Consider the following 139,536-nt stretch of genomic DNA (forward strand, 5'->3'; position numbering starts at 1 on the left):
GTGCCAGCCATGCCCAGGCTGGAGGAGGATCCCTGGGCCCAGAGCACTCCAGGACACAGCTCTGCCCTCTCCCCCCGTTGTCCTCTGGGTGGGGCTGGCCAGCAGCCCCTGGACACAGGCAGGCACCACAGTGGGTCGGGGTAGACTGGGCCCAGCTGGCACTCAGGCTCCTTGGCTGCTCGTGTGAGCCAAGTGGGCACTCATAGGCCGTGCCACCTCAGCTCCCAGGGACAGGAGCGTCTCATCCTTGGGCCCCACGAGAGTGGGCTGCTGGGGAGTGGCGGGGCGGGCACCTGTCTGCTCCTCTCTCTCCCTTTCTGTCAAGTGAGGGCCATGGCACCTCATCGTCCACCCCACCTCCCCCAGGGTTCCTGTGAACCACAGGGAGGAAGGTCTGTGAGGCTGGGAGGCGCAGCTGCCGGTGCGGGAACAGGAGTGGGGACTTTGTCCGGGCACAGATGTGAGGCCCTCTACCCGGCCCCGAAGGGTCCTGGGCCGGTTCCTGTGGATGGGCCTGGCCTGACACTCATGAGTGGTGAAGGCAGGGGTGACGTGGCCCAGGGACCTGCGGGGGGGGCGGGGAGGCGCGGCGGGGAGGGGCAGAGGGCCGGGTGCAGGCTCAGTGCACACGTGGACAGAGGCCAGACGTTTCTGAAAGGCTTCGAGGGAACACTGCCGATGCATCTGTGGGTCTGACCTGAGGACTGGGTGGCATTTAAAGTTTTCTCCTCTCCAGCGTGTGCAGACAGCTGGGGCGGGGGGGCGGGGGCAGGGCATGCACCACTTGTGCAGGTTGGGCCCTGGACCAGGGCACTAGGCTCAAGGGTGACAAGGCTCTGAAACCCCGAGAGGTGCCTCTCTCTCATTTGCTCAAAAGGGCCAGTTGGGGGGCAGTGGCCCCGGTCAGTCCTGCAGGTTTAAGTCAAGCTGTTATGTCAGAACTTGCCAAGCCTCTGCCCCTCTCCAGGTTTCTCTCCACGCTCCCCATGCCCCCACCCCCCGCATCTTCCTCCATCTCTCTCTGTTGGTAGCTACGTATGGGTCTGTTTCTTTTCTCTCTTTCTTACTGTATCTCTGGAGGGTTAGAGGTGAGAAAAGCAGCCCCCAGATCCATTCTGAGGGTATGTGGGGGACAGTGGTGGCTGAAAGGAAGGCAGTAGGTGGTGGTGGGGGGAGAGCAGGGTGGGTGGTCCCAGGGAAGTGTGGGCAGGGTCAAAGGCGTGCCTGCCTGCCTGGGGAGACACTGGGGTCTCCCTCCCTGTGGGCTCCTGGGCATAGCCTTTGAGGAAGATGCCACCTCGGGCCCTGTTCAGAGGAACTGGTTGTCAGCCTTGCCTATCCCTGGGGTGAGGGAAGGGCAGAACCACTGTCTTATTTTCCAAGTGGGAAGGGAGCTGGAGCGCAGAGGAGCAGAGGGGAAAGACTCAGCTGGGTGGCAGCCGAGGCTCCAGCTTGACAAGCTCACGTGACTGCTGGCAGGTCCCTGACCTCTCTGAATCCCAGTTTCCACATCCTTGAAATGGGCGAATCACAGGCTTCTCTTGTGGGCTGAATGAAGTGCTGTTTGGCAGGGATCAAATAATTATTAAGCACCTACTACATTCTGTTCTAGACACTGGGGAAATAGAGCAGTGAACAAGACACACAAAACCTTCACTTTTTTGAGCACTTATGATTGCTAGTAGGATATACAGCGAACATATAATGTATCAGGAAGTGACAGGTACTATGAAGAAGCTGGCTAATAGGATACTCTTTCAGAGTGATGGGATGGGAAGGGCCATTCTGAGGAGGTCAAATGGAAGCATGGACCACCAGGAAGTGAGGGCAGGAACCATGGGAATGTCGGGGAAGAATATTAGAGCTAAAGTGCAAATGCCCTGAGGCAGGAGAAGGCCTGGGGTGTTTGAGAAACAGGAAGGAGACCTGTGTAGCTGGAGGATAGAGTGGGAGGAGGAGTAACGGGGTGAGATCAGGAAGGAAGGAGGAGGGACTTGCCTGGTGGCACAGTGGTTAAGAATCTGCCTGCCAATGCAGGGGACATGGGTTTGAGCCCTGGTCGGGGAACATCCCACATGCCACAGAGCAACTAAGCCCATGCGCCACAGCTACTGAGCCTGCGCTCTAGAGCCCACGAACCACAACTACTGAAGCCCGCGCGCCTAGAGCCCATGCTCCGCGAAAAGAGAAGCCACTGCAATGAGAAGCCTGCACACCGCAACGAAGAGTAGGCCCTGCTCTCCGCAATTAGAGAAAGCCCGCAGCAACAAAGACCCAACGCAGCCAAAAATAAATCAATAATAAATAAATTTATAAATAATCCGCCTGCCAGTGCAACACGAGTTCGATCCAAGGTCAGGGAACTAGATCCTGTATGCCACAACGAAGACTCCACGTATCACAACTAAGACCTGGCGCAAAAATAAATTAAAAAAAAAAAAAAGACCTTCTCTCCCTGCCATCCATCCCTCTGTAAACTTGCACTCTAGTGCCTTTGCTGGGACCCCAAATCACAGCCACAGCTTCCCAAGCCTTCAAAGCTGCTGTCCCCCCAGGTCTTCCCTGCTACCCCTGTACCCCTGCCTATCCTATACAGCTCAGCTCTGGCACCTCCTCTTCTCCTGGAGTCCTCACAGCTCCCTGGCTATGGGACTAATGGGATCTATGTGTTTTCCTGCTCTCTAGCCTGGACAGACACATTATGAAGGCAGGCCCTGGGGGGGTTTGTCCCCATGTCTGCAGTGTCCAATGTGCTGGCTAGCACAGAGCAGGCTTAGCACAAGGTGCCAGACTGAACGAGCAAGGGAGGGGGGTGCTCAGGGACAGAGCTGGAGTGGTAGGGGCTAGATTACATAGGGCCATGTCTGGCAACCTCAATGGCTTGGCATCCTCAGGGCAGTGGGAGCCATAGAAGGCTATAGAGCTGGGGGAAGTAGCACGATAAGATGTACAGTGGAGGGGGGAGTGGAGGGAGCAGGGGGCCAATTAGGAGGCTGTCACAATTGTTGTAGTGAGAGAGATAATTGAGCCTGAGCTGGAACAGTGGCAGATGGGGTGAACAGGAGGACACTTGGGCAGTACTTCCCAACCGGGGCAATTATGTCTGCCAGGAGACATTTGGCAATGTCTGGAGACATTTTTGGTTTGTCACAACTTGGGGTGGGGTCCTACTAGCATCTCATGGGTAGAGACCTCCCTATGTTTCCTCATCTTTAGTAAAGGTTATTAGGAGGATTAAATGGGTTAATACATGGCCAGTGTTTAGAAAAGTGACTGATACGTATTAAGCACTAGGTAACATGAGCTACTGTTATTTTAAAACATAAATCCTTAAAAAAAAACCCAGTTTTAAAAAAAACAACTAAACATTTAAAAAATAATAATAATAAAAATAAAACAGGGCTTCCCTGGTGGTGCAGTGGTTGAGAGTCCGCCTGCCGATGCAGGGGACACGGGTTCGTGCCCCGGTCCGGGAAGATCCCACATGCCGTGGAGCGGCTGGGCCCGTGAGCCATGGCCGCTGAGCCTGCGTGTCCGGAGCCCGTGCTCCGCAACAGGAGAGGCCACAACAGTGAGAGGCCCGCGTACCGCAAAAATAAATAAGTAAATAAATAAATAAAACAAAAATCCTCTGTTTAAAGCCCTGCACTGAATCCTCATCGCCCAAGTAAGAGCCAAGTCCTTCCAAAGGCTGACGAGTCCCCTCACCACCCGGTCCTTTTCCGTCTCCCACCCCACCTCCTGCTGCCCTGCTGCTTTCTCTGTGTGCTCTGGCCACGCGGGGCCCTCTGCTGTCCCTTGCACACACTCAGCCTACTCCTGCCTCAGAGCCCTGGCACTTGCTGCTCCCTCTCTGTTGTTTCTCTGCCCCTAGGAATTTACATGACTCCCTTCCTCGCGTCCTCGAGATCTTTCCTTAGCTGTCAGCTGTCACCTTCTCGGGGGATATTTCTTAACCACCCTCTGTAAAAAAAAACAAAAAAATCTATCTCTTCCAACTGGCTCTCTCCCTGTGCCCCTCCCCTGCTTTATTTTTCTTAAGAGCACTTTCAGCATCTAACACATCATGTATTTAGTTTGTTTATGTGCTCATGGTCTCTCAACTGGAGTGTGAGCCTCACGAGGGCAGGCACCGTTGCCTGTTTTGTTTGCTGCTGTGTCCCCAGGGCCTAGGACCTTACTAGTACCTTCCGAATACCCTTAAACATTACTTAAATGAATGAACAGAGTGAATGAAAAGCCCCACCAGGACTCAGAGAGGTAGGAAGGGAATGGAGAGAATGTAGAATTGTGGAGGGGAAGGGAGGGCCCAAGAGGACCTCTGGAAGGGCCAAGGTCTTGCCACAGTCTGGGGCACGGAGCCTTGTTCATCTGTCCTCCCCAGGCCTTCCACCCCCATCTACTCTCTGGGATCGTCCTTCAGGCAGTGCCGGGCTCTACCTGCCATGCCCTGAACACACCACCCCCAGTCCGGGCAGATGACCAGGCCTGAACGAAGTGTCCTTTCCCCTCTGATAAGCTGCCTCCTTCTAGGGGCACTCAGGGCAGGCCATATCCTGCTGCTTAGGAAGTGCCTGAGGGCCTGGGTGGGCCTCTGGAGTGGGCATGGGGCCGCTGCAGCAGCCGCCCTGCCCAGAGGCCCAGCAGAGGAGCAAGGGCAGCGGGCCGGGCAGACCCCTGCCCACCACCAACCCCAAGCTCGCACCCATTCCTCATTCTCATTCATTCAACACATCTCTCTTGCAAGCTTGTTGGGAGCACAGCTGTGAACAAGGGTTCCTGGTGGGGATGGATGAGGAATGGCAGAGACTGGGTGACAGGCTGCCAGACATGGGGCGCTGGCCTGCCTTGGGCACCTTGCCCTGGGGACAGTGGGGACAGGTGGGGTGCTGAAGGGACATTTTACTTCTTGGCTTGGGGAGGAGCTGGAGATGACGGGTTTATCCTACTTCCCTGATCCCCTCAAGTCCCCCTCCCCGCATCTCTGCAGGTGTTTCCATGGTTGATGGTGCCAAAAGGAAGCTGTCAGTGGTTTCTGATGATTGACTATCACCCGCTTCTTGAGAGCCCTGAACCTGAGAACCCAGAACCAGACTCCCAGCCCCTCCCAGGGCCTCCTTCTTGCTCAGCCCCTCCCTCCTGAAGCCCTTTCCTCCCCGTGGTCCTGCCTCAACTTTCCCATCCCTGCACAAACTGGGTCCTGGGGGAGGGGAGTTTGGTGACGGAGCACAGTATCTTCTAGGGGGTAGGGTAACCCTCCCACATCCAGCCGCATGCGTGAGTCCTTGCACACACACGCACACACTCAAATACCCCTCGGGCACATGTACCCCTGACCCCCCCACACCTCTCTAGGTTACTGACTCACCCTGGGCCTCAGGGCCTGAGGGCTCCCTGGCCTTCACTGTCACAGGCGGGCAGGATGGGGCTGAGGCAGGTGTTGAGGGCCAGGCTCTACATTCTTGGGGTCCAAGTCTTCGAATCTATAAGATGGGTGCTGGCTTGAGGTCTCTTGGTGTCCCCCAGGGCCTGTAACCTTTGAGATCCCAGGTAGTACAGGGAGAGAGACCCGTTCTGAGATGTCACCTGTGCTAGTTTTTTTTTTTTCCTTAGCAACCTTTTAAATTAATTAATTAATTAATTTTAATATATTTATTTATTTATCTTTGGCTGCGTTGGGTCTTCATTGCTGCGCACGGGCTTTCTATAGTTGCGGCTCGCGGGGGCCACTCTTCATTGCGTGGGCTTCTCATTGCGGTGGCTTCTCTTGTTGCAGAGCATGGGCTCTAGGGCACGCAGGCTTCAGTAGTTGTGGCACACGAGCTCAGTAGTTTCAGCTCACAGGCTCTAGAGCGCAGGCTCAGTAGTTGTGGCGCACAGGCTTAGTTGCTCCCCGGCATGTGGGATCTTCCTGGACCAGGGCTCGAACCGGTGTCCCCTGCATTGGCAGGAGGATTTTTAACCACTGTGCCACCAGGGAAGTCCACCTGTGCTAGTTTTAAAACATGGGCCCAACATCCTTTGGCTGTCTTCCCAGGGAGAGGGGATCTGTGTCATTCTCCCCTTGGATCTTGGAGGGCTATGATTGCCTCCGTCGTAAAGTACCATGGGAGTGATGCTATATGACTGCAGAGGCTACATTAGAAAAGGCCACGCAGGACACTTGCTCTGGGATAAACCAGCCCCCATGTAAGAAGTCGGAGGCCACATGGAGTCAGTCTCATCCACAGCCCCAGCTGAGCTCCACCCCCACCCCCGCCACGACAGCACCACCTGCCGGCCGCGCAGGGAGCAGCCATCATGCACGTACAGCTCAGTTGCATCTTCAGATGACTCCAGCCCCAGCCAGCGTCTGACCCCCAGCAGCAACCACCTAGCCAGGCCCTTCCGAATTCCTGACCCACGAAACTGTGAGCAAAATGAAATGGCTGTTGTTTCACACGACTAGGTTTTGGAAAATTTGTTAGGTAGCAATAGTGATCAGAACATTGTCCCCAAACCTTTCCCAATTCTTCTCTTAGTTCTCTTCCCACCTTGTCTCTCAGGCTGAACCCCTCCTGGTCTGGACTCAAAGCCCTCAGAGATGGCGGCCTGGGCTCTGAGAATGCAAAGTGGGAGCTGAGGCAGGCTCCCCACCCTCTCCCGAGGAAGCGCTTGACTTACGCTGACAGCAGTGACCAGCCAAGCATTTGACAGATGAGCCTCTGGGCGGCACCTCCACCCTGGTCGGTCCCTCCTGTTTAGCCAGGACCAGGGTGTCCCTGGTGCCTATCTCTGTGCCCATGCTGGCCCTCAACCAGGCTCTGCTCTCAGCCCCTGGAACCCTGTCTCCAAGGCCTGCACTCCAATCTGTTAGCTGAACAAGGCCGGAGCTGGATGAGCACACGACAGCCCGTCACCAGGGCTCAGAGCTGCAGAAAGCTGGAGCCTGGGACATGGGTGGGGTTTGAGGTTGACGGGGTGAGAAGGGTACATCAGAGACGGACCTAGCTCCCCGAGCTCCCCAGAGGGACTGGGCGCCACATTGGGAACTGGTAGACAATACCTCCGTGACTGACATCTGTCCCTTCCCTGCCTCACTTCTCCACTCCTCTAACTGGAGTTCACTTTGGTCACCTCCATTCAGGTACGTGTCCCCGAATCTCAGGGTCTGCATCCTGGGGAACCCAAACCAAGACAGAGGTGTTGAGATGAGTCCTCAGTGAACTTACAATCGGGCCTGAGAGGTGAAATCAACAGAGTTAGGATGGTGAGGTGCCAATAAGAAAGTGTACATAATAAAATTAGCAGTGAAAACCTGCCTCTGTTAAGCGCCCTTCTGTGCCAGGGACTGGTCATAGGGCACAATGCGTGTTATCTCGTTGAATGCTCACCACCATCCTCTGTGGTTGGGGCTTCATTATCCCCATTTGACATATAAGGAAACAGGTTTAGGGAAGTCGTTTGTTCACGGTCAAGAACTAGGAAGTGGCAGGTCGGCCTGGAGAGCCTGGGCTCCGATTAGCCTTGGTTCTTATGCGTGTACAGCTCCGCAGAGGGCAAAGGTCCTTGGCACAAAGGGGGGCATTTAAGCTGAAACTGGAAGGACAAACAGACATTGGGAAGATGGAGAGTCCTGGAAAAGGCCTTGGGCCTCCGTTTCCTTTTCTGTCAAGTGGACATGATGACCATGATGACCGTAGCCCTCTTCGGGCTCTTTGAAGATTACATGAGCTGATAGAGACATAAAGGGACCATCGTAAGTGTTCAGTAAGTGCTAATTCCCACTGCCTCTGAATGCGACAGTGTGCACTGTGGGTGTGGTCCTGGCTGCAGGTCTGAACAGGTTCTGGAGGCAATCTTCCAGCTCCCACTCCCAGCACTTGGGCCTCGAGGGGAGGAAGCTAGAGGAGCCACAGGAAGTTAATTTGTCTGGAACCCCTGCATTTGGATTCTCACTCAGGCAGCCTAGCATATTCCTCTTTCAAAGAACCCCGCCTCCTCTGGCACCCAATCCCTGAGTCTCCCATCCCCAACAACCTGGAGATCCTCCCTGCTGTCGAACCACTTTCCCTCCTGCTGTGCATTTTGTCTGTCGGGACAAAGGGGGAGCTAATGAATCGTGGTAGTTGGCGCTGGAATCTGCTGGAATCGGGGCAGGTGCAGCCTGTGCGTGGACCACAGACTGTGGTGCCCAGAGGCAAGGAGGCCCACCTGGCTCAGGATGGAGGGAGCCGGGCCAGGCCCCACTGGAAGGTGGAGTCAGGAAAGAACTAGGTGGCAGCCAGAGGTGGAGGCCGGAGGCACAGGCCTTGGTGGGGTCCCTGTGCCAGCTGCGAGGGTCCCCCCGGCCACCACCAAGGAGGAATTCGGGGCAGGGTCTGCGAGGGCAAAGGAACAGTCCTCTGCCAGGCATAACTCCTGAGTGAACAAATTCCCCTCCCAGGTTCCCTGTCTGTGACCCTTCTGCAGGGTGAAGATTAAGAAGACACAGGCTCTGGGGTCAGGCAGGCCTGAGTTTGAGTCCCACCTCATGTCACTTATTGGCTGTGTGACATTGTGCAAGTCCCTTCACCCCCCTGAGCTTTCTTTATCTGCAAAATGGAGACCCTTAGTAGCCGTACAACCGTCATCCGACCTGTTAGGTAACAGAATTTCCCTTCCTCATCCATTAGCTGTTTGATTGTCTAGACCCTCAGCTCTGTGAGCCTCTGTTTCCTCCTCAGTAATAAAATGGGGACAGGGCTGAGGGCCGACTAGGTGCACTAATGCAGCCAGAGCGCCACCTAGGGGTGGGAACCAGGTGTCGGCAGTGAGTGGTTGCTACTGTCTCCCTTTGTGGTTCCTGTTCCAGGCGCCTAGCCTTGGGGGGGGTCTTCCTCTCTGCTCCCCCAGCCAACCCTGGGAAAGTACTGAGGGCTGGCTGATGAGCTGGGGGCCACTCTTGGGAGTGGCTACGCTTAGAAAGAGGGCCTAGAACAACATCAGTACCAGCCAGAGGAGGGAGTTGCTGAGGTTGGTTCAGCTGGGTTGGTCAAGGGTCTGCTGGGGCCAGGGGAGCCCTTGGCCTCCTGCCCTGTAGAGAGCCCCGCACACAGCACAGATTCCATCAATGTTTGTCAGGTGGCCGGATGCAGCCCTCCTCACCAGAACGCTGCCCTGAAGATCCGAGGCCGGGTTTGTTCACAGTCAACCAGGAGAGCCCCTTCCAGAGAGAAGCCTGCCCAGCTTCAAGGGCCCAGGCTCAGTGGGTTTCTGCAGCATCCGGGCCTCAGGAAGGCAGTACCTTGCTCAGCACCAGGGCTGCCTTCGGAGGTTCTGTGTCTGGGTGGTAATGGGGGCTGGGCTTCACCAGGTCTCAGTAAGTCTCCTGTCTTCTTGCCCGGCAGGCCAGGGAGCTGGGTGGGGGTGTGGGAGGAAGACGCTGATAGCTGGGCCCTGGAATCCCTCCCCCCACTCCCCCACTGCTCTCCATCTGGCCAGCAGCCTCCCCCACTGCCCCAGGACAAGGGCCCCAGTGTCTGTTCAGCTCCCAGGCAAACAGCAGGCCTTTCTCTCCCTCTCCCCCTAGAGTGGAGTGCCTTGACCATGACCCCTCCCTGCCCCCTCCGAAGGGCACGGCACACCCCTCTCTGCACAAATCTCTTCCTTCTGAAAGATCCAGAAACAAAGGCTGGCAAACCTGGTGTAGGAGCAGGTCCTGTCTGCTGGGTGAAACCTCAGCCATTCCGAGCTGTGGCCGGGCAGCCCAGGCTCGCAGGCCTCAGTCCTGCCAAGGTGGGCGTGGGGCGCAACTGGAGGCCAGGGCCCAGCCCAGGTGGACTTGACATCATCCTGTTCGTCTCCTGCCAGACAAAGGCTGCTCCTGCCTGGCCCTGGCCCCAGGGAGGATTTCGTTCTGGTGCCCTTTCTCAACAGGATCACCACGCTGCTGTTCCCCCTCCTCCAAACCTGCCTCCCTTGTTGGCAGGTGAGGTGTAGAGGCCTGTGCAGCTACCCCTCACGGGGCAGGGTCCCCCTCCTGAGTGTGGAAAGAGAATTGCCAGAGGCCTCCCTCTTCTCCAGGGGTCCTGCCAAGGTCCTGACTCGGGCATCAGGAGTGGGGTAACCTCAGAGGGCGACTGGGAACTGTAATCAGACAGCCTCCACTGGAACCTCCACCACTGTTCAACTCTGACTTAGAACGGGGGTGGGGGTGGGGGTGGGGAAGGCACGTGCAGGCCAGCCCAGCCCCCTGTACTTCCTCCTTCTGGCCAGTGGGTACTCAATAGCTGATTACTCTATTGGGGAGGGGACTCAGAGGTCAGCTTTGTGGAAATCTCGATAAAATCTTCTGTCTCATAAATGTCCCCTCCTTGGTCATCCTATAAAACAAAATTCCATTATTAGATTGTCACTGCTTTAGATCCACAAGCACTTCTCTTTATTGAGAACCCTGAGGACTATGCCAACGAAGACAATTATAGAGAATATTTGCTGCTCGAGCTAAATGTTTTACAAAGTAGTTACTTATGTTAGATATTCTCCATTCACCCCTCTGGATACACTGTCCACTCTTCTGTGCTTGCTCTGTGTCCTGGGAGGCTGACCTCTATGGCCCGAATTACCCAGGCTCCCTTGTCCTCTGAGCCAATGGGAGGCACTGGAAAGAGACTGGAGGGCAGGAGGGGAGAGAGGTTTGGTGTTTGTTCCATTGGCTCCTTTTTGGGACTGGACTGGTAACAGCTCTCTGCAGTTCCTAGCTCCAGGCACTGCATCACCCCTGGCTGGGGCTCTTAGCCCCGCCCACACCTCTGCAATTCCATCCATTCATTAACCTCTCTTTAATCACCCACTGGGAATGTGTTGCCAGTTTCCTGCCAGGATCTCACCAACACAGCTCTCTATTCTTATTTTACACACAAGGACACTGAGGCCCGGGGTGGGGGGGGGCGGGCAGCTTCTCTATAGAGCGGTTGGAGCCTGCACTCCGTGGTCTTGCTCCAGGACTTCTGCTTTTCACTGTTTGTGAAGGTGCCCAGGGCGGGGTCACCTTACCTGCCAGCCGACACCTCTGCGCAGAGGAAGAGGAAAGACCTGGAGTTGGGCCCCTTGAATTCAGGACTCCAGAGCCAGGGGGTTTCCCTCTCAAGAGGCCAAAATTAGCAGTGGGAGGAAATCACTCTTTCTTCTGTGACCAGTGGGAAGGGCAGCAGCAGATTCTTTGATCTCTTTCTTCATCAGGCCGGGACCACGTGTTCAGGTTAGCTGGCTACATTCCTCTGGTTGGTTTCCTCTCCAGGCCCTTGCATGTGGTCAGTGGTCAGCGAATGTCTGAAATAAATAGATATGGCATTGATGACTGGGAGGTGGGGTGGGGGGAAGGCCAACAGAGCAAGTTCTGTCTCCTTTCAGACTCCCTGGGAGGGTGACTGTGTGTGTGTGTGTGTGTGTGTGTGTGTGTGTGTGTGTGTGAGTGGGAGTGCAGGCTGGCAGGGCCGGCAGCCCTGGCTGTGGCTGAGTGCTTGCTGAGGGCTGAGGTGCCCGTCCAGGGCAGCTTATGGCATGGGGAAGGAATTCTCTGGGAACCCCGGCAGCGGGCAGGGTGGCTGCAGCACTGAATCAGCCCTTCTGGCCTGAATCCACCCCTCCCCTCCTGGTCCTGCTGCCACATCAGGAGCAAGGGGCCGAGGAAGCCCTGCAAACTCCCTGTTATCTGCCCGAAACCATGAGACGGCACAGCTAGCATGGGGCTGGCGTTCCTGCCCCTCCCAATCCCAGGCAGGGAAGGCCAGAAAGAGCTCAAAGAAAAGTCAGCGCCAAGGGTGAAATCTGGGAAGGTGATGTGAACTCTGGTTACAAGAAGGAACCGGAGACCCAGAGAGGTCTGTACCCTCTGCAAAGTCACACAGCAGAGCTGGAGAGAAGTCTCCAGAAGGTAGGTGTGGTGGTGGGGAGGCAGGGGAGCATGCTGATGAAAGGGGCCTAGGATTCAGAGCTGGCAGCCCCCCCACACCCTCCAGTTGTCTTATCGCCCCTGCCCCCAACACACACACAAAGTTCCCTTTGATTCCAGGGAAAGGGTCTGAGCACCACCCCCCCTTGACCCCTCAGGTCTGGGTTGGATGGAGAATAGGGGTGGGTTTCCTGTAGGTCTTCCTGCGGACGCTTGGAGCATGGGGAGTGAGACTTTGAACCTCTTTAGTTTTGGTTATAGCTTAAACATCCACATAGTCCAAAATTCAGAAGTTGAAAAAAGAGATACGGTGAAAAGGAATTTTCCCCACGATCCAGCCCCTGCCCCTCAGTTCCCCCTCCTGGGGGCCCCTGCAGTCACTGGCTCCCTGGGAATCCTGAGGTTGGAATTTCTGACCAGAGTGTCCCATCCCATCTGTTTTCCCTCTAGAAGAGGCCCCCCTTGGGAGGGGGTGCTGGGGGTACCCAGTCATGGAGGTTGGGGCCTGAACCAGTTGCCATGAGGATGGTGGTGGCCTCCTTCCTGGGCCTGAACTTGGCCCCAGCTTAAGAGTATCCTACTCAAGCCGCTCAGGAGGGGTGCGGCCCATCGGTTCTCCTTTCCAACTGCTTAGAGCACCCTGGAAGCTCCCACCTCCCACCTGGGGACCCAGGTGTCCGATACCCCAAGCTGGGGCTCCCACAGTCTCCCTTTATCCCCTGGTATAATTTATATACTTTCCCCATCTTCCTGCTCCTTTGACAGTTCAATTACACTCCGATTTAGTGAGCACTTATGATATGTCCGGCCTGGTCTGGAGACACAAAATGAAATGGACACAGCCTCCTCCATCCAGGAATTCATGGTCTAGAGGTGGAGGCCAAAAAGGAGAGAGATCATTACAATTCAAGATGGCTCATGATATGTTCTCTGATGCTGGGGGTACAAAGAAGTTCCAGGCTAAAAAGCCTGACAGTAGCAAGTGTTGGTGAGGGCATGGCTCAGTGGGCATACTTCTAGTGGCCGGTGAGAGGGTGACTTAGAAAGGCCACTTTGGAGCATAATTTGGTGATTCCTAGGAATTTGACCATGCACCTTCCCTGTGACCCAGCAAGTCCACTTTCTAAGTTCTCACTCTGGAGTAGAGTTTTTCAAACTTTTGGACAGGTATCCTCAATAAGCATGAACTGTGATCCAGAACGTGCCACACACACCTTTCACCCTAATGGTGACTTATGTTACTTAATAATAAAATAATGTGATGCACATTATTTTGTAATCAATGTGTTTTTTTTTTTTTTGCACACAGGGAAAAACCACTGGACTGCCAGGGAAGTCCTTCTAATCAATTATGAGTTTTTAAAAATGCTGATCTTGGGGCTTCCCTGGTGGCACAGTGGTTAAGAATCTGCCTGCCAATGCAGGGGACCGGGTTCGGGCCCTGGTCCGGGAAGATCCCACATGCCGCGGAGCAACTAAGCCCGTGCACCACAACTACTGAGCCTGAGCTCTGGAGCCCATGAGCCACAACTACTGAAGCCCACATGCCTAGAGCCCATGCTCTGCAACAAGAGAAGCCACCACAATGAGAAGCTTGTGCACCGAGATGAAGAGTAGCCCCCATTCGCCGCAACTAGAGAAAGCCTGGGCGCAGCAACAAAGACCCAACGCAGCCAAAAAAAAAAAAAAAAGACCCAATGCAGCCAAAACTTAATTAATTAATTAATTTTTAAAAATGCTGATCTTTACCCACTCACTTGATTTCATGACCCACAAATACATCTGAGTCCATAGTTTGAAACACTCTGCCCTAGAGACACTCATGTGTTTGCACAAGGAGACAAGAATGTTCACTACAACATAGTTGTAATAGCCAAAACCTAGATAGGGCTTTCATGGTCACCGACCAAATAGATAAACAAATTGTGATGTGGTCAGGAAGTGGACTGTCACACCTCTGCTCCAAGTACCAAAGGATACACATGGGGTGATACTATTTATATAAAAGGTAAAAAACCTGAAGAGTGATAGGGTACATTGTTTATGGATACATCTGTACCTGGTACAAGCATAAATCAGGACAGTGGTTCTTCCTGGAGGGAAGTGTAGCTGGGAGGCATCCATAAGGAACTTCAACTGAATTTTTTTTCACTTTTTTTTTTTGCGGTACGTGGGCCTCTCACTGTTGTGGTCTCTCCCGTTGCGGAGCACAGGCTCCGGACTCACAGGCTCAGCGGCCATGGTTCACGGGCCTAGCCGCTCCGCGGCATGTGGGATCTTCCCGGACCGGGGCACGAACCCGTGTCCCCTGCATTGGCAGGCGGACTCTCAACCACTGCGCCACCAGGGGAACCCTTTTTTTTTCACTTTTTAACTGAATTTTTAAGGTTTAGTTTAAAAATATATATACTGGAACCACTTTGCCGAATATTAAGATTTGACAAAGTTGGAGGAAAGATACAGGGTGCTCACTATATTTTTGGTATATTATTTTAAATTTAATAGTATTTCTAAAAATATTTCATAATAAGACTTAAAAGATTGCTGCTCCAGGACATCAGGGAAGGAGAATTTATTCTGACCATAGGAATACAAAGAGGGGGGTGGTGGAGGGAACCCCAGGAACCTACAGAAGTGGGACTGGACGTGGTCCTAGGGAAATGAGATTGAACATACTCAGTTCTTCTTAACTGGGGGATGCTGTGATGATGGCTTTATCCCACTTCCCCCACATGTTGGTACAATATTCTCCCCATTTAACAGACAAGCAAACAGAGGCCTTTAACAGATGGAAATGGAGGCTGAGAGAATTGCCTCTGGAAAAATGGCAGAGCTGGGCCTCTAACCCAGGCCTATGAGAGTCAAAGCCTGCACGGTTCACAGCACGGTTCTTGAGGAGTGACCTTTGTGTCTGCCAAGGGTGCCAGAGTGGGGAGGGGCGGGGACAGACAGGGTCTGGTGTGTTGAGCTAAGGCCTGTAGGCTTGATCCTGTGGGTGATGAGAAAATGCAGGAAGGTTTCAAGCAGGGGAGCAGGACAGTGAACTCACTGGAGCTGTATCATCAGTTTCTTAAATTTTATTATTATTTTTTTGACCAACTGAACCTTTCTTTAAACAAACTCTAACTCAGAACCCAGGTACATAAAAGCGCTTACAGTGGAATTGATTTTGCAGAGGCAGGTGACCAGGGGTCTAGAGCCCAGGGGTGGCTCCTCTGGGAACACAGCATGGATGTCGTGGTTCCGAGGAATACACAGAAGCAGTGTGTGCGGTAGGAGGCTGCCAGGGGCATCCCTGCCAGGGTTTCTCAGTTGGATGACAGTTGTGTTCCCCTCCTCTGAGTCCTTCTGGTTGGTGGAGGGACAGAGGCTCAGAGCACTCCCGATCTGGGGGTGGAGGGAGAACCAGCGGCATGTGCTTTTGGCAAGATAGGCCTGACCCCCACTTCCTGGCTGTAAGACCTTGGCTGACTTATGGAACCGTCCATCTGAATCTTTTTTTTTTAATTATTAGTTTTGGCTGCGTTGGGTCTTCATTGCTGCGCCTGGGCTTTCTCTACTTGCGGTGAGCTGGGGCTCCTCTTCGTTGTGGTGCGCAGGCTTCTCATTGCGGTGGCTTCTCTTGTTGCGGAGCACGGACTCTAGGTGCGTGGGCTTCAGTAGTTGTGGCATGGGGGCTCAGTAGTTGTGGCTCACGGGCTCCAGAGCTCAGGCTCAGTAGTTGTGGCAAACGGGCTTGGTTGCTCCGCGGCATGTGGGATCTTCCTGGACCAGGGCTTGAATCCGTGTCCCCTGCATTGGCAGGCGGATACTTAACCACTGCGCCACCAGGGAAGTCCCCATCCGTTTGAATCTTAGGAGAGGAAGGACATGGACCCCTGGATATGGCTGGGGCAAGGAAGGCACGTGTGCAGAGTGAAGCCACTGGAGGAGTGTTTCCAGCACATTTCTCTTCATCATCACTGTCTGGGGAAGGGGAAAGTCAATTGGGCTGAGGCTGGTGGCTTGATCAGAGCCTGGTGCCCAGCAGAAACGGACACATACTAGGCCCTTGATAAGTGCTTATGCAAATTTCCCTTCTGTCCGCAGGAAATGCAGTGGAGGCCTGACTTCTGGGAGCAAGTGAAGCTGTTCCAGTTGCTGGCCCTCCCCAGCTGGGCTCCAGGGATGGACAGCTGAGGCTCCAGTGCAGTGTAAGGCAGTGGAGAGAGTACTGGGCTGAAGTCAGGAGCTGGGGGTCAAGGGCTGGGCTTCTGGCTCCAGTTGCCATGAACTGGCTATATGACCTAGAGGTCTGGTTCATCCTTCTCTGGGCTTTGCTCATCTCTTTTTGGCAGAGTGGCCTGGGTGAGGTTTTTCCAACTGCAATTTGCAACCCATTTGGTACATTTAAAAGAGCAATTTAGTGGTTCACAATCAGTATTAAAAAACAAACCAAAACACAAACAGAACAGAAAATATCAGAGTGCAATCACAGGTCATAAGGGTAAGTATTGTTTTGTGGAAACTATTGTTTCGCTTATATATAGATGAAGGTGCCGACTGGTCTGATGTAAAACTTATTTGCTGCTGTGGATCCTGGTGAAAAGAGTGTAAGACACTGAATTCAGAAATCCCGGAGGTGTCCTCCTCCCCAACATTCTAGGGGTCTTTGTGAAAAAGCCACAGGCCCAGGGGCCCTTCTCTCCCCCCCCTGCATGTCAGCAGCTGTCTCTCTGCTCTTCGCTGCCTCACCCGTCCCCGGGTCTTTCTCCTTCCTGCTTCAGTCCTCAGTCCCCTCCTCCCTTTCTCCCAGGGACAAGCCTCCCCCTTCCCAGGAAGTCAGGGTGGGGTGGGGTGTGGGGTCGGAAGGGAGTAAACGTGATCGAATGGCGGTGGCAGTGAGCACTGTATCCCAGAAGCAAAAATAAAGGACTAGGAAGCAAACACCCAAGCACCCGGGAACAGAACAGAAAGTAGGCGAGCTGGGGACGTGCGTTTGAAGGCAGGACTTCGTGAGCAAGAGCTCAGCGGCGACACCGCAGCGGGTCACTCACAGGGGGCCGGCACTGGCCTTGCGCTTGTTGGCGCTCGGGTGCGCAATTAACTAGCGAAGGTAGTTTTCACTCCTGCCCCCCTCCCCCCGTTAAAAGAAAAGAAAGAAGAAGCCGGGAGTTTTGGAGCCAACTCCTGGAGAGGGAACGGCTGAACTGATTCGGAAGTTGGATCTCTTTGTACACAGGAATGCGGAGAGAAAAAAACAAAACCCACCCCATTGCTTCATTTCCCCCTCCAAGCCCGAGCACTTTCTGTTGTGCAATGAAAAGGCTTTTCACGTTGAGAAAAATGAATCCCGATTTGCGCTGCGAAGGAATGAGCGCGCCTCTCGGCGCGAGACGGCTCTCAGCTGGGCGCGGAGACGGCGCGGTGGCCGCAAGGCGACCGCGGCCTGGGCGCTCGGAGGCACCTCCTCCGCGCGCGACTCAAGGTAGCGCCCGCGGGGTCGTTGGACTCCCCCTTCCGCGGGCTGCTGCACGGCTCTCGGCGACCCGAGGGCCGAGGAGTAGATAGTTCGGGGAACCTCGAGGGCGGAGAGCCCCAACTACGGCTGGGCCTCCTGGGGATGGCGGTTCCGCGAGTCTGGCTGGTGACTCGCCGGAACTGAAAACCTGTCCCGGGAGCCCGCTGGGGCCCCGGGACCCCTCGGAATCGCTGGGGGCAGGAGGCCGGCTCGGCGTCCGGGAGACCGGGCCGGGACGCGCTAGGGGCGCGGGAGGAGGGCCGGCACACGTGGGTGCCGGCGGGCGGGCCGTGGCCGGGTGCGGGGTGGGGGCGGGGTGTGGCTTCTCCGCCTCCCGGGCGAGATTTACATGTGTGTGTGGCGGCCCCAGACTTCCTGCTCTGCTACGCTGCAGGTACGCGCGGGCCGGGCCGGGCGGGCGGCGGGTGAGCCGAGACGCGGGCACCTCCTCACCCGGACGCCACCGCCGGCTCCCGGGCCGCGCCGCGCAGCCTTCCGCCCCGGGGGCTGCTAGCCCGCCCCGGCCGCGCCAAGCGCCAGGCTCCGAGGTGGGGGCGCGCCCCTCTCGGCCTCCCCGGTCATCTCCGCCCTCAGCACCTAGCCTGGCCGCGCGCCCCTGGGCGCCCCCACCGCCCGGGCTCCCCGGAGGGCCGCAGCCATGAGCGAGATGTCCAGCTTCCTCCACATCGGGGACATCGTCTCCCTGTACGCCGAGGGCTCAGTCAATGGCTTCATCAGCACTCTGGGGTGAGTGAGCCGAGTTCGGGGCGGGGGGGCGCGGTGGGCCCTGGTGCTAGTTGCGTGCGTCCTGCTGCCTCCCGCCGACAGAGGACCTGGACGTCCCCAGCTTTAAGGAGAGGGGGAACGGCTCGCCTCCTTCTTTCAGAGAAAGGAAGTGAAATGTTTGCCCAGGTAAAGTCGGGCGCCCAGCCGGAGTTGTCAGGAGGCGCCCCCCTTCGCGAAGCCTCCACCCTGGCGCTCTCGCCCTTCTTCAGAAGGGGTGGGGAGGCCGAGACTTCCTCTGCAGGTGGTCCCTGTAAGGGGGCAGGTGGGTGGCTGGGGCGTTAGTTAGGGAAAGGCATCCGGGCCTGGACGTGACCGGCTCTGGGGTGGGGCGGAGCCGTGGCGGGGTGGGCAGGCTCAGCCCGGAGTCCTCTAGTAACAGACCTGTCGCACCTTTGAAGGGTCGCACCTTTTCCTCCTAGCTCTCTTCTGCCCTGCGCCCCCCCTCCCCCGCCCCCATCACTAGGAGTGTCTTCGCAGCCCTCCCCTTCCAGGCGTCCCAGGTTCCTGCCGGCTGCCCCTTCTCCCCGCCTCTCCCTGTCAATTTCCTGAGTAGCTCATCTGGCGCCTCTGGGTCCCTGGTCCCAGGATCTCTGGAGCACTTTACCAACATTAATTAATTCTGGCTGCCACCCCACAGGGTCTGGATAAGCAAGGAATCAATTCAAGTCCCTGGAGAGAGCCAGGCCTGAAGCTGGCATAGGACAGGGCAAGAATTAGAGCAAATGGGTTTCATCTTCAGAGAGCAGTTGAGTGAGTCGGTGGGGACGTAAGAGTGATTTCTCCACCTCTCCAGCCTCAGGGCAGGGCCTGTTACCTTTGTCACATTTTCAGTCTGGGGACTTGTGTTAAATGGTCTCATCTTCCCCAGCACACCCAGCCGTTTTATTTTAGGGTAAACCCACCCTCTTCTGCCGACCCTACCCTCATCTGGATGCCAACCAGCTGCAAGGTGTCCTCTCCCTGGGGACTTTCGGAGGACAGCCTTGGCACTCTAAACCCAGGGCTGGCTCGCCCTTAGCTGGGGAGGTGGGAGTCACCTGGCTCCCTTGGTGTCTTGTTGGGAGTTTAGCTTTAGTCCTGTGGGAAAGATCGGGAGGGTTGGAGGTCTGGCTTAGCCAACAGGGAATGGATGCTGACTTGGAATTCCAGAATACCTGCGCTCCTTATCTCAGCACCCTCCAGGCCTTCTCATTCCCCTCCCCATTCACATGTGGACTCCCCAGCCCTGCATTCCCTCCCAGCTACATCTCACTCGTCTTGCTCAGTTTACCAGAGGATGGGGTAAGCTGCATTCCTGGCACATAGTAAACACGTCTGATAGCGCTGAGGGAAGGAGCAGAGACTGTGGGGACGTGGGGGATGCAGGGGCAGACGGTGTCCCCCTGCCTGGTGTCTGAACAGTGCTGGGGACTTTTGGGAAATGACCATCTTCTCTGTTGCTCTGAGTGCCAGGCTCAGGGCTGAGCACACTGTGGGGGCTTTTTTTTTTTTTTTTTTTTGCGGTACGCAGGCCTCTCACTGTTGTGGCCTCTCCCGTTGCGGAGCACACGCGCAGGCTTAGCGGCCATGGCTCACGGGGCCCAGCCGCTCCGCGGCATGTGGGATCTTCCTAGACCGGGGCACGAACCCGTTTCCCCTGCATCGGCAGGCGGACTCTCAACCACTGCGCCACCAGGGAAGCCCTGTGGGGGCTTTTTTAGCACCTGTGAGGATCTAACAGAACCAAGGCCGTCCACACAGGCCTCATCCCCTCACTAGGGATTCCCTCTATTGCTTCCTAGCACAGCTCCCTCCCACCCTGGCCCTTCCTGCCCCAGGAAGCTGCTTCCTCCAGTCCAGTTTGATTCTCAGGCAGGGCCTGGTGACCGCCCAGAGCCATTCTACTCCGGGGGCGGGTTCCCAGTGCAAACATCTCCAGGAGCTCCCAACTTCTGCCGATACACGCACGCCCACCCTCCCGGCACTCCCACCCTCCCAGCCTGGCCCTCTAGCACTGGCGTGTGCTGGCCCCAACTTAACTTTCTATTTTTTTTTTTCCACCACCCCCTTCACGACCCTGACACTCCAGGTGCACCACCTGGATTGGGATTCCTGGAACCTTCCCCATGCCTTTGCGGTCTGGTGTGCTCTTGTGGTCTTGTCTCCGTCTCTTTACCTTTGTTCCAGTTGCCCCTGCCCTTCAGCCAGTCTCCACCTGAGTAAATCTGACCCACCCTCTCAGACCTGGTACAAAGCGGCCCTACTTTGTGAGATCCAACCCCCCTCCCCCACCCCGGCAGAATTAACCCCTTTTCCCCCGTGCTTCGCACTGCTTTATACACATTCCTCTCCGGTGTTAACTGTGTTGTTTTACAATTAGTTGAAGGTTTCTCTGTAGAGCCCTCTAACACTGGGCACTTTGCCAGGATTGACTGATTAATCACCCCATTCCTCCACTCAGGCGCTGTGCTGGGCACCTTCTCAGAACTTCACTCAGTGAAGGAATGGTTTCTAAACACCCTAAGGCATCGCTACTCAAAGTGTAGTCCTTGGTCCAGCAGCATCAGCAGCTCTGAGAAGCTTGTTAGAAAATACAGAATCTTACACCCCTGCCCTGTCCTGCTGAATCAGAATCTGCATTTTGAGCCCCAGGGGATTTGGAGCCTTAAAGAGAAGCATTGCTCTATGTGATTCTCTCTCTGCTCCAGCCTCACCGGAATCTTTCTGCCTCCATCCTCAGCTCTGGTCCCCTTTGCCTTCATCCTGGCTCTTGGTGCCCATGTCTGCGAACCCTGGAGGCTGATTTGACTGAGTTCCCAGGCGATTGCAATGCTCGGTGCCCAAGAGGTGCCCAGTAAGGGCTGGAGAAAATGAATTTGATGAGGACAGGGGCAGCCTTGGTGGACAGTGGGACTGGCTTAGCTGGGGGAGTGGAAAGGGGGGGGCATTGTTGGAGGAGGGAGTCTGGGGCAGCTTCAGATTCCAGCCAGGCTCTGCAGAGCCAAGTGGAGGAGGCCAATTAGAGCTGCCTGCGTAATTACAGCTCCCAGTGGAGATTGTACATTAACTCTGGGTTGGGAGGATGGGAGGGGTCTGGGGAGTGGATCCTGGAGCAGGTTGAGACCTCAGCCGGGAAGGAAAAGCAGGCCCACGCCTGTTCTTGGGAGGAGAGCATGGCCGGGGACACTGCCTCATCCCTCACTGCAGGTGGGAGGCAGCAGAGGCCAGGGCTGCCGCGGCGGGTTAGGGCCACTTCAGGTGAAGGATTTACTATGGCTCCCGGCCAGTGACTGTGGGAAACCGGCCCAGTGTGCAGGGTAGGCCCCTCAGGATCTCATGTCCAGTTCCTAGAAGGTCTCTTTTGAATGCCCAGAGGGGTGGCCCCCAGACCACTGGGGTAAGCTGGGGAGTGCAGGTGAACTGGGTCTTGCAGTCGAGCTCCCAAGATTTGTCAGATGGCCTCCGCCTGCACCTGGCTGGGCCTTGGAGCACCATTTGGGGGCTCTCAGGGCCTCTGGACCTGTGTCACCCAGGGCTGGGTGATCTCAGGGAGTAGGGTCAGAAGTGACCTTGGGATTCCGTGTCTACCTTCCAGCCTGATTTGCTTCCCCAGGAGGGTGGTAATTGGAGGTCAGGACCCAGAAAACGTGGAGGTAAATGTGGAGGAAGTCCCAGGTCCCCAGGGTCAGGACCTGCTTTGTCACTAACTGCGTGGGTGATTTTGGCAAGGTCCTCCCTCTCAGAGTCTGTTTCTGTCAGCCTGGTTGTCCTCTAAGGTGCTCTGTTTGCACCCGAGAATCTCCCTGTGGGTCTTTAAAAAAAAATTCCAGCTCCCATGTCCCATGTCAGACCAACTGTAGTAACATTTCTAGGGGTGGGCATCTGAGGTTTGGGTTTTTAAAGCTCCGCAGTGCTTCTAATGTGTACCTGGGGTGGCGGGGGGGTCCCTTCTCAGGGCCCTCTCAGGCTGACAGGCTGTGAGGAAGCCTAGCTATTGGGTCTGCCTGCCCCTTGGTCCAGAGAGCCCATCTCTTAGCCTTCATCAGACTTCATTAAGTCATTCAACAAACATCTAATGAGCACCTACTATGTGCCAGGCACTGTTCTAGTCACTGGGGAATCAGCGGTAACCAAGACAGAGTCCAGCCTGTTCTAGTCTGTACAGCGGAGAGCTGGAAGAGATGGTCTTTAAGGGCCCTTTGTGCCTTAAGTCCCTGAGACTCATGTGATTTCAGGAGGGGGCGCTGCCCCTCCCGTGCAGACGACATTCCACTGGCAGATTTCAGACCTGCCCTTGGCTTTCACTTAATTGTGATTTCACTGGAATGAGATGTTGGACTTAGCCCTGTCCTGTGCCCCAAGGCAGGGTCTCAGCCTCCACTAGGTCAATCCATGCAACTCATGTGTTTTTAGGAAAATGTATATATTTTTCTTTCTTTCTTTTTTAAATGAAAAAATTTTTTTCGCCGCGCCCTGTGGCTTTTGGGATCTTAGTTCCCTGACCAGGGATTGAACCCAGGCCCCGGTATTGAAAGCTCCGAGTCCTAAGCACTGGACCACCAGGAAATTCCAATACATATTTTTTTCCTGATTAAAAAATAATATATGCTCCATGGAGGAAACTTGAAAAACTAAAATAAAAAATGATCTGTAATACCACTGTGATTATATTGACAGCCTCTATATGGGCTTTCTAGCCTTTTATGCACACAAATAAAGATTTACAAAACAGTATCACTTTGCACATCTGGCTTTGTATCCTGTCTTTCTGGGGGGAATACGTTAACCTGTATTTTCCCATGCGTGCCAGCCTACGACTGTTGTGGCCACAGAGCATCCCCTGGTATGATGTACCTTCATTTATTGAAGCAACTCTAGTATTGGGCATTCAGCTGGTCTCTAAATTTTTTGCTGTTCCAAACAATCTGCCCTGAACATCCTAGTCCATACATGCCCGAACACTTGTCCAGTTATCCTCTCAGGATAGATTCCCAGAAGTGGAATTCTGAGATCAAAGGGAAGGCACATCTTTATTTATTTTTTCCTGCCGCGCCGCGTGGCTGCGTGGCTTTTGGGATCGTTCCCTGACCACGGATTGAATCTGGGCCCTCAGCAGTGAGAGCTCAGAGTCCTTACCCCTGGACCACAAGGGAATTCCCAAGGCACATCTTTTACCTTGCTGGCTCTCTCTAACTGCACATTTCTCTGGTGGCGGAGGAGGTGGAAACGGGGACCCTGTGCCCCGGGGGGTCTAGCCCACTTCACACCACGAGTTTGAGAGTGTTGTGCTAGGGGTGTGGGGAGTAATACCAGCCTCTGCCCTCGAGGTTGGGCCAGGTTGGGTGTGGCGGCTGCAGTGGGGAGGGGGTGAAGTAGAGAGAGGGGTGGTGTGTGGGTTGCCTGAGGACAGGATCAGCCCCAAGGTCCCACCGAGGGACTCCAGGGACCCAGGCTGCATGCAGCTCCTGGGCCTTAAAGAATCCTGCCGTAGCCACTTGCTCACACTCTGTCCTGCCCGACGCTCCTGACCCCGTGTCCCGTCCCCTCCCCTTCCTGACTTGGCCCAGTGGGGCTGTGGGGTGGAGGCTTGGGTTGGGGGTGGGGTGCTGTGCTGGATTTTAGGGGGGGGTCACAGGAGCTTTCTGCTGCCAGTTTAGGGGCAGGTGTCTGGGTTTGAGTTACCCCTGAGCACACGTCTCCTGCAGTCAACCCCGAGGCCTGCTCGCCACACTTCACCCCATGTGGAGCTGGGGGGCTCCTGCCTGGAAGTGGGGGCTGTGAGGGAGGTGGGAAGGAGGCCTGGGAGAGGGGGAGGAGAGCAGACCCCAAACCTCCAGTAAGTTCATCACAGGCCTCTAAATGTCAGCTCTGAGCTCCCCCAAGTGCATCACGCGGGTCATGCCCAGTAGTGGCAATGGTTCCCAGCGGTTGTGCCTGTAGCCAGCCTGCTCCAGGGAGGACCCCTGGCTCAGTGGGGCTAAGCGATTTGCTGGGGTGGGGGTGGGGGACGTAAGCCAGCAGGAGCCCTGCGCGCCACGCCACCGGAGAGGAGGCTGCAGCACTCTTCACACCAGGGCAGAGATGAGACTGGGCGCTGACAGCACAGTGCGCCTGGGGTGTGGGCTGGGGGGCGGGGAGGACACACTGCAGAGGGCTTCCCACCTGAGGAGACAGACAGTAGGGACTCCTTGCAGGGGATTGAGTGGGGGAGTAAAATGATCACTGTGGTGTGTAAAGGTACATATTTGTTTCGCTGGCAAGTGGGCAGAGCCAGGAGAGACAGTGAACATAAATCTTAGCCCAGGGGCAGCTGCCGGTGTTTGAGGCAGACACCTGTGCATATCTGGTTCACAGATCCCTCTCCCATCACTCAGCCAGCCAGCCAGCCGTCACCCGCTTCTACCAGCCTGCAGGAGAGCCGGCTCTCCAGGGTCCGAGTCTAGAAATGGGTGATGGGGGTGATAGAGGTCATGCGAGGGAGAATTAAGTCTGTGTCTCAGAGATGCTGCAGCTGATGATAGACGGACTTCACCGAGTGTTTACAGCTCTGGCCTGTGCTGTCCCTTTGACCCCTTACCACCAACCGGAGGCATATATATAATTTATAAAAGTAGAGAGAGGGACTTCCCTGGTGGTCCAGTGGTTAAGACTCCATGTTCCCAATGCAGGGGGCACAGATTTGATCCTTGGTCAGGGAACTAAGATCCCGCGTGCCACGTGGTACGGCCAAAAAAAAAAAAAAAAAATAGAACCATTTAGAACACCCACATATCCACCACCTAGACTTAATCGTTGTTTACATTTTGCCATATTTGCTGTTTCTTCTTTGCTGAAGTATTTTATGGTAGATTACATGCATTGCATTTTTTTCACCTCTACATCCTTCATTTTACAGGAAATAGGCTATGTTCCTGTGTAACCACAGTGCTGTTATCATACCAATTAGTAATTTCCTAATAGCGTCCGATGCTCAATCCATAGTCCAATAATACACTCAATTGTTCTCAGTCTAGCCTTGACCACTGGTTTCTTTAAATTAGGATCTACTCAAGGTCCACGTGTTAATTTGATTCTTATGTCTCTTACGTCGCCTTTAATCTAAAGCAACGCCCGGCCCCCACCTCTTTCTACCTCCCCCGATAAGCGGGAGGCTGTAGACTTGTCTCACTTTCTGGAGTCATCAGGGCTGCTTTGCTGCTCTGTTTCCCAGAGAGCCAAGCAGGGATGTGGAGGAGGGCGGCCTGGGCTTCAGGGCTGCCCTGCTAAGGCTCCTCCAGCCTCAGTTACTATGTCAGGTTTGCGGGGCTGAGAGCCCAATCCCCGCATGGAGAGCAGGAGAGAGGCCTGGGCAGGGCAAGGCCGACCTGTGAGGGAAGGGTGGGCTAGGTGGCCCAGGGTTGCCCCTCTTCTCGGCCTTTTCTCAGTTCTCTCTTGTGTCTCCTGCTCCCCATCCCTCTTCTCCTTGGCCTAACAGAGACCCCAGGACTCGCCAGAGCCCACCCAGTCCTGAGAGCCAGCAACCCAGGCCTGCGGCAGAGGCAGAGCCCTGAAGGCTTGTGCCCCGGCCAGGGGCCCTTATTTCTGTCGGGCCAGGTTTAGTCACTTTTGCTGCCTCTCTTCCTCACTGGAGAGGCTCTTGGGGGTTCCCTGAGTGTGTGGCTTACTGTCCTTCCTAGACTTAAGCTCTCTGAAGGGATGAGCCATGCTTGTTTTAAATTCCATATACTGGTCCCTTCGGTGGCTCAAGGTGGATCCTTGGTAAAGACCTGTAGAGGTCAAGTAAATGGGTGTTTTTGCAGGGATGCAGAAGTGAAGTTCTTTTCTCCGACGGGCCAGTGATCCCAGCCAGTGAACCTGGGCTCCTCTCCCAATATTTCTCCCCACCCCTACCTAGTGGATGTGACTTTGGTTTTTTGGGGAGGGGGAATCCAAGGGCCCCATCCTCCACCAGCCAATCCCAGTGTTCTGACAGTGCCTGCTTTGGGCGTGGCCTTCTGTGGGTCTAGCCTAGATCTGTGGGGTGGTGGCCAGTGCCCTGGGCTGGGAGTCAGGGGATCTGGGGTTTGGAACTGGCTCTTCTTTAATTGTCGTGTGACCTGAGCTCGTCAGTTTCCCCCTCCACCCTCTTTTCCAGGCTAGATCAGGGAGGGGCAGTCTGGGGACCCTTTGGGATTTCCCTAGTCTGGTGTCCTCCTCCCTTAGCTGCTCCTCTGATAGTCACTTGCCCCACTTCTAGCTCCCTTCTTCCTCCTATTTATCTAATCTTTCCGGACAGCACTGACCTGCCCCACTGCCTTTTCCATGGCTCCCACCTGGATCTCAAAGTCCACCCTGGTCAGAATGGGGCCAGCCAGGCCCCTGGATGCATGTACCTTTCCCTCTTCCTTCAGACCAAGGTCTTGGGGTGCAGACCCCGGGGGCATTTCAGGGACAGCGCCCTTCTCCACATCCTTCTAGAGCAGAGATGTCCACCAACTCCTGCTCAGAGGGTCCAGGGCAGGCCTGCCCACAGGCTTCCTGCCCGACCCCCCCCTACACCTACTACCCCCTCCCCTTGCCCACTCTACTGATGCCCTGTTGGGCCCTGCACAGTGCAGGCTCAAACTCATCTTGTGTCACCCAGTGGATAGAAGGCTTACAGCAGACTGTCCTCAGGGCTCCTGAGTGTCCACTGGGCTGGGGGGGTGGGGGGTGGGGGGTGGATTGCACAGGTGAAGGTCGTGGCTCCTGTCCTCACAGCACACAGCATGGTGGACGTGAGCTTCCAGAGGGTGGGGACCACACCCAGCACATAATCCCTTTGCAGTAAGATTTTGTTGAACCGATGGAGACCTAGATTGTACAGGTACCATCAACTGACCAGCTGTGTGGCCCAGTGGCCCCTTTAACTCAGTGAGCGCCACACTGGACTGTGGTAAGAATGGAACGAGGTATCGGGTGTAATTTATAAACTAAAGTGTTCTGCACATCGGAGCGTCGGATTTTCTAAGATGATCTTGGCTGGGGTGCCTTTAGTTAAGGGGCGATGCCTCGTGTGGTGGAAACGGGGCAGGGAGCTCTGCAGGAGCCTAAGCGCGGCCTTGAAGATGGCAGGACTCGGAGGGAGCTTCTGCGTGTGCAGAGGCGTGGAGGGGGGGACAGCGAGATCAGAGGACTGGCGGGGCGCGGGAGTAGGCCCTTCCCTGGATCTTGGGCGGAGGTGGACGCGCTAGGGAGGGGAGGGGGACAGTGAAGCGACGCGGCAACTTCTCCCAGGAGAACCCGGCTCTGATTAGAGCGCCAGGTGCGCATCGGAAGCCGGAAGCCGGACACCAATCCACACAGATACCCCCACCATGAGGGAGAACGGGGGAGCTACGGCCCGGGATATAGGTGCCACCAGGTGGGGAGGGGTCCTTCGGAGCCGCCTTCCGCGGGCTCCCGGGCGCGGGGTGAGGAAAGCGCGGGCGCTGGTGGCTTGTCCCGCGCCCAGCCCCTCGCGCCCGCCTCCCACCGCCCCCGGGCGCTCCTGGCACAGGCCCAGCGTCCTGGCAGCGGCTGGCAGTCGGAGGCAGGCCGGGGCGAGGCCGCGCTCGCATCCCCTCCGCGACGCGGCTGGGGCGACGGCCACACGCTGGGAGGCGAGTTTCGCTTCTTGGCGGGGGCGGGGCTCGGGCGGGCGGACGGAAAGCGCACTGCGGCCTCGGCGCGTCAGCTGGGCGCGTCAGCTGGGTCTCGGCGGGCCGGGGCGGGGTTTCGGAGGGGCGGGGGCGGGGCGCTCGACGACCACCTCGCTGCCTCTCCCTCTACCCAGAGGGACAGAAGTCCCGGCCGCGCCCTCTGAGGCTTCTCCTCCATCAAAACGTACCTGTCTGCAGTCCCAGCCCTTGCAGCCCATCTGATAAGGGCTTTCCTGCTTATCTGTTAATGGCTTCACGGGACACTCCTCCCATCTCCTCCCGCCCAATAGCACCTTCTTGGGATGCCTCAGTCCTAAGGAGTAGGTTCAGAGGAATGGAGGGGAGGCTTGTGAGGGGGCGCTTGGGGACATTTTGGGACTCTCTAAACATCCTGCTGCTGGCTGCCTTCTTTGCCTACGGACTTGGTGGAGGGCTGCCCTCAGCTACAGCTAGGAAATGAAATGATGGGAGGGGCGAGGCGCCATCCCTTAGAGGCTGCAGGGGAGGGGTACAGAACGTTCCCAGGGAAGTCGGTTTTGCTCATCCAGAACCCACACTTGGAGGAGGGAGGGGGTGGAATGTTGGATCCAGGAGGAGGTTCTGAAAGTCCCATCTTCCTGACCTTGTTTTCCCGATACCTTGTGGGAGCCCCCTGCCATTTTTTTTAACCGTCCACGTGGCTTGCTTCTCTGTTCTTAGCATTCCTGACCCCTCTTGGCTGCAGGTCTGGGATGTGTTCCTTCCCAACCTTGCTTGAAATTCTCCTCCTGGAGGCCATGCTCCCCTCCTGACCAGTCCCTCCCCTTTTCTAAGTGGCTTCACCCTGCGCTCCCAAAGTGCCCTGCTTTGTAAACCACTGGGCACTGGGGAGGGGCTGAGCTGGAGACACAGGGTTTCAGAAGCTGTGCCAGAGTGGGCGGGGACAGAAGGACATCCACATAATGACCAGGCAGATTTGTGCCAGGGGGATTAGGAAAAGCACGCCAGGCATCCACTTTTGCATGTCTTTTTCCTGCACTTGTGACCCAGGGGAGGGATGGAGGGGGTCTGGGGTGAGGATGGGTTTTCCTCAGACAGGGAGTCTCTGGGGAGGTGGCCTACACAGGGCCTTGTGCACTGGTCAAGATGGCGGCTGTGGGGACTACGCCAGCCTCTCCTCAGTTGCACCAACTTCCATGATGCCCTATGGCTGTCCAGCACCCCCAGCAGTGCCAGGTGCCAGGCCCTGGCCGAGGCTTCATCCCCTTCCCTACCGAAACTTACCATCCTGTGTCTCCTCCCCTCAGGGCTTTGCCAAGAGACAACTAGCTAATCTGATTCACTAATCTCTTACAGGAAATTCTATGAATTATTCGAGGCTTTGCACAGCTTCTGCCTCTTCTTTCACACCTTGTCTGATTGGCCAAGCTCTGACCTCACCCTTCCCTGGACGAAATCCACAGATTGGCACCAATGCATATTCCTTATATCATGAACTCTTCTGAGTATGTGACTTGTCTTCCTGATGAGATTTTAAACTCTCTTAGGGACCTTATCTTTTGCTTCTTGTGGACTTCCCACAGCAGCTAGTAAAATGATTAATTCACGCAATATGTATGTCGTGTGTGCCCGCTCTGCGCCAGGCAGGTGGTCCAGATGCTGAGGATACAGGAGGAAGCAGAACAGACACATCCCTGTCCTCATGAATCTTCCATCTCAGGTTGGGGAGGATAGGAACCAAAATAAATAAAATATATAGCAGGCTGGGTGGTGATACGGAGAACAGGGAGGAAGATGAGAAGTGTGGGAGAGAACAGTTTACAGTTTTTAAAAGGATAGGGAGGGAGAGTGTCCATGGGAATGGGTCATTTGAGGCGAGATCTGAAGGAGGTGAGAGAGGGAGTCAGGAGGGTGTCTGGGGCAGAGAGTTCCAGGCAGAGGGAGAAGCCAGGGTCAAATCTCCTGGAATGTTTGAGGAGCCTGGAGGAGGACTGTGGGCTGGAGCAGAGTGGGCCAGGGGCTTGGGGAGGAGATGAGGTCTGAGAGGTAAGGTGGTAGGTCATGTGGGGTCTTTCAGGCCATAGTGAGTTCTTGGGTGGGTGGTTCTCTGAGATGGGTGGTTCTGGAGGGTTCTGAGCAAAGAACTACCCTGATTTAACTGACCTTTTAAAGGGATCCCTTTGCTGCTAAGTGGGGAACAGGCTGTAGGGAGATGAGAGGGGGGGCCAGGAGACTAATGGGGAGGCAGTTACATCTAGGTGAGAGCTGGTGGGGACTTAGGGTGGTGGTGGCGGCACGATGAAAAGAGGTCAGATTCCATACGTATATATATTTTTTAATTTTTTAACTTACTTAATTAAATTAATTGATTAATTAATTTTTTATTTTTGGCTGCCTCAGGTCCTAGCTGCGGCACGTGGGCTCCTCGTTGTGGCGTGTGGGCTCCTATCTAGTTGTGGCACGCAGGCTCCAGGGCTCGTGGGCTCTGTAGTTTGTCGCACACAGGCTCTCTAGTTGAGGCGCGTGAGCTCAGTAGTTGCGGTGTGCAGGCTTAGTTGCCCCGCGGCATGTGGGATCTCAGTTCCCTGACCAGGGATCGAGTCCGCGTCCCCTGCATTGTAAGGTGGACTCTTTACCACTGGACCACCAGGAAAGTCCCATCATATGTATATATTTTTAAAAATTTGATTGAAGTATAGTTGATTTACAATGTTGTGTTAATTTCTGCTGTACAATAAAGTGACTCAGTTATCTATGTATATTCTTTTTCCTATTTTTTCCATTATGGTTTATTACAGGATATTGAATATAGTTCCCTGTGCTATACAGTAGGACCTTGTTGTTTATCCATCCTATATATACTAGTTTGCATCTGCAAATCCCAAACTCCCAGTCCATCCCTCCTCCATCCCCTCCACCGGCAACCATGTCTGTTATCTATATCTGTGAGTCTGTTTTTGTTTCGTAGATAGGTTCATTTGTGCCATATTTTAAAGTCAGATTCCATACATATTTTGAAGATAAAGCCCACAGGGTTTCCTCACAGATTAGGTTTGAAGGACGAGTGGAAGAGAGGACCAAGGATTGACCCAAGATTTTGGGCCCAAGCAATTGGGAGGATGGATCAGCTGAGATGGGGAGGACTTCAAGGAGAGCAGGAGCTCAGCTTGTAACGTGCTGAGTTTTCGATGCCTGCGGACATCCAAGTGGAGACGTGGAGTGGGCAGTTAGATCTACGAATCTGGAGTTGGGGGAAGAGGGATGGCAGAGGTGGAGGTGGGAGTCATCAGTGAATGTATAAGTGGTGCTTTGAACCCATGCTTGTGGCCGAGATGACCAAGGGTCAGTGCTGATGGAGAAGGGGAGACGGCTAAGGACTGAGCTAGAGGCTGGGGATGGGGAAGGGGACCAAGTGAGTCCTTGCAGCAAGCTGTCCTCTCCCCTCCCCTCCCTGTCACGGAGAGGTCCCCCACAGCAACCCCTGCACCCCCATGCTTCTGGGACCACCTCTGTAGAGACGAGAGCTCCAGGGACCTTGAGATCAACCGGAGGTTTAGCACAGCTGGGGCAAGGAGGTTGTGAGGCTAGCTAGGGAGTGGGTGGAGGTCAGATCACAAAAGGCCTTGTTGGCCAATCCAAGGAGGGGAGGCGCAGAAGGAGGCTTTGGAATTAGCTCTGTGGCTTCAGACAAATTATTTAATGTTCAAACCCAGTTTCCTCCTCTGTAAAATGGTGCTCATGACTAGCCCCTTGGGGGAAGTTGGTGAGAATTCAGAGGAAGTGGTTGTGAAGTGCTGAGATAGAGTTGGCCTCTGAAATGGTAGGTCATCATCATCACTTTGTCCTGGAGGCTGGGGTGGCACTGAAGAATGTTAAATGCAGGAATGGGGGGATGGATGGATGAGTGGGTGTCCTCCAGAGACTCAAGATTAACCTCAGCCATGGCTGGAAGGGAGGAATTTCAAGCCCAAGGGTGACCAAAGCAGAGAGTATGAAATGGGCCTGACTGAGGTCGGGAAGGTGCAAGGTTCACTGTCCTGTCTTTGAGACCCGGAGGCCTGTCCCCGTAGTTCGGTGTCTCATAAGCTTCTCTCATCTGTTCATCTGTCTCTAGGCTCTCTCTGTTTCTGTTTCTTATCCTGTTTATCTTTCTGACTCTGTCTTTTCTGTCTCTCTCTTCCTCTCTGTCTCTCCGTCCCCTTCTCTCTTCCTCCATCACCTGCTGCCTTTTCAGGTCTGGGCAGGGTCTCAGGGCTATGACAGGAGTTATATCCGCAGTGTGTGACAGCCCAGACTGGCAGCAGGTCCCCATGGGACAGCTCCAGCTGGGGGGTCGGGGGTGGTCTGGGTGTGTCTCTGAGCTTTTTGTGGGGTCTCCCCTATCTCCACCCAGGACACCTCGCATTTTAACAGTGGTGCCAGGAAAGGGGATGACCTGATGGCAGGGGGTTGTCAGTGATGGAGAAGTTTCTTTGTTTTTTTTTTTAATTGAAGTATAAAGTATACTTTATACTTCAATTAAAAAGTATAAATTGAAGTATAGTTGATTTACAATTTTATGTTAATTTGTGCTGTACAGCAGAATGATTCAGTTATACATATATATACATTCTTTTTTCATATTCTTTTCCATTATGGTTTATCACAGGATACTGAATATAGTTCTCTGTGCTCTACAGTACGACCTTGTTGTTTATCCATTCTACATATAAAAGCTTATATCTTCGAATCCCAACCTCCCACTCCATCCCTTGAGAGGTTTCTTTGGGGGCCTCCCTGGTGCCCTGGAAACCCCTGCCCTGAGGGAGGGACACCTGGGGAGGTGGGTGTCTTCTTTCTGCTGACCCAGCTGCCTTGTCGCCCAGGTTGGTGGATGACCGCTGTGTCGTGGAGCCCGCGGCTGGGGACCTGGACAACCCTCCTAAGAAGTTCCGAGGTGAGACCTCTGCTCCCCCCACTAACTCCCCTCCCCCTCCTGGCTGCTGAGTCATGGACCTCGGACAGAACCCATTCAACCCAGGGGCCCAGTGGGCGGGTTAGGCAAGGTGCCGCCCACAGCCCCCTCACACTGCTGCCTGTGGAACCCCCATCGGCTTGAACGATGCCATCTCGGCAGGATGGCCTCTGCCTTCATTTTCCGGGGGCCACACCCCACTTCTCAGGGGCACACCCACTTCTGGCTGGGGGCCCGTTCTCCCCTGACCGCCCCACCACCCACAAGGCTTTCTTTGTCTGTGTGACTGGGCGTTTTCTGAGGGAACAGGGGAAGAAAACAGAGTCTCCTCAGGTGTTAGGAGGCCCAGGGTGAGAGCCCTTCTCTGTGCTGCATGGTGAGGGGGTTGGACCCCATGGTCCCCGGGCAAGTGCCTTCCCTCTCTGTGTCCTCCGAGGTCAGTGGGCGCCTCAGCCCCGCCCCACAGGCCCGGGGGCCCTCGTGAGGATGAAGTGATATCCTGCTGTCGCTGCGCCCTGCAGGAGAAGGTGTCATTGTGGTGCTTACTTGTGAGGCTGAGACAGACGGGCAGACGGAGCCTGGGCGTGGTGGGCAGGTTGGGAGCAGGCAGGAACACGCCAGGCCGTGCCACCTTGGCTGCCCACGTGGCTGCCCCTCTGGGGAGAGATCAGCTGGGATTGTCCTCGAGAGGGATGCGGTTGAGGGAGGGGAGTGGGATTTACCACAGTCCTGTGGCATCCTCGGCGCTCTCTGTCTGCTGGGGGCCTTGCCTATCTGTCGGAGTGTGGAGGAGATAGGAGGTTCCTCCCAGGCTGCAGGGGGGCCCCACATCTACTGTTCTGCTTCCATCGTGTGCCTCTGAGTGGGGTCTTAGGTCAGGACGTGCCTGGCTCTGTGGGGCCCGCCTCTGGCACTGGACCTTCCTCACCACCGCACACCCCTCTGTCCTGCCCCATCTGGCCGCACTGCCTCTCACCTCATCCCCTACCCCTGGCCCTCCCTCGTTCCCTCTCGCCACACCAGGCCCGCTGCTTTTCCTCACATTTATTAGCCGTGCTCTGGGTAGAGATGGGGGTTTCGGGGGGTCGTGTGGGCTGCCCGCTTGGAGGTACAGCCCCAGCACTTTCCCGGAGCCAGGAATAGGAGAGCTTTGATTTCTGCTCTAGCTGAGGGTTTTGGGTGAATTCTTGGGAAGAACATAGAACGGAAGAGAGTGGTTGAGGTCCCGAGGCTGGGCTGTGCCAGGGCAGGGAGGGGACCGGGGCTGAAAGGAGGTGGGTGGTGTGTCTCGGTGTGTGCAGTCAGCTGTGTGGCGTGATTGGCGGTGACAGGGAGGTGGGTGTGGCAGAGGAATATTTGCCCTCGAGTTCCGGTAGACAGAGTTTGGGGCCAATTTTTGACAATAAAACAGCTACTTAGCAGAACAAGTGCTCCTTTGACTTCTTGTCTGCCTCCCACTCCCTCCTTTTTCTTCCTCTTTATTTTCCCAAAGCCCGTGAGCAGGGCCCACCCCAGCGTCGGGGGCTGCTCCGTGGTCCCCGAGGCTGTGCTGGGCCCCCCCAGCTCCGGGAGATGCCAGAGGGGCTCAGCCCCCAGCCTCCTCCCCACCCACCCTGCTCCTGGCCTGGCCTGGGTGTCTTGCTGAGGCGGGCAGAGGCCCTTCTGGACCCCCTGTGGCCCAGCGTGGACCTGAGAAGAGCCCACCTTCTGGGACAGAACCAGGTCTCTGTGCAGCCCCTTGGCTGGCGAGTAAGTTGGAGCGTGAGAACCTGGGACAAGAGACACAGACTCCAACCTCTTCAGCTTTGAGGTTGAAGCCCAGAGAAGAAAGGTTGAGCTTGGCCTCCAACCCTGGAGTCCCGGTTCTCATTGTTCCATGTTTCTCCTGCAAACAGCCCCTCCCTGGAGGGAGGTCCCAGCAAGGGCATGGGGACCATGGCAGGCATTTTAGAACTTGGTCGGAGCTCATCAGAGATGGCCAAGGTGTTCTGAGGCCACCCTGGGGTGGACCCGGCCTTGGCTGGGAACTGTGGTGTCTCCCTCTCTCCCTGCACGGCTCGCGCCTCCTTCACCTGCTGACCCCGGAGGCCCCCAGGTTGGGTCGGCCAAGCCCGTGAAGCCCCCGCCCTACCTCCATCAGCCTCTGGTTAGCTCCCTGTTTGTGGTTTCAGCTCCTGCACCTTTCAAGGCCATCCCAAGCCCCAACATGTTCAGCGAATTTTTTCCAGAGTTTGCAGGGCCCTGGGAGACCCAGGCTGCCAGTGCCCCAATGTGTAGGGCACCCCACGCCAGCCCAGCCTCCCCGACCTCCGATTTGTTGTAGGGGTCTTGGGTTATGGCTGCTCAGAATCCTGCTCTCCTGGCCAGGCCAGGTCTGGGCAGGTCCCCTCCCACAGCATGGGCGTGGGAGACCCATTGCAGAAGGACGCACCTCCCCATCCACCTGGGAAGCTCAGTGCTCACACCCCCGGCTAAGGCGACCCCACGAAATGTGTAGCAGTCACTTACCCACATAGTGGGCGGCAGGTGCCGGGGAGGGGGCTGATGAGGGGACCTCCCTGTGCTTGCACCCTGGGTGCCCTCCGCCCCCAGCCTCATGCCTCTGCTCTACCTGCCCATCTTCCAAGTCTGGTTTATTGTTACTTTTATTAAGATCCGCTTCAACTACTAAAACGAAAAAGTAAAGAGAAAGATAACACACACCAATGCACCCACTACTGAGCTCTCTCAAATCCTTTTTCCTGTGTTTATTTCAGGTCTTTTTCATTTTTAAAGAGATAGCATCTTATGCATGTAGCCAAAGCCCCCTGTGCCTTCCCCTGACCTCTTTCTCTTCCCCCTCCCCAGAGGCAGACACTCTCAGAAATTGGTATGCCTCATTCAGGGGCCTGTTTTTATGCTTTTTCTTTAATACGTAGAGATATTTCTATGATGAATTATATAGGGTATTCTTTTCCATTTTTCCAACCCTGTATGTTGAAGGTAGCCTTCTGTACAAATCTTTCTGCACTTTTTTCATCGGTGGCTTCTCTTGTTGCGGAGCACAAGCTCTGGGCGCGTGGGCTTCCGCAGTTGTGGCACATGGTCTCAGCATTTTGTGGCTCACAGGCTCTAGAGCATAGGCTCAGTAGTTGTGGCGCGTGGGCTTAGTTTCTCCGCATGTGGGATCTTCCCAGACCAGGGCTCGAACCCGTGTCCCCTGCACTGGCAGGCAGATTCTTAACCACTGCGCCACCAGGGAAGTCCTCTGCACTGTCTCTGAGACTCATCTGTATTGACCCGCATGGCTCTAGTTCATCTGTTTAATTGCTATGTAATATTCCACTGAGTGAGTAAACTGCAGTCCTTTTATTGGTTCCCCCATTGATGGACGTTTATCTCATTTGCAGCTTTTGGTAATTGCCAACAATGCTGCAGTGAGCCCCCTGTACACGTATGTCTCCCTGGGCTCGCGGGCAAGAGTTTCTTGGGTGTGTTCCAAGGGAGGGTGACCTGGGTGAGAGGCATCTCTCCTGTCTTGCTAGGAACGGCCCTGCCGCCTTCCATGGGGGCTGTGAGTGTTTACCCCCACCCCTTGCCCCCGTTCACCCCTGCCAGACTGTGGGTGCATGGGGTGGGGGTGCCCTTGCTGCACCCCTATCCTGGCTACACTTGGTTTTGTCCCACTTAATTGTCTTCCAGCCTGCTGGGTGTGAAATGCCATCTCACTGTGGTTTTAATTTGCATTCCTCTGACTACTTGTGAGACATCTTTTCATATGTTTATGAGCCGCTTAAAATCTTGTTCTTCATCTTTTCTTTTTCCTCTTTATAAAAGTAATACAGGGCTTCCCTGGTGGCGCAGTGGTTGGGAGTCCGCCTGCCAATGCAGGGGACACGGGTTCGTACCCCGGTCCGGGAAGATCCCACATGCTGCGGAGCGGCTGGGCCCGTGAGCCATGGCCGCTGAGCCTGCGCGTCCGGAGCCTGTGCTCTGCAACGGGAGAGGCCACAACAGTGAGAGGCCCGCATACCGAGAAAAAAAAAAAAAAGTAATACAAATACAGGCTCTAGGATCCAGGAGATGGGAGCATCCCATCCCACCCTCACTCACCTCCTGTTCCCATCTCCAGGGACAACCCTACTAGAGAATCCGACTAGGTAGTTTATTCATCCGGTTACACCTCAAAACGTTGTGCAAACATCCATCGAGAATCTGCTCCCACGGCCCTCTCCCATCTCTACTGTTGTCCCTCCAGGTAACCACTTTCTCTAGTTTCTTACGCATCCTCCCGTGGTCCTTAATGCAACTGCAAACATATGTTCAGACTTCCCCGATTTTCTTACCCTGGGGTAGCATTCTATATGCACTGTTCTATTCTCTGCTGTTTTTACTTTATGAGTCTTACTGTGGATAGATCCTACTGGAGATCTTTCTATATTAGTATATAGAGGTCTTGAGCTCTCTTTCTCTCTCTTTTTTTCACTTAAAAACTCATATTTGTCCATATCCTGGACAACTGTGAAAACAGTGTTCCTATGGTTTACATAGTTTTAAGCATTTCAAAAATATTTTTTTTCAACTGTGGTGAATAGCCACGTGAAGTTTACCATCTTAACCACTTTTAAGTGTACAGGTCGGTGACATTAAGCACAGTCTCATCAGCCATCACCACCGTCCATCCACAGAACTGCTTTTCCTCTTGTAAAATTGAAGCTCTATATCCATTAAATAATAACTCCCCATTCCCAACCCATCCCTCACCCAACCACCGTCCGACTTTCCATCTGTATGAATCCGACTAGTCTTAAGTACGTCACATGAGCAGAATCGTACCTTATTTGTCGTTTTGTGGCTTATGTCACTTAGCATAACGGCTTCAAGGTTTACCCGGATTGCAGCCTGTGTCAGGGTTTCTGACCACCCCGCCCTCTCACAGCTCCATAGCTGTCCTTCATATGGCTCCATCGTAATTTATTTAACCAGTCCCCTCTGATGGGCACGTGGGCTGTTTCTAATCTTTATCATTCCCGACAGTGCAGTGAAGACCCTTGTCCCTTGTCATTTTGTACAAATGCAGCTGTGCTCTTGGAATGAAGGACCCGTGGGGAGATTGCTGTGTCCAAGGGAGGGGGCGTCCGTGGCTCTGATCTTTTGTCTTGCGCCTTGTCCAACAGTGTAATAAGAGAAAGCAAACCCATTCACCCTTCTCATCGTTTCTTCTGCTTGCTACCCCAGGTTTTGCTTATTCCGGGAGAGTTTCTCTCTCGGCCCATCCCTCCACTTTCTCCCCTCCCCCTGCCCCCAGCAGCATGCTGTCGCTGTTGTAGATTCTCCACGGTCACCTTTATTAACCCAAGTATCATAGTCACACCTGAATTTCTCATCCTGTCAAGTCCTGCAGTGCTCTGCCTCACGTCTGCCTTCCACCAACCACGCGCCCTTTTAGTTTTACATCAAGACCGAATAAGCTTTGCATTCTCTTCTGTAACCGCAATGGGGTCTTCAGTGTTCTGTAAGTTGAGTCTAAATGTTAAAGATTAGAAACAGATGTTTACATGATTTATACAGGGTTTATGTGTAATTGTGGCTGGATAACTTTATTGCCTGTGATCTGTTCTTGTCTCGAATCCCCTGCTAGTGCTTTGCAGCCTTGGTTGGGCAGCAGAACCATTTGGGATCGGGGGTGGGGGTGGGGTGTGCCTTTCACGATGCATATCTGCAGGCCTTGACCCCTACCAAGATCTATGGGGGAGCTGAGAGTTTGTATTTTTTAAATCTTCCCCCGCCCCAGATGATTCTGTGCAGTGGTAGTGAGTTTTTGGAGTATTGCATACCTTAGTTTCAGGGAATGTCAGCTGACTTTGCTAAAGGAATATCCTCTTGTCTGCAGCCTCACCAGCCCTGTGCCCCCGCACCCACAGGTGCATTCCCCCCAGCACACACAGTCCTTATGGTAGGACACCCCCCTGGACCCAGACTTTTCTCTTGGCCTTTGCTGCTGCTGGTCCTGCGTGGGCCCGGTCTCCTGGCTACCCTTTCACCCTCTGTCCTCTCTGCCCTTCTGCCCCACAGTTTGGTGAGAAGGAAGGTTCTGGCCCCCCTTGGGTTTTGGACAGGGCCGCCTTTGGGCAAAGAGCACAGCAGAATAAAAGCATGGAGATGTGCATTGCTCATAGGGGTGGGCCACAAACATTTTAGAGGGCTCAGATCATTTATTCATTCAACAAGCTTTTTTTTTTTCGACTTGTGTTTCTTTTCTTTTTTTTAAACCATTTTTAAAAATTGAAGTATAGTTAATTTACAATGTTGTGTTAGTTCCAGGTATACAGCACAATGATTCATTCAGTTATACATAATGTGTGTGCGTGCCTGCGTGTGTGTGTATATATATTCTTTTTCAGATTCTCTTACATTATAGGTTATTACAAGATATTGAATATAGTTCCCTGTGCTATACAGTAGGTCCTTGTTATTTATCTATTTTATTTTTTATTTTTTTCTCAGGAAAGAAGTTTTATTTCCAAACCCCTAGGAAGGCATTACACATAATGGAGATAGAAACCCAAATTAAACCCTGAAACAAACAGATGGCTGGATACGGGTGGGCCTGCAGGAGCAGAAAGTAGGGGAGATGTGTTCTAGACGGGGACCTCACCCTGCAGCCTGAGTCTGTATATTAATGTGACTATTCTGGGGAAGGGGAGTTGGGAATCAGAAATCCTCACCCCACCAACCCCAGTGTTGCCCGGGATGGTTGGGAGGAAGAGGAGGCAGCACGTTGGGGCAAAGACGTCACCCAGTCTGACCTTGGCATTTACTGCCTGCTCTGATCCCCAACATTCCATAAATAAGTTACCCTGCATATCTCAAGTTGAGCTGGGGAGCAAGCAGAATAGCCCCAACCTCTGAAAGCGGAGGCAGGGCAGCCTGGGACTGAGCGGGGCTCCAGGAGGACACAGTCGCACTCTTGCTTCGGCCGTTGCCGACACGTTGCCGACACTCGGCAGCTGGGCGTCCATATGCGGCTCCTCTCCCCTGCGGTGACAGGGCCCGTGCTGACGCGGGCTGGGCTGCTTGGCGCTGTTGGTACGCCTCTTGCTGAGGTTGCTGGGCCAGCTCCAGGTCGCTAAGACCCAATGTGCCTCGCGACGGCTGCTGCTGCCGCAGGGACAAGGCGATCAGGTAGTCCTGGTCCACCTGCTGCTGCTTTTCTGGGGAGCCACTCCCACCTTCTGCTCCAGGTCCCTTGCCCAGGGAGTGACTTAGGTGAAAGTCAGAGTCACAGAAACAGCTGTCTCCGTCCACGTTGCGCAGGCTCTCCCACACCACTTGCTCCTCCTGTAGAAAGCCCTGGTCGGTGACCAGTAGGTACAAGTGCCCCTTGTGCTTAGTCATAGTGCTAAAGTGGTCGTTCCGGACAAAGATGCTAAGTTCGCCCTCCTTGGCAGTGTTGTTAGCTCACACAGACCATGGTGGGTCCGCTGCGCGGCGGTGGTCTCCAGGAACTGCTCTGTAGTCAGGCCTTCTGTCCCGAGGTTGGTGTCACCGGGGTGCTTGCAGGTGATGATTGGTTGTAACTCAGTTTCCCACCTGCACTCACAGCCTCAGGACTCTGTGGATCAACAAGCCAGCCGTGGTACAGAGGTACGCCTAGTAGGTCAAAGGCACTGCACTCGGGTGTATACTCAAAATCAGAGACACCTGTGAATAGCTCATTGCCATCCAGACCTGTGGCCAGTTTAGGCAGCACTGTCATTGCATCGTCCACATTCTGCTGAAAATTAAGCTGAAGTCCTTCTGACTTCTCCTGGGGCTTGATGGACAGAAGGCAGTCTCCAAGGTGGGCCATGACCTCATCTGGTGCGATCACTTCCTTCTATTTAGCTATTTTATATATAGTAGTGTGTATCTGTTAATCCCAAACTCCTGATTTATCTCTCCCCCCAACACCCCCCATCCCCTTTGGTAACCATAAGTTTGTTTTCTGTGTCTGTGAGTCTCTTTCTGTTTTTTTTTTTTTTTTATTTCTGTTTTGTAAATAAGTTCATTTATCTCATTTTTTTAGATTCCATATGTAAGTGATATCATACGGTATTTGTCTTTCTCTCTCTGGCTTACTTCACTTAATATGATCATCTCTAGGTCCATCGATGTTGCTTCAAACAGCATTATTTCATTCTTTTTTATGGCTGAGTAGTATTCCATTGTGTATATATACCACATCTTCTTATCCATTCATCTGTCCATGGACATTTAAGTTGCTTCCATGTACTGGCTATTGTAAATAGTGCTGCTGTGAACACTGGGGTGCATGGATCTTTTCAAATTAGAGTTTTCTCCTGATATAAGCCCAGGAGTGGGATCAACAAGCATTATGTGACATATATATAAAGGAGGCATGAGGCAGGGCCCCGTCTCTGTGATCTGCTCCCCCAGGGACCCTTGTCCAGGTTCCCAGCACAACCGTCTTCCTGTGTTTCTGCTGCGGGAGCACTGCTGATTGTGGAGGCACTGCGGCCTGGGAGGGGTCTTAGAGGCTGTGAGCCCAGCCCTGTGCCCTCCTGGGATTCCCTCCTGTGACGGGGAGCTCACTGCCTCCCAGCACGGCTCATGCTATCGTCAGGCCCAGTCCCCGTGCCAGCGTTTCACAGGGATCCAGAATCCTCTATCTCTTCACATCACACTTTAGAATAGGATTTTCCAACTCATGCCTCCTTTCCAGAAGTAGAAAAATCTGACATCCTTTCTGGAGTTTGAGCTTGTGAAAATCATTGATGCTTTATCTGTGTCCAGAATAAAAATCAGGTAATAAAGAACCTGTTTCTGGAATTCTGATTGGCACTCTCTTAGGTTGAGTTCCCTAGAAGCAGAGTCTACAGCGGGAGAATTATCGAGGAGGGGTCCCAGGAGGAGTGTGAGGGCGCCGAGCAGGGAGGTGGTTTCGGGGGAAGAGAGACCTTAGGAGGCTTATCCCACAGGGACCACTGCAGGCGGTCACCTCCTGCTGCCAGTGGATGGAGGACACCCCTTGGGGGCTGGGGGGAATGTAACTTCCCAGGCATCTGTGGGCAAGATGGGGGTGGGCCAGAGAAAGGATGCTGATGTGAATGGTCAGCTGCCAATGTCCACAAAACCTGGACACAGACAGGGCATGGGGTGGTGGCCCAAGGGCCTCTGATAAATCTCCCGTGGGGAAGAGGGCACGCGTCCGCCTCCCAGGGGGGTCCCACTCTCAGACCTGCTTCTGGGCCCCTCCATTCTACTCAGCACAATCCAGGATGCTCCCAGTTCCACGGGGGTCTTCTGACCACTGCCTCTCTACCCAAGAAGGGCGGCGGGGTGGAGAGGGGTGGGGAGAGCAGAGGTGGGCTTTGGGGGCAGGGCTGCAGGCCAGGGTTTTCCCCTGAGCCCCGCATGAACCGAGCTCCCTCCTTTTGCCCTCCCTCCTCAGACTGCCTCTTCAAGGTGTGTCCCATGAACCGCTACTCGGCCCAGAAGCAGTACTGGAAGGCCAAGCAGACCAAGCAGGACAAGGAGAAGATTGCCGACGTGGTGCTGCTGCAGAAGTTACAGGTGTGTGTGCACAGGTGTGTGCACGCGCAGGTGTGTGTGCCCTGTCCCAGGCCACATGCCTCAGTGAACTGTGGACTGCACTTCAGCTGCCAGCCAGGCCTTCAGCTGGACACCACCGTGCAGTGAACGACCTGTGCAGCTGTACATGGAGTTACCAGGGGCTCCTAGAGACGGTGGCTCCAGCGAACCTGATTTAAGAACTAGTCTTAACCTCACCCCTCATTTTATAGAGTTGGAGCCTGGGGCCCTTCAAGGGGACCGGGCCATTGTGCTCATCCTATGAGTTGGCAGTGGGGCTTAGACGGCCCCTGGGTCTCTGGCCGACCTTGCTGTGTGGTGTGAGGGCCTGGTGGTTGCTCTCAGGCCTCTCAGTTTACATCCTGGGCGGTTCTCTCTGGACAGAGCTCAGGGCGTCCAGCCCAATCCCCATGGAAAAGAGAGTGGGAGGATTGGCTGTGGTCAGCAACGTTGCAGCCCGCTTCTGAGACCCTCCCCCGGACCTGGGGCCCCGCCCCCCATCAGGCAGACCTTGCTTCCCGGTATCCCCTTCTCTGAGGAGGTGGTGTGAAATGGGGAAAGGGTGGGCCCGGGTGGGCCCCACCCACAGCTGTGAACTGGGCTGGAAAGAGGGGGCTGGGTGTGGGCTGCTGAGCTCTGTTATAAATAAGGCCGTCCCTCATCCTGGGCTGGGGGGCCGTCGCAGCTTCTTCCTGCTGCCGCCACAGGCCCAGGCTGAGCTGTGGATCTGACTGGGCGTAGGGCATTCACGCGTGCGCAGACACTCAGAACCACACGTGGTCACACAGCCGTACACTGTAGGTTTGGGGAGAGTCACGTGGTACCTGGCGTGGCTCCCCAGCAGCCCTCCTCCCACCAGCCTCCGGCATGAGGCCCGGATAATGGGACTGAGGAGATGAAAGGGGCAGAGGGGCCACTGCCCTCAGAGAGAGCCGGTCTGACGGAGGAGACAGAGCCCCACCTCCAGGACCCCCCGTCTGATGGAGGAGGCACAGTGTATCCTCGGGCAGCTTCCAGTCTAATGGGACAGAAGAACCTAAAATGGTGTCCCCAGTGGGATGCAAACCAAATCCTGGCGGCATCAGGGTTGGATCTGTCAGAGTTGGATGTGGCTCGTCAGGGAAGGCTCCCTGGAGGCGGTGGGCTAGGAGCACACACAGTTTGGGGAGGGAGGGTCACAGAGGAGTGAGGGTGGAGGGGAGGAGGAAATGCTGCCAAGCACACCTGTCGGTGTCTGGGCTGGGCCAGGGGTCCCCTGTTGGGGCACCAGGGGTCTGGTGAGGCAGGGGAGTGAGGCACAACTGTAGGTTATCTGCTGGGGGTGTTGGGGCGTAGGGGGCTCACAGGCCTGCTGGCTGCCCCCTCCAGAGGGAGGCGGCGAGGAGGGACCTGAGGGGAGGAATCTGGTGCCGCTGGCTGTGTGCTGTACACACTCTGAGCCTCGTTCTCTCGTCGGTAGTGGGAGGAACAGGCCAGGTGGCCTCAGGAGGGTCACTCTGGGTGCAGTGCCAGGACCTGCATTGTGTGGGGGGTGGGAAGATGTGTCCCTTCAGTAGCAGGCTTCTGGGCCCGCCCTCCACCTCTGTGCATGTCTGTGCAGCATGCGGCCCAGATGGAGCAGAAGCAGAATGACACAGAGAACAAGAAGGTGCATGGGGACGTCGTGAAGTACGGCAGTGTGATCCAGGTGTGACGCCGGGGCAGGTGTGGGGGTGAGGGGTGCCAGTGCCATGGCACCAGCCAACCTGGGACTGTCTCTGTGACTGCGTGTCTGCCTCTACGTGTGCCCGTTGCCGTGTGGCCTGAATGGCTGTGTGCACGGGTGTGTGTTCAGCACTGTGGCCACCAGCACAGATCTGGAGCCCCGAGGTCCAGGTTCACATCTTGGCTCTGTGACCTGGGCCAGCTACTTCACTTCCCTGGGCCTCTGTTTCCCCAACTGGACAATCAGGCCAGTGACAGTACTTCTCTCTGGTTGCTGTAAGGTTCCTCGAGCTACTACTCTTAGGGTGTTTAGAACAGCGCTAGCTCTTTGTGTGATCACCCGGGTGCTGGACTGGGTGTGTGATTGTGCGTGTGGCCATGTTTGTCTTGGTCTGTTTGTCCAAGGGTCCAGTGTGCCCCCCAGCCCCCCGCTTTCTGATGGGCTGGCCTCCTGGGGTGACCTCACTCCCCCCCCCACTGCTTGGCCCCCCGCCGCCTCTCAGCTCCTGCACATGAAAAGTAACAAGTACCTGACCGTGAACAAGCGGCTGCCGGCCCTGCTGGAGAAGAACGCCATGCGGGTGACGCTGGATGCCACGGGCAACGAGGGCTCCTGGCTCTTTATCCAGCCCTTCTGGAAGCTGCGGAGCAACGGGGACAATGTGAGGACAGGGCTGGGGGGAGGGGCCTGCTGGAAGGCGCAGGCCACAGCACCAGGGGGGCTTCTCCAGGGTCTTTGGTGTGGGGGCTGCATGAGCTCATGCCTGTTTCTTAGGGGGCAGACTGGCCAGAGGGAAGCCTGGGGGCCCGGCCGTCCCCACCCTCACTCTGCTGCATTCTGTCCCCATAGGTGGTTGTCGGGGACAAGGTGATCCTGAACCCTGTCAACGCTGGGCAGCCTCTGCATGCCAGCAACTATGAGCTCAGCGACAATGCTGGCTGCAAGGAGGTGAGCGGGGCGCTGGGCTGAGATAGGCTGGGGTCAGGGGCCCCTCACGGGAGTGCTTGCACCTGGACAAGTGTCTCCCGAGCAACAAAATACAAAGAAACTGTAAGGGACTAAACCTACCCGCACCCATGCACAGTCAGGGCAACGATGAACAATAAGATACAAAAACGCCAAAAACCAGCTGCCACTTCTGAGGTCCCAGGAGCAAAAGCCAGGCACTGCACATGATGCCCGCACCACTGTGGGGGCGGGCAGATCGCCTAAGCCACGCCTCCGACCTAACCCATGGATCCGCCCCTGACCTCAGCCCATTTAAGGGACCAGCTTCCCCGGCCTCAGGGAGCAAGTAAGGGCATCTGTTCCTTGTTTTCACTCCCTCGTGCTGTAGCCTTGCCTGAATTTCTCATCTGGTCTCTTACCTATTTCTCCTGATTAAAGAGGCCAAGAACCTGGGGTGGTAACAGGGTGGTGGGCTGATATAGGCTGGGACCTAGGACCCTTTATGGGAGTGCTTGCCCTTGCACCTGGACAAACATCTCCTCAGGCAACAAAATACCAAGAAACTCTAAGAGACTAAAAGGAACTGCACGCGTGTGCACGCGTGCACAGTTGGGGCAAGTTGTGAACAGTAAGGTACAAAAAGGCGGAAAAAACCAACTGCCATTTCTGAGGTGCTGGGAGCAAAAGCAGGGTACTGTGCCGGGCACCACCAAGGGGGCGGGCAGGCCACCTAAATCGCCCCTCCGGCCCCATCCATGAACCCGTCCCCCGCCCCCCACCCCGCCATATGAGAAGAGTGAGCAGGGCCACCTGTGTCTTATTTTCCCTCCCTAGTGCTGAAGTAGGAGTCCTGCTAAAGCCTTGGCTGAAATTTTCATCTGGACTCTTACTCATTTCTGTTGATTAGAGTCCAAGGACACTGGTTGATAACAGGGCCAGCCCGGCAGCGGATGGGTGTCCATGTAGCCACCCCCCCCACCGGGTTGCTTCCTCCAGTCCTGTCTACAGCTGGAGGGGCTGGGTGGGCCTCCCTGCTCCCTGCTCCCTGCCTGTCTCCCAGTGTCTGCCTACATTCTCCACCCCACTGGGTGGCGGCCCCAGGGCAGCTGGGCTGGGGTCTGGGGGCCCTGGTTGGGAGAAGACACCCCCCTGTGCTCTAATGGGGGCTGAGCTGGCCTCCCCTCACCCGCTTCGGGTCTTAGGCACAGGCCCACTCCCCAGCGGCTGGGGGCCTGCCCGGCCTCACGGGTCTCTGTGCGCTTCCGCAGGTCAACTCTGTGAACTGCAACACCAGCTGGAAGATCAACCTGTTTATGCAGTTCCGAGACCACCTGGAGGAGGTGTTAAAAGGGGTAAGGACTGGGAACTCCCCGGAAACAGCCCCGCCCTACCCCCACAGGTCCCCCTGCCTGCCTGCCCCCACCTTCCAAGCACCCAGCTCTGCTCCCTGTCTGGCCCTCCCCTCCATGCTGCCCCTTCTCTGCCTCTGCACCCCCATCCGGCCTCCCTCCACTCCCACAGGGCCCTACCCAGCGGCCCCAGCTGGTCCTCCGCTTCTCTTGTCTCTGGCCTCACAACCCCCCTGTCCATCCTTTCCCAGTCCTGGCTGCTCTCACTTTGCTGTCTTGCTAAGGGGGTGGCAGTGGAGTGGGGGTCCCCATCCCCCCACCGTGGGGTGGGCCCAGATTCTTTGAGCACCCTGTGCCCTCGACACCTCTCCACGGTTCTAGGCCAGGCCCCCTGCCCTTTGTGCCCTCTCGGACAAGGATGCGAGGCTGTCGGGTCGGGGCCTGTAGGACATAAGGGGTTGGCAGGAGGGGCCGCCCTCTCGGAGGGCTAGGTGTGCACCCCACCCTTGGCTTGCTGGCTCAAGAAGGAGCTGCGCCAGTATCTGAGACAGGTGGGCTCCTCCCCCGGGAGGGTCCTTGTCTGCCCCGAGCCCACGCCCTGCCGCCTGCAGGGAGACGTGGTGCGGCTGTTCCATGCGGAGCAGGAGAAGTTCCTGACGTGCGATGAGTACAAGGGCAAGCTGCAGGTGTTCCTGCGCACCACGCTGCGCCAGTCCGCCACCTCGGCCACCAGCTCCAATGCCCTCTGGGAGGTGGAGGTCAGATCCCTGCTTCCGGCGCCTGGGCCCCAGCCCTCCTCTGCAGCCCTGGGCTTCCCCCGCTCCTCCTCCCCCTCTAGGGTGGGAGGTCCACCCCCATCCGTCTCTCGTCTGAGCCCCTCTGCAGCCAAGGGGCCAGAGAGGGTCCCAGAGCCATCCACCCAGAGCTCTCCAGGCCTGCGGTGCCCCTCCCCGCCATGCCTCCCCTTCCCCAGCCAGCCCCTCCTTCCAGCCTGACACCCCTGCACCCGCCAGGTGGTCCACCATGACCCCTGCCGTGGAGGAGCTGGCCACTGGAACGGCCTGTACCGCTTCAAGCACCTGGCCACGGGCAACTACCTGGCTGCTGAGGTGAGTGGGGAGGCAGAGGGCATCCTGGGAGCTCAGGCCGTGCGTGCACGAGCATGTGTGCCTGGCACACGTCTGCACAGAGATACATGTGTCTGTGGACCCTGGCTTCTCTGCACTCATGCATCTACTTAACAAATATTGTCAAAGACGTGCATGACTATGAATAAGTCTCACAAATATGACTGTGTCTCCTACTATGTGCCAGGAGCTATTCTAGGCACTGAGGATACAGCAGTGAGCATGACGCCCAGCCCTTGTGGAACTTACATTCCACGTCCTTGTCTGTCCGTAACGCACAGGCTTGTGTATATTGGGGCATTCATGTGTGTATGTCCGTGTCCATCTGTGGGTCTTTGGAGAGGGGCCGTGAGGGCAGGGCCTGGGGCTCTAGTTGGTGCCTCCTCCATGTCAACAAGGAGTGGCATGAGTTTGGGGGCTGGGATGGGCACCCTTGGGAGGTTGGGGGGGTTCCTGACTGCCCCAACCCAGGGCCACATGTAGACTGTATTTTGGAGTGGGGGTCATGTGGATAGCCCCCCTATCTTGTACCTCTGAGCAGGAGAACCCCAGCTACAAGGGTGATGCCTCTGATCCCAAGGCAGCGGGAACGGTGAGGACCAGAGAAGGGTTCCAGGGCCGGGAAGAGTGACTGTGCACAGCTCTGGGGTGGGCGGGGGTGGGGCCGGGGAGGCTGCGAAACCCTGGGAGGTGGGCTGGAGGGAGACGGCCTCTCAGGTGGGATCCTGGGTGGTTTCAGGGGGCCTGAGAGGAGGAAGGGGCTCCTGCCTGAGTTGAGGTCCTCACCACAGGGTGCCCAGGGCCGCGCAGGTCGCCGGAACGCTGGGGAGAAGATCAAATACCGCCTGGTTGCTGTGCCCCACGGCAACGACATTGCTTCTCTGTTCGAGCTGGATCCCACCACGCTGCAGAAAACCGACTCCTTCGTGCCCCGGTAGGTAGGTGCTGTGTGCCTGGGCGCCGGCGGGGGTGCCCAGGCTGGCACCTGGACTCCCTGCACCCCCCACTCCTCTGTCCTTCTGAGGTCCTTAGGCCTCAGGACCTGCCATGAGTTGCCCCTCTGGGGATGCAGCTCTGAGGCCTGTAGGCAGCTCACCACCACTGAATGCTTGCCATGTGCCCGGCCCTGGGCCCTGCACCCTGGGTGCCGCCTTGTGCTAGTTCTTCATCAAAATGCCTTTGCTCCAGGGCTTCCCTGGTGGCGCAGTGGTTGAGAGTCCGCCTGCCGATGCAGGGGACGCGGGTTCGTGCCCCAGTCCGGGAAGATCCCACATGCCGCGGAGTGGCTGGGCCCGTGAGCCATGGTTGCTGAGCCTGTGCGTCTGGAGCCTGTGCTCCGCAACGGGAGAGGCCACAACAGTGAGAGGCCCACATACCGAAAAAAAAAAAAAAGCCTTTGCTCCAGTGTTCTTTAAAGCCACTCAGCCTGGGGCTCAGGCACGGGCGGCATGACAGCTTGTCCAGGGTGCATTGGATGTGACGGCTGGACCTCCTGACATTTAAGGCCCCCCCAACCCTGAGATTCTAAAATGTAACATCAAGAAACTTCCTGGGTGTCAAGCAGGCTTTAGCATTGACTGGCTGGCTGATCTCAGGCAGCTGACTCTGTCACTTTGCCCCAACTTCCTCACCTGTGAAGTGAGACTATCAAGTTGCCCGTCAGCAGGGCTGATGGGAGAATTCATTGAATCACTGTAGGCCCGCGATCCCTTATCGGAAACTTGGGGCCAGGTGTACTTGGAGATTCAGGTTATTTTTCATTTCTGAATGTTAATTGTATTTCATAATCAAAGACAGGAGTATTTCCGCCGTGAAAATACTACATGCGTAGTTGACACTAGGTGGGATAGTTTAAATAGCCTCATTTGTCCCAATAAATTTGGGTCCTGAGCTTGTAATTAAGCCTGGGCTTTCAGAGCTTCGTTCTGGGGAGACTGGGCAAGGCATGTGGGCCTGGCAAAGCGCAGCAGTTAGTACAGGGCCTGGGGGCCGTGTTGCTGGTCTCTCTTCTCTGGCTCAGGCTCCTCACCTGGAGGGGACCTGTGCCTCTGTCCCACGGCTGCTGGGTGTGGAGGCAGGTGGAAGATGGGAAGCCCCAGGGGTTAGAGTGGGCAGACTGCGGGGTTACGCTCCGTGGCGCACTCCCCCTGCTCTGTCCGCCCCCCTGCCCGCAGGAACTCGTATGTCCGGCTGCGGCACCTCTGCACCAACACGTGGATCCAGAGCACCAACGTGCCCATTGATGTCGAGGAGGAGCGACCCATCCGGCTCATGGTGTGGGGCCCATCGGGGCTAGGGGGCTGGGCTGGGGGCTGGGCTGGGGCCCAGGCTGGTCCCTGAGTGCCCTGCTGACCTCTGTCCCTGCAGCTGGGCACGTGCCCCACCAAGGAGGACAAGGAAGCCTTCGCCATTGTGTCGGTTCCTGTGTCCGAGATCCGAGACCTGGACTTTGCCAATGACGCCAGCTCCATGCTGGCCAGCTCCGTGGAGAAACTCAACGAGGGCTTCATCAGCCAGAATGACCGCAGGTGGGCCTCAGGGGCAGGGTTGCCGAGGTTTCCTGAGAGCCCTTGTCCTCCTGGGGCCTGTGTTTCACAGAGGAGTCACAAAGCAGAATCTGGATAGGCTGGGTGGGGGCAGGGTGACAGAGGTGGGGACTGGTCCCTGTGGGCCCCTGGCTGACCTTGGACCCCAGCCTCACTGCTCACATACTCCAAGAACTAGCCTTGTGATGGAGCCATCATTACCCCTGTTTTACTGATGGTGGGATTGAAGCTCAGAGAGGTTAAGAGACTTGCCCAAGGTCACACAGCTAGGAAGTGGTGGATGGAAATGCAGAGCCCTTCACATCAAACACCCTGCCTGTGCCCTATTGGTTCTTTCCAGATCGGAGTATCCTGAGATTCTTTGTCTAGAGGGCACTTTGGATCCAGGATGGGTGGGGTGAGGGGTGTGTTTGGATAGCAGTTCGGGGTGAAGCTGGGAGAGAAATGGAAGGCAGATGATGGGCTCTGTGCTGTGACAGCAGGGCTGGCACGTGCGGAAGGGCTGGTTGCCCCAGGGGGCATGTGACGGGGGTCCTGGGGGTTGCCCAGGGTCGGCACCTCACACTCGTCACCCCTGGTGTCCCTTTGTGAAGATTTGTTATCCAGCTGCTGGAGGACCTGGTGTTCTTCGTCAGCGACGTCCCCAACAACGGGCAGAACGTGCTGGACATCATGGTTACCAAGCCCAACCGGGAGCGGCAGAAGCTGATGAGAGAGCAGAACATCCTCAAACAGGTGGCCATGCACATGCATGGGGGTGGGCGGCCTCGGGGAAAGGGCAGTGACCAGGGAACAGGACACCTTTTTTTTTTTTTTTTGGCCGCACGGCATGTGGGATCTTAGTTCCCTGACCAGGGATTGAACCTATTCCCCCAGCATTGGAAGCACGGAGTCCCAACCGCTGGACCGCCAGGGAAGTTCACTCCTGCTTTTTTTTTTTAAATTTTGGGAACAGGACGTTTTGTGAACGTGAGCTTGCCTTTTCCCATCTCCAGCTGAGCTGCAGTCTCCCTGATGTTTCTCATCAATTCCTTTTAAAAATTAAAAAAAATATTATTATTATTTAAAAAAAATGGAGGTATGGTTGATCTTATCATCTCTTAAAAAAAAAAACAACACCCGCAATATTTATTGCGCTCTTACCATGTACCAGGCACCCTAAGTGCCCTACATGAATCGACTCATTTGATCCTCCCAACCTGGGGAGAGCTTATTTATTAATCATTATCCCCATTTTACCCATGAGGAAACGGAGGCACGCAGAAGTTGGAGTAACTTGACCGAGAATCCACAGCTAGGAAATAGCAGGGCCAGGATTTGCACTCAGATATCAGGCTGAGAACTTGAGCTTTTTCTTTTTTTAATAAATTTATTTATTTTATTTATTTATCTTTGGCTGTGTTGGGTCTTTGTTGTTGCGCATGGGCTTTGTCTAGTTGCGGCGAGCGGGGGTTACTCTTCGCTGCGGTGAGCGTGCTTCTCGTTGCAGTGGCTTCCCTTGCTGCAGAGCATGGACTCTAGGCACGTGGGCTTCAGTAGTTGTGGTACGCAGGCTCAGTAGTTGTGGCACACGGGCTCAGTAGTTGTGGCTCTAGAACGCGGGCTCTAGAACGCGGGCTTGGCGTTCGTGGTGCATGGGCTTAGCTGCTCTGCGGCACGTGGGCTCTTTCCAGACCAGGGCTTGAACCCATGTCCCCTGTATTGGCAGGCGGATTCTTAAACAGTGCGCCACCAGGGAAGCCAAAACTTGTGCTTTTTTAAAAAAAATTTTTTCTAAATTTTTATTATGAAAATTTTCAAATGTTGGGAAAGTATTGAAAGAATAGTACAACAAACACTGCCTGAATTCACTTGTTACCACTTTGCCAGCCTGGCTTTATATAATCCTACATCCCCACATCCATCCTTTTGGACAAGGCAGGCCTGTGTCTGGTCTCTTAAGCTCTGGCCACACGGGCCTGGCCTGCCTTTTCTCTTAGCCTCAGACCCCTGAGCTGCAGTGAGCCGCAGCTCTTCCCCCAGAGGCTGAGCCAGGCCCAAGATCTGAGTTGGGATTAGAATTCACGTTGGGGAGGGACAGGCTGAGGCCAGCGTTGGGATTCCAGCCAGGAGAGGGGAGTGAGTAAGGGGTGGGCGGGGGTCATAGTCTAGCTTAGAATCAGCTCAGGGTTAATGTCAGGGTGGCTTCCAGGCAGGGTCAGTTTTGGGCTTAGGATTCTTGGGACAATTAGGGGTGCAGGCAGATGTAGGGATCCCTCCTGACTCTCCCTGCTTCCCTAGATCTTTGGCATTCTGAAGACCCCGTTCCGTGACAAGGGGGGTGAGGGCCCCCTGGTGCGGCTGGAGGAGCTTTCGGACCAGAAGAACGCCCCCTACCAGCACATGTTTCGCCTGTGCTACCGCGTGCTGCGCCACTCCCAGGAGGACTACCGCAAGAACCAGGTGGGCTGCCCGCCGCCTGGACTGCTGCCCCTTCACCTGCTGGCCGGCTCGCTCCCTCCCTCACTCCTGCTCTCATTCACTCAGCACGTGTTCACCAAGGCGCACCCGCGGTGTGCCAAGCGCCGTCTCAGGCCCCAAGGATGAGGATGCTGCAGGGAACCAAACCAGATAGTGGGGCTGTCCTCACAGCGCACAACCTGGCTCCATCCTTAGAGGGGCCTCATGCTGGGTTTAACTCTCCACTGTGGCTGTCTTGAAATTCTTAATTTTTGAACAAGAGTCCTGCTTTTTCTTTTTTTTTTTTTTAATATTACCTCTGGTTTATTTATTTTTGAAATATAGTTGATTTACAATGTTGTATGAATTTCTACCATACAGCAAAGTGATTCAGTTATACATACATATACATTCTTTCTTTAATAGTCTTTTCCATTATGGTTTATCATAGAATATTTTTTAAAAATTAATTAATTTATTTATTTTTGGCTGCATTAGGTCTTTGTTGCTGCGTGCAGGCTTTCTCTAGTTGCGGCAAGCGGGGGCTACTCTTTGTTGCAGTGTGCAGGCTTCTCATCGAGGTGGCTTCTCTTGTTGCAGAGTATGGGCTCTAGGCGCGTGGGCTTCAGTAGTTGTGGCATGCGGGCTTAGTTGCTCCACGGCATGTGAGATCTTCCCGGACCAGGGCTCAAACCTGTGTCCCCTGCATTGGCAGGCGGGTTCTTAACCACTGTTCCACCAGGGCAGTCCTATCATAGGATATTGAATATAGTTCTCTGTGCTCTACAGTGGGACCTTGTTCATGCATTCTATATATAAAAGCTTACATCTGCTAACCCCAACCTCCCACTCTGTCCCTCCCCGAACCCCCTCCCCCTTGGCAACCACCAGTTTGTTCTCTATGTCCGTGAGTCTGTGTCTGTTTCATGGATAAGTTCATTTGTGTCATATTTTAGATTCCACATATAACTGATATCATATGGTATTTGTCTTTCTCTTTCTGACTTACTTAGTATGATAATCTCTAGTTGCACCCATGTTGCTGCAAGTGGCATTATTTCGTTCTTTTTTTATGGCTACGTAGTGTTCCATTGCATATATATACCACATCTTCTTTATCTACTTATCTGTTGATGGACATTTAGGTTGTTTCCATGTCTTGGCTATTGTAAATAGTGCTGCTGTGAACATAGGGGTGAACATATCTTTTTGAATTATAGTTTTGTCTGGATATGTGCCTAGGAGTGGGATTGCTGGATCATATGGTAATTCCATTTTTAGTTTTCCGAGGAACCTCCATACTGTTCTCCATAGTGGCTGCACCAACTTACATTCCCACCAAGAGTGTAGGAGGGTTCCCTTTTCTCCACACCCTCTCCAGCATTTGTTATTTTTAGACTTTTTAATGATGGCCATTCTGAGTGGTGTGAGGTGATACCTCATTGTAGTTTTGATTTGCATTTCTCTAATAATTAGTGATGTTGAGCATCTTTTCATGTGCCTATTGGCCATCTGTATTTCTTCTTTAGAGAAATGTCTATTTAGTTGTTCTGCCTATGTTTTGATTGGGTTGTTGTTTTTTTTTGTTGTTGGGTTGTATGAGCTGTTCGTATAGTTTGGAAATTAAGCCCTTGTCGGTCGCATCATTTGCAAATATTTTCTCCCATTCTGTAGGTTGTCTTTTCGTTTTGTTTATGGTTTCCTTTGCTGTGCAAAAGCTTTAAATTTGATTAGGTCCCATTTGTTTATTTATTTTTTTATTTCTTTTGCCTTGGGAGACTGACCTAAGAAAACATTGGTACGATTTATGTCAGAGAATGTTTTGCCTATGATCTCTTCCAGGAGTTTTATGGTGTCATGTCTTATATTTAAGTCTTTAAACCATTTTGAGTTTATTTTTGTGTATGGTGAGAGGGTGTGTTCTAACTTCATTGGTTTACACGCACTGTCCAACTTTCCCAACGCCACTTGCTGAAGAGACTTCTTTTTCCCATTGTACATTCTTGCCTCCTTTGTCAAAGAGTAATTGACTGTAGGTGTGTGGGCTTATTTCTGGGAAGAGTCGTGCTATTTCATTTTTACCGGCCCCCACCAATCATGTAGCTGGCCCTGCCAAACAGACAGGGTCCCTCCCTCATGGGGGTTTCACTCTGGTAGGGAGATGGATGGTGAGCTGAATAACTATATTACATAAAACTGCCCTCTGCCCGGAGCTGGCATCCTCTCCTGGACCCCTTAGCTTCCTAGGGTTGGGGTCCCCTGCCGGTGTCGGGTCCTTGTCTGGGGCCCTGGAAGCGGTGTTCTGGAGCAGAGCTGGGCTCCCTGTGACCCCCAGCCCGGCCACCCCCCAGGAGCACATCGCCAAGCAGTTCGGGATGATGCAGTCCCAGATTGGCTATGACATCCTGGCCGAAGACACCATCACGGCCCTGCTGCACAACAACCGCAAGCTCCTGGAGAAGCACATCACCAAGACGGAGGTGGAGACCTTCGTCAGCCTGGTGCGGAAGAACCGGGAGCCCAGGTGGGCCCCCCTCCCCCGCCATACCACCCCCCTCCCCCCTCCCACTGCTGCCCAGGGGAGAAAGCTGCTGGTGCTGGCTGTTAAATATTGAAATCCTTCTGCACTTGTTGATAAACTGCCACCTCTCTGAGGCCCTGGCCCCCCAGCCCCTCCCTATGTCCCCTCCCATATTTGGCCCAACCTAGCAACAAGGGGGTTGACTCCGGGTAGAGCAGGAGGCCCCCAGACCCTTCTCCAGCGGCCAAGCCAGTGCCTGCATTGGATCAGTTAAATATTTTGAATATCACTCCTTCCTTGTGTCTCCTTTCCTCTGACCCTCTGGACTCCCATCGAGCCCCAGGGTGATGACTGTGGGTCATCCCTCCCCAGGGAGCCGGGAGTCCACATCCCTGTCTACAAGCTTTGAGAAGGTTGCAGGAGCAGCAAACTCCAAGTGCCAGGGAGCTGGTGCTGCCAGCTGGGGAAGGAGCAGGGTGGGCTTTGTCCCCACTGGGGGGCCACCTCTGAGTCCCTCACCCCACCCCTGCTGTCACCACTCCAGGTTCCTGGACTACCTCTCTGACCTGTGTGTGTCCAACCACATCGCCATCCCCGTCACCCAGGAGCTCATCTGCAAGTGTGTGCTGGACCCCAAGAACAGTGACATTCTCATCCAGACCGAGTGAGCCGGCTGTGCTGTCTCCTACCTGCAGCTCACATCCCCCCCGCCAGGCCTCCACCCTGCCCGGACCCCCCGCTGCCTTAGAGCTGGGGCCCTGTCTGGGTTCACGCTAGAACCTGCAGGCTCTCTGCAGATACCCAGTACCTGCTGTGTGGCCAGCTCGGAGCTCGGCACTGTGTGGGGGAGGGGATGGGGGCACAGAGGAGAATGAGCCCAGGCCCCTGCCTTCCAGAAGCTCATGGTCTGTCTGGGGTCGCAAGCTGGAGGTGGGTCCCACAGGGGAGGCAGCCTGACTGGCCCTCAGCCCAGCTCTGGGAGGGGAGGTCTGTGTGGCCGGGGGTGCTCGGGGAGGGCTCTGGGCCCCGCTCCCTGTGATGGGTTCCGTCGGTCTGCAGGCTTCGGCCCGTGAAGGAGATGGCGCAGTCCCTTGAGTACCTGAGCATCGAGTACTCAGAGGAGGAAGTGTGGCTCATGTGGACCGACAAGAACAACGAGCACCATGAGAAGAGCATCAGGCAGCTGGCCCAGGAGGCGCGGGCCGGCAACGCCCACGATGAGAACGTGCTCAGCTACTACAGGTGCCTCATGCTCCTCCCAGGGGGCCTCGCCAGGCCCTGCCCCGGGACGAGCCCCAGCAGCTTCGCGGGGGCTCCTGCCTCTGCCTTCACCAGGGAGGCTAAGTGATGGGTGACTGGGCGGCCCGAGGAGCACTGGGTGGCCTGAGGCCGGGCTCAGCACAGTGGTGAGGCCTGAAACAAACCCACACCTGTCCCCATACATTCGTATTTAAAAAATAAGAATACTAGATAACACTCATCAAGGGCTCACTGTCTCCTGGGCACTGGTCAAAACACTCACCCAATCACTCATTTCAGCCTCACGACAACCCTGTGAAGTAGAGACTATCATTACTCGCATTATAAAGTTGAGGAGACAGGCACAGAGAGGTAAAGGAACTTGCCCAAGGTGACACAGCTGTAAGCAGGGAGCCACGATCCAAACCCAGGCTGCCTGGCCATGGAGCCTGGGGTAGGTAATGCAGGCCTCCGAGGAGGAGGCAGAGGGCATGACTTGGTGCAGAACAAAGCTTCCTACAGCCTTCATTTCTATAGCTCTTCCACCCTGGTCTTGCACCCTCCCCTCCTCTGTCTCCCAGTCTTGCCCTCAACCCCCTGCCCGAGCAGGGTTCCTCTTACCGAGCTCTCCTCCCTTCCCCCTCCCAGCCTTTCTCTGTGCCATCCCTCTTCCCATGAAGACCTGTCCTGGCTGAGCCAGAAGCACCTTCCTCCTTAGCAAAGAGGGGAGATTTGCTATTACTCAATCCCAGACTGTGTTTCTGTCCACTTGGCTTGCTCAGAATTGGGTTCTGTTACGGTGGCTGGTGCGTGGTTTAACCTAAGTCCCTTTGCCACTTTCTCAAGTCCTCAGCAGGCCCAGGCCTGTGCCAGCAGCCCTTGCGAGCCCACCTGCCACGTCCTCACCGTCCTCCCTGTCCCGCAGGTACCAGCTGAAGCTCTTTGCCCGCATGTGCCTGGACCGGCAGTACCTGGCCATCGATGAGATCTCTCAGCAGCTGGGCGTTGACCTCATCTTCCTGTGCATGGCGGACGAGATGCTGCCCTTTGACCTGCGTGCCTCCTTCTGCCACCTGATGCTGCATGTGCACGTGGACCGTGACCCCCAGGAACTGGTCACGCCCGTCAAGTTCGCCCGCCTCTGGACTGAGATCCCCACGGCTATCACCATCAAGGAGTGAGCTGGGTGGAGGCGGGTGGGCAGGGTTCGGCGGGAGGGGGAGGATCTCAGGGGACCCTCATGCCTCGCTGCCTCCACCCCCAGCTATGATTCCAACCTCAACGCCTCCCGAGATGACAAGAAGAACAAGTTTGCTAGCACCATGGAGTTCGTGGAGGACTACCTCAACAACGTGGTCAGCGAGGCCGTGCCCTTTGCCAATGAGGAGAAGAACAAGCTCACCTTTGAGGTGGGCTGGGGTCAGCAGCACGCTGGCTTGCCCCCTCCTGGGTCTTGGTCACTCCCCAGGGTAGGGTGTGGGATATACGACCTCACTTCCCTCAGTGCCCCCGCCACTGCAGGGAGACCTCATAGATCGCTGGGAGGGAGGCTTCTCTCCTGACGCCCCGGAGAGGGCTGCCTCCCGGTCGTCCACTCACCACATCAGCCCAGGGCTGGGTCACGGGCCCCTGGCAGGAGCCACCCGCCACTTCTTGCATTTCTGCCCTGTCCTCCCCACAGTGGCCTCCTCTGCAGGCCTCTCTTCCTCGGTAACCCTCTGGGGTCAGGCTGCCCTTGTCTGGGACTCTTTGGTTCCGCGTCCATGCAGCCTTGACATCCTAGAGCCTTTCCCGAGGAATCTGTCCCTCATTATACTCCCTGGGCTGGCCTCACCCACAAGACCACGCCTTTCATGAGGCCCCACCCACCACACTTTGGCCCCACCCACACTCACCTCGGCCCCACCCCTCTCCGCAGGTGGTCAGCCTGGCGCACAACCTCATCTACTTCGGCTTCTACAGCTTCAGCGAGCTGCTGCGGCTCACACGCACTCTGCTGGGCATCATCGACTGCGTGCAGGGCCCCCCAGCCATGCTGCAAGTCTATGAGGACCCAGGCGGTGAGGCTTTGCTCCGCCGGGCCATCCGCTACCCACCCTAGTGTTTCTCAGTCTCCTTTTACCTTTCCCATCGACCCTCCTGTGCCTCCTGCCTCCTGGCTCTTCTGCCAGTGAGTGTCTTAAGCCCCAGTCTCCTCCAGCCTTGGCTGGACCAGAGAGGCTGTGGAGACCCTGGGGTCTGGGCGAGTTGCCTTCCTACATAGCCTGGTCTTGAGGGAGATAATGACACCCTGCAGGGGAGCTCCCAGTCAGATGCGGGGACACACCCTGCTATCAAGAGGAAACAGCCCAGCCGTCAGGGACACCCACTGGTGGCAAAAAATCATTCAAACAAAAAGTGCACGGAGGCTGACCCCTGGCCTTTAGTGCTCTCCACACAGTGTCCCCTGAGTCCCCCGTGCTCTGTAACAGCTCTCGTGATTTCCCACATGAGAATTCTCACTGATCTCCCCACACAGTTCACCTTTGCCCTGGCCCTCCCTTCTTTTCCCAGCTTTGGCTGAAAGCTCACCTCCCCCAGGAAGTCTTCCTGGGGTGGAGGAAGCCCTGCCCCTTCCTTAGGGTGGCTTTGCCCTGCAGCTGAGAGAGACAGAGTCAGACCAGGTGCTCCTGCCGTGTGTCCTCTGTGACCCCCTCCTGCTCGCCGCTCTGCAGGCAAGAACGTGCGGCGGTCCATCCAGGGAGTGGGGCACATGATGTCCACCATGGTGCTGAACCGCAAGCAGTCTGTCTTTGGCGCCCCCAGCCTGCCTGCCGGCGCCGGTGCCCCTGAGCCGCTGGACAGAAGCAAGTTTGAGGAGAATGAGAACATTGTGGTGATGGAGACCAAACTGAAGATTCTGGAAATCTTGCAGGTGGCTGGGCCAGGAGCGTGGCGGGAGGTGTTAGGAACAGGGCAGGAGAACGGGGGGCAGGTATGAGGAGGTTGGTGAGGTGAACCCCCCTCAGATCATAGTATCTAGTGCTGGGAGGCTCCACGATGAGCCGTCTAGCCCAGTGGGTAGCCCAGTGGGTCTCAAAGTGTGGTCCTCCGACCAGGAGCATCAGCCTCACCTGGGAACTTAGAAATGCAGGTTCTTGGGCCCCACCTGGGACTTACGGATCAGAGACACTGGAGGTGGGGCCTGTTGTCTGTGCGGTAACAAGCCCTGCTAGTGGTTCTGGTGCGCGCTGTCCCCTCATTGTCCAGATGAGGGAAGGGAAAGCGGGGAGGGGACTCTTCTGCAGTCACACAGGTTTTGAAGCAGAGCTAGAGATTTGAGAGCTTGTTTACTGGTGGGGTGGACACCGTCATCCTTCTTCTGGGTGTCTTCTGGGTCTGAGACTCCTCAGCAGCACTTGGGGAAGGGGCTTTATAGGGTCCTGAGAAGGGATAAGGACCCTTTGCTTTTGCTGTGCTTCCACCAGAGGATGGGAAGGGTAATGCAGTGATGTCCCTGGGGACCCAGTCTGGGCAGGGTCTGTTTAGGGGAGTCAGAAGAGGGGACTTCTAACTCATTCTGGGGGCTGGGGGCTTCCAGATCTGAGTCCTGGGTGTGGCCAGAGGCTCTGTGCCCCATGATGACAGAGGATAGAGGTCAGTCAGGGGTGTCTGCAAACCCTGTGTCCTCACCCCCCACCCCGCCTCTCCTGCTCCCCCATAGTCCTTGGTTCCCTCCTACTCCCAGGAACCCCAGGGTCTGTTTGGCAGAGACGGATAGGAGGACAAGAGTCGGCCTTTGGACCTGGGGAGCTGCCTTCCCATCCCTGTTAGCGTCCAGCCTGGGAAAGAGGGACTGAGTGGGCTGTGACGGTGGGGGGGGGGGTCTCTTCCTCATTCTGAGAGGAGGTACCATTCACCATCACTGAGGCAGGAGCTGGGGAGAGGGCGCCCTGGACCTCCCTGGGAAGAGGAGTCTTTATTTATTTATTTATTTTTATTGAAGTATAGTTGATTTACAACATTGTGTTAGATTTCTGCTGTATAGCAAGTGATTCAGTTATACATATATCCACATGCTTTTTAAATATTCTTTTCTATTATGGTTTTTCACAGGGTACTGAATATAGTTCCCCGTGCTAAACAGTAGGACCTTGTTGTTTATCCATCCTGTATATAATAGTTTATGTCTGCTCATCCCAAACTCCCAATCCTTCCCTCCCGCACACCCCCGTTTCCCTTGGCAACCACAAGTCTGTTCTCTGTGTCTGTGAGTGTGCTTCTGTTTCGTAGGTAGGTTCATTTGTGTTGTACATTAGATTCCACATATAAGTAATATTGTATGGTATTTGTCTTTCTCTGTTTGACTTACTTCACTTAGTATGATAATCTCCAGGTCCATCCATGTTGCTGCAAATGACATTATTTCGTTCTTTTTAATGGCTGACTTACATTCCATCGTGTATATGTACCCCATCTTCATTATCCATTCCTCTGTCAATGGCCATTTAGGTTGTTTCCATGTCTTGGCTGTTGTGAATAGTACTGCTATGAACATAGGGGTACAGGTATCTTTTTGAATTATATTTTTGTCCAGATAATATGCCAGGAGTGGGATTGCTGGGTCATACGGCAGCTCCATTTTTAGTTTTTTGAGGAACCTCCATACTGTTTTCCACGGTGGCTGCACCAGCATGCCTTCCCTGGGTAGGGGAGTCTTGATGTTGTTGGTTGTGTTGTCCCATAGGGTCCTGAACATCAATGCTGAGCCTCCGGAGTGCTGGAACTTGTTCGGGGTGGCCCCTCACTCTTCCTAGAGCGAGATTGGCCTCCTGACCTCAGACCGGTCCTCACCCCATCCTCTCCTCCTTCTCCAGTTCATCCTCAATGTCCGCCTGGATTACCGCATCTCATACCTGCTGTCTGTCTTCAAGAAGGAGTTTGTGGAGGTGTTTCCCATGCAGGACAACGGGGCTGATGGCACAGCCCCGGCCTTCGACTCCGCCAGTGAGCCCCCACCCTTCCCTTCACCCTGACTTCATGCCGAGGCTGTGTGACTCGCCCAGGGGTACACAGCCGTGGGCTGCGGCCTGGGGTCACTTCAGGCCAGCTCCCCAGCCTTGCCCCCATTTCCCAGTCTGCAAGGGCCTTTCCTCTCCATTGTCTCATTTAATTGCCCCAATGAGGGCACGGGGCAGGGGTCATCCCCTCCATTTCCTAAATGGGGAAACTGAGGCCCACAGCGGGGCAGGGACTTGCCCAAGGCCACAGTTGGTCACAGGCTGAGCCGGACCAGCACCCCCAGCCCAGAGCTCTGCTCGCCCCGGCAGGGCAGGGTGGCTGATCTGGTCCCTGCCATGGTTGGTTCCACCTCTGCCGCCAGAAGAGTCAGGCAGAGGGGCTGCCAACCAGCCAGTGTGGGGAAGGGGGTGGTTTGGGCGTCTCCCTGCCCCCTCTCCCCAGTGCTCCCCATCTTTCCTGGACATGGACCAGCCACTTGCCTTCATCTGCGCCCTCTTGCTCCCCACAGCCGCCAACATGAACCTGGACCGCATCGGGGAGCAGGCGGAGGCCATGTTTGGAGTGGGGTGAGGCCAGGGTTGAGGCTGGGGGTTGTGGATGGGGTTGGGTGGGTGATGCGGACACAGGCTTGAGACCCCTCCCCCCTCGGTTAATCCTCCTGCAGACCCTTACCAGGCTCTGGGGTGGGGGTGCCCCGGCTTTGCACTCTGACCCTCCCTTGCCTGCCCAGGCCCAGTGATATCGGGACCACTTGGGCCCCACTGTCATCCTGGTCATCCCCCTGCCTCCCCTCAGGGCAGTTGTGCCTTTGTGTGTCAGGACTTGGGCCAGGTGGCTGGAGGGATGTCCCTGTGTCCCACAGCAGGGAGGGCAGCCTGCTCTTCAGAGGGCTGGAGCAGGGTGGGGAGGGTCACCCCAGGAGCTGGGGGCTCTTAACTATTTCTGTGCCATGCCTTTGGCGTCTGGTGAAGGCTTTGGCTCCCTTCTCAGAATGGCGTTTTAATTTTTTATTTATTTATTTATTTTTGCCATATGCGGGCTTCTCACTGTTGTGGCCTCTCCCGTTGCGGAGCACAGGCTCCGGACGCGCAGGCTCAGCGGCCATGGCTCATGGGCCCAGCCGCTCCGTGGCATGTGGAATCTTTCCGGACCGGGGCACGAACCTGTGTCCCCTGCATCGGCAGGCAGACTCTCAACCACTGCGCCACGAGGGAAGCCCTTTTTAAAATTTTTTTTTTATTTTTGACTGTGCCGTGCGGGATCCTAATTTTCCGACCAGGGATTGAATCCGGGCCCACGGCAGTGAAAGCGCTGAGTCCTAACCACTGGACTACCAGGGAATTCCCAGAATGGCGTTTTTAAATTCATAAAATAGTGCACACAAAATTACAAAGGAAACCAATGGCATTGAGATGCAGTTATCAAAATACTGGAGAAAACAAATTTGAAGTGACAGTTATATATGTGTGCCTCTCTATTAGCACATTAAATAACAATCCGTGCCTGGGGTGTAATTAGTACCATTACTTTGAAGTCTTGATGACTGTAAATGATATTTTGCAAATTTCTATAGCAACTCTTAGGTGATGGGAAAACATCTGTGATTTTTTTATTGGTGACAAAGTCACAGGTACCGCTAATTTTTTCTCACTGAAGGAAATGCTACGTTTTGGTGAAAGGTTGGTGAAAAGAAAGATGGATGTTTCCCCCCACCTCTGTTCACAGCCCCAGCCTCTAGCCATGAATCCCTTGGGGGTGTCTGTGGGTCCCCTGTGAAGAGTCCCTGCCTCAGCTGTTGTGTGGGACCTCAGGGGACACAGGGATCCCTGGGGTGCTCAGGGTGACAGCTGTTTGCAAAGTGAGGAGGAAACATCAATATTTTTAGCCAGCGTGACATGGGGCACCACGGCTACCTAATGGGTGGCAGGGAGCCTGCTTGTCCCCTGGGCCCCAGGAAGGCGCCGGCCGTGCCCCCCATCACCCTCCTCCCCCCCCTCCCCCCCGGAGGACGAGCAGCATGCTGGAGGTGGACGACGAGGGTGGCCGCATGTTCCTGCGTGTGCTCATCCACCTCACCATGCACGACTACGCGCCCCTGGTCTCGGGGGCCCTGCAGCTGCTCTTCAAGCACTTCAGCCAGCGCCAGGAGGCCATGCACACCTTCGAGCAGGTGCTGGCTCCCCTGCCAGAGCGCCCGGCCCTTGGGGAGCGGGAGGAAGGCCCGAGGGGGCTTCTCGGGAGCCAGCAGGGACCGAGCAGGTGGGCTGCAGACTGGACGCTAGGTGGGGATGCCAGGACGGAGCAGCTCACAGCCCCGGGGCAGCTCGAGATGCCTCCCTGGGGTGTTTGGCCTTGCCGAGCCCCTTAAAGGGGGAGCTGCGTCTTGGCCACCTCAGCCTCCTCTTAGCCTGGCTCCAGGCCTGTCATGTCTTATGAGGTGGACAGCACTTTACAGATGGCACACTCTATCACGTGCACCTTTGCTAGTAAGTGCTTTGAATCATGCCTAGTGTGCACTCAGCCTTCACCAAGGGGACTGGCTTTGTCACTGTGATGTCGTGTGGTCTCGACCGCTCCCTGTGAGAGGGGAGTGGTATTTAATGAGCGAGCGCCGTGTACCAGGCACTGAGCCCTGGGCTTACATTCATGTAATTCTCCAAGCAGCCCGACAGCGTGGTTTCTACTCTCATTCCTGTTTTACAGGTGGGAGAAATTGAGGCCCAGGGGGCTTTAGCTTTCTTCCCTTACCCACTGACCCAGAGCGGATAAGGCGGGATAGGAGTCAGGGTTCAGTTCCCAGCATTCAGTGATGTCAGTATGCCTTACCCGGCCCTGTTCAGGTTTTGCGTGAACAACTGACAGGCCACAGCAGCACGTGACACGAGTCAGTGAATAACTGAAGCCAGCTGATGACGCAGCTCATGACCGGGGGTGCAGGGAAGCCTGTGGCCATCAGGGAAGGCTTCCTGGAAGCAGTGGACTTAGAACAGAGTCATAAATTCCGAGTAGGATCTGGCTCGGTGGAGAGGAGCAGTTGTAGAGTGGAGATGCCAGGAGCAGAGAGGCCGGGATAGTGCAGCGCTGGGAGTCTCTATGAGGCAGTGGACCTGGGGGTGCTCTCTCACCAGGCACGCCTGTCCTTGACCTTCAGGTGCAGCTGCTGATCTCAGCCCAGGACGTGGAGAACTATAAGGTGATCAAGTCGGAGCTGGACCGGCTGCGGACCATGGTGGAGAAGTCGGAGCTGTGGGTGGACAAGAAGGGCAGCGGCAAGGGCGAGGAGGTGGAGGCAGGCGCCGCCAAAGACAAGAAGGAGGTGTGCGGGGTGCGGGAGTGGGGGCAGGGCCCCCGCGAGGGCTGGGCCTGGCTGACCCCGCTCCCTGTGCCCCCAGCGGCCCGCGGACGAGGAGGGCTTTCTGCACCCGCCTGGGGAGAAGAGCAGCGAGAACTACCAGATCGTCAAAGGCGTGAGTGGCCGGGTCCTTGGGCGTGGGTCTGCGGGCCGGCCTCTTCCGCCTCCGCTCCCCGCCGCCTTGGAAGATATCCTCCAGCTTTCCTTGAGTGTTGAAAACAACTCTGCCAAGGTCCAGATGGAATTATTTTAAAGCCGAAGGAACTTAATGAAATTCCATCTTACAGTCATGTTGTTGTGTTAGCTTTGATGGGTGGAATTGGGCTTTTAGTTCTTTCCTGCCGTGCTGCAGGGATCTGATTCAGCGGCCGTGGCCTCCTTCCCTCTTCCTGTCCCCGGTGTGAGCTGGGGCTTGGCTGTGGTCGGCTGAGGGGTGGGTCGGGCAGAGGGGAAGCTTGAGGAAGTGGGAAGGGGCCCTGGGCTCACCCTCCCCTCCCCCAGATCCTGGAGCGGCTGAACAAGATGTGCGGTGTCGGGGAGCAGATGAGGAAGAAACAGCAGCGGCTGCTCAAGAACATGGATGCCCACAAGGTCATGCTGGACCTGCTGCAGATCCCCTATGACAAGGTGACACCCGACTTCTGACCTCTGACTCCCCGGGGCAGCTTCACCCTGAACCCTGACCCAACCCAAACCACACACTAACCCCTGATGCTGACCTAACCCGGCCTCACCCTGACCTTTTACCTTGGCCTGCCCCACATACCTTGACCCCTGAATCCAGTCTTAGTGTCATCTTGACCTTTGACCTTCCACCCCTCATCCTGATCCACTTTGACCTTGAATTGACTCCAGTCTCACCCTGATTCTTGACTCTGACCCCAGCTTCTGTTTCCCTCTCTGGTCTAATCCTCATACTCTCAGCATCATTTTAACCTTTGACCCTCAACTTCCTTACCCTGACCTATGTTAACCCTAATCTGACTCCAGTCTCTCCTTGGCCCATGACTTGGATTCTGTACCCCAGCCTCACCCTGACCTCTTACCCTGACTGTCCCCAAGCCCACCCTGGCCCGTAACTGCAGACATGGCCTCATCTCCACCACGGACCCCTCCCCTTGACTGATCTTGATCTTGATATTTCTCCAGCTTCACCCCACTCTTGACCCTGACACCCCCTCAGTGTTCACCTGATCCCGACCCATTAGCCTTGCTCCCCGACTCCAGCCTCATCTCAGCCTCTGACCCTCAGTCCCTCACACGTTTCCATATCCTGACCCACCTTGAACCTGGCCACCTTGGGGTCCCAATCCTGAGCCCTGACCCACCCCCACACCCGTCTGCGCTCTGGCCCCAGACCCGGCCCGGCCTTCACCCTGTGGTGGTCCCAGCACCCTCTCCCCTCCTGTCTGCGTCCAGGGCGATGCCAAGATGATGGAGATCCTGCGCTACACACACCAGTTCCTGCAGAAGTTCTGCGCTGGGAACACCGGCAACCAGGCCCTGCTGCACAAGCACCTGCACCTCTTCCTCACGCCAGGGGTGAGGGCGTGGGGCCCGGGGCTCCGGGGCAGGGCTGGGCTGCGGGATCCCCCTCTCTGACGGACGTCCTGCCCCCCTGCAGCTGCTGGAGGCGGAGACCATGCAGCACATCTTCCTGAACAACTATCAGCTGTGCTCTGAGATCGGCGAGCCCGTGTTGCAGCACTTCGTGCACCTGCTGGCCACCCACGGGCGCCACGTGCAGTACCTGGACTTCCTGCACACCGTCATCAAGGCCGAGGGCAAGTACGTCAAGAAGTGCCAGGACATGATCATGACCGAGGTGAGGGCGGCCAAGGGGTGCTCGGGGAACTCGGGCAGCGGGCAGGCAGGACCCAGACTTGGAGGAGTCAGACAGTGGGTCATAGAGAGGCCTTGGGGTGCTGGGCTGTGGAGGGGACTTGGGGGAGAACTGAGGACACAGAGGCTGGTCTAGCAGAACTTGGGCTGCAGCCTAACAGGACTCAAGCAAGGCCCAGGAGAAATTAGGCGCCTTGTAGAACTCAGATAACGGGCCTGAGAGAACTCATTCCTTCATTTATCATTTATTGTCGTTTATCATTTATTGTCCTTTATTTACAAATCATGAGGCACCTGCTATGTACCAAGGACCCTGTATCCTTGGGGAAAATCAGTCAAATGAAAGCCCCGAGGGCAGTGTGCCGGGGGGACAGGGATCACAGCTTCTGTGCTCATTGCTAGGGCCCCAGGGTCTGGCACATAGTAGGTACTCAGTAAACAAGGGGTGAAGGGCTGAATCTAAATCTGGAACAGACATGCTCTCTGCTCTGGAGCACCTCAGAGTGGGGAGGAGCAGGGAGAGAAAGGAGCAAACACTCAAGTGAGATGAGGGACTTATCAACGAGACGTCGTGTCTGGAAGTGCTGTGCAGTGTCAATAATTAATTGCTATTATTATATTACCGTGACTAACCTAATCGCCGACACCAGAGGGGTGCAGTGTATGCTCCTCGAGGGTTTAAATTACAGCTATGGGAGCACAGGGGAGAGAGAGGGTGAGCCGGGAGAGGGTGGGATTACAAAGGACTTCCTGGAGGAGGCGCCTCTGAGACAAGCCCAAGTGGGATTTCTTTCCTTAGAGGAGGGGGGACTTCCTGAGTCTGGGGTTCGGTGTCCTAGCTAACAGCAGAGGGCCTGAGACATCGGGCAGCGGGCAGGGATGTCCCAAGGGTCAGGGAACCCCAGAAACTCAAGCACGGGAGGGTTTTCCTAAGTGTCGGGTGAGGGCTGGAATCAGAGTCCCAGAGTCCCAGTCTCTCCCTGGGAAGCACAGGAGAGGGCTGGGGCCCCGAGCCTGCTGGACTGAGGGGGTCTGATGTGCCCCCTTCCCACCCACAGCTGACCAACGCAGGTGACGACGTGGTCGTGTTCTACAACGACAAGGCCTCGCTGGCCCACCTGCTAGACATGATGAAGACTGCCCGGGACGGCGTGGAGGACCACAGCCCCCTCATGTACCACATTTCCCTGGTGGACCTGCTGGCCGCCTGCGCCGAGGGCAAGAACGTCTACACCGAGATCAAGTGCACATCCCTGCTGCCCCTGGAGGATGTAGTGTCTGTGGTGACACACGAGGACTGCATCACCGAGGTGGGGCCTGTGTGCACATGGGGATCCCGGGGGGCTGGGGGAGGGTGCGGGGGTGGGGAGCCAGCCCCTCAGCCCTGCTGGGTGGGGCAGGGGGAGGGAGGGAGGGAAAGTGGGGGAAGTAGACAGGGCTTGGGAGGTGGGGAGGTGGTGGGGACTCGGGCAGAGGAGCAAGGGGAGGGTCGGGAGGAATCAGGGAAGCGCAGAGAGGAAGACCCGGCTCGTGCCCTGACCTCCCGGCCCCGCCTGCCCAGGTGAAAATGGCCTACGTGAACTTTGTGAACCACTGCTACGTGGACACGGAGGTGGAGATGAAGGAGATCTATACCAGCAACCACATCTGGACACTCTTTGAGAACTTCACCCTGGACATGGCTCGGGTCCGTGCCTGTCGGGGTGTGGGCTGGCAGACAGACCATGGTGGGGGGCCAGCGGTCTTCCAGGGGGTGGGAGTGGAGGGGCCCCCAGGCATCAGTCTCTCCTACCCCAGGTCTGCAGTAAGCGTGAGAAGCGTCTGTCTGACCCCACCCTGGAGAAGTATGTGCTGACCGTCGTGCTGGACACCATCAACGCCTTCTTCAGCTCCCCGTTCTCTGAGAACAGCACCTCCCTGCAGGTGAGCTCCAGCTGCTGGTGGCTTCTGTGTGGGCGGGGGGGGGGGGGCGGGAGTCAGAATATATATATTCATATTTGCTTGTAGCTTATAAAGATACAGCAGAAGAATATAAACGTGTATTAGTTATCAATGCTGTGTAGCAAATTATCCCCAAATATAGCAGTTTAAAACCACAAACGTTTATTCTCTCACAGTTTCCGTGGGTTGGGAATTACAGGGGAAATTACCATAGAACAGGAATTCCTAAATTCACTTGGTACGATGGGTCCCAGGGTAGCCGGGGACACCTGGCAGCCCTTATGCACTGAAGACAACGTGTGACGATTACTGCAGTGGATGGCAGAGCCGAAGCAGGAGAATCTGACGCACAGAATCATCAGTGTTGGCTAGCTGGTCGTGGTGTCCCTAGAACTGAAAGAGGTAGACAGTCTTCTTAAAGCCTTTCTTATCCATAGAGGCAGAAGAGCTCTAGGCTGTGAACGGGTGTTGGACTTGAATCCCTGAGAGTCACAGCCCCTCAATCCCCAAATTCCCAGACTTGAGCCAGGTCACAGCCCAGAGCCCCTTGAAAGGAAGAGACCCAGGTTCCCTTGAGGAAGGACCCTGCTACACCACCTAATTCATAAAGAAACACTGGAAGGACACACAAGAAACCAATCAAAGGGCTGCCTATAGGTAGAGGGACTGAGGGTGGAGCGGGGATAGTGCTTCTGAGCGAAAAAAACACTGGGTCCCGCCCTCCCAGCCAGGATGGGCTTGTTTTGACACATATGTGTTTGGGCCCTGGGACCCCTTTGGGACTCTGGTGATGTGTATCAGCTTTCCCCACCTCTCATTAGCCACAGGGTAGAGCATGGGAGAATGGGGGTGACGGGGTCAAGACTTCTTTTTTTTTTTTAAGATTTTATTATTTATTTATTTATTTATTGGCTGTGCTGGGTCTTAGTTGCGGCCCTTGGGATCTTCTTTGAGGCGTGTAGGATTTTTCGTGGTGGCGCGCAGCCTTCTCTCTAGTTGTGGCGCGCAGGTTCCAGAGCACGTGGGCCCTGTAGTTTGTGGCACGCAGTCTCTCTAGTTGAGGCACATGAGCTCAGTAGTTGTGGCGCGCGGGCTTAGTTGCCCTGAAGCACATGGGATCTTAGTTCCCTGACCAGGGCTCGAACCTCCGTCCCCTGCCTTGTAAGGCAGATTCTTTACCACTGGACCACCAGGGAAGTCCCAAGACTTCTTTATTATTAATTATTTTTTTTGCGGTACGCGGGCCTCTCACTGTTGTGGCCTCTCCCGTTGCGGAGCACAGGCTCCGGACGGCATGTGGGATCTTCCCGGACCGGGGCACGAACCCGTGTCCCCTGCATCGGCAGGCGGACTCTCAACCACTGCGCCACCAGGGAAGCCCCCAAGACTTCTTGAAGTATTCTTTCTTATAACCTTTTGGTGTTTGAACCATGTAAATATATCCCCTTTCCACAATATTAATTTATCTGAAATTTTTTTAAAGGAAGAAAAGGTCAGCAATAGGGTTATAAGCCCCAGGCCTGGACCTTGGGGAGTTCTCACAGGGCTGCCATGTATAGTTGCGCAGGTTGTGCACTGCTGAGAGGAAAGGAGGTGCCTTTTTCCAACTGGCACAAAAACCCATGGTAGCTATTGGAGGCCTTATCCCTCCGCCCACGCCCAGACTCAGTAGGTTCTGGTCACCAGCCTGGGGCCGCCCAGGGTGGAGTGTGGGCCGGGCTGCGGCAGCAGGCACGTTGCCTCTTGCAGACACACCAGACGATCGTGGTGCAGCTGCTGCAGTCCACCACACGGCTGCTTGAGTGTCCGTGGCTGCAGCAGCAGCACAAGGGTTCCGTGGAGGCCTGCATCCGGACCCTCGCCATGGTGGGTGAGTGTGCTGGGGCACTGGCCAGCCCCTCCCCTCCACTTCTCTCTCCTCCCTTCCCCTTCTCTCTCCTCCCTCGGGATGCCCGCCCTCAAAGTAAACACCTTATCCCGAAGCTCGCCCATCAGCTGCTCCTAGGTGGTGCTCAGTAAGTCCTTCTTGGTGTCTAACTGGCGTCTTGGCAATTGAGAAAGGCTGTTTTCTCCTCTGAGGCAGTTCCCTGGAGGAGAGTGCTGGGTGACATCCCCCGAGCAGAGTTTCTTGGGCTTACAGATGGTCTCAGGCAGGAGGGAGAGTTAGGGAAGGGGAGGGGGGAGGCGGGAGAGTGGAGGGGTGAGGGGTCAGAGTGGAGCCAGGCTGGAAACGAAGAGGCAAAAATTCCCTCTTTTTACCCTAAAAAGGGAAGAGGGCACCTCAGTTCAAGTGGGGGCCAGGGTGGGGGCCCCTGCTCCCCAGGCCCCGTCCCCCAGTGCAACAGACCCTGAGCCTGGCCCCTCTGGCTGAGCCCTCACCCCCCACCAGCGCCCCGTCCCCTCTCCCCTCAGCAAAGGGCCGGGCTATCTCGCTGCCCATGGACCTGGATGCCCACATCAGCTCGCTGCTCAGCAGTGGCGCCAGCTGTGCAGTTGCCGCCCAGCGGAACGTCTCCAACTACAAGACGGCCCCGCGGGCCTTCCCCCGTGTCACACCCACCCCCAACCAGTGGGACTACAAGAACATCATCGAGAAGCTGCAGGTGGGCGTGGGGCTGGGGAGTGTCCCTCCCTGTGCTGCCCACGCTCCCTGGGAAGGGGCTGGTCAGCTCATCCACTCCTGGGGGCTGCTAGGGGCAGGGGACTGAGGGGCACCATTCCAGGGCTGGTGCTCGTGAAGGGGGCCGGTACACCCTTCGCTCCCAACAGCACCTTTGTGTTTAGAGAACACACTCTGTCCACTGTCTCACTGGCCTCTAGAGGGGGTGTGGTGAGTTACTATCCCCATGTGGCAGAAAATCGAGGCCCAGAGTGGGCAAAGGGTTTGCCCAAGGTCACACAGAGCTAGAGAAGGGGATGGGAGGAAAGCCAGGATATGCCCAGGGGCTCTGAGCAGACAGACATCATGCTCTGTCCTGGGTGGCTCCGTGGGCCCAGGGCCCCTCAGACAGGCACAGGCCAGTCCGTGGGGCGCTTTGGCGTTGGGGGAACGGCAGTCACGCCCTGGTCATCCCTTGGGCCTGGGTGGCCTGCATCTCGCCCAGCGGTGACCCTGCCCTCCCCACGCCACCCACCCCAGGACATCATCACGGCCTTGGAGGAGCGGCTGAAGCCCCTAGTGCAGGCCGAGCTGTCCGTGCTGGTGGACGTCCTGCACTGGCCCGAGTTGCTCTTCCTGGAGGGCAGTGAGGCCCACCAGCGCTGTGAGAGTGGAGGCTTCCTGTCCAAGTGAGTGGGATGCGGGGCCGGGGCATGGGGGTGGCAGGGGCACAGCGGCCCAGGACGGGGAAAGCCCATGGGATAAGAGGGCCGTGGTCAGGAACAGCAGCTGGAGGGGGGATGGGTCCGCCCCAAGTGTGCCCTCCTTCCCTGCCGGCCAGGCTGATCCAGCACACCAAGGACCTCATGGAGTCGGAGGAGAAGCTGTGTGTCAAGGTGCTGAGGACGCTGCAGCAAATGCTGCTTAAGAAGACCAAGTATGGGGACCGGGTGAGTGCCCAGGTCGGCTGGATGCCGGGCGGGCTTGGCCACGAGGTCCAGGGCCTCAGGACCAGGGCCGCTGGGCTGGGGGGTAGAGGGTGAAATGGGCCACCGTAGGCCTTGCTCCCTTCCCTGCAGGGCAACCAGCTGCGCAAAATGCTGCTGCAAAACTACCTCCAGAACCGGAAGTCCAGCTCGCGGGGGGACCTTCCAGACCCCATGGGCACCGGTCAGTCCCGCCTCTCCCCTGCTATGCCTCCGGGAGGCCCATTCGCTCTGGGCCCTTCCTTCCCTTCCCTCCACCTGCTCCCCCCTTAAGCGAGTTTGCCCATTCCAGGCCTGGACCAAGACTGGTCAGCGATCGCAGCCACCCAGTGCCGGCTGGACAAGGAGGGGGCCACCAAGCTGGTGTGTGACCTCATCACCAGCACCAAGAACGAGAAGATCTTCCAGGAGAGCATTGGCCTGGCCATCCGCCTGCTGGACGGTGGCAACACCGAGATCCAGGTGTGGAGGGGGGCCGGGCTGCGGGGGGCTCACCTCCTTGGGTGATGCCCTCTGCTCAGGAGGGGGACAGTGTGCCAGTCCCCAGGCCATGGGGGTGGGGCTGCAGGGCTGGGTGCTGGCGTCCAGTGCGAGTCCGGCTACGCATGGGAGGCTCTGCCTCCCATATCTGCCCCCGTGTCACGTGGCCCTTTTCTATCCCACACCCCCGCCCTGCTCCAGCCGGGCCTGGACCTGTCGCCCACCATCCCGCCCCCTATTAGTCCACCATTCTTGCCTCTCAGCCTCTGCTCAGGTCTCCTTCCCTCCTCTTCCACATCCTCAGCCTTTGGTGTCCAAGTAAAGGCCGACTATCTCCAAAAGCCCTCTCTGATTATTTTATCTCCCTTCATTTATTTACTCACTCATTCATCCTTCCCATAAGTCTGCATTTAGTAAGTGCCTTCTGTGTGTCTGGCAGTGTTCTAGGCGCTAAGGATTCAGCAGTGAAGGAAAGAGACAAAACCCATGTTCTCTTGGTACTCGTATCCTAGTGGGGACAGCAGTCCCTAACTGCAATCCCTGCGTAATACGGAGAGCATGCTGGATGGTGATAATTCAGGCAGGGGGTATCTCAGAAAGAGTGATGGGGAAGACCCCTGAGAGGGGACCGTTTGAATGAGGACCCGGAAGTGAGCACGTGAAGTGGGGCAGGGCGCACGGGGCAGAGCCGGCAGCAGAAGGCCATGAAGGGGAAGTGGCTGATGTGGCTGGAGGGGGTGGAGGAGGGATGAATGGGAGGAGCTGGGGTCAGGGAGGTGGCAGGCCATCACGTGGCCTCGTGGGCACTGTGGGCCCAGGCCTGCCCCTGGGGAAGATCCAGGGTTTTGAGCAGAGGAGGGACGTGACTTAGACTTCAGAGAGACCCCTCTAGCTGCTGTGTGGGGAACTGACGGAAGGTCAAGGGCAGATGCATGTGGGTAGGAAGCTAGTGCAGGCCTCTAGCATCACTGGCCCTTCCTCCTCCACCTCTGCTGGTCCTGACTGCCCCCCACCCCAGCCTTAGGTGCAGGGCACAGGGGCGTCTCTGTCTCCGCCACCTTGTCCCTGCAGCACAGGACTGAGCCCCCCGGGTCTCGCCGAGGGCTGCTTAGAGCCAGGCCTGGTGCTGAGGCTGCCCCCCGTCTCACTGTCCACCCGCAGAAATCCTTCTACAACCTGATGACGAGCGACAAGAAGTCAGAGCGCTTCTTCAAGGTGCTGCACGACCGCATGAAGCGGGCCCAGCAGGAGACCAAGTCCACGGTGGCTGTCAACATGAGCGACCTGGGCAGCCAGCCGCGCGAGGACCGGGAGCCAGCAGACCCCACCGCCAAAGGTCAGGCTCAGAGGGTGCAGGGTGAGTGGAGTCACGGGCCCCAGGGATGAGGACGTGGGCACAAGGCTGGGGACTGAGGGTGGGAACAGAGGGTGAGGGTGAGGGTCTGGCGGCTCCCCGCAGCCCCAGCCTAACCAGGCCTCACCCTGCAGGCCGCGTGGCCTCCTTCTGGATGCCCAGCTCCTCATCCCGCTATTCGCTGGGCCCCAGCCTGCGCCAGGGGCATGAGGTGGGCGAGCGCGTGCAGAGCAACGAGATGGGCACGTCCGTGCTCATCATGCAGCCCATCCTGCGCTTTCTGCAGCTGCTGTGTGAGAACCACAACCGAGACCTGCAGGTGAGGCCCTGCCCCATCTGACCCCGCCTCCCTGTTCCCGGCCCTGCCTCCCGACACCTGCCCCGCCTCCCCGGGCCTGCCCCACCTCCCGACCCCGCCCATACTCTGTGCCCCGCATCCGGCCTGGACACCACTGCTCTGAGGCTGGCAAGGCCCCCACCCCTGCAGCCTGCAGCACCACGGTCCCCAGGCGGGCCCCCCCCCCCCTGCTGCAGGGGTGCCCCCCCCCCCCCCCCCCCCCTCCTGTGCTCTTCAGAACTTCCTGCGCTGCCAGAACAACAAGACCAACTACAACCTGGTGTGCGAGACTCTGCAGTTCTTGGACATCATGTGCGGCAGCACCACGGGCGGTCTGGGGCTGCTGGGGCTCTACATCAACGAGGACAACGTGGGCCTCGTCATCCAGACCCTGGAGACCCTCACCGAGTATTGCCAGGGCCCCTGCCATGAGAACCAGGTGAGCCGTCGGAGTGGCGCCTGGCAGCGTGGACATGGGGGAGGATGGAGCAGGCCGGGCAGGGGACAGACCGAGGCCCCTGGAGCTGCCACGATTCTGAGGGTGCCCAGGCCCCGTGTCACCCGCCACCCCTGCCTCCCGCCAGACCTGCATCGTGACGCACGAGTCCAATGGCATAGACATCATCACTGCGCTGATTCTCAATGACATCAGTCCCCTGTGCAAGTACCGTATGGACCTGGTGCTGCAACTCAAGGTGGGGCCCTTGGCAGCCCACGTGAGCATGCGTGGGTGTGCATGTGATGCGCGTGTTGAGTGTACATGCTGGTGTGTGTGATGTTAGCATTGTGTGTGTGTGTGTGTGTGTGTGTGTGTGTGTGTGTGTGCGCGCGCGCGCGCAGTTTGGGCATCACGTGTGCAAGCATGGGTGACGTGCAGTTGTGTGATGTGTGCATGTTTGTACACACAAGTGTATGTGTGAGCAAACGTGTTGGATGTACACTTGCTCTAGAAGCAGACATGTTCTGGGTTTATCCGAGGGCCTCCTGTGTCCGTGTCTGCTGTCTGGGGGGTGCACAGGGTGGGGGAAGGTGGCCTGTGGGTGGACTAGATACGCAGCATCCTTCTCACAGCAAGCCCTGGGGGTAAGTGGGGAACAAGAAGGCCATGGGACTTACGGGCCAAGAGAGGCTGTTACGGAGTAGTCAGTGGAGGGGGTGGCAGGGGCCCTCAGACTGTGGCCTGTCCCTCCCTCCTCTCCCCCAGGACAACGCCTCCAAGCTGCTCCTGGCTCTGATGGAAAGCCGGCACGACAGTGAAAACGCCGAGCGCATCCTCATCAGCCTGCGGCCCCAGGAGCTGGTGAGGCTGGGCTGGCGGTCAGGTGGGGAGGCGGACCAGGTGGGGTGTGCGGGGCTGGGGATCAGAGCCCAGCCCGCCCTACGCCCCAGGAAGAGGGCATTCAGCAGCCCCTGCCCCGGCAGGTGGACGTCATCAAGAAGGCCTACCTGCAGGAGGAGGAGCGTGAGAACTCGGACGTGAGCCCTCGTGAAGTGGGCCACAACATCTACATCCTGGCGCTGCAGGTACCGGCCCCACCCCACGGCCCCGCCCTAGCGGCCACGCTCCCACCGACAACCACGACCCAGTGACTCTGCGCTGCCATCTCACTCAGCTCTCCAGGCACAACAAGCAGCTGCAGCACCTGCTGAAGCCCGTGAAGCGCATCCAAGAGGAGGAGGCCGAGAGCATCTCTTCCATGGTGGGGGCCCAGAGGATAGGGCTGGGTGTGGGGCGGGGCTTAGATCTAGGGGCGGGGCTGGGTGGGAGATTGGATGGGATAGTACTGGGGGTGCGGCTAGGAGTTGGAGGGCGTGGCTATGACTCGGGGGCGGGGCTGAGGGCAGAGCTGAGACCTCAGATCCTGGCTGGAGTCTGGGATGAGGCTGGGGGCAGGGCCAGGAACTTAGGGCAGACCTGTGGCCCAAGGCCTTGGCTTGAACCTGAGTAAAGAGCCAGCTCAGAATTGGGGGGCGGGGCTGAGGACCGGTGGGAGCTGGCCTGGTGGCCAGGGATGTCACTGGGACAGAGGAGTGGGAGCAAGGCTGGGGTGTGGGTCTGGGGCATCTGGCAGCCTGGAGCAGGACCTAGCGGTGCACCTGGGCAGGACTGTGGAGGGTGCTGACTGTCCTATAGGATTGTCTCCCACTTTGGGGCTGGGTCTGGTCTAGCTGGGGGTCACTCAGTGGGGTGTAGTTCAGAGCTGGGCCCCGGCATGGAGGTGGGGGTGGGCCTGACCTCGGCATCCCCTCCCCCCCGCCCCCAGCTCAGCCTCAACAACAAGCAGCTGTCACAGATGCTCAAGTCCTCAGCACCGGCACAGGAGGAAGAGGAGGACCCCCTGGCCTACTATGAGAACCACACGTCTCAGATAGAGGTGGGACCTGAGAACAGCTGGGGGCCGTGAGTGAGGGCTGGGCCCTTGGGGGCCACAGGTCAGATGTGACCAGGTGCCCGTGTGCGTCCAGATCGTGCGGCAGGACCGCAGCATGGAGCAGATCGTGTTCCCGGTGCCTGGCATCTGCCAGTTCCTGACGGAGGAGACCAAGCACCGGCTCTTCACCACCACCGAGCAGGATGAGCAGGGTAGCAAAGTGAGCGACTTCTTCGACCAGTCCTCCTTCCTGCACAACGAGATGGAGTGGCAGCGCAAGCTCCGCAGTGAGGACCCTGCGGGCCGGCAGGAGGGCGGGGGTGGGGCGCTGGAGCCGCTCACTGATGCCCCTGTTGCCTCCCTCGCCTACTGGCGGGGGTCCCACCCCTGCCCCAAGGAGGGCTCCGATCACGTTTTCCTCCTGAAGTGGGGCCTGGAGCTTGTGCAGGCTCTGCGGCCTGGTATGGGGTGGGCAGATGGTGTTAATCAGGTGCCCCCTTACCCTGGCCCCGCCACCTCCTCCCCCAGGCATGCCACTCATCTACTGGTTCTCCCGCCGCATGACCCTGTGGGGCAGCATCTCCTTCAACCTGGCGGTTTTTATCAACATCATCATCGCCTTCTTCTACCCCTACGTGGAGGGTGCATCCACAGGTGAGGACACAGGGCTGGCAGGTGGCGGCCCTGAGCCTTCCATGCTCCCTCCTCTGATGTGAGCTGGCCAGGCTCTGAGGGGACTGGATGCAGAGTGGGGAGAAGCAGCCCCTTCACCGGCCTCTGGGTTCTGCACCTCATCGCGGGGATGGATAGGGTCCTTGACCTCTGGAGACAGCACACACACATACAAGGCAGAGACCAGTTACGGTAGCAGCAGATGGAGAGGGCCTCCTACCTTATGCCTCCAGATGCAGGTGTGATGGGCGGGGCCCTACAGCCGGGTGAGCAGGAACTTACAGGGAAGGCTCCCAGAAAGGGGTGGCTTCTTGGGGTCTGCTGGGTGGGTGGGCTTGAGCAAGCCGCCCTGTCCCTGCTCCCTGCCCCCAGGTGTGCTGGGCTCCCCCCTCATCTCGCTGCTGTTCTGGATCCTCATCTGCTTCTCCATCGCGGCCCTGTTCACCAAGCGCTATAGCATCCGCCCCCTCATCGTGGCGCTCATTCTGCGCTCCATCTACTACCTGGGCATTGGGCCCACGCTCAACATCCTGGGTGCCCTCAACGTGAGTGCCAGAGGGCCCCCACCGCCCACCCCCAACCCCTCCTGGGCTTGTCACGCAGCTGGACCCGAAGCTGGCCTGCTGCTCTGCCCCTTCCCCCTGGTCCCTGTGTTGGGATCCCAAGCTCATTATAGACCCGAGGCTGGGACCACTCTGTCTCCTCTTTCCCCTGGACAACTCGGGGCAGCAGGCACTCAGAGCCAGCCAGCCAGGAGCCGCTTTGGAGCACCAGCTTCAGGGCTGCTGGGTTCCCAGTGTTAGTTGTGCACTGCCTGAAGGCATATTGAGGACATCAAAGATTTATGTGTTATGACAGTTTCCTGACAGGTAGAAATAAAGTGTCTCGAGCATGTGGGGGGTGCCTTTTCCTAACTTGCCTAGTAAAGGCTAAGGATGGTCTTCTCTGACCCATTCTCGTTTATCTGCATCTCACTTTCTTCCTGGAGCTGGGGACCCAAGGGGCTTCTCCTCTATTCTAGTCCCAGAAGCCCAGATGCATTTCAGGAAGCATTTTCATTAAGGCTGTGTTTGCCAGGCTGAGCAGGATCAGCTCAGATCCACTCCCCTGAAGACCCAGCCTTCACCTCTGCTCTAGGCACCGGCTGGGCCTGGCAACAGGGGTAGAGATTCAGGGTGGGTGGTAGGGCACTGACCCCCATGCCCTGCACTTGCCCACAGCTGACCAACAAGATCGTGTTCGTGGTGAGCTTCGTGGGCAACCGTGGCACCTTCATCCGGGGCTATAAGGCCATGGTCATGGACATGGAGTTCCTGTACCACGTGGGCTACATCCTGACGAGTGTCCTGGGCCTCTTTGCCCATGAGCTCTTCTACAGCATCCTGGTGAGGCGTGGGTGGGGCTGGGCAGGGGCAGGGGCAGGCAGTTGGGGCTTCCTGCCAGTTGCTAACAGTTCCCCATCCCCAGGCCTCTTGCTGCTGGGCTGGGAGGAGTGGATTTCTAGTGTCCTCTGCTAGACCCCAGCCTGGCCTTCAAGGCCCTGATATCTACTCATGGCCCCATCTCCCCTGTACAGTGGGGGTCCAAGCCTGGACTCTTGAGCCAGACCATCTGGGTTTACATCCCAGTGTGGCCCCTCCTAGCTGTGTAACTTTGGGCAGGTTTCTTAACTGCCCGTGCCTCAGTTTCCTCATCTGTAAAATGGGGATAATTAATGGCACCTGCCCTTTAGAATAATTGTGAGGATGAAGTGAGCTAACACACAACAGTTGTGTAGAGTGTGTCCTGGCACATAGCAAGCACACCGTAAGTGTTGGCCATCCTTCTCCTGCTGCATGTGGTGTGCACTGGCCATTCCACCCTCTAGCCTTCTCCTGGACCTCTCCGTTTCCTGGGCCTTGGAACTCCAGGTTCCTCAGAGACGACGGCCCCAACAGGCCCGCCAGCCTGGTTCCGCCTTCCCAAGAGCAGACGCCGCTGGGGGAGGCGGGGGGAACCACTGGTAGGCAGGCAGCCCGTGGGTCCAGTGGCGGCCCCATCTCTGCCCTGCAGCTCTTTGACCTCATCTACCGCGAAGAGACGCTGTTCAATGTCATCAAGAGTGTGACCCGCAACGGCCGCTCCATCCTGCTGACCGCCCTGCTGGCCCTCATCCTGGTCTACCTCTTCTCCATTGTTGGCTTCCTCTTCCTCAAGGATGACTTCATTCTCGAGGTCGACCGGCTGCCCAGCAACCACTCCAGAGGTCTGGGGGCGCCTCTCCTGGGCGGGCGTGTGGGGATGAGGGGCCTGCACAAGTGGCTGGAGTTGGGACCAGGGCCTGGAAGCGCTTATCCCACCAGGCCCCCTGCCTCAGTTTCTCCTCTTGGGTTCTGGGTGGGGGTCTAGCTCACTGCCTCCCTTTTCCCTGGACAGACTGAGGGAGTGGGAGCGCCTTGGGTTGCTCTTGTTTGAAGATCCTGTGGTTCATGTTAAACTCGGTACTTGTGGGAGCTGCCGGTGCGCCAGGGCTAGGGGTGCAGACCCCCCTCCTGGCCCTTGGAGCACAGCCCGGCGGGGGCAGGTACATGGAGACCGTTCACTGTAGCCAGGCAGTGGGGAACTGGTAGGATCAGGGCAGGCTTCCTGGAGGATGTGATGTTGGGCCCAGAACTGGGGAGATGATGAGGACAGTCCTTGCACCTCCTTGATCCTGTCCCCTCCAGCCAGCCCCCTGGGGATGCCACATGGAGCTGCCACATTTGTGGACACTTGCAGTGGGGACAACATGGACTGTGTCTCAGGGGTCGTGGTGCCCGAGGTCCTGGCAGGTGAGGGCAGTGCGTCCTGGGAGTCAGGTGCGGTGGGGGCAGAGGCAGGTGGCCTAGCCCGGGGCTGAGCACACGCCCTGCTTGCAGAGGATGAGGAGCTGGACAGCACGGAGCGGGCCTGTGACACCCTGCTCATGTGCATCGTCACCGTCATGAACCACGGGCTGCGCAATGGTGGCGGTGTGGGCGACATTCTCCGCAAGCCCTCCAAAGACGTGAGCACCCCCTGCCCCCTCCCCAGTCCACGGGGGCCTGGCCCCGCCCTCAGGTCATGGCCAGCAGAGCAGCTTGGCCTCCCTGCATCTTCAGGGTTGCGAGTCCCTGCACCTTTGCGTCCCCTTCTCCCCGCTGTCCCGCCCAGTCCCGTGCGGTTACGGTGTAGCTGAGCTATCCAGGCCCCTGTCTACCCAGGCATCCCCACCAGCTCACTGTAGACGCTCTGAGGAAAGACCTTGGCACCCGGCTTTCCCCGGCTAGGGAAGCCGTGAGTCAGGCAGCGGGCGGGTCCCCAGCCACAGCGGCTTCATCTGAGAGGCAGCCCTGGCCCGCAGCCAGGGTAGGCAGGGTGGGGAAGCCGGGCTGGCTCCATAAGGAGGCCTCAGGGTTTGGCTCGGGCAGCCCCACGTTCTCAGAATGTCAGTCTGTCCCTAGTGGCACAAGGGTGAGAAGCTTCTCCTTGGCCAGAGGGTTTCTAGAACAAGTGAGACCAGGTGTCCTGAGGGCAGGCAGAGGAGTTCAGAGCTGCTCTTCCCCTAACCAGCAGTCAGGGGCGGGCCATGCCCGCAGGCCTGGCTCCCCACGCCAGACTCCTCGAGGGCCTCATCCCGGCCGCTGAGTCCTCATCCACACTCAGGGCCTCTGATTGTGATTCTCATTCTGTGTGGTGAGGCTGGGTCCTCTCTGCCGTCTTCAGGGCCCTGGGAGCCAGATGCCCTTATTCCCTTCCGATGGGGGCTGCTGACCCCAGCCTCCCTGCCTTCCCCCATAGGAGTCTCTCTTCCCGGCCCGCGTGGTCTATGACCTTCTGTTCTTCTTCATTGTCATCATCATCGTGCTGAACCTCATCTTTGGGGTGATCATCGACACCTTTGCCGACTTGCGCAGTGAGAAGCAGAAGAAGGAAGAAATTCTCAAGACCACGTGCTTCATCTGTGGTGAGGCTGGGCTCTTGCCTGAGGAGGCCGTGGCCGTCGTTGTCGGCCTCAGTCTGGCCCTTCCCAGATTCCTGTGGCCGCCGGGGAGCCCTGCCCTGGGGCCAACGGCTTGGTGGCTGTTCGCTCATCCCAGAACTGGGGAGAACAGGACCCTACCCGAACTTGGAGTCATAGAAGGGAGTGGGAAAGGGCCTCAGAAATCCTCCCTTTAAACTCTCTGGGTCTCAGATGAGGAAACGAGCCTGGTCAGTGGCCTCAAACCTCTGGTCTCAGTCCAGGGCCTTTCTCCCCACCCCCTAGGTATGAAGTGCAGGTCCCCTCACAGCCACCACAGGCAAAGAAGCAGGTGGGCCCCTGTAGGACAGGACCCTCATCCAAGCTCTTCCGGCTCCCCGGCCCCCGGGATCCTGGCGTCTGCTCCCATGGTCCCCTCTGTGCTGCGGCAGGGCGGGGGCTCCATGGCTGTGTGGCTGCTGCTCTAAATAGAAGTGACCTAAAGAGCCCAGAGTGGGCTGTCGCCTGCATTCATCAGAACTTTCAGCCCAAGAACAATGTCCCCACTGCATCGGGAGGCCGTGCCTGCCCACTGGGTCTCTTGGAGGCGGGGGAGGGGGTGTACCCTCACCCCCACCTCCTGCCTCCGCAGGTCTGGAGAGGGACAAGTTTGACAACAAGACGGTGTCATTTGAGGAGCACATCAAGTTCGAGCACAACATGTGGAACTACCTGTACTTCATTGTGCTGGTCCGTGTGAAGAATAAGACGGACTACACAGGGCCCGAGAGCTACGTGGCCCAGATGATCAAGGTGTGGGCCCGGGGAGGGGGGTGGTCAGGACAGCTGTGGACACTTGTTAACAGGCAGCAGGGGACAAGGAACAGCTGGAGCCGACCTCGGCTACTCAGGAGCCCCGCCAGCTGCTGTGCTGCAGGGGTGCCTCCGGAAAAAAGCCCCCAGAGGACGCGCATGGTGTCCGGGGCCCGTGGGTGCCTGAGGCGAGGCGGCCCTGCTTGTGGCGGCTGCTCGGTGGCCCTTTCTGAGGGGCCTTTTCTAGCTGGGCGAGAGGGAGGGCAGCTTTGTGAAGCCTGGGTGGTCGCAGGCCAAGAGGGCGTCTGGATGAACTATCAACTGTCAAACTTAGGAGAAATCAACCGTCACTCCAATGCAGGAGCGAAGGGAGTGAAGGCAGTGAGTAATAAAGGTCTGGGCGCATTTAGGGTAAAGGATGCCATCAGTCCCATCAGATGTAGTGCATCTTAACATTATTGCACATTAGAGAAAATGCAGCCTAAAAGGAAAGAAAGGTGTGGGGGGAGGTTCTATGCATCTTTTGAGTCTGTATTTGGATTGGTCTTTGAGCGCAGGTGTTATCTGTTGATCTGAGAACTCAGAGCTTGCCACAAGGAACTAGAAAGCTGCTCGGTGTCCCCTCCCGCTCTGCCTCTGTCCCGGGAAACGTGGCTTTGCCTCACGTGTCAGATGCCAGCCACCCTCAGCAGAGCTCTGCTCCCTCAACGCACCATCTGTCTGACTGGCATCTTCCTGGGGTGTGGGGTGTGCTGTCAGGGCGGGAGGAAGGAAGGAAGGAAGGGAGGGAGGAGAGGCAGGGTCTGGGTGCAGAGGCCTGCCTTCCACCGCTCGCAGGGTGTTAGGAGAGTAAACAGGTGGTGTTGGTACCAGGGGGAGACTCGGGCTGTCTAACGGAGGTTGGCCTGTCTCTGCTGTGGCCTCCCCGCCCCCTCAGGGTCACTGCCAGCTCACTCTGGCCCCGGGGAGGACACAGGTCAATTCAGATTTTCCCGTGACACATCCCTGGGGAGTAATTTGGCCAAGGGTGTGGTAGCAGGCTCCCCCCACACAACTGCTTTTCTAAACAAGGCCTTCCTAGGCTGGACCCAAGCTCGCTCACCCCACTGGTGATGTTTTTCAGAACAAGAACCTGGACTGGTTCCCCCGGATGCGGGCCATGTCACTGGTGAGCAACGAGGGGGAGGGGGAGCAGAACGAGATCCGGATTCTTCAGGACAAGCTCAACTCCACCATGAAGCTGGTGTCCCACCTCACTGCCCAGCTCAACGAGCTCAAGGAGCAGGTGTGCCCCTAGCCCTGTCCTGGCAGCACACCGGCAGCCTCAGGGCCTGCCTCGTGGCGTGGGGGAGGGTGTTGGGGCCTTCACGCTCCCCCTGCCCCCTTTCCTGCTGGCTCCTGTTCTTGGGTCTGGGGTGGAAAACAGGTTCCAAACACACTTCTCCCCTCTGTGGAAAGCTAGACGGGGTCGTGGCCCCTATCCTTGCGCCCCAGAAAGACAGGGCTGAGTGGAACCTCGTGCCAGTGCTGGGGCCTCCCTTGCTTTAGCGAGTCCCCCTCAGGCGTTGACTGGTGATGGCAGGGTAAGGCCTCTTTCCGCTTCTCAAGAAAGAGCCCCTCTTGCCCAGAGCATCCTCCGCTCCATCTGGCTGTGACTAAATGAAATCGGCAGCCCCTCTTTTAGGTGGGGTGCTTTCCCAGCTGCACCAAATCAGTGGTTTGTGACGTGCTGAGGACAAGGGTTTGGGGCTGACATCCCTGCTACACCCTGGGGGCGCCTCAGCCTGCCGCCAGGGCTGAACCGCAGCTGGGAGGGAGGGTGGGTTCTGGGCAGCCTGATCCAACCTGACGGCATCTGTTTAAATCTAGATGACGGAGCAGCGGAAACGCAGGCAACGCCTGGGCTTCGTGGATGTCCAGAACTGCATGAGCCGCTGAGTGGAGCCACGGAAGGCCCGTCAGGCCACATGCGACACTGGAGAGCTGAGAGTGGGAACACCGTCCCTCAAGGCCAGGTCCCCACCCAACCCCCAGCTCCACCTCTGCCAGACCCCACCCTGGGCCAACATAGACTCTGAACAGCTTAGAGGGGAAACTAGAGCTGACAGTGCTGCCCAGACCAAGCTCTTAAAAAAAAAAACTCAGAAACTCAGTGGGACTGGCTTACTTAATGCCTAAGTCCTCTCAAAGGACTATTGCTTTGTCCCTTATGACTGACGTGCCTTTGTATTCCTCCTGGTGGGTGATTAGGAGTGGCGTCTCCATTCTATTCCAAGCACTACATTTTGGTTACTGCCGCCTCTGGAGGGGTGCGGTGATGCTGTCGCTAGTGATTTTAGGGCTTTGTTATTTAACTTATTCACGGTGCCAGGCTCAGCCCTGGCCAGGGCCGTGCAGCCCCCCTGTGCCTCAGAACTGCCGTATACAGTGCGTAGACCTCAGTGTCCAAGTCCACGCCACCCCCTCCGCACAGCCCTGGCTGGACTGGTGACCACAGGCTTGGTCCTAAGACCTGCCTCCTCCTGCGCCTCCTGGGCAAGAGTCGCAAGCCCAGGTGACAGGGCTGGGGCATGTTAACAGGGGCTGGTTTTGACTGCTTGTGTTTTCTCCTTTTGGTGTAATGTTTTACAAATCCTTTGGCCCGAGAACTAATACGTTAATTACCTTAAATAAATTAATAAATCTAGTCCGTTAGAAAGGGAGGCTGGCTCCCGTGCTCCTCAGGGGCTGGGGTGGGTGGTAACGTGGCGCTGGCGGAGGACAGAATACGAGCCCTGCCTGCTGGCCTAACCTTGGGCTCTTGGGAGATGCTGAATGCCATCCTGTCTTGCAGCGATTCCGGGACAGAACTGTACTACGGGATAACTGGTTTCTATCATAATCCTATGAATTTTATTTTATGCATTTCAAAACACAGTGAGGAGTCCAGGTAAAATGAGGTTAAGAACCCACTTCCACTTCTTCCCAACAAGGGGTGCTGTCGGCCCTGCCCTACCCCTTCTCTCAGCTCTGTTCTTGACAAGAAACCTGAAGTAGGGAATGTAAACATCTACTGGTAAGAGCTAAGGTCCCGTGGAGTAATAAGGTGACCCTGTGCGTGTCCCCGGCCAGGGGAGGGGGCCTGCCATGTGGCCTCCCACAGAACCCGCCCCGAGTGCTGAAGCCCACTGAAGCCGGGGCCCTGCCTGGCCTGTTGGTAGCTCTACTCTGCCCCTTAAGCCAACTTGGAACATGGCTTTTCTGCAAGGTCAGGGGCAGAGGACTGAGCTCTGGCCTTCTGAGTCAGTGGGGAGGAGGGCCAAGCAGGCTTTTCTCATCCCTCTGTCATACACCTCCTGCTGCTTTCTGTTTGCAACAGGACGCCTTCTTCAGTACTGAATGCTATTTTTGGCTCTCTCCCAGGAGCTCCTAAAACAAAAGGGAGCCTGTGAATCTTGCCAGGAGCCAGCCAGACCTCTGTTGGCAGGTGGGGCTCCTGTGGCCGTGCAGGAAGCACCTTGCCCACAGGGCCCGTCACCATCCCTTCTCAGGCCCAGACGGAGACCCGCACTTCCTCTCCTGGAGGACATCCTAGCCTGACTGGTGGGCGGGCGGATGCTCAACTGGCGTCCCTCCTCAGGCCAGAGCTTTCTTTACAGCAACAAGGGCTTCCTTTCTTGTGAAGGCCAGATGAGATTCCCGAACTACAAGGAAAGGGAAATCAGGGCATTTTATTGATAATGGCAACGTCCACGACTTTACGCTTAGGTATGTGGGCGTGTTAAGGCCCGAGCCCAGGCCTTATGCTGCTCCTCGGGATCCCTGGGGGCAAACTTCTCCTGCAGTTTCTTCCACATGCCTTTATTCATCTCCTTAAACTCTTCCAAGGTATCTGCAAAAGGAGAAGACAAAGAAAAAAGGCTGAAGTCTAAAATGATTACACAGGTTGGCCCCACAGGGCTTTCGCCACACAGGCATGTCTCGCTTTTCACAGTATGTTCCTAAGAAAGGGAAGTGTAGCCCCAACTTCTGATCAGCAAATCAGGCAGGGTAACAGACAAATAAATGCAAGTGTGGATGAGCACTTGTGTACCAGAGACCGTCCTTACAGTGGCCTCTGTTCACATCCAATTATCATTCACCATCTAAGCAGGGCCCTCTCCGCTCCGCTCCACGTGAGCAAAGGCGCTGTAGCATCAGCTACACAACGCACAGGCCCAGAGGCTTATCTCAAAACTTGGCCTGAGCCACACAGACCTTACTGTCCATTTTACAGATGTGGAAACTTGAGGCAGAGTGAGGTTAAGGAACTTGAGCAGGCTACACGGCTAGGAAGTGGTGGAGCTGGGATTTGACCCCAGACACTTGGGTCCACCCCACGCTGTGGAGTTGAGCAGGCACCCGGGAGGGAGCTGGACCTGGGCCCCCATCCCTGCCCACCATTTCCACACTGGGTCCCCTCAAGCAATCAGTTAACTCTCTGAGCCTCGGGTTCCTCATCTGCAAAGTGGAGATCAAAACACCTGCCTCAAAAGTTGTGAGTCTTAAAGTAAATAACGGAGGTGACGTACCTGGCACCTGGCCCACACTCAAGAAAATGTAGCCATCTTCACAGGCGTGAAGGCAGCGGGAGCTGGTGGGAGCCAGTGGGGCCTCTGTTTAAAAACATACATCCACCCCTCCCCCCTCCCCCCTAAAGGCAGGGTTTCTCAGTGACATTTGGGGCCAGATAATTCTTTGTTGTGGGGCTGACCTGGCACTGCAGGAGCATCTTGGCCTCTACCCACTAGATGTCAGTAGCAAACTGCCCTTTCCCCCCGCAAGCTGTGACAACTAAAATGGTCTCCAGACATTGCCACAGGTCCCTGGGGGACAAAATCGCTCCCGGGTTGAGAACCACTGGTCTAAAGTCTGTCCAGGGCTAAAGTTCTATGATACCTAATTTTACTTGTATTTTAAGTTTAGATTTTCACATTATTTAAATTTCATAGCCTGGATTTTCATCTCTTAATAAAACTTCTGGAGAAAAAGAATAGCTTTTCTGAACAAAAAGGTAACTTACATCATCTATTAACATTTATTGTCAGTGGGCTCTTGACTAAATTAGGACACGCACTGTACCCCGGCCAGCATTCCACCCTGGGACTTTTCCAGAAGTCCAGCTTCCTTTGTGGGGCACAAAACAGATGCCGAGGCCTCCTTCAGAGTCTCCTGGGACCCCAAGCCAGGATGGACACACTCGGGACCTAGACTGCGGCCACATTTCAGACTTGCCAGGCCCTCAAATCCTCATGACAAACACTGCAAGGTGTCCTGCCCTGTCAGAGGAAACACTCAGTAAGCTTATTCCACAGAGTCACAACAAAAATAAGAGGCTTGCTGTGAAAGCAAATTATCAGCTAATTTCCTAAGGCTGAACTCCCAGCCAGGACAAGCTGCAGCACAGGCCAGCGGTGGGGAGTCGTACATCTCCCCCTCCTTGGCTATGGCCCGTTGTCTCCGAACTCAGACGTCCCGAAGTTAACCAAGAGGCAGAGGCTGAGCCTCTGGAACTTCTTTCCATTCTAATTTCAAGTTCAAACTTTGCTCAAACTCTTCGGGGTCCTCACAATGACACTGTGCATCGATGCTGGTAATTACATGAGCCCAGGGACATGGGGGTACCATTTGTTTATATATATGTGTATGTGGGTGTGTATATACACACACACACACACACACACACACACACTTTAAAAAAAACTGCCAATAAAGTGATTCTGCCTGGCCAAAATATCTCTACCCCAGTTTTCCAGAGAGTAAATATAAAAATAGTATCAGTCAACATACAATAGCAGATGACACCACCAGGTTTTAATCTGTTCAGAAGGTTAAGAGTTTTCTGGAAGCCTAAATTCTCAAACCTTAGTTGCTGAAGGCTGCCAGAGGAATAGGAAAGAGAAATTTCTAGAGTACCAGGAGGCAATGTTTCAGGGCCGTGCCCTCCCAGAAAAGGTTAGCCTATTTTTATATGTGGTATCCTTGGCAATAAAAATAGTTAATTTTCCAGAACCTGCCTGTTTCAACCCAGGCTTCCCCTGCCACCACCCGCCACGTCCCCCTTCAGTGACAATGGAGATGGGGAAGTAAGGAGGGGCCGGGCTAGACAGGGTTTTTCCTTTCTTGTTAATCGGTCTATCAAGGACTCCAAAACATACCTAGTTAAACCCATATCTAACCCACAGACCACGTCCCCTGGGTCAGATAACTCTTAGGCGGATATCCCCATACACGTCTATTGAATGGCTTTTTGTTTTAATTAAAACCCTCATGTTTATAAAGCCCCCTTAGGACCATAAAGATAAAATTATTTTCCTTCCATCCTGATTTCAACTACTTCCATTTGGCAAATACATATTCCCCTGTTCCCTGCTGCCCAGCCTTGAATTTAAAAGCTCTAAAGATGGATTTGCTTTTTTTAAATAATGCCTTTGACCTTCTCCATGTTCTGTGGCCAAAAAAGCATGAGCCCCGTAGCTTCAGAATTTCCTGTGGGCTATTCCACAAGACTTTCCATCAGGCAAAACTGTCTTATTAGACAATTCCCCTTGGCCGCTCAAACACAAAGACTCATTTGCAAACCAACCAGAAAGGGCAGCAGCTGTGCTTTCCATACCTGTGGACAGGATCAGTTTGTATTCTTCCAGGGACAGACCACTGAAGCTTGTGTCTCTGGGGCGAGGGTACTGGTCACACGGGGCAGAGGGGAAGAGAGAGGGAGGGGAGAGAAGATTAGTTCTGCAGCACAACCCGGGACTGGATGATCCTGGACAGAAGCCACGCTCTAACTGCAGTTCACAGGCCATGGGTGTCTGGAGGCCAGAAGGAGAAGCGCAACGCCACCTGGAGGCCAAACCAGTCCGGTCTGGAGAGGCGGCTCTGACGTGAACACGCACCTGAACCCTCTGGAAAATGCAGGCTGGGCCTCGGGAGCCTGGGTGGGGCCTATGATTCTGCATTTCTAACCAGCCCCCGGGTGGTGCCCATGCTGCTGCTCACAGACCACACTTTGAGCAGTGAGGATTTAGAAGAAATCCCCTCTTCATACAGACTAGGCATTTGGCCGTGTAAATCTGTGGTTACTGAGCACATTTCTCAAGCCTGGGGAAAAAACACACTAAACGGAATTTGACAGCAATCATGTCAGGGCCGAGCAGAGGTCCAGCTTTGTCTGACAGGACTTTCCCAGTCACCCCATCTTTATCACCGGAGCGTGGGGAAGACCAGTTCCGTCAGAGGGGGTGGGAAAATATGTGTGAGATCCAAGAGTTGTCAGACACACCCGGAAGCATCCACTGGCATATAAAACACATGGCTTTTCTTCAAAATTAAAAATGGCTTTCATTTAGGCGACCTAAAAGCCTCTACCAGGTGCCTTAGTCGGCTTGGTTGAAATTACTGGTTACATTTGAAAGTAGCAAAACCACAGTTCTTTACAGAACATCGTATAATCAGATTTCACTCACTCTTATTGGTCATCTCCAGTCGGAGGGCTGGGGACAACACAAAAGACTGCGGCCCACTCACCTTGTGTTTGTAGTAGTTTGCATGGAGCCGTGCTAAGCTCTCGTACATCTGATCACAGGCCTCAGGCTCTGAAACCTGAAAAACAAAACCTCCAAGAAAGTGAGCAAATGAGCCCTGCCCCCACACGGGTCTGTACCGTATGCCTCCAGGAAGGACAGGAAGCAGGCCTGCAGCTCAGAGCTGGCTTCTCTGACCACAGGTCCCACGGTCAGAAATCACCTTTTTGGAATAATGGCTCCACCTCAGCAGCTCCCCAACCTGCAGGAAAACTCAACTGGCAAACAAACATTTGCCAAACACCTGTGGCTTGTGAACCAGCAAGCCACCGCGGTGGGAGGCACTGCGGTAAAAACACAACACTCCAGGAGTGCTAGGGGCAATGTGGGCCACAAGAAGTCAGAGGAGGTCAGCGGATCATGGACGTGAGACTAAGCTGGTTTCTGAAGGATGCACAGGAGCTGGGGAGAGTGGAGGGGGCCTTCCTGGTGGGGGCGGTTGCATGAGCAGGGCAGAGGAAGCAGGGATGCTACCTATACCTATGCCTCACACCAGACCATCTGGCTGAGGGCCTGAACATGCAGGTAAAAGAGCCTGGGTGGGAGAAAAAGAAAGAGCTTTTTGAATTAAACCTTCAATATGAAATGTATTAAAGATTCTTTTATGAAAGGAAAAAAAAATCATCTGAGCTTTCATCTGTGGTAAGTGGGGAGCTGTTGAATTTTACAAGGAAAGAAACATGAAGAAAGTAGTATTTTAGGATGAAACAGGTGAACTGAGGAGAACCAAGAGGGAGAATCCAGTTAGGTCCTGTTAGGAAGCCTTGCAAATAGAAAGGGGAAAAGAAAGCAATACTCCGGATGGCCCTGCTGGAAGTTCCAGGGAACGCGGGCAACATGCAGATGAGAGGTGGGTTTTTCCCTCTCATACCTCTTAGAAAGTTTTCCCTTCCTTCTGCCTTTGCCACTATTTAGCTACAGTTCCTTATATTATTCTGCCAAGAATTCTGAAAGGTCCCCAGGATGAAACCTTCTCTTCAATGTTTTTTCCCAGAATTCAAATGATGGATTTTTCCAACTTAAATCCTTTCTCGAAGAAGGCAGAGCATAAATAAATCAGTAGTTAAGCATTTTAATAGGCAGCTCCACTTCTGCCTCCGTGTGCATGTCAAATAAGGTCCCCACTTTACAGCAAACAAAAAAGACAATCCTGTCATTGAGTTCCACTCAATCCATCCCCAGGTTCAGGCCACCCATCATGAGAACGCCCAGGTAGCCACATCAGAAGAGAAAGGGTGATGGGCTGAGGAGGCAGCCAGTGTTTGTTGACTAATGATCAAAGGCATTATTTGAGTGCACTGGGGCTAAAGGCTGAAAAAGAAGAACAGATATTAACACATGAGTCTGACTCCCTATCGGGCGGCGCTTCCAAGGAAAGTCCAGCTGGAACAGAATTCTGCAGCATACACTTTGGGGGAAAGCGTTTTGAATGTTCTGTCTTCAGCAGGGCATGCAAAACTAAGAGCTAACCAGACGATAGACGAACAGAAGGCACAAGATGCAAAAGGAAAAAGAGGGTAACACCAGCCAAACTTTTAAAGAATATTATGTAGATTATCAAAAGATAATTGTGCATTTCATCATTTGCTTGCCCTCTTCATACCTGTACAGATGTGTCTGCTTATAAATTTAAGAGAACCTACAGTGTGCCCAGCCCATGTAAGAGCAGGTGTGCATAGCTGTGGGGAGCTGTGGAGTCCAACTGCCTGCATTTGGATCTCATCCCTTACCAGCTAAGGGGTACTGGGCAAATCACTCCATCTCCCAATGCCCCCAACACTTAAAAAAAAATTTCCCACTTTTCCTTTATCCTTCTCTATATCTATATATACATAATATTTCAGTATGTTTCCTAAGAACGACATTCTCTCACATAACCACAGTTCCATGACCAAATTCAGGACATTTAACATTGATACAACAGTTCTATCTGTTCCATTGTCCATATTCCAACTCTGTCAATTGTCTCAGTAAAACTCTTTATAGCAAAAAACAGTCCTTTAGGCCCAGGATCGCCTCCTGCACTACCTGTCACGTTTCTTTCTCCTTGCAGCCAGGACACCTCCTCGGCCTTTGTCTTCCCAGCATTGACATTTTTGAAACATACTGCCCAACTTAACTTTTCTTTTAAAAGAAAAGATAATAATTGTCCCTATTTCTGAGGGCGATGTGAGGATAAGGTAATGCCTGGACTGCTCTGAATTCAGGGCCAGGAACACTGATGAATGTGAGGGATTAGTCTTGGTTACTATTAGTAGTAAACAGTTATAGTAAACACAGGCCTTTACTGCACTAACTACAAGGCGAAAGAAGACTTCAGGACGATCCCGGTGACAGCGGAATGAGGGGTGCGTGGAGGGCCCCTGACACCATCAGCGGAGCCAAGGAAGCCCTGCCAAGGGTCACGGCGAGGGTGGGCGGAAGTTACCAGTAGGACGTGGGGCTCTCCAGGCACAGGACCAGCTCATGCACACGCCCAGGGGACAGCAATTAGGACACATCAGCGGATCAGTGCTGCTGGTGTGACTGCCGGGTATGGCTGGAGGTGAAGTGATGAAGGGATGGAAAATCACCGAAGCTTCACTCTGTCCCTGACTGGACCTCCGGCCCTGAGCTTGATGGCTCTCAGTGGTCCCCAAGTGTTTCATGATCAGCTTGGTGGGGATCACGCACTGACCCTTGGTCTCTGCTGAGCGAGTGGCTGTCTGCAGCACCTGTCCTCCACCTGATGGCCGTGCAACCCGACCTTCCCCTCCCACCACCACCGACCACCCTCCCAACCCAGCTCTTAATTAAGAAAGGCATTCACAGCACTGCCTCTGCCCAGCGCCTCTCTCCCGGGCTCCCTCACTGCCGGCAGACCACCAACACATCGCGTCCTCACCAGACCCGTGCTCCCACCAGATCCTCACCTTCAGAGATGCTGCCAAAAGGAGTCCCCTCCTGCCTTTCCTTCAAATCTAACAGTGAGAGCTGGCCGGAGGGCTGCTCAGCCACCTCCGTCTGTACCCTTGGTGGGGCGAGCAGGGTGTCTCCTTCCTGCTCAGCTTTTCCCACCTCCGACAGAGAAGTAGGGCAGAGGGGAGGGACACAGAGAGAGAGGATGGGGTCACCGTACAGAGCACTGCTCAAAAACCAAAGTGACCCTCTGTGTTCCCTGAACCTCTCAAAAGTCCTTCAGTATTAAAGAGACAGTCTCCCAGATACTTTCCATAAAGCCTGGAGCCTCAAAGAATAATCTGAGAAGCACCTATAAATGACAAATCACCAAAAAAGGACCTTGTCACCCAATTTCTCATCTGAGGTCAGAAGGTGTCTGTACGAGGCTGTAAAAGTAGCTCAGTGGAGGTGATGAGAGTTTGAGGTACGGCAACTTCAAGCCAAGTTATTACTGCCTAAGCAGAGATGGAGCCAAGGCCAGTTCTGGGTTCCTAGTCACACCCAATCCAAGCTCAGCAATTACAAAATTGTCTTATTTACTACTTAAAAGTACATCAATAGAAATACTTGTCTAATTCCGGAAGCCTCACCACATACCTACATCCTACACTCTATTCACAGACTCCAGCGCAAACATCGCTGAATTTTGAAATACACAGTTTTCCCGATGAAGTGTACTGTGCACTTTTAGAAATATTCTTATATACAAGCTTTAAACTACCTGATTTTGCATTCACACCTAATGAGATTATGGACATTTTAGGACTAATAGCAAAGCTGGGTTTAAAAAAGGCAGCAGTGGGATATTATGAAAAATTCAGCTCTGCTCCCTAAATTTGAATAAAATAGATGTTCAAGTGACAAAGTGTCCTTTTCGGCTCTCTTTTGGCTCCTTTTGCATTTCCCCCGCTCAGTCGTCAGTAAATTTCTCTTTACCATATTAAACTTTTATACATACAAATCTACATCACTGCCGCAGGCACTGATTTTGATTTTCAAAATTGAATTTTGGGTGGTACAGTGGGCCCTATTCCAGTCACACAAAGGGATGCATAAGCACTTTTGGGAACGTGTTGCAAATTGCTTTGCTAATTAAGGTAGAGCTGGATTCAGTCCAGAAGGATCTATGAGGAAAGGTTTTCATGACTTGGTAATGAACTTCTGAAATGAGTTCATTCCATTATGGGAGTCTATTCCCTTGAATTCAACTGAAAATCTATTTCTTGAGCATCTACTATGTAGAGAGCTCTGCTAGGTGGCTGTGAGGGGACATAAAGACCCAGCCTCGGCTCCAGAGAAGTTGGCAATCAAGCTGAGACAAGAAGATACACACACATTGAAAATAAAAAATGACCAGGACAGAGTGTAACTGAGTGCCAAGAGTTACAGGAGATCAGAGGCAGGAGCTAGTTACCAGGCCTGGCTCACATGGCAGGTGTGGTTCCCTTACAGGGCAGGTTTGCGTTTCACTGCAGTGACAGGTCACAGAGTGATGGGGAGTCAGAGTCCCTCACTTTGAGGAGTGTAGACTTCAGAGCTGGGCAGAATGGGGATCAGAGGAGGGACTGGGAGGAAGAGGCATGAAAAGGCAGGGGGACAAGGACGGTCCAGGCAGGCAGGGTCTTAAGCTGCGCCAAGGAGTGCTTCAAGGCCTGGGAAGCCACCAGATTCTTGACAAGCTCTGTGTCTGGGCTTTGGTCCACAGTGCACTAGGTTCTCAAAGGTTAAGAACCTGGGAGCAGAGATCAAGATGGCAGAATAGAAGGACGTGGAGCTCACGTCCTCCCACAAATACATGAAAGACACATCTACATGTTGAAAAATTCTCACAGAATACCCACTGAACACTGGCAGAAGATCTCATACAACCAAAGCTGCAAGAAAGATCACCACATAACCAGATAGGATGAAAGAAAAAAAAAAAAAGCAGGAATCAGGACAGGACCTGTGCCCCGGGAGGGAGCTTTCAAAGGGGAAAGGTTCCTTTACCCTGGGAACCCCCTTCACTGACTGGGAGGTCCACTGGACAGATAGGGAGCCTCAGAGGAGAGCACAGCAGCCGGCCTGTGGCAGGCAGGACAGAGGGAGACCAGCACAGACAGTCCACGCTACCTTGCTGCACTTCCCAGCCCAAGACACATGCCTGCTGGTGTGCGGAGCGGCTGGGGGCTGGAACTCGGGCTTCAGAGGACTCACTCTGGCTGCGCAGAGACAGCCTGAAGGGCTTGGAGTGTGGTCCGGGGCGAGGCTGGGAGTGCTGTGTGCAGGATGGAGCCCAGGTCTACTGTCAACGTGCGTGTGAAGCGGGGCGGGGCGTAACCCCACCACAGCGGCCTCATTCTCTGGGTGCTCACGGCAGGCACGGCTCCGCCATTATGAGCTCTGGGAGCACACAAGCGCCAGTGGGTTGCCAACACGCAGAGGTAGGGCTGAAATCTGAACCGATTCCTGGCGGGTGTGTGACTTCAGCAAATTCACGCCAGCGGCAGCGTCTACAGGACATCTGAGCTGATTACTGGCACTCCCCCAGCTGAGGCAGGTCTAGGGCCAGCAAAAACAAACTTTGTGGGCACGCACACGCAGAAGCACGGCTGATATCTGAGCTGATTACTGGTATTCCCACAGCAGAGGTGGGGCCGAAGGCAGTGTCAACAACAGTGTACTTTTTGAGCACGCACACCAGGTGACAGGAGATGTTACAGAGTGCATGTCCGGGCAGACAACGCCTGGGGAGGAATACACAGCAGCTCCTTTCCCAGTGGGAGCGCTCCTGTCCCACCTACCTCACACCACAGTTTAGGACCGGATCTGGGGGCTTCTACTTCAACAACTGGGGAGCAGACCCTGCCCCTGGTAGGGCTGTGACAACCACAGAGCAAAGAGGAGGCCCTGTCCAACATCCAGTGCAGGCTCTGGTCCCCACAACAATCACACCCCCTATCAAGGGGAGAAGGGCCAGCACACCCTGAGGAAAGACATGGCAGGCATCCACACCAAAAACAGCCTTTGCACCAAAAATATTAGACTCACACAGGCTACACAGGGGTGTTTCCACGTAAAAACAGCCCTCCATGACCACAGTAGATAATGTTTCCCCTAAATTCATAGAGTCAGAGTAATATAAGTAAAATGAAAAAGCAGAGGAACCACTCCCAATTATAAGAACAAGAGAAATCCCCTAAAAAAACAAACAATGAAACAGACCTCTCCAGTCTACCAGACCCTGAGTTCAAAAAGAAGGTAACAAAAATGCTGAAGGAGCTAAGAACAGCCATCGACAGCAATGCAGATCACTGCAACTAAGAACTATAAAGAGGAGGCAATCAAAATCAGACAGCTTAACTGCCGAGATGAAAACTGAGCTAAAGGCAATATATAGAAAACGAAATAATGCAAAATGAATTAGTGATTTGGAAGACAAAATAATGGAAATCACCCAATCAGAACGGCAGACAAAAAAACAAATGAAAAAAAAAATGAAAGCAAGATAAAAGACCTATGGGACACAAAGCGTGCCAATCTAGGCATAATAGGGATCCCAGAAGAAGAAAGAGAAAAGCGAATCGAAAATGTATTTAAAGAAATTATGGCTGAAAATTTCCCAAACCTAAAGAAGGAAACAAATATTGAGGTACAGGAAGCACAGAGGGTCCCAAACAAGATGAACCCAAGCAGACCTACACCAAGACATATCATAATTAAAATGGCAAAAGTTAAAAAGAGAGGATTTTAAAGGCAGCAAGAGAAAAACAAAGAGTAAGTTACAAGGGAACCCCCATAAGGCTATCAGCTGATTTCTCTATAGAAACTTTGCAGGCCAGAAGGGAGTAGCAAGATATATTCAAAGTCCTGAAAGGGAGAAACCTGCAACCTATGATACTCTACCCAGCAAGATTATCATTTATAATAGAAGGAGAGATAATGAATTTCTCACACAAGCAAAAACTAAAAGAATACAGCAATACTAGACCTAACCTAAAAAGAATACTGAAAGGTCTTCTCTAAATAGAAAAGAAGAAAGAATCTATAGGAAAGGGAAAATCACAATAGGAAAAGCAAATATATGAAAGGATTGTAGATCACTTAAATAAACCAGAACATACATTAAAAAAAAAAAATCAAAAAAAATTTGTGGAAGCAATTATAACTACAATGAATGGCAAAAGGATAAACATGAAAATGTAAAATAGGACATCAGAATCAAATTGTTCTTACTTGGGAGAGGGGAGTAAGAAAATGTAGATTTTTTGGAATGTATTTAAGCTTATAAGACTACCAGTCTAAAGCAGCAGATACAGTAATGGGTTAACATACTTGAAAACCAGGGTAACCACAAATCAAAAACATACAACAGATTCACAAAAAACAAAAAGAAGAGAACTCAAGTGTAATACAAATGAAAACCATCAAACCACAAAAGGAAAAACAAAAAGAAAGGAACAAAGAAGAAATACAAAATCAACTGGAAAACCAGATTTAAAATGGCAATAAATACATACCTGTCAATAATTACCTTAAATGTCAATGGACTAAATGCTCTGACCAAAAGACACAGAATGGCAGATTAGATAAAACAAGAGCCTACAACACGCTGCCTACAAAAGACCCACTTTTGGGCGAAGGACACCCACAGACTGAAAATGAGGGGATGGAAAAAGATATTTCACGCAAACACAAATCACAAGAAGTGGGGGGTCACAATATCATATCAGACAAAATAGACTTTAAAACAAAGGCCATAGGGACTTCCCCGGTGGCACAGTGGCTAAGAATCCACCTGCCAATGCGGAGGACACGGGTTTGAACTCTGGTCTGGGAAGATCTCACATGCCGTGGATCAACTAAGCCCATGAGCCGCAACTACTGAGCCTGCACTCTAGAGCTCGAAAGCCACAACTACTGAGCCTGTGTGCCACAACTACTGAAACCAGCATGCCCAGAGCCATGCTACGCAACAAGAGAATCCACCGCAATGAGAAGCCTGCACACCACAATGAACAGTAGTTCCTGCTTGCTGCAACTAGAGAAAGCCCGCGTGCAGCAACGAAGACCCAAGGCAGCCAAAAATAAATAAATAAATAAATTTATTTAAAAGAAAAACAAAACCCAAAACAAAGGCCATAAATAAAGAGGGATGCTATATAATGACAAAACAATTGATGCAAGAAGAGGATATTACACTCATTAACATATATGAACCCAATATATGCTTTAGGAGCCCCTAAATACCTAAAACAAATACTAACAGACATAAAGGGAGAAACTGATGGGAATAAAATAAAAGTAGGAGATTTTAACACCCCACTGACATCAATAGACAGATCTTCCAAACAGAAAATCAATAAGGCAACAGAGATCCTAAATGACACAAGAGAACAGTTAGACTTAATTTGGTATTTTCAGGACACTACATCCAAAAAAACCAGAATACACATTCTTTTCAAGTGCACATAGCACATTTTCTAGGGTAGACGACATATTAGGACACAAAACAAGCCTTGATAAATTTAAGAGGATAGAAATTATTTCAAGCATCTTTTCTGACCATAATGGCATGAAACTAGAAGTCAACCACAGAAAGAGAAATGAGAAAAAAACCCGATTACACAGAGACTAAACAAGTTATTAAAAAACCAATTGGTCAATGACGAATTCAAAGAGGAAATTAAAAAATACCTTGAGACAAATGACAATGAAAATACAACCATATAAAATCTATGGGATGCAGCAAAAAGCATTTCTTAGAGGGAAGTTCATAGCAATACAGACCTTCCTCAAAAAAACAAGAAAAATCTCAAATAAACAACCCAACCTACCACTTAAAAGAATTAGAAAAAGAAGAACAAACAAAACCTAAAGTCAGCAGAAGGAAGGAAATAATAAAGATTAGAGAGGAAATAAATAAGATAGAGATTTAAAAAAAAAAGAAAAAAATCAATAAAACCAAGAGTTGGTTCTTTGAAAGAAAAAAATCAACAAACCTCTGGCTAGGCTCACCAAGAAGAAAAAAGAGGGGACCCAAATAAACTAAGTAAGAAATGAAAGAGGAGAAATAACAACTGATACCACAGAAATACAAGAAGCCATAAGAGAATACTATGAACAATTATATGCCAACAAACTGGACAACCCAGAAGAAATGGACAAGTTCCTAGAAACATACATCCCACCAAAATTGAATCAAGAAGAAATAGATAATTTGGGGGTTTTCTGGCCACGCTGCATGGCTCACGGGATCTTAGATCCCTGACCAGGGATTGAACCCAGGCCATGGCAGTGAAAGTGCCAAGTCCTAACCACTGGACCGCCAGGGAATTGCCAAGAAGAAATAGATAATTTGAACAGACTGATCACTAGAAGTGAAACAGAATCTGTAATAAAAAAAAAAACTCCCTGCAAACAAAAGTCCAGGACCAGATGGCTTCACTAGGGAATTCTACCAAACATACAAAGAACTTAAACTGATCCTTCTCAAACTCTTCTTCAAAAGACTGAAGAGGAGGGAACACTCCTAAAGTCATGCTATGAAGCCACCATCACCCTGATACCAAAACCAGACAAAGACACCACCAAAAAAGAAAATCACAGGCCAATATCTTTGATTGATATAGATGTAAAAATTCTCAATAAAATACTAGCAAACCAAATCCAACAACATATAAAAAGGATCATACACCATAATCAGGTTAGATTCATCCCAAGTTAACAAGGATGGCTCAACATATGCAAATCAATCAGTATGACACACCACATAAACAAAGGAAAAGACAAAAACCACATGATCGTCTCAACAGATGCAGAAAAAGCATTTGATAAAATTCAACATCCATTCATGATTAAAAACTCTCACCAAAGTGGGTACAGAGGAAACATATCTCAACATAATCAATGCTCTTTTTGACAAAACCACAGCCAACGTAATACTCAACAGTGAAAAGCTGAAAGCCTTCCCACTAAAATCTGGCATGAAACAAGGATGCCTACTCTTACCACTTCTATTCAGCATAATACTGGAAGTCCTAGTCACAGCAATCAGACAAGAAAAAGAAATAAAAGGTATCCAAATTAGAAGGGAAGAGGTAAAAATTGTCATTATATGCAGATGACATGATACTCTATACAGAAAACCCTAAACACTCATCACAAAAACTTTTAGAGCAGATAAATGAATTCAGCAAGGTAGCAGGATACAATATTAACATAAAGAAATCAGTTGCATTTCTCTATATCAGAAAGAGAAAGTTAAAAAAATCCCTATTAAAATCACATCAAAATATATATATATAAAGTAAAACCACCCAGGAATAAACCTGACCAAGGAGGTAAAAGACTTATATGCTGAGAACTATAAAACACTGATATAGGAAACTGAAGATGATTCAAAGAAATGGAAAGATATCCCATGCTCTTGCATTGGAAGAATTAAAATTGTTAAATTGGCCACATTATCCAAAGCAATCTACAGATTTAATGTGATCCCTATCAAATTACATGACATTTTTCACAGAACTAGAATAAATAATCCTAAAATTTATATGGAACCACAAAAGACCCAGAATTCCAAAGCAATGCTGGGGAAAAGGAACAAAGCTGGAGGCATAACCCTCCCTGACTTCAGACAATACTACAAAGCTACAGTAAACAAATAGCATGGTACTGGCACAAAAACAGACATACAGATCAATGAAACAGAATAGAGAGCCCAGAAATAAGTCCACACACCTACAGTCAATTACTCTTCGACAAAGGTGGAAGAATATACAATGGAGAAAAGACATTCTCTTCAGCAAGTGGTGTTGGGAAAGCTGGAGAGCCTCATGTAAATCAATGAAGTTAGAACACTCCCCACAACATACACAAAAATAAACTCAAAATGGCTTAAAGACTTAAATATAAGACATGACACTATAAACTCCTAGAAGAGAGAACACAGGCAAAACATTCTGACATAAATCATACAAATGTTTTCTTAGGTCAGTCTCCCAAGGCAAAAGAAATGAAAGAAAAAATAAACAAATGGGACCTAATCAAACTTAAAAGCTTTTGCACAGCAAAGGAAACCATAAACAAAACAAAAAGACAACCTATGGACTGGGAGAAAATATTTGCAAACACTGCAACTGACAAGGGCTTAATTTCCAAAATATACAAACAGCTCATACACCTCAACAACAAAACCAACAACCCAATCGAAAAATGGGCAGAAGACCTAAATAGACATTTCTCCAAAGAAGAAATACAGATGGCCAATAGGCACATGAAAAGATGCTCAACATCACTAATTATTAGAGAAATGCAAATCGAAACTACAACGAGGTGTCACCTCACACCAGTCAGAATGGCCATCATCAAAAAGTCTACAAATAGGGCTTCCCTGGTGGCGCAGTGGTTGAGAGTCCGCCTGCCGATGCAGGGGACACGGATTCGTGCCCCGGTCCAGGAAGATCCCACATGCCACGGAGGGGCTGGGCCCGTGAGCCATGGCCACTGAGCCAGTGTGTCCGGAGCCTGTGCTCCGCAACGGGAGAGGCCACAGCAGTGAGAGGCCCGCGTACCGCAAAAAAAAAAAAGAAAAAAAAAAAAAAGTCTACAAATAACAAATGCTGGAGAGTGTGTGGATAAAAGGGAACCTTCCTACTCTGCTGGTGGGAATGTAAATTGGTACAGCCACTATGGAGAACAGTAGGAAGGTTCCTTAAAATACTAAAAATAGAATTGCCGTATGATCAAGCAATCCCACTCCGGGGCATATATCTGGAAAAGACTAGAACTCTAATTAGAAAAGATACATGCACCCCAATGTTCATAGCAGCACTATTTACAATAGCCAAGACATGGAAGCAACCTAAATGCCTGTCGACAGATGAATGGATAAAGAAGATGTGGTACATAGATACAATGGAATGTTACTCAGCCATAAAAAAAGAATGAAGTAATGCCATTTGCAGCAACATGGATAGACTTGGAGATTATCATACTAAGTGAAATAAGTCTGAGAAAGACAAATATCATATAACTTATTTGTGGAATCTAAAAAATGATACAAATGAACTTATTTACAAAACAGAAACAGACTCACCTACATAGGAAACAATCTTATGGTTACCAAAGGGGAGGCAGGGGAGGGATAAATCAGGAATTTGGGATTAACAGATACACACTAATATATATAAAATAGATAAACAACAAGGACCTACTGTATAGCACAGGGAACTATATTCATTATTTTATAATAACTTATAATGGAAAAGAATCTGAAAAAGAACATATATATAGTATATACATATATAGTTTATATATAGTATAAAGGGGGTAACAGGTAACATCTTACAGAAAAATCTGAATGAACTTTTTGGCCAACCCAATATAACTGAATCGCTTTGTTGTACACCTGAAACTAACACAACACTATAAATCAAATATACTTAAAAAAAAAAAAAAGAACCATTTACATTATGACCAATTTGGGAGGCAATGAGAAGAAGCCCTCATTGGGGCCGGGGCACACGCTGGAGTGTGGTGAGGCGGCGGGACACAGGCTGGATTAGACAACAGTGAAGGCCTCACAAAGCTGCATTACTCCAGAAGGCAACAGGCAGACCCAAAGATCTCTAAGTGGTAACCCACTGGAAGTGGTGGATAATCTAGCCCTCCAGGAGGAGCACCTACATCTCTAAACATGCCTAGAAAACTGCCATGCCTTGGTCTAAACACTACCTTAACTCCCTCCAGCTCCATCCGGAACTGGGGGAGAAAAAGAGATGGAGATGCCTGCATTCCCTCTCTGACATGATTCTCCTCACAATGGCTGTTTTGCAGTGGGCTCAATATTACAACTAAAGATCACATAATCTGGGCTTCCCTGGTGGCGCAGTGGTTAAGAGTCCGCCTGCAAACGCAGGGGACACGGGTTCGTGCCCCGGTCCAGGAAGATCCGACATGCTGTAGTGTGCCTGGGTCCGTGAGCCATGGCCGCTGGGCCTGCGTGTCCGGAGCCTGTGCTCCACAACAGGAGAGGCCACAACAGTGAGAGGACCACTTACCGAAAAAAAAAATCACATAATCTGTTCTCAGGCCCTTCCTCAATAACTGGACTTCAGAGGACCCACACACGGGGGTGGGTAACGCTGGATGGCATCACCCCTGCCAACACACACAGGTCTACAACCCGCCACACTGAGCCACAGACCAGGCCCCGACTGGATGACTGAGAAAACAGAAAACCTTTGAATTCCCCTCTGAGGAGTTGGACGTATCACGTACATTACTGCCAATCCAAGACAAAGTTCAACTCCTTTCAAACGGGGCCGATATTATTTCAACCTGGGTATTTAATACAAGAACTCCCTGGTGGGCGAGCCCCTTCCTGGGTGGCTCCTCAGAGCTGTGCCCTGTGCTGGATAAGTGGGTGCTGCCACGGACTTTTTAGGAAGCTGCCTGTGCATCTAATGAACTCATTAGAAGAGTTTGCACCTTCCCCTGTACTTAAGTCAACAATTACTGTTGTTTTGCCACCTTCCCCCGTGTTGTGATTCTTTTATTAAGCTCTTGGGGCTGCAGGGAACGTGCGTTCTCTTAGGGAAACTGAACTGAAAGGGGGCAAAATCCATAAACATTAGCTTTAAAAAACTGCACAATAGGATAGAGGGTGTAAGAGGTGTTTAGTGTGTTTCTGCTTCCCACCTCCTTCTTGGTGAGTTTAGGTGGACTGTGAGACTCCCCAAAGGGCAATCTGTGGTGGAATAAATGGAGGCAGTTATTTTTGTACCCTGGTTTCAAGTCTGAATGATTAATTTGCTTTCTAGTGGTTCTGGCTTTTCTGTGCTGGTGTCCCACCTGAGGACCATCTTTCTCCCCATCCACACTGGGTAGGTAGGGGCTGGGCCAAAGAAAAGCAGGTGGGTAAACAGAAGGATGTTTAATTCTTTGCCAAAACTGTCCGTGGTCCAAAGAGGTCTTGAGCAGGAAGTGAGGGGAAGGGAGGGCTTGAAGTTCACGGAACAAGAGGCCTTTCTAACAAGAAGAAATAACTTGGGAGGAATGGGAGCTGAGGATAGTTCAGGCACAAAGAAGACAACGCTCACTTGTCTTGCCATTTAACTCCTGGGGAACCCCGAATAAGTTGTTTTTCTTTTCAGATTTTGTTTCTTCACCTGTAAAATGGGAACAGCGATGGTGACCTCAACTCAGCTGCACTAAGGAAGAGACTAAATGAGACCATGCATGCAGTGTGTCATGCATGCGTTCAGCGTTATTGTTCAGATGCAGGAAGCCACAAGGCTGAGAGCAGGACTGCCTGCTCCTCTCCTCTACAGGAACAAACACGCAGCGGAGGAGAGCTGCCTCCCCCTCTAGTCCTGTCTTTCTGGCACATGGCATAACCGAGGGGGAGCTCCGCATCGATCAGTTGACTGGGTCGAGTGCCTGCCCCTGGCTGCCAGCTTTCTCAAGTTCTTTATAAATGATCCGGGGGTGTCAGTGGGAGTGACTCACAGCACTGTTCTCAATTCCAGCAAGGGACTGCTCCTTCTAAAAATTACCACCAAGATTTACTAAGCCCAGGTGCATTCTTGGATGACATCAGGATGAGGTACCACAACAGTGGTCCTGAGTCATGTGCCTGCTGCCATCATGATGCACTGGTTCACTCTACCAGGGATGCACTCATGAGCTGCTCTGGAACCATCAACCGAGCCATGACTTGCATCTGCAGCCATGACTCAAATTCGTGTGGGCCTTCTACTCATCAGAACTAGCTGCCTAGGTGACGACAAAAGATGACAACTGCAAAAGAGAAAGCTCTGCCCTCCTTTTCTGGCTCCTCTTACACTAACAGTCAAGCAGGTGAATGTCATACTCTCACCTCCCCAGGGATCTAGCCTCTGTCAGCTTCTCTGCTGGCTGGTTTCACCATTCAAATTTCATTAAAGCAAGTCACGTGTCTGTCCAACTATAGGGTCCTTGGTGATAAGGACCCGGTTATGTCCCTCTTCTGTAGTTCCTGCAGTTCCCCACACAGAGTAAGCTCACAAATTAATTCTCCCCACTCAGGGCACAGACATATTCCCTTCTCACTCTTCACTACTTCTCTCCATCTAGTTCTGCTACATCTGCAACTATATTCAAATGATTTTTGTCTCATAAGCCATAACCAATCATTTATTTACCCATTCATTCAGACATTTACCGAGTGTCTTTTATGTGCCAGGAACTATGCTAGACACTGTGGGGAGAAAGATAAAAATAGCACCGTCTCTATTCTCAGGAAGCTCACACTGAAAATGTGAAGGGAGCATAGCCCTAGAAAGTCTATGGGCTATGGGATTTGCAGAGTTGGGACTATGACTCTTGCCTTCAAGATCTTTATACTACGGGCCAGTGAAGACCACTGTAAGAAGTGTGAAGGCCCTCAGTGTTGTGTGGCACCCCAAACCCCCCCAACAAAGCCCTGAGCCAGACACTCCGTCCATGCCCACCACCCAGTCAGCACTTGGTTTCGATGATGCCACTGGGCATGTTGTCCTTGCTCCATTAGGTGGGCTGCTTTGGGTCTGGGTTGGGCTAAGTTGACAAAAAGCCATGTTCCTGCTTTGACAGGTTGTGGCCAAATTTCGCAAAAGTCATTTCTTCAGGCTGTGTGTGTACGTGTCACATCTCTCGTGTCTGACCTCTTGCCTGAGCCCCAGGCTCAAATATCCCACTGTCTACTTTGACATTTCCACTTGGAAGTAAATCCACTTTGCATCTCAAGTTTAACATGTCTTAACACCAAACTAAAGCTGTTCTTCCCACACCCCACCTGTTCCTCATCTCGTCTTCCCCATCTCAGTAAACTGCACCACCTTGCACCAAGTTGCTCCGGCCAAAACAATCTAGGTGTTATCCTTGGTTCCTCTTTCCCTTTATCCTATATCCAATACGTCAGCAAGTCCTGTTGATGCAACCTTCACATTGCAACCCCAAAGTGGCCACTTCCATCTCCTGCGCTGCCATCTTCATCCAAGCCACCACCATTTCCTGCCTGGGCTACCAGAGTGACTGTTTCTATTCTTGCCTCCCTATAATCCATTCACTGGTACAGCCAGAGTGATCTTTAAAAAAAACAGTAAACTAGGTCACATCAGCCCCCTGACTAAACCTCCCCAGAGGCTTCTCACTGGTCTTATGATAAAATCCAACCCTTAACCAGAGCCTGCCTATAAAACCCTACCGTGCCTGACTCCTGTCCTCCTCTGACTCAACTCTTAGAAAACGGCATTTCACTCACTACCCTTCAGCCACTTGGGCTTTCTTTCTGCTTCCTGCCTCAGGACCATTGCACTGCCTGAAAGAACACCAAGTGTTCATTGTTGGCTCGTCGTCTTCCCTTAGGTCTCATCTGTGTGTCACCTCCTCAGTAAGCCTTTATCTATCATAACTAATATTACCCTTTTACCATGCTACTCTATTTCGTAACCATCATAGTACTTCTCTGCACTGACCTATGTGTGTCTACTTGCTTATTGTGTCCTGAACTAGGACGTAAACTTAAATTTCATGTGGGCAGGACCTCATCTAATTAACTACTGTCTCCCCAGCAACTGGAACAGTTCCTGGCACATGGTGGGTGTTCCATAAGTTTGTGCTGTACGAATGAACAAATCCCAGAAGTGCAGCACCAACCTGGAGGACAGCAAGAACATAGGTCTACTACTCACACACATGGGCACGCGGTGAGGACTCAAACCTGCCGCACGAAGCCCAGGAAGCACACCAAGGCTTAGCGGGGACCCTGCATAGGTCCTTGGGCATCAGCTCAATCACTGCACAACACTTCGACGTAATGGCATCGTGTCAGGGGAGCAATAAGCCTATGACTGTCACCACCTAGGACTGGTGTTGTGGGACTCAACCCTGGCTGCACCCTGAATCATCGAGAGCTTTTAAAAACACTGAGGGCAAGGCCTCACCCCCAGAGTTTCTGATTCAATAAGGTCGTATGGTCCCAGGTATCTAGAGTTTTAAAAAGCTCCTCAGGAACCTCCAACGTGCAGCCAGGTGAAAGTACTGAGTAGAGGATAGGATCACCGCTCTCCGCAGTTTCCCCGGGCGTTAAGAGGGTCCCCGGGTACGCGCGGCCAGGGAGGAAAGGCGCGCGCAAGCGCGGGGCCCCGCCGCCAGCCCGCTCGTGGGCCCCGCCCTGCCTCCTCCTTTCCTCCCCTCGCCCCAACCGCCTCCCCGCCGCAGGCCGACCCCACAGTCTGGTCACCTGGGTGTTCTCTCCCTCCCGAAAGGCCTGCGCTACCCGCTGCCGCAGATAAGCGCCCAAGTCCCGGCCTCTTTTGGTCTCGTCCACTGGCCATTCCTCACAGAGTCTAAGAAAACGCCTGTAGCGGCTAGCCGCCATTTTGGGCCCTGCTTGTCTCCACCCCTGAGGGAGGAGTCGGCGGGGACAGGTGGAGCTTGCGCACTAAGCATCGCCGGCTTCCCGAAGAGGTGGGGTGGGAGGGAGGAGTGAGCATGCGCCACTTGGCCGCCGCCCTGCCGCTTTCCGGGTGGGGCCGCTGCTCTCCTGTCTCTGCAGGGCCGGCTGATTCAGTCTTCGTCCTCCTGGAACCAGCCCGGTTCCCAGGGGCAAGTCAGTCGTGGAGTACACCGGGGATAGCTTGCTTCTCTTTTTCAGTGACTGCACAAGCTCCAGACTAAAAAACCCTCCTCTGAGACCTCTGCTAATTGCATAAGCGACTACATTTGCATGTAAATACAAGTGGTTATTCGATGAAGATGTGTTTGAACTTAATCACGTAGCATGCACACGTGGTTCGCAGCCCCCCTCCCCTTTCTCACAGTCCCTGTACCTGTCGCTACCATTTGGTGATCTGCCACAATTCCTTCTTTAGTGCTACTCAGCTCTGTCCCTCTTTCCCCAGCTTCTATCAGTATCCTTTTGAGCGCCCCCTCCCCAAGCCAGCTACTTTTCCCTGCTTGAGCAACGTCATCTGGGTTGATTCAGCCTGGAAAAACTTGTCTTACCAAGCCTTCTCTTCTACATCTCCAGCTGCATATCATGTGGGATGCTCTGATTTTTCTTTTCAAAAGATACCCCCACCTTCCAGATTTTCCTTAAGAAAGTCTCAGCCCCCTTTTGCATCTTTACTGCCTGAATTTAGCCAGGACCATCCTGTGCACACACTTGGCTTCCCGCAAACCTCTTCCTTCTCACCTTGCCTAATTCATAAGTCCAGGAGACTCCTGCCCTGAGTCAGGAAGTGAATACATAACCAAAACACAAAGTTAAAAGTGACAAGGGCTTTCATTGAAGTGTTAGGGAATACTAGGAGTTTGGAGAAAGAACTAGTACTTCTAGATGTTCAGGAGATAAGGAGATGGAAGATCAGGGATTGCTTCTGAAGGAGATAGCATTTGGGCTGGGCCTTGAGGATGGTTAGAATTTGGATAAGTGGGAATGGAGGGACGTTCCTTCCATAGCAAGAACCAGGCCTGGGGCAGAATGGGAGAGTGGAAGAGGGAGGAGGAAAAATCAGTGGGTGGTTTTAACAGAGAACAGCTCTGAACTGTCTGAAGTCCTTAAGGGTAAAGACCTATGAATGAGAACCTTTGGGGACCCAGGGTGTGTGATGCCCACTTGAGGTGAGTTCAGGGGGAGTGGAAAACAAGGCGCTCAAGGGCACCCCCAACGCATTCCCAGCCCAACAGTACCTACCTAATTCACTCTCACCACAGCTGTATTTGTAATGGGGAAGAACAAATCTGAGTCCATGATGGATCTATTTCTTTTACTTTAACCTTTGTATCTATTGCTTTTGCTACAAGAGTGTTGCCTATAGCCTGAGATATGCAGGCTAGCCCATTCTCAAGGCTCTGACCTTTAAAGGTATAACACTTTCCATTCATACAGAGATAAAAAGTTGCAGAACAGAGAATACCATTTGTCTTGTTGGAGGTTTACAGGAGCATTACTACTGGACCGATGTGGACTGCTGCAAGAACAAAGGATTCCGGCACCAAGAAGTTTGCAGCAACTGACCACACCCATTTTAGTATAAAAGAAGCCTGAATTCTAACTCTGGGAAGGTGGTTCTTTGGGACACTACTTCATGATCTTCTCAGTCTGCGGGCTTTCTGCATAAAGTCACTGTTCCATGCCCCAACAACTCGTCTCTCCATTTATTGGCCTGTCGTGCAGTGAGCTTGGACTGGGTAACATATTTATAACCACATAGTTTTGATGGCTGTCCCGAGGCCCAAAGAGGAGGGTTATATCTATTTACTATCAGTATCAAGCTCCAGGCACCTAGGGCTGTGCTGGGTGCCCCAAGGCCTTGTCAGTCTGCCTGAGGCCCCATCACAGCTGTGGCTTTGAAGAGCACCTGGCTGGCCAACAGGTGTCTTGGGAGGCAGGGACAGAGGTCCCTCTGTCTTCAGCAAGAGAAAGAGTAACATGGCTTTCACCTAACTTGAGGCATAAGCGGAAGCACAAGGAGAGGTTGAGAAGAACAAGTGGAGCAGGGGAAACCCGAACCAGTGCCTCTGTCTAAGGCTCTCCTTTCCCCAGCACAGCATCTTCCGGATCAGCCTGTGGTCGCCCTGGTTCAGTGCCCACCTCTCTTCTCCCCACTGCAGGCTTGTCTGACTTGATGGTTCAGTAGTGAGCCTGTGGAGGCTGATAGACATGGGTTGGAATGTGGACTCGCTCATTCATTCATTCATCCAGAACTATCTATACAATTTGTGGGGGCCCAATGAAAAATGAAAATGTGAAGCTCCTTATTAAAAGATTATGAAAAAGTTCAAGACAGTAACAGCAGAGCATTAACCCGGGGGCGAGGGGCGGGGGGTTGCCTTCAGATCACACACGCACGAAGCCAGCCCTGAGCTCCTTCCATGTGGTGGACAAAACAGGTGAGGGCCCTGATCCCACGGGTTTTACATTTGAGTGGGAGGAAACAGACGACAACCAAGCAAACATTCCATAACAATAACAATAAGCATCATAATGCTTTATAAGTATTCAGTCCTTCAGTAAATGAACAAGATAATTTCATATGTGATAAGTGCCAGGGAGGGGTCAAGTCAGGGTGCTACATCCACAGTGATGGGGGTGGGGGTGGGGTCTGGGTGGCCTGGAGGCGCTTGTGTTTGAGAGAGACCTGAGTCACACGAGGGGCAAAAGCGACTTCCAGGTAGAGGGGCAGCAAAGGCAAAGGCGTTTGGAGCAGCCAAACTTGGGTGGGCTATTTAATCACTCTGAGCCTCAGCTCGTCATCTTAAAATGGGAATTATAATGATAAATTGACACGTACTGAGTGTTTGCTGTGTGCCTGGCACTGTTCTAAAGGCCTTCCTATTGACTCATTTGGTCCTCACAATGGATCTCAGAGAAAAGTACCACTTTTATCCCCATTTTACAGAGTTGGAAACTGAGGCATAGAAAGGACAAGGACTTGCCGAGGTCACCGGGTGGGTAAGTGGCAGAGCCTGGACCTGGACCCCAGCTGACTGACTCCAGAGCCCGTGCACTTACCCCTCCATCAGATGCCTCTTCAGGCCTCCGTGCAGCATTATCGTTGTGAACTGCATGCATGGTGTGTTTCTGTATTTTCCCAGGGGGCACTGGGGGCATCTCTGGCCTTGTTTTACCTTGTCACCCCCGCCCCCCCATGCCTGTGGGTGATTGGAGCCTGAGTCTGGGCTCACTGGCTTGTCAGTCACCGGGTGCCATTCTGGGCACATTAATAGGCGTCGCCTGGAATGTGGCTTGGCAGTGCCAGCCCCTTTGGAAGTCGATGACCATGTTAACACCCACCTGCTGACTGTCGCTCGTTCCACACTGAATGCAGCCTCCCCTGGCTCCTTGAAAAACTCCAGCGGGGCTGTACCTCCCGATCCATTTAGGATGGGTATCTGGGCTTTATGGAGCCCTACTAGCTCTTTATAGAAACCAGGCACCATCGGGGGAGGAGAGTGGAGGGAGGGAGCGCTGCTTCAGTTTTTCAAATTATAATGATCCCAGTCATTGAAACACCGAATCGCACATTTAAATCGCTTGAAAGTAAAAATATCATTCTGTAATGCTGCTGTTAATAATGTAAACATTAAAACCGAATTAAATATTTAGCTGTATTGTGGGGCACGATTGCCTGATTTTTCTTCTTTCAGCTTCTTCAACTGGAGGAAATGATTGGCTGCAGTACCCAGATATGTTACCATTAAAAGTGGGTCCGGACTTGCACTGGAGGACCTAGTAATTTAATGCCCCTGGAAGGGTCATGCTGGCAGCAGACTGCTGCCTTTTTCTGGAGGTGAGCTTTTTTTCAAGATACGTATGTGTTGGAGGTGTGCTGGGAGACGCTGGGGTCTTAAATTTCAGCCTAATACATCCAGACCCCTCAGCTCTGTTGAGATATCTTGTCATCTGCCCCAGGGACCTGCCTCCCCACCTTCACTCTGCTCTCTACTCAATGCCACTTCAGAGAGGCTTTCCCTGGTCCCCATTCAAAGTAGCAGCCCTCTCAGTTTTGGTCCCCTTTTCCCTCCAAGCACTAGTCACTATCTGACAACAGGCCCTGGCAACCAGTCATCTCTCACCAAAGGAATCTGAAGAGAAAGGACGTTAGAATAAACCGAGGTCTCCCAGCCTACTTGTGCCCACCCTCTCTCATTTTTTTTTTTTTCACATCTTTATTGGAGTATAATTGCTTTACAATGGTGTGTTAGTTTCTGCTTTATAACAAAGTGAATCAGTTATACATATACATATATCCCCCCATCTCCTCCCTCTTGTGTCTCCCTCCCACCCTCCCTATCCCACCCCTCTAGGTGGTCACAAAGCACTGAGCTGATCTCCCTGTGCTATGCAGCTGCTTCCCACTAGCTATCTATTTTACGTTTGGTAGTGTATATATGTCCATGCCATTCTCTCACTTTGTCACAGCTTACCCTTCCCCCTCCCCATATCCTCAAGTCCATTCTCTAGTAGGTCTGTGTCTTTATTCCCATCTTACCCCTAGGTTCTTCATGACCTTTTTTTTCCTTAGATTCCATATATGTAAGGCCAGAAACTATCAAACTCTTAGAGGAAAACATAGGCAGAACACTCTATGACATAAATCACAGCAAGATCCTTTTTGACCCACCTCCTAGAGAAATGGAAATAAAAACAAAAATAAACAAATTGGACCTAATGAAACTTCAAAGCTTTTGCACAGCAAAGGAAACCATAAACAAGACCAAAAGACAACCCTCAGAATGGGAGAAAATATTTGCAAATGAAGCAACTGACAAAGGATTAATCTCCAAAATTTACAAGCAGCTCATGCAGCTCAATATCAAAAAAACAAACAACCCAATACAAAAATGGGCAGAAGACCTAAACAGACATTTCTCCAAAGAAGATATACAGACTGCCAGCAAACACATGAAAGAATGCTCAACATCATTGATCATTAGAGAAATGCAAATCAAAACTACAATGAGATATCATGTCACACTGGTCAGAATGGCCATCATCAAAAAATCTAGAAACAATAAATGCTGGAGAGGGTGTGGAGAAAAGGGAACACTCTTGCACTGCTGGTGGGAATGTGAATTGATACAGCCACTATGGAGGACAGTATGGAGGTTCCTTAAAAAACTACAAATAGAACTACCATACGACCCAGCAATCCCACTACTGGGCATATACCCTGAGAAAACCATAATTCAAAAAGAGTCATGTAGGGCTTCCCTGGTGGTGCAGTGGTTGAGAGTCCGCCTGCCGATGCAGGGGACACGAGTTCGTGCCCCGGTCCGGGAAGATCCCACATGCCGTGCAGCAGCTGGGCCCGTGAGCCATGGCCGCTGAGCCTGCGCGTCCCGAGCCTGTGCTCCGCAACGGGAGAGGCCACAGCAGTGAGAGGCTCGCGTACCGCAAAAAAAAAAAAAAAAAGAGTCATGTACCAAAATGTTCATTGCAGCTCTATTTACAATAGCTAGGAGATGGAAGCAACCTAAGTATCCATCATCGGATGAATGGATAAAGAAGATGTGGCACATATATACAATGGAATATTACTCAGCCATAAAAAGAAACGAAATTGAGCTACTTGTAATGAGGTGGATGGACCTAGAGTCTGTCATACAGAGTGAAGTAAGTCAGAAAGAGAAAAACAAATACCGTATGCTAACACATATATATATGGAATCTAGCTATCTATTTTACATTTGGTAGTATATATAAGTCTATGCCACTCTTTCACTTCGTCCCAGCTTACCCTTCCCCCTCCCCGTGTCCTCAAGTCCATTCTCTACGTCTGCATCTTTTTTTAAAAAATTAATTAATTAATTAATTAAATTATGGCTGTGTTGGTTCTTCGTTGCTGCTCACAGGCTTTCTCTAGTTGCAGTGAGCGGGGGCTACTCTTCGTTGTGGTGCAAGGGCTTCTCATTGCAGTGGCTTCTCTTGTTGCGGAGCACCAGCTCTAGGCACGCAGGCTTCAGTAGTTGTGGCTCATGGGCTTCAGTAGTTGTGGCTCACGGGCTCTAGAGCACAGGCTCAGTAGTTGTAGCACACGGGCTTAGTTGCTCTGCGGCATGTGGGATCTTCCTGGACCAGGGCTCGAACCTGTGTCCCCCGCATTGGCAGGCGGATTCTTAACCACTGTGCCACTAGGGAAGTCCCTATGTCTGCATCTTTATTCCTGTCCCGCCACTAGGTTCTTCAGAACCACTTTTTTTTTTTTAGATTCCATATATATGTGTTAGCATACGGTATTTGTTTTTCTCTTTCTGACTTACTTCACTCTGTATGACAGACTCTAGGTCCATCCACCTCATTACAAGTAGCTCAATTTCGTTTCTTTTTATGGCTGAGTAATATTCCACTGTATATATGTGCCACATCCTCTTTATCCATTCGTCTGTCGATGGACACTTAGGTTGCTTCCATGTCCTGGCTATTGTAAACAGAGCTGCAATGAACATTCCCACCCCCTCCTTAGAGGTCTGAGGGAGAAAGGTGAAGGGCAAATCGGGGGTGGGTAGATTTCTGGAGTTTGTTCTAGGATGAGCTCTCAAACTTCCTGTCCCATCTCAGGGCAGCTTAGTGACAGAAGGGAGGGGTTCTGAGCAATGCCTAATGGAAAGGAGCCAACCTGGGTGCAAGTCAGCCTGTCTGTCCGGCGCCTGACTTGGTGTCATCCCAGAGCTGCTTTCCTCCCTCGCTCCCTCCCCTCTGATTCTTGGCACCCACACTTTCACTTTTGTTCTTTCCCTCATCTTCTGTTTTATGTTTTGGCCACAGAGGATGTAGATTTAAATCAAAAGTCCGAAGTTTAGATCATTCTGAAGAGATGCTGAGAGTGGTCTTGCCTTGCCATGTGTTTTATTAGACTGCTTCCTGCCCTTTCCAGCATGGTCTAAAAGGCTCTGTGCAGCTGGGAAGAGTGATGGGGCTGCCAGGGTGCTGCCCAGAGGCCCAGGCCTTCCTGATGACATTGCATTATGGAAAAGCTGTAATAACACTCTGCTTTTGAGCTTCCTCTTCAATCACACAGGGGACTCCAGAGGGACAGAGGTGGGGCTGGCTGACTGTCTCCCAGGCTGCCCCTGTCCCTGCACCCCAGCTGGTGTGTGTGTGGGGGTCAGGAGCAGCTGCTTCTCCCCATCACTTGTCTTGAGGACCGAGTCAGAGGTCCCGTGGGACAGATGAGTAAATTGAGGTTGGGGAGAGGCTAAGCCAATCTGCCAGCACTCTGGGCACACTCTTTGTGTGAGGACACAGCCTGGGGGAGGATCTGGGTCAGAACCCCCAGTTCTGGCGCTAACAGTCCCCTGCTAACCCCACACGCCCCCCACTTGCTCTTTATGTCTCTGTTTCTCCCCCCATAAGTCAGGTATCAATTTGACGTGAGGTTTATGGAGAAAGGTTACAGTAGAGACACACTAGGTTCTCATCAAACCCAATTCCTCATCCTGTGCACACAATTAAAGTAATCTCAGCCCCCCGACTCCATCTGGGTAGGGCCACAGGATGGGATGTGAGGTCTGCCTTCTCCATGCTGTCTAAATATCAGGACTGTGGTTGAAGATGGTGGTGTCACAGGATGGAAGGATCCTGGATCTCTGGATGGCTGTGTGGAGCAGAGACTCTCTGCCAACCCAAGTGGATCGAAATGTGAAGCCACTGATATTTGGAGATTGTCTGCAAATAGTTATCCTCCTCTGACTACTACCTGTGTGTTTCTCAGTTCAAAAAAGAAGAGAGCTCCCCAGTCTGGGGAAGAAAGGCTCTTGCAGTGTTCCAGGTGAGAGCTAGCAGTAGAGGTGGAAGGTTCAGAGGCCTTTCTTTTTTTTTTTTTTTTTTTTTTGCGGTACCCGGGCCTCTCACCAGCCATGGCTCATGGGCCCAGCCGCTCCACGGCATGTGGGATCCTCCCGGACGGGGGCACTAACCCATGTCCCCTGCATCGGCAGGCAGACTCCCAACCACTGCGCCACCAGGGAAGCCCCCAGAGGCCCTTTCTAACTCTCACATTCTGGGGTTTCTCCATTTCCATCTTAATCTCCCTCGGTGCCCCGTACATCATCCTTCTGTGGTCAACACAGGCCACTCGCTGTGCCCTGAGCAGAATGCTTGATTCCCCGTTCCTGTAGTTGTTGATCCTTTTCCTGGAACACCCGCCCTTCTTGATCACCTTTCAGACCTGCCTCCCTTTCAAGGCTCAGCTTCACCTCTGTGATCACCCCATGTGGCAGGGAGTCCTCACTGCCTCTGCTCTCCTGTGTAGCACTCTGCACTGCTAAGCAAACGGCCCCCATCCCCTGTTGAAGCACCCGTGATATTTTCACATGAGGGTCTTTACTCTCTTGTTAAGTCATAAGGTTCTTAAGGATGACATCACAATCCTCACACTTCCTGGTTTCCTATAAGGCCCTGCGTCAGGCACCAGGCACTCGGAAAATATCTGTTGGGTGGATGAATGGAAGGAAGGAAGGACGGATGAATGAAATCGCGAACAAATGAATGAGATACTTGGCCAGATTTCCAAGGGTCTCCACCATCTGGGCTCACTCCATCTTTTTGCTCACTTCTACTCCCAGCCACAAAACCCCCACCCTGACTGGGCTGGTCTGTCGCCAGACTCACGAGCCTGCTGGATTTTTCCCTCCTTCCACTCCCCACCCCTCACCAACGCCCCAGCCCCTTCCCACGCCTGTCACCTTTCATGGCCCAGATGAAGTCTCACCTCCTCCAAGTTTCCGTGATGACTCAGCTCTCCGCAAACCTGTTCAACTTTATTACAGGATTGATCATCTGTACCATGCGGATTAATCCGCTGTATCCTTGGGTATGTACTGTGTGGTTTGTGGTCAGTTCATTTGTGTTTTTCTTGCCTCCTCAACTAGAATCTGAGCTCCCAAGAGCTGGGTCATCCATAGCGCTTAGCAAAGAGATCAGCAGGGAACAGCTGAGCAGGACAGGGCTGTGCTCACCGATTGCTGGATACCTGGGGCTCCCTCACCCTTTGGCCATTTTTCAGTAAACTCAGACTGGGAAGCAAACACATACACACCCATCACTTTCTCTTCTCTCTGAATCTTTCTGTTCTTCTCCCTCTACACAGATTTGCAATACTTGGGTGGACTCATTCAGCCAAGTTGCTGAATCTGCAAAGCCTCACACAAGCTTCCAGACCACAGTTGCCCCTGAGTCCAGGAGTCCAGGAAGAACAGTCTAAAACGGTAGCCAACTTTGTCCCTTGCAGCAAACTGCACTATTGTTGGTGATATCTTCAGGAGGAGGAGAGAATCATTTAGGCTGAACCTCAGAAGATTTGCAGAGGAGGAAAAAGGCTGCCCATGAAGGGCACCGTGGGGTAAAGGGGTAGCGGGTCATCACATGGGCAGGAAGATGGAGCCAGCCACGGAGAGCAGTTGCCGCATGGCTAGCCCCATGGGTGGCCGGTCCGAAAAGACTTAGATTCCAGCTGACATTCCCCTCAGCCTCAGGCAGCTCCCACAGCACATAAGGCAGAGAATGGGGACAGAAATCAGAAGCTCAGCCAGGGAGCTTTGGACTTGGCTGATGTGGTACCAGGTTCTCAAGTGAGGAAGTGACCCAGAAAAAGCAGTATGTCGGGCTCCCTTTCATCATGAGCAAATCTTTTGTTTTCGGCTGACTTCCTTTTGCCACTCAGCGCGCTTTGACTCAATTCTCCACCGTGGACGCAGGGCATGCAAATCACTCACATCTTTACCTCGGCCAAACATGAGTAGGCAAGTTACCTTGCTTGGAAATCCATATAATGTAAACTAAAATTAAACAAAAGTTTTTATTGTGCAGGCACTCTTTCCTTCTATTGGTGTGGTTTTTTTGTTTTTTTTTTTTTTCTGGTGCGGATTTTTGAAAGTTGATGATAATTAGCTATGAGAATACAAAAATGGTTTCATTTTGCACTGTATAAGGTTCATGTGAAAGGACCACTTATTTCTCAGGTATGGTGCCTGCCTTGTGATACACGCAGATATTTTATTAGCCACCATTTCTCACCCAGGTTCCCTGAAGGATTACAAGGAAATCGGTGAAGTGTTCTTGCTGTGTATACTTTAATCACCCATAAATTGGAATTACCATACAGTATGATGATCAGAATCAACAAACAGAAAGGGTAATAATGCACACCAAATAATCACTGGTGACCTCAGCAATTTTATTAACACATTTATTTCCCTAATTGGGTAATGTATCTCAGGCTTGACTCGAGGGCATTATAATAGGTTTCCACGCTGCAGAAGAAGGAATTAATTAGAACAAGTATTTACACTTGTCTACCCGTCTCATAAACATTACCTGATTTCTTGGGTCCTCCAGGCTCCTCTCTTCTGACTCCCCCACCCCACCCCCTAAATAAATAAATAGAACTGGAGAGTAGAAGTTCACATCTTCCTTATGTGTTCACCCCCACCGGAAGCTGCATTTCATGGTCAGAATCTGACAAAATCATCACTTCCCATAGGACCCGCCTCTCCACGGGCCAAAATGGGGAAGCTGGGGTCTTGGTTTGCCAGCACTGTGTCTGGGATTGTCCTTGTCCATTCAGAACCTGGGGACAAAGCTGGTGAGATGGGCAGATCTGTCCCAGTTCACCCTGCCCCACCAACAGTGCCTCTGAGGAAGGTAAGAGACATTCGTTAGCTCTGTCTGCCCTGGGAGCCAGCAGCCCATGTGAGCAGAAAAACGATAACTAGGGAACTCATTCTTCCAGGCTTCCTCAAGTAAGGTTTTTTTTTTTCTTTTTTTTTGCCTTACAGCTTGTGAGACTGCAGCATGACAAAAAGAAAGCATCTTTAAATGCAAATACTCCAGAATCTCACTGTAATGCTGGCCTGTAACTCCTCTGCACCCCACCCTTTACTCCAGAAAGGCACCATTTCATCCTGCTGTGCAGCCTACGACGACTGGCATGAGTGCAAGATGCCAGGGTACGTGAATCACCTCCAGAGCTGGTTTCCTTAGCAGCTGTTAGTATAGCCTGCCACGTATAGAGATGGCTTTTGAATGTAGGTATAATTATTACAGACACATCTCAGGGGTGTGTAGACTACCCTAGCTACCAACAGGCCCCTTTGGAGAGCTATCCTCCAGAAAAATCTGGATGGATCCAACAAGTCTCATTCTCCTTCTTGAATATCCTGCAAGATCTGGATGAGGTTTTCCAGGCCAAAGATATAGCCTGGATCTGGTCCATCGTAGGTGGTGTGTTCATTCCAGGAGCCTTTGTATGTTGTGTGAGCAAAGTCGATCATCCGGATGTCGACTTTGACGACATTGCTGCCGTGGGGCGTCTGCAGAGTCTCCTGCCCATCATAGATGATGAGGAGAGAGCTGGAGTAGAACCGGTACGAACTCTGGCTCCTAATGACTGAGAGGAGGGCCCGGAGCTGGCGCTGGATGGGCTCTAGCAGCTCCATCCGGAGCCGGGTCCCATCGTGTAGGAACTGATAAAGCGCTTGCCTGAAGCCCTCCACTGAGAGTTTTCTTCCATAGTACTTGTCTTTGAAGAGAAAGTGCTTCTTATCGGTTTGATAAACCTTACATTAAAAAGAAGATAGAAAATGTGAAGAATTGCAAACTTAAAAAAAAAAATCACATCTGCTACAGTGGCAGCATCACAAACTACCTAATATATAAACAGATTTCTAGAGATGCAGGGCAAGAATGGCTGCAATGACTGGCAAGATGATCTTCATCAAGCACCAGTGTAACTTTTACATTTTAAAATGCTTTCTGTGCAAGCCTTTAATAGGAATCCAAGGTCTAAAGATCCTTCATCCTATGAAGGTGACCCTCCGCCCACCAGGAAAAGGTTTGGATCTCCTTTCTTGTGAATTTCCAATGTCAACCTCCAAACCATGATTTAAACCCTGGCTTCTGGCCCTCTTTAAATATTAGCAAACCCAAGCGAGAAAGCTTTAGTGGGAATCTGAAATCACAGCCAATGGCCTTGGAAAGCCAAGCAGATTAAAATTTCCCCCAACAAAGTTTATGAAGTCCTTTCTCTGCAGATTCTAAGAAAACCGTAATGGCTCTGGGGGTAGAGTGGGGTGAATTGTTTGGAGATGAAAAGACAGGCTAGATCAGGTGTGGATGGAGTTTTCAGGCAGCCAGTGAGGTTGAGGGGAGCCTGGATGGAGCAGGGAAGGTTCGCAGCAGCTCTGCGGGGTTGGTGGCTCCTCTCTGTAGCATCAGCCCTTCTCCCCTCCCCTGTCATGTCTTGGCCACCGGAAGGGAGCAGATGGAGGAGAGATGCCGAGCGGGGAGACAGTGGCAGCCGCTCCCATTTCATTCAGATGACAGAGGCGGGCAGAGGCTGAACGGAGGTCAGTGGCTGGCATGGCCAGAGGGTGAGTTGGCACACCTCTGCCTGGCACACCTGGGAAGGGCTGCCCGTACCTGACCAAGACAGTTTCTCAGGTCTTCCCTGCCTTCAGATTACATGATATGTTTACAGAAAACAGGAATTGAAAAAAAAAAATATCAGAAAGATACCATCGACTTGGTGTTGCCTTTGGAGGGCTGGAGATCAGCTGTTACAATTAGCCTTCCTAAGCACAAGACAGGCATCTCTTTGTAAATAAATCAGATCAATTTCAGAAGGTTTGCGGTCCAGAGAGAGATTCCATGTACTCCACAAACTGTCACACTCCATTCTCTTGAGGACTGTATTCCAAGCCTTCCTAGGGACATCTGTGCCACACATTTATAGACTCAACTTCCAGCTTCAAGGGGTGGCAGTTTCAATTAAGGAAAGCTATAACGATTACCATCAAATCCGTGTCTGGTTTTGCTTTAGTAGATAGACTCTAAGAGTGAGCCACTGGAGGAAGTTTATTTCCTCCTGTCCTCCTGCAGCCTTGGCTATAAGCCACATCAGAACAGCAAAAATGAAGTGTGGAGTCGGGGCAATAAAAAATTAACCATTCCTTTGCTGGGCTTTACAGGTTACGACCTTCCCACTTTGTTAAGGAGAAGAGGTAGCAAGAAACAGCAGAAAAAGCGGAGAAAGAACAGGAAATGGCCAATAAGGATTCAAAGAGCAGATTGCCTGCCAGCATCTGAGAAGGAGAGGGTTCAGCTTCATGGTTCAAGAGAACGAGGAACCAACGGAGCACGCAGAGAAGCTTTCTCTCAGTTCTCTCCCAGACCTGCTCGCACACTGTCATCAAAGGTCTGCTCTCAACATGGGCAGGACCAACGTGGTCACATGGAAAGTTCCAACTGCCAGAGATCCTGAGATGAGTTTTAAAATGGTGGTTTTTAAAATTTTATTGACGTACAGTTGATTTACAATGTTGTGTTAATTTCTTCTGTACAGCAAAGGGATTCAGTTATATACATTCTTTTCCATTATTGTTTATCACAGGATATTGAATATAGTTCCCTGTGCTATACAGTAGGACCTTTTTGTTTATCCATCCTATGTATAATAGTTTGCATCTGCTCATCCCAAACTCCCAATATATCCCTCCCCCCACACTTGGCAACCACAGTGTGTTCTCTATGTGAGTCTGTTTCTGTTTCATAGAAGTTAATTTGTGTCATCTTTTAGATTCCACATATAAGTGATATCATATGGTATTTGTCTTTCTCTGTCTGACTTACTTAGTATGATAATCTCTAGGTCCATCCGTGTTGCTGCAAATGGCATTAGTATGGCTGAGTAGTATTCCACTGTATATATATGTACCACATCTTCTTTATCCACTCATCTGTCGATGGACATTTAGGTTCCTTCCATGTCTTGGCTATTGTGAAAAGTGCTGCTACGCACATAGGGGGTGCATGTATCTTTTTGAATTACAGTTTTGTCCAGATATATGCCCAGGAGTGGGATTGCTGGATCATATAGCAATTCTAATTTTCTTTTTTCACATGGCAATTCTATTTTCAGTTTTTTGAGGAACCTCCACACTGTTTTCCATAGTGGCTGCACCAATTTACATTCCCCCAAAATGGTGGAGTTTTGATATCACTATCCTGAAAGGCGCTCTTTAAAAAACCCAGTGTGTCCTAGACCAGGATACACGTTTTCTTGGTGAAAGAGGTGCTTGGCCGCTGTCTCTGTTGCTCCCACAAAATGAAGCGTCCTGCGGGGGGCAGCAGCATCTGGATGGGAGACATCCTTGCCCCTAGCGGACATGCCAGGATGCCCAGCCCCGCAGATGTCCCCCACCTACCTGCATGCCGCAGATGCGCACGCCCAGGCAGGCCGAGGTGCTCCGTGCACACTTCCTCATGTGGCGGGCCTTCTTCTCCTCCGACGCATCGTCCCCGTGCTGCCGGGTCCCCATCTTCAGGTCTAAGATGCAGGGATGCTTGTACTGTGACACGACATTTTCCAGCAGCAGGAACCCTGGTCATGCTACTTTAAGGAAGGCTTCTGAGGACATAAAGGCCACTGCCCCACAGGAGGCGGTTAGCAGGCCTCTGAAGCTGGCTGGAGGTTCCCTCCTCTGAGCCCCATCCCTTCACTCCCATTTCTTTCATTACAGACCAGCCTGTCAGTCGCTGTGAAGAATTCAGGGTATTAACTTTGCAGGCTGCTTTCATAAGTCCATTTATTTAGGGGGAGTTGATGAGGATGTGAGCTTTTTTTCCTTCTCCTTTTTGCTCTGAGGTTGTAATTTAAATTCAGGAGTGAAATCCCTGGCAGGCCATGCCCAATTTACATGTTATGGCAGAAAATCATAAGGCTAAAACCTCGAGTCACTGAATGGGCCAATACCTTTTGGGGAGAAGTGGGTTGATATTAGCTTCAGAGATGAGTTGCAGGAATATTAATTTCAGCAGAGTAGTTATCCTGCAAAAGCTTCTTAGGGATGAGGGCTGCAGATGTGTCTTAGTAAATACAGAGAAACCAGCCACCAGTGTGCGGGAAGGAGCCCAGAGGTGACAAAAGGGGGGCATTTCAAGCCTGAATTTGCTCACTGAGTTTGTGGGAGGTGTAAAAGGGAGGATGGGTGCAGGGACCCACCCTCCCTTTGAACCCGCGCCCCTACCCCCACCCAGCGTGGCAGTCATCTTTCCTATCTGCCCACAGAGACCCCAGCCCTGTCCATCCCCACTGCCCAGGTGGCAGAGACAGAGCCAGTGGCCCAAACAGGGTTACTCTGTTCAGCTTTTCCCACAGTCCTCCTTCCCCAGCCTCTGGCTTTTCTTTTGGAGAGATCTGCTTTCTCCCAGGTCCCAGGTGGGAGGGCTTGTGCCTCCTACTCTCTCTCACATCAGGCTGTCTCTCCCTACCCACACCTCCCTTGGCCCTGCCCCGAAACATCTGTCTATCACTCCCTTCACCGCCCCGCACCCCTGACAGCACCGTGCGCAGTGGTGGCTGGGCGGGCGGGCGGGTCATGGGCAAGGATACGGTGCCTCTTGTTCTCAGGGTACTCAGCGCACAGGCGGCTCAGGTGGGCCTGGTGGCAGTGCAGGCCCCACGGGTTAAAGCTTCTCCTCTCTGTCTGGTTCCCGTTCACATCCTCCACCAGGGAGGGGACTTGGGCCTTGGGGTGGAGCTCGGACATCAGGAGTGCTGTGGCTGGGCTGCGGGCGGGGGGAGCACACGACAGTCAGGGCCCCTGTGACTGGCTGGGCTCTCCTGGCTGCACCCTGATGTGGACTCTCCCTGGCTACTCTCAGGATGCCTGCAGGACCTTGGGCACCAGGGCACCAGATCAGGCCATGCTGCAGGCCTCGCAGGGGTCTCTAAAGTCCGGAATAACTCACTGGAGCATGTCACCTCCTCAGGGGGCTGAGGCGGTTTAAATTCACTTGTAAATGACCTGGGTCATTACCTCCTTTTGGAGGCAACACAGTACAGAGGTGGCGACCCTGCCTGGAATCAGAAGGCTGGAGGTTAGGCTGTTACTGTGGCTTCAGATGCCATGGGGGGAAGAATCATAGGTCCTTGGTCCACCCTCTCCTGCCCTCTGCATCTCGGCTTCCCCGTCTGTAACATGGAGATAATACGCACCGCTTCCTGACGCCAAGCCAGGAGGCTTAATTAGATCCTTGGGGAAGGGAGGTACTTTCATTGTATTAGCTCCCTTTTGTTTCCCATAAGCGTTTAAAAAATCCCCAGGGATCCTTTTCATCTGAGAAAGGTCAGCTAATCTGAGAACTCTCCAGGGACCTTGGGCATCCTGAGCCGCCTGGGTCTCCAGGGCCCCACGGAGCACTGCAGTTGACCTCTCTCCTCACCAGTCTTGACCGCTACAGAAGATGATTTTAGAGAGGCATTAGCCACACTTTTCCTTTATGTCAACTCTTCTGGGGTTTCTGCTCTGCACATTTTCCCCCTCCAGAGACACCTCATGGTCTCAGTGAAACGGGTATTTAATGAAACAAATATATACTGAATGTCTGCTCTGTATAGGACTCGGCGTGTGCATCCACTTCCGAGATGAAATGCATTGAAATCCTCCCTCTAGAAGTGGCCCCAAAGAAAATGCATTCCTTTTTTTTTGGTCACGTGGCTTATTCTAGACAGAGCCTTCATCTGAATTTCTCTTTTGCTCGGCTCTGGCCCTAAGGGGGAGCCATCGGCCTGGGCACAGGTGGGAGCAGTGCTGGTGCCTGCTAGGGACGTGCTGCTCGGGTTCTGTCATCCTGCCAAGTGGCCCTCACCTCTCCTTGAGTGAGTGTGCCAGCTGGGTGTGCTGCCACTGGGGGAGGGGGAGGGCACCGCTGCTGCTGGTGGTCTGCTGGAGGGTCTGCCATATGGCCACGGCCGCCGACTCCGTGGAGACCTGGAAGGGCCCCCGGATCTCCTTCAGTGGGTTGGCAACCAGGCTGAGATGGCCTCGGCTGTCTTTCCGGAGGTGCACGGTGATGGTGCCTGCAGAAGGGGAGGGATGGAGAAACCAGATGACATTTACGGAGTGGATGCAGTGTGATGTCCTTCTGAGCTATAGTTTAATGGCAGTGGTCAACTGCCCCCCTTCCCCAGCTCGTCTCTCAAGGAAGAGCTACGGGGACTGGCCTCAACCCGATCCTGTTCCAGAATGAGCCCAGAGCTGCGGAGCCTGCGGAAATGGCCTCGTGTGGATGCTGGTACAGCTTCTGCTTCGTCACCTCTCCCTGCCCCTCCATGCTTGAAACAAAGCAGCTGCGTACATTTTGTCCTCACATCTCCACTCCTCTGTGCGCGAGCACACCACCCAGGCACCCCGCAGCACCCCACCGGGGCCCAACCTGGGGGCATCTGAGCTGGTCCTCTGCAAAGAGGGCCCCCGCCTCTGAGTGGCAGTGAGGGAAGCCAGGGGCTCCTCTCATTCCTGCCTCTTGTCCTCTGCCTCCTACGACACCCTGGCTCTCCCCTCTGTTAACCTGTATCTGAGCAGCTTCTTCCAGGAAGCCTTCCTCTAACAGCCTCCTGGTGCTCCGGTTGCCCCTTCTTTCATCCTCCCCCCATCCCTGGCTTTCACACTGACGTTCGCCATTGCCTTCGGTTAGATGCACAGCACGTGAAGATTATGGACAGAATGTGGTTCTTTGATAGAAAACAGAAGGCGTGTGAGATTTCTCCAATGGTACCTCCTAACCACCGGTGTTTGTAATCCAGGCATGACGTCCTACTCCAGTCGCTGGCTGTGATAGCGAAGGATGTGAGGACACCCACTGAACCCATGCGCTAGCCGAGCTTCTCCTTTAGGACATTGACCAGGTCAGGTCATTGGCTCTGGCTTGTACGTTAATGGCTCTCTGGTGTTCTTTGGACTTCTCGCTCTGGTGGCAGGGTCCAGCCCTCCCTCTGTGGGTGCCCAGCCTCGCCAGAGTTCTGGTGAAGGTGGAAGATACTCATGGTCGTGGCCCGGGAGACGGCCACACGAATGTTTTTGAGAGAACCGGCTCTCTACAGAGTCCTTTGCTCCCTGTTCTTCCTGCAGCTGATGCCGTGAGGACCCTCTCTTTGCTCCTTCTTCTATCAACCCATTCTCCATCCATCTTGTGCCTGGGGGCTGACTCTGGCATGCAGCAATGGCTCTTTTTTTTTTTTTTTTTTCCGGTACGCGGGCCTCTCACTGTTGTGGCCTCTCCCGTTGCAGAGCACAGGCTCCGGACGCGCAGGCTCAGCGGCCATGGCTCACGGGTCCAGCCGCTCTGCGGCATGTGGGATCTTCCCAGACCGGGGCACGAACCCGTGTCCCCTGCATTGGCAGGCGGACTCTCACCCACTGCGCCACCAGGGAAGCCTGCACCAATGGCTCTTTTGCCTGACAGTTGGGCCAATGAGGGACACTGGCTGGAGATGGGGGGAGGGGAGGAGAAATGTTGGGGCTTTATCCCACTTGTTCCCTCCCTGCTGCGGCGTGGCTCTGCCGCGGCTGTGTTTCTCTGCAGCCTCCCTCTTGCTCAACTCCGCCACGCCCTCACCTTGGCCCTTCAGGCCTGCGGTTGGTTACAGTCTTCCAGTCTTGCCGCTCCCTGGTTGCCTCACCATCCCCAGTTGTTCCCCCCTTTCCTTTTTGGCAGCCCTGCATGGCATGTGGGATCTTAGTTCCCCAACCAGGGACCAAACCCATGCTCCCTGCAGTGGAAGCATGGAGTCCTAATTCCTGGACTGCCAGGGAAGTCTCCCCAGTTGTTCCCTTAATCCTGTGTGCAATTCTGTGAATAGTCCCTTGACAAATTCTCTTTATTTAACTCCCTTGGCATGTACTGCTCATTTTCTGCTGGGACCCTGACAGATGGGAGGGTTGTCTGTGGTCACATCCTCCCAGGTGTTGCTTTCCTCCCCCGGCCACTTGGTCACCTTCTCAGCGTTTAAGTGATCATTTCTGCTGAACCAGCAGCCAAGGCAGCTGATTTCCCCTCGTGCGGCCCTGCCCGGCCCTCCTGGGCTGCTCAGAGCAGACACTCATTTTCAGGGCTGCTCTATAATTCAGAGAGGCACGCTCCAGGCCCGTCTGTGCCTAGCTCAGTGGTCTCCCTGGGCCAGGCCTGTCATCTCAGGTTCCCAGTGCCCTAATTCTGCAGCCTGAGCGTGACCTTCGGTTCCCTCCAGTTCCTTAAAGAACTCTGCTCTTCCTTAGCTCATCCCAGGCCCCAGTGTCCCGTGAAGTAATCATGACAGAGCATTCTGTAGTTTACCTGGACAGTAGCCTGCATCCCTAGACCGAGCCCACGAGGGCTGTCCTGCTCATGAGAGCAGGGGGCTGATGGCAGGTCAGGGACACAAGTACGGTGGTAATAACCACTGCCTGGTCTTTTACACCTACTGTGTGCCAGCATTATGTGCATTTTGTTGGTCAGTAAGCCTGCAAGGCACTTGACTGTGGTCACTGAGGCTCAGAGAGATTGATAACTCACCCGAGGTCACACAGCTGGTAAGGGATGGAGGCCACGCCAGCCGTGAATGTGGGAGACGCAACAGGCTGTCGCACTGGGCCTGGGACTTAATCGGGAGACTCCTGTGTCATCACGCTATGTTTACCCGTGTGTGGACGAGGCACACTCCTGCTGCGTCCCCAGTCACATTTGTTCTGGTCATTCTGTTCCACAGGAGCGAACGGAGAGGCTACGATGCCACCACCTCGTGAGAGTGCCGAGGGCCGGAAGCGCCAAGAAGCCCAAGGATACGGTGTTACATTTCCAGCCTAGACTTCTTGGCGGGAGGGTCACTGTGCTTGTTCCAGGGAGGAGGACTGGCCTGGGAACCACCCCCAGGCCCCAGAGCCTACCCTCCAGGTGTGAGAAGAGGGGGAGCTGGCTGGTCTCTGTGCTTGCCTTGGGTGTCCATGGGGACTTGGCGGCCCACGGGCTCCCAACACTCTGCTGCCCCTGCCTGGCCAGGAGAGTGGGGGACCCCGGCCCTGTCTGCCTGCTCACCAGTCCCCCCAAGCACCTCCGCTGTGACCATGTCAGCTGGGCAGACAGGAGTGCTCGCTGCCTTGGCTGACGTGCCCAGAGCATCTCAGCAATTTCGATTTGGCCGAGCAGCTTCCATGAATATTCCGTCATGTACTTATTTTTAAGCTCATGAGAACATTTATTTGCCGCCGTCTGTAATATGAATCTGGCTTATCCACTACCAACTTGACCTAGGAGTATGTCCTCACTCACCCAAAGCCGATGGGCAGACTGGGAGGCAGACGGACACAGCCTCAAGACGCTGTCGTGCCCAAGGAACCCAGCAAAAGGTCCAAGATGAGCTCCTGGCACAGGGAAGCTGCCCTTGGGAATGACGTGCCTGCCCAGCAGTCCGCTGCCGTCACCGTGCAGGGAGTGAGAAGGAAGAGGGTGGGCTCTGGGGCATGCGGCAGCCACGTCAGGAACAGCCTCTCTTTCTGGGTTGTTCCCACCAGCAAGAAAAGGGAGACCCCTGTGGCAGCCTTGTGGGTGTTCGGGTTCCCCTGACCTGAGGTCACTAGCTGAGTGACCCTGGGCAAGTCACATCCCCTCCCGCGTAGGGCTGGGTGACCCCAGAGCACTGGCATCTGAGGAGTTGTCTCTTCAGTGATAGTCGCTGGTGGAGCCGGCCTGGGGGGCTGAGAGCCCACACCTGGGAGCCATACTTGAATTCTGGCTCTGCCTCACTAGCTGTGTGGCCTGAGGCAAGTTGGGTAACCTCTCTGTGCCTCAGTTTGCTAACCTGTGAAATGGGGATGATAGAAACACCTTCCTCAGAGGACTGTTGTCAGGATTAAACGAGTCAGTCATGGAAACTGCTTCCAGTGTGTCTGGCACTGAGTGAACACTAAGGGTTGGCCGATATTACTTTTCTTTTCTGGTGAAACAAGATGCCCGCACAGCCTGAGGTCCTTTGGGGGACCCTTTCCCATCCCAAACCTGACTTCAGCTCCCTGGCCCTGGCGTCTGAGGGCTTGAGGCTCCCAGTTCTGGGCCTTTCTCGTGTCTCCTCAGACGTGTGCTTCCTTGGGTGGCGCCTGGATGCCGGCCGTGTTCGGGCAGGCGAGGGAGTCAGCGTTTCTGCATCATCGAAACCTCCTGTCTGGGTGTCATGCCAGCCCATGGGCTCTGCCTCACCCTCACGCTCAGCCAGTCTGCGTGGTCTCACCTGCGAGATATCCTGTGTTTCCCTGACCCGGCCCCTCCCGACTTGTTTGCAAACATCATCTCCTGAATGAAGCCCCAAGGCAAAGACTGAAGCATGAAGTGATGCCTCAGGTTAATCTATCGAGTTAGCAGGGCCCCAAGGCGGGTGGTACCAGGATGGGCCCAACCTGAGAGGGAAGCAGGGCAGAGGAGGGGTCTGGAGAGTCGACAGTGCCCAAGACTCCCCAGAGTGGTGCGGTCCTAACCCACCTGCGCCCCCCGCCCCCCGCCAAATGGAGGATGGCTTGTGCAGACAGGGAACGGGGAGGGCACCGGGATGTGGTCCTGGAAACCCACCGGCCTCTTTCACTTCCCCGCTCTGCCTGGGGCTGCCCTGGCAGCCTGTCTCAGCTCCAGAGCTGTGTCAAACCAGCGTGAAATGCTGCGGGCAGGAGGCCACCCCACCCGAGATCCTGCCGCCCCTTTGCTGGCTTGAGTTCAGTTGTGAAGGGCCAGATGTTAGCTCCAGTGGGTGCTCGGACAAGATGGGCAGTGACCCACAGCTGATGGGCAACCCCGGCCTGCGGCCCCAGAGGGCCCCCGGGGAGGCCTGCAAAGGCTGTACACCAGCCATCTGCCCCTGTCTCTCATTTGTCTTATCTCAGACTCTCAGAGGTGCTGGCAGCCCATGACTGAAGCAATGCCCAGGGCTCAAGGCCTTGGGCCCCTCTCAGTGGGTCTGTATCTGGAGCAGGCTGAATACGGATTCCTAGGCCCTGACCCTAGGGATTCTGATTCAGAGGTCTTGAATGGGGCCTGGGAGCCTGCATTTAAACACACACACACACACACACACACACACACACACACATACGCACACACGCACCAGCAATTCTGGTAAAGTTGGCTGATCCCACTTTGAGAAACACCGATGAAGACAGGCCCTATCCTTCCCAGTTATCCACATCACTGAAATGCAGGTAAGTTTTTAACTGACATATTGGAGGTCTAAAATCCTCTAAAGGAGGTCTTTTCTCTGAGTATGTATCCCTTTGTGGGCCCGCAGCTGGCAGAGTCCTGCCCTGAGCCCTGTGAACCGCTTTTACCGAAGGCTGGATGTGAACAAAACAGCCTGCCCCGCGGATGCTGGCGGCCCACAGAGTGCCCCTGTCCGGAGGTCAGCACACAGCAGCCCTCCCCCGCCACCCCAGACTTCTCTCCCCGGAACCTACTCTGTGCTCAGATCCGGAACACACACTGCTCCGTGCACCGTTTCCCCAGCTGCACTGCGGAAATGCCCCGGCTTTGCCCTTGGATGAGGGTGGGAATTCTGGTTTCCCAAACACACTGTGAACCAGCCCCTCCATAACCTGTCTCAGACCCGAGGCTCCTGCCATGCACCTGGGTCACCTGAGGGAGGTGAAGGAGGTCTCCACCTGTCCTGTGTTTACCAACCACAGTCACAGGACCCAGCCATGGCACTCCCAAAGCACAGACTGGGATGCCCCATCGGGGCGGGGTGGGGTTGGGCAATCACTTTATCCCATTCTCAATTCCTCGAAGCCTGATGGCTTGAGCTAATTTGTAGGACGCCAAATGGCATAACACTCCAGGCCTGGAGGCTCAAAGAGTTTAGAGAAACTGGGGCTGTGAAGGCCAGCAGGGCTGTGGAGAGGGGCAGGTCTCCATGGCAACACTTCAACACACTGTGCTGGAGGAGGTGGCAGGTGTGTGCGCCTGCCCCGTGCTGGCCCCATGCGGGGATACTGAGCACAGGGGACTTCCCAGACACTCACCTTTGTACTGCGGAGTGAAGCGCTTCATGGCCAGTGGCAGGGACTCGTAGAACCTCTGCTCCTGGGAGATGAGGGGCTTACACACCGTGTACTCATCATACTTCAGTACGCTCAGGTGACCTCCGACCTGGTGCAGGAAGGGCTCCAGTGGCACGCCAGGGGTGTCCATGCTGTCCTGCACCACCATGTTTCAGCGTGGGAAGGGGACAACTCGCAAATCCACAAGAGGAGGGAGGGCCTGAGGTCGAGGTAGCAGCTCCCGGACAGAAGGCGGGGCTGTCAGCAGTCCTCAACTTTCTCCTTCTTGGCCTTTGTCGCTGTCATAGCACAGGTGTCTTCCTGGCTGAGGGCTCTTGGTGGGGTTCCCTGGAAAGCAGAGGAGGAGGGGAAAAGATGTGAGGGAGGTGGTGTGCTGGTGGGGGCAGCACTTGAAGTCGCCAGCCACGACCCCCAGGTAGTTAAACAAGACTGTAAATAGGCATCGATTTCTTCTGGAATAATCTGTTACAAGCAACTGGTAACAGTTACCGCCTCTGGGGAGCAGGGCTGAGATGGAGACTTTTCACTAAATACCATTTTATGCCTTTTGAATTTTAATATTAAAACGTTCAAAAAACAATACCTAAAACTGTAAGCTTTCAGAGTGCAGTGAGTGTGTCTGAACTTCTCATGTCCCGTTGCCTGCCTTTCTTTGGGAACTTTGATCCCAACCCAACGAGAAGAGAGCAGAGTCCCTGCTGGTGGGGACTTACCATCCTGCAGGGGCTGGAGGGGTATAGGAATGCTTCATTTTGATATTGCATATACATCTGCTGTGCACCATCATGACTCCACAACATTATTGCTGTGTGACCTGAGGAAGTTACTAAACCTCTCTGGGCCTCAGTTTCCCCATCCGTAGAACAGGATAATTATGATACCCATCTCGTGGACTTAGGGTTCAGAACTAAGATATAAGCCCATGGCTTCCCTGGTGGCGCAGTGGTTGAGAGTCCGCCTGCCGATGCAGGGGACACGAGTTCGTGCCCCAGGCCAGGAAGATCCCACATGCCGCGGAGCGGCTGGAGCCGTGAGCCATGGCCGCTGAGCCTGCGCATCCGGAGCCTGTGCTCCGCAGCAGGAGAGGCCACAACAGTGAGAGGCCCGCGTACCGCAAAAAAAAAAAAAAAAAAGGGAAATAAGATATAAGCCCATGAAAAGGTTAGCCCAGTGCCCGGAGCTAAGTGCTCAATAAATGTGATTTACCATGATTATTTCTAGCATTATTGCCATGGTGGTCATATTTTCCTATCGGCCCTGGGAGGGCCGGCTTTATCACTGCCTGCTTGCAAATGAGGAAAGCAAGGCCTTCAATGGCTTGCTGGGGCCCACCTCAGGCCAGGAGCACAGGCAGAAGTTAAGCGGGGGCTCCTCGTCTGGTCCCCCACTACGTGTGCATCCTTCACCCTCCCTAAGAGCGGGCCTGCCGGACCTCAGGCAAATGCTGGAACTCTGGGCTGGAAACATGGCCCCTAAAGACATCCTGACTTTGTCTCAGGAGAGTGCCAAGGAGACACTGCAAGGGGAGGCTCTTGTGGTCGTATTCGGCCTGTTCGAGAGGACATTCCCGCAGCGGTGCCTGTCACCACGGAGTTATTAATACCCTCTCCTCTGCTGGACTCCCGGCCGGCCAAGGATGCAACTAGGCTAGGCAGTGCTGGGCGTGATTAACCCTCTGTTGACCTTCATTCCAGACCATGGGCATGGCTGGCTGGCTCCACACACAGCAGTACCTGTCAATTGCTTCAGGACTCCAGCTCAGAGAAGCTCCCACCAGCCACCTGGATCTCCAGCACCAGGCGGAGTTGAAAGCCTCAGCCCGGCCCGACACTCCCCTCCACGGCGCCGCTCCCGAATTGACTATTTGGCGGGCCATAGCGCTCCCCTTTAGGAAGGGAAAGGGGGTGGCTTCTGCCTGGTGTGTGCATGTGCTTTGCCGGGTGCGTGGCTGAAGCATGACTGGGGAGGCTGTGGGTGCTGGGGCGAGGCCTTGGGGCGAGGAGGACTGGGGCCTGATGGCGAGGGGCTCCCCCCAGCCCTGCTCTGAGTCCACCCAGAGGTGAGCCCTGCTTGGGATCTGCCCCCAGGAGCTGAGGAGAGAAGTTGGGAGGCATCTAGATGCGAGGAAAATCGGGAATCAGCCCTAGGATGAGTTGATACCTTCAGTCTGGTTATCAGACAAGACATCACAGTTCCTTGGCAAACCCAATCCTCCTTGCAAACTTGGCTGCAGCAGGAAGGAGGAAGGAAGAGAAACACCAAGGCAGCCCGACACCTCGGCTCTGGCCGGGCTCACTTGTGTGTCGGCCTTTGCCGGCTCACCTGTCCCCGGGGAAGGGGGGAAGAGGCGCTTCTGGTAAGCAGAGGGACAGCCAGGTTGTAAAGTTCATTTACAGCCACTCCTGGAAGGAGCCGAGGCCCCACGCACCACGCTGTCTCCCCAGCGCCTGGCGCTAACCAGGCCTGGCCTCACCTTTGCAAGCCCAGCTCTGGCGGCGTCCAGGTGGAGTCCCAGTCAGGCCCTCGTGCTGCTGTGCTGGGCGGCCCACCGCCCTTCTTTCCCCACACCCCCTGTCCCCCCGAGGAGCTCTAAGGACATGGATGTCACCTACCAGTGGTGGCATGGGGAGAAAATAACAATAAATGGTAACAAACACACAGCCAGGCAGTGTTCCAGGAGTTTTACATAGATGAACCCATGTAAGCCTCACAACCGCCCTATGAGGTAATTAGTTATCGGCCTCATTTTACAGATGGGGAAAATGAGGCACAAAGAAGTTAAGTAACTTGCGTGTGTGTGCCCAGCTATTAGGGGGAGAACAGGGATTTGAACCCAGGCACACTAGCTCAGAGCACGCTTACCTGCTGTGATGCAGAGGGGTTGGGGGCTGCTGTTTCTCTACTTTGAGAGTCAGGAAACTGAGCCCCAAGGAGGCTGGGGCTTGGCCAAAGTCACCCGCAAGTCACTGGCTGTGCTGGGACAGGGACTCAGGTTTTCTTGCCCCAGGCCTGAGTTCTCCTACCCTGATGCCCCCTGGCCTGCCCTCCTGCTGCCTGATGACAGTGAGTGCACGTCCTAGAGGTGGCTGGGATCCACACTGCTGCAGAAACCATCGTGAGGGGTCAGGTGAGGCCCCCCTGGAGCTGGGCCTTGGTATTGACCGGCTTGGGGCTTTCTGTCTGGGGGGGTGTCATTCTAGCGCCTCTGCCTCCCATCCCTGCCACCCCCAGGGTCCGGTGTTCTCAGGAGCCCTGGCCAAACCTTCTCAGGGAGCCAGGATCAGCCAGAAGACCCCAGGCCTCTGAGACGGCTCACACACAGCAACGTAAACTCTCCTGCCCCAGACTTGGTGTGGGTTGGCAGTGGTGGGGTGTCTGCTGGGTAACCAGTTTGTACTTTTAAAAAAGCTGGGGGCTTCCCTGGTGGCGCAGTGGTTGAGAGTCCGCCTGCCGATGCAGGGGACGCGGGTTCGTGCCCCGGTCCGGGAAGATCCCACATGCCGCGGAGCAGCTGGGCCCGTGAGCCATGGCCGCTGAGCCTGCGCGTCCAGAGCCTGTGCTCCGCAACGGGAAAGCCCACAACAGTGAGAGGCCCCCATACTGGAAAAAAAAAAAAAAAAAGCTGGACTTGAATCTGGGGAAAGTGAGGCCCTTCCACTCAAGGGTCATCTTAGGGTCTAGCTTAGGGGATATCTGAAGGTCCTCTAGCTCCTGAGCTGTGTGGTCTGAGGTTCTGAGGCAGGTTGTGGGATGGGGTGGAAGGAGGACGGATGGGCAGTGGCTTCAGCCCTCGGGGTACCTGCCTGAGGCAGGCAGGTGGGTTTTGCTGCTGCTCGGAGAAGCACTCTGCGGCTTCCCCTTGGCACTGATGCTGACCTTGGATTCCCAAGGAAGCTGAGGTTTCCTGTCTGTTGCTGTGGGATTGAGCTAGAGAAGGCCTCCGTTCATCCCATCCTCACTGCCAAGTCCCGAATGAATGATTCAGGTTGACAAACCTTTCTTAGCCCAGACCTTCCTTTTGCCACGCGCAGGCACTTCTGTCATTGACCCAAAGCCTTGGCCTTTGAGCAATGCCTCTGGGCCCCGTTCTGTTACCCAAGGGCACTGGGCAAGGAGTCAGGTGCCCGGGTCTGCTCCAGGCATCCCCACCAGCTTGCTGAGGCCCCAGGGATGAAGTGGGTAACTGTCTGAGTCTTCATTTACCGCCCATTGCCACAGCCTTGTCAGGACGCTCAGATGACAGAATGCACAGCCCTCCTTTGTGGAGTCCTCTTCCCAAGCGTCTCTACCACTTGAGCTTTGTCACTGTGTGGGCTGTTCTCAGGACTGTCCCCTGTGACTCAGCGTGGGTGCTGGGAAGGCAGGTGAGGCGGTCACCAGAGACAGGATCTCACACCCCCTCTGACACACTGAAGGGCTCCCTTTAGTGCTTTGAAGGGAGACGAATGTCCCTCTCGCCAGCCCATGCCTCCTCCCACAGACCCACAGCCCAAACCTCTTGGCCAGCATCCTTCCCTAGTGCTCCTTGGAGAGGGAGAAGTGGGAGGAAGGATGAAGGAGGGAGGGAGGAGGAAGAGATGCTCCCAGCCAGAGGAGCTCAGCCTAGTGCCCCCTCCCCCGGGAATAGTGGTCAAATACCCCCAGATCCCTGTGTCCTCCTGCCCTGTCACTGGATCATGTCCTGAATGAAATGACTCTGGGCCTCACCCCAGGAGACTCAAGGGCTAATTTCTCTGATGGGGCCCGGCCATCAAGCTGGTCGTTAAATAAGGCCCTGGACCATCTGTGTCAGTGCAGCCCTGCGGGGCCTGAGTGACAGCCAGCCTGCGTTGGGTTGCAAGACACTCCCTGGTTTGAAAGGAGGGTCACGGACAGCAGGGCCTGCAGTTGTATTTGGCTCCCAGAGTGGGGACGGGTGACAGTACCAGTGACGTCAGGCACAGTGACAGATGTCACCCATCAAGCTGAGGTGAATGAAGGCACAGCGGCTCGTCACCACCAGTCGGCACATTTTAGTTCCTCTTCCTGAGATCCTTTCTGTATATACAACCTCTCCCCACAGGCTAAACCAGAGTTCATTAAAAATTACGGAAGATACACCTCTTTTAGAACTCGCCTCTCCCATTTTAGGGAAGGTGGCAGGTGAAACCACAAATCAAACTTGTAAGGGTTCAGCTTGGACTAAATGAGTCATGATCTCTATCTTATCAGAGGCTGTCAGCTCCTTGTATCTGGAAACTAGTTGGTTGACTGTGGTTATTGTCAAGACCGTTCACAAATATTCTGTTTTTTCCTACGGGAACGTGGTATGATTTCACTTCCTTTTGAAGGTACGTTGGCCAAAGTGTGATTTGCTTTGGCCGACATCGCATGGAGGGGAGTGACATATGCCACTTCTGGTGGGAGCTTTTAGAGAAAGCAGTGTCCTAAATTCTCCTTCCCTGGCCAAGGTAATTTTGGAAGCACAGTCACTTCCTGAGTGACTATGCATGACAGAGAAAAAAATCTGGGCTATATTAGGCACTGAGGTTTGGGGGTATTTTGTTATGCAGCTCAATCTAGTCCATCCTGACTAATTCACCAACTCACAGCCAGATACCCTGTATGGAGCAACCTCAGGCACTCCAATGTTTCACTGCACAAATATATCCTCTACGATCCTAGTTACTCCTATGAAGCATCTACTATGGACCACTGGCCTTACAAGGCCCATCTCTGTTTCTCAGGAGAATAATTTTCAGATGGAGACAAGTAGAAGAGCTTTCCTGGGGTCCAGAGCCAGTGAGCACTGGTGCTGGGATTCAGCCACAGTGCGTCTGTCTCATTCTAAAGCCGATGCCTGTTCTGCCCCCAACATGCGGTCTCCCTTGTAAGGGAGGGGCAGCCGCTCTGGCTCCCTCTGGGAGTCCTGAGCCCTAAGTGGGGGCCAGGGTCCTGTCTGAGGCCCTGTCTACGCTGTGTGTCTCAGCTGTGCCCATCAGGAACGGGAGACTTGTCCTTGACTGGGCGGCGGGAGCGCCACCCTCGGGGGGTCGTGTGGCTTCACGTGCCATGGGTGGAGGGCTCCCATCCGTGGGTCTCTTGAGCCCTGACCGAAAGCCACGTCACCACCACCAGCATTAACTGCAGACTAGAAAAGCAATACCCACGGAGCTCGATCATTTCTCAAATGTATCTAAATGCTTCGGTGTTTACCAAAATACAAATCATTTAAAGGCGTTATTGAGTTCCTAGTAGTTTTTTTTTATCATCATCTGTTTTCTCAATCAACAGATACTAAAAGTCTAATGAGTATTGCAGGGAGACTCATAGGGAACAAATTATGTTGAAAAATGAGTCCTAGTTGAAGAGGTTAGAAGAGATACTGCTGTCGGCCAAGACAGGGGTGGAGTGAGGGGTCCAGGAAGGGGTCTGATACGGGAGAGATGGAGGCTCAGCCTGGGGAACTTGAGGAAGGCCTGTTTGGGGGCGTGTGTGTGCAGGGAGCAACAGGGAAAGGCAAGGACAGGCAGGGAGACGGGACTAGAGGGAGGGTTGAGTGGGGAGGCCGAGGTGAATGCTGCTGGGGGTCTGGGCACAGAGTGGGTGCAGAGGAGGTCGGGCCACGTGGACCGGAGGTGCCTGTCTGGCCCCCTCATCAGTCTAGGAAGGAGGGGGGTTGCCTGAGATTGCCAAGGTGTGGAAGTCTTCGGGACCGCATCCCAGTACATCCGAGGGGGAGGGGTGCGTTCTGGGGAGGAGATAATTGAGAAACGGCTTGCGGCAAAAGAAGACTGCAAAATAAAATGTGTTGGGCTGCAGACTCAGAAGCAGCATGGTTTATGGCCTGCCCTCTCGCCTCTGAAGCTCTAAGGTACGTTTTGCAGGTAGCTCAGAGCCAGAGGTTTGGCACAAGTACCATTCAGTGTATCTGTGATGCCGAAGGGAGCATTTTTTAATCTATTAGAGACGAGAGGACCAGAAAACCATTTAAAACTGCCGAGGTCGTAATGGGGCAGGAGAATTTTGGAGTTTCTCATAGGGCAGAGGGTTGTGTATCATCTGGGGCCATCAGGGCCTGGAAGGCACAAGGTTATTTTCTGGGGGGGGGGTGGGAAATCAAGTTTTAAAATCCATCCTATGAATGACTCAAGGGCTGTGGGGTGGTGAGCCCCTCCATCTGTGCAGTCCCAGCCTGGTAGGATCAATACTGAACGCTGGGGGAATTCACACATCACCTTCTCAGCCATGGCTGAAAGATGAGGCTTTGGAGAGCATCTGTTTCCTGGGGAAGGCTTGATTTCCAGAATCACAGAGCAATACTTCATATTCCTGACTTATTTCCAAGCTGATGTTATCCTTTGAGGGAAGGTTTTATTCCCCCTCTCCTTTTCTCTTAACATTTAAAATCTTCCAATGTTCCTCCAGCTTGAGGACCAAATGCGATTTTAATACAGCGATTATTAGTTTAGAAGCCCTTCAGCTCCTGACAAATGCCCTTAGCCGCAGCAGTGATGTTCTGAGCTTGCTGTCAGGGTGGGAGACGCACGGTGTAAAAATGACTCAAAAGCCGAGCGCCCTGGAAGGGCTGCTCCGGGGGAGGGCTTCTCCCTTCCCAACTCCGACAGAGCCAGACCTCATGACAGCACCTTGGGACCTTGGGCCCCCCCTGGCCGTGGCTGGGGACAATTCCAACAGCCCCTCCCGGGCAGGCTTGGCTCCTGGGAACCTCTCCACCTGGAAGCTGTGCCCAGGGTCTTGGATACTGCTAAACACCCAGACCTGCACATTTCCCAGCCTCTGATATCCTTCCCCACACCTTTCTCTAAGTCACATGACCAGCCACCTGCCTTACGAGCCAGAGAGACGGTCTTGCCAGTCGTTAGTATGGCATCTTTAGGACTCTAAGAAAGAACAGCTTTTTAAGGTCAAAACACAATAGTGGGATGGAGAAGCGTGTGTGTGTGTGTGTGTGTGTGTGTGTGTGTGTGTGTGTGTCTGTCTGTCTGTCTGTCTGGGAGTGTGTGGTCACCAGAGGCCACAGGGCTGAGCTGGCCAAGTCTGAAGGGTGAGCCTTTGCCCAGCAGAGGGCAGCAGCAGACGGGCCAGAACCTCCCAGAGAGGTGGCCCTTGGGCCAGCGATCAGGGCCCGCTTTCCCCAGCTGCCCTGGGTTTGCCAGGCCTGTCTTCAGAGAGCCTGCACGGTGGCTGAAGTGCCCCTGCCTTTCCCAGATGGCTGTTTTTAAAGAGCTTAGAAGTTACCATCAAGGTGGACGTCCCCCCACGATCCCGTCTCTTCCTGTCACCTGCCTGCTTTTTCTAAAGGTTGTCTGGCAGGGGCCGGGGAGCTTCCTGACATGGGTGAGGCACACTGTGAGGAGTGGGGTGCCTGTTTCGATTCACAGGGGAGGGACCCCAAAATCATAGACAGGGGCTTGCGGAGGAGGTGGGGCGAGGGTGATGGAGGGTCCATCTGAGCAGAGCGGAAGTGGTCTTCAGCTCCTACAACCCACCAGCTCCTCCCCTGGGGGTGGGTGGACCCCACACTCCCTTCGTTGGCCATATGGGCCAGCCTCCCCCTCCCCCAGGTCCCTGAACAAGCCGATGCTTGATGCTCACAAACTTGATTGCTGTTCCCTTGGCGGCCGCTGATGAACAAGACAGCAGCCACATGGGAAGGATTTCCTTAGGGACCCTGCTCAGAGCAGGAGGAAGCAGGGGCAGGCTGCCGGCCATGGGTGGGCTCAGCCTGGCCTGCCGCCCCCAGGATGCCCTGGGACGGAGCACTGGGACGGCCCCAGGGACCACAGCCCCTTTGCAGAAGAGGAGTTTCTCAGATCCCTGATAAGGAGCCGGCTTTGTGGGAGCACTACGGGGCAAGGGTGCAGGAAAACTGCGCAGTGGGGGCAGGAGACGCGGTTCTGCCTAGACTCCCCGTCCCTTCCTCTCCGGGACTCAGTTTCACTCTCTGTAGTGAGAGCTGCTGACCCAGCCCTCTTCTTACCCTCCCGTGGGACAGCTGGCCTTTCAATTCAGCAAGTCATTGTGGTGGGGGGAGAATGGGGGAGCGGAGAGTGGAGGTTGGCAGAGATGCTACCAGATTGAAAGAGGCTCAGAAGACACACCGACCTGATGCCCCCTGATTGGATCCTGGTCCAAAGCATTAAAAACTATTTAGGGGGCAATTGGGGAAATTGGAGTGTGGTCTGGATGTGGCCGTCTTTGGAGAGCCAATCATCTTGTCAGTGGGGTAAGGCACTGGGGTTATGTAAGGACCTGTGTGAGGTCTTTGAGGGGAAAGCGGTGATGGCCATAGATTACTGCAAAATACTTTAGCGTTAGAGAATACAGTGAAGCAAATATGGCAAAACTCAAACAACTGTGAAAATCCAGACTGAGATTATGCAAATTTCATTGTGTCATTCCCTCTTTTTTCCTGTAGGCTTAAAGTCTTTCATAGTAAAAAGGCTAAAAAATAAACCAGTAGCTTTTAAAAACTGTAGAAGTCCAGGTCTTGCCCTGTGAGATCTGAATCCCTGGGGAGGGCCACACCATGGATGTTTTCAAGGCCCCCAGAGAGTCTGAGGACTCTCTGGCAGGCTCAAGTTCAAGTCTGTTTTACTGGAGGGGGGGTAGAAGAGCCCATGGGGAGGGTGACCCTAAAGACTCTGCCACTGCCCAGGGCACTGGGGGCCCCTAGTGGTGACACATCTCTGATGGCCT

At 53.9% G+C, this 139,536-nt stretch overlaps 3 protein-coding genes and 1 pseudogene across 5 annotated transcripts; 1 reads left to right on the plus strand and 3 right to left on the minus strand.

Annotated features, from left to right (window-relative positions):
- The first annotated feature begins 17,809 nt into the window (after nt 1-17,809).
- Nucleotides 17,810-84,627, plus strand: ITPR3 (inositol 1,4,5-trisphosphate receptor type 3). Of its 3 annotated transcripts, none has more exons than XM_027126985.1 (58): nt 17,810-18,161; nt 32,683-32,753; nt 42,205-42,326; nt 43,945-44,031; nt 44,552-44,710; nt 44,899-44,997; nt 46,266-46,349; nt 46,958-47,104; nt 47,360-47,455; nt 48,015-48,065; nt 48,265-48,407; nt 49,648-49,747; nt 49,841-50,001; nt 50,613-50,754; nt 52,300-52,461; nt 54,810-54,982; nt 55,524-55,643; nt 56,039-56,221; nt 57,144-57,395; nt 57,483-57,627; nt 58,137-58,278; nt 58,933-59,132; nt 61,075-61,204; nt 61,728-61,784; nt 63,223-63,389; nt 64,371-64,535; nt 64,612-64,686; nt 65,073-65,198; nt 65,991-66,113; nt 66,196-66,396; nt 67,472-67,723; nt 67,975-68,100; nt 68,211-68,336; nt 70,104-70,224; nt 70,767-70,957; nt 71,494-71,642; nt 71,795-71,903; nt 72,012-72,123; nt 72,232-72,401; nt 73,581-73,755; nt 73,908-74,092; nt 74,349-74,549; nt 74,695-74,805; nt 75,315-75,410; nt 75,533-75,634; nt 75,724-75,810; nt 76,375-76,485; nt 76,577-76,769; nt 77,011-77,136; nt 77,527-77,699; nt 78,375-78,539; nt 79,207-79,399; nt 79,860-79,964; nt 80,052-80,179; nt 80,953-81,118; nt 81,765-81,925; nt 83,049-83,210; nt 83,795-84,627. In XM_027126985.1, the coding sequence occupies exons 1-58, from the start codon at nt 18,073-18,075 to the stop codon at nt 83,861-83,863; spliced, it is 8,037 nt and encodes a 2,678-aa protein (XP_026982786.1). In that variant the 5' UTR covers nt 17,810-18,072; the 3' UTR covers nt 83,864-84,627. The 3 variants fall into 3 exon arrangements, with proteins under 3 accessions (XP_026982786.1, XP_026982787.1, XP_026982788.1); XM_027126986.1 differs by having other exon boundaries at nt 72,033-72,123; nt 83,795-83,929; XM_027126987.1 differs by lacking the exons at nt 17,810-18,161; nt 32,683-32,753 and having other exon boundaries at nt 42,234-42,340; nt 83,795-83,929.
- Nucleotides 39,256-40,629, minus strand: LOC113630907 (ubiquitin carboxyl-terminal hydrolase MINDY-1 pseudogene; annotated as a pseudogene).
- Nucleotides 84,628-85,615: 988 nt separating the features above from the next.
- Nucleotides 85,616-106,911, minus strand: UQCC2 (ubiquinol-cytochrome c reductase complex assembly factor 2). Its single transcript, XM_027126989.1, has 4 exons — nt 106,715-106,911; nt 89,471-89,545; nt 88,560-88,629; nt 85,616-85,796 (listed from the first exon to the last, which is right to left on the minus strand). Exons 1-4 carry the CDS (start codon nt 106,850-106,852, stop codon nt 85,669-85,671), a joined length of 411 nt encoding a protein of 136 aa, XP_026982790.1. The 5' UTR covers nt 106,853-106,911; the 3' UTR covers nt 85,616-85,668.
- A 10,225-nt stretch (nt 106,912-117,136) lies between these two features.
- Nucleotides 117,137-129,982, minus strand: IP6K3 (inositol hexakisphosphate kinase 3). The gene is made up of 5 exons (XM_027126988.1): nt 129,796-129,982; nt 123,629-123,839; nt 122,370-122,545; nt 121,183-121,358; nt 117,137-118,536 (listed from the first exon to the last, which is right to left on the minus strand). The coding sequence occupies exons 1-5, from the start codon at nt 129,980-129,982 to the stop codon at nt 118,117-118,119; spliced, it is 1,170 nt and encodes a 389-aa protein (XP_026982789.1). The 3' UTR covers nt 117,137-118,116.
- Nucleotides 129,983-139,536: the final 9,554 nt, after the last annotated feature.

Source organism: Aethalodelphis obliquidens, unplaced genomic scaffold, assembly GCF_003676395.1.
Source record: "Aethalodelphis obliquidens isolate GAN/ISIS:26980383/991018 unplaced genomic scaffold, ASM367639v1 scaffold31, whole genome shotgun sequence".
NCBI classification, from domain to species: Eukaryota; Metazoa; Chordata; class Mammalia; order Artiodactyla; family Delphinidae; genus Aethalodelphis; species Aethalodelphis obliquidens.

Excerpts from the sequence above, each read along its gene's own strand:
- ITPR3 (XM_027126985.1), top strand. The coding sequence starts at position 18,073 with ATGAGCGAGATGTCCAGCTTCCTCCACATCGGGGACATCGTCTCCCTG. Across the intron at positions 47,456-48,014 it reads GCAACTACCTGGCTGCTGAG|GAGAACCCCAGCTACAAGGG; the intron begins GTGAGTGGGGAG and ends ACCTCTGAGCAG. Across the intron at positions 58,279-58,932 it reads AGTCTATGAGGACCCAGGCG|GCAAGAACGTGCGGCGGTCC; the intron begins GTGAGGCTTTGC and ends GCCGCTCTGCAG.
- UQCC2 (XM_027126989.1), bottom strand. The coding sequence starts at position 106,852 with ATGGCGGCTAGCCGCTACAGGCGTTTTCTTAGACTCTGTGAGGAATGG. Across the intron at positions 89,546-106,714 it reads GGGAGGGAGAGAACACCCAG|GTTTCAGAGCCTGAGGCCTG; the intron begins GTGACCAGACTG and ends TTTGTTTTTCAG. Across the intron at positions 85,797-88,559 it reads CAAACTGATCCTGTCCACAG|ATACCTTGGAAGAGTTTAAG; the intron begins GTATGGAAAGCA and ends CTCCTTTTGCAG.
- IP6K3 (XM_027126988.1), bottom strand. The coding sequence starts at position 129,982 with ATGGTGGTGCAGGACAGCATGGACACCCCTGGCGTGCCACTGGAGCCC. Across the intron at positions 122,546-123,628 it reads GCACACTCACTCAAGGAGAG|CCCAGCCACAGCACTCCTGA; the intron begins GTGAGGGCCACT and ends CCCCGCCCGCAG. Across the intron at positions 118,537-121,182 it reads TGCGCATCTGCGGCATGCAG|GTTTATCAAACCGATAAGAA; the intron begins GTAGGTGGGGGA and ends TTTTAATGTAAG.